Source organism: Coregonus clupeaformis, chromosome 9 (genome assembly GCF_020615455.1).
Source record: "Coregonus clupeaformis isolate EN_2021a chromosome 9, ASM2061545v1, whole genome shotgun sequence".
NCBI classification, from domain to species: Eukaryota; Metazoa; Chordata; class Actinopteri; order Salmoniformes; family Salmonidae; genus Coregonus; species Coregonus clupeaformis.
The window spans coordinates 26,071,062-26,215,240 of NC_059200.1; the positions used below are offsets into that span (position 1 = coordinate 26,071,062).

General features: G+C 45.1%; 2 protein-coding genes and 1 non-coding gene across 3 annotated transcripts; 2 read left to right on the top strand and 1 right to left on the bottom strand.

Moving 5' to 3' along the window:
* The first annotated feature begins 13,068 nt into the window (after positions 1-13,068).
* Positions 13,069-77,294, top strand: LOC121574143 (zinc finger SWIM domain-containing protein 6-like). Its single transcript, XM_041886767.2, has 14 exons — positions 13,069-13,583; positions 45,857-46,213; positions 48,228-48,376; positions 48,528-48,678; positions 54,713-54,883; positions 55,421-55,612; positions 55,734-55,880; positions 56,194-56,340; positions 62,935-63,195; positions 63,283-63,418; positions 66,171-66,328; positions 66,481-66,644; positions 74,421-74,502; positions 74,689-77,294. Exons 1-14 carry the CDS (start codon positions 13,157-13,159, stop codon positions 75,549-75,551), a joined length of 3,405 nt encoding a protein of 1,134 aa, XP_041742701.1. The 5' UTR covers positions 13,069-13,156; the 3' UTR covers positions 75,552-77,294.
* On the bottom strand, positions 30,396-30,471 carry trnas-uga. Its single transcript has one exon. It is a non-coding gene; the product is annotated as a tRNA-Ser (tRNA).
* A 38,063-nt stretch (positions 77,295-115,357) lies between the features above and the next one.
* LOC121574142 (kinesin-like protein KIF2A) lies at positions 115,358-136,504 on the top strand. Its single transcript, XM_041886766.1, has 20 exons — positions 115,358-115,532; positions 116,968-117,062; positions 121,651-121,779; positions 122,102-122,150; positions 126,510-126,641; positions 129,281-129,381; positions 129,475-129,570; positions 129,709-129,766; positions 129,947-130,109; positions 130,343-130,433; positions 131,239-131,302; positions 131,403-131,494; positions 131,676-131,818; positions 131,970-132,285; positions 132,400-132,467; positions 132,705-132,836; positions 133,665-133,818; positions 134,271-134,372; positions 134,455-134,590; positions 134,833-136,504. The coding sequence occupies exons 1-20, from the start codon at positions 115,469-115,471 to the stop codon at positions 134,916-134,918; spliced, it is 2,271 nt and encodes a 756-aa protein (XP_041742700.1). The 5' UTR covers positions 115,358-115,468; the 3' UTR covers positions 134,919-136,504.
* Positions 136,505-144,179: the final 7,675 nt, after the last annotated feature.

A 144,179-nucleotide genomic window follows, 5' to 3' on the forward strand; every position in this document is an offset into this window, starting at 1 on the left:
AACCGGCAACCACTGGGGGACATTGGACGTGACAAACGTGTTCAGTCAGCACAAAATAATCATGCTACACCCGAGGAAAACTCAACTAATCCAACTGGCATTTGAGGGGGATCTTACAATACGTTTTGGGGGAGAATGGAATGATCGATTAAGCATATCCAACTGACAATCTCTTAGAAAAAATATAAACTATTGGAACCAAGACTTAAAAAGAACTGATGTTGGCACAAGATGGAGGGAAGTTGGAACATATCTAACGAAATTACAGTTAACAAAAATGTACGCTTAATCCAGTACAAACTAATGTATAGAATGTATTATACAAGAGACAAAATTCATAAATTCTACAGCACAAAGGCAGAGTCATGTCTTGAGTGTAAAACTATTAATCGCTCAATAATACATGCTGTGAAGTCCAAAAGTTATGGGCGGAACTAGAAAGTTGCCTGTCAGAAGTACAATGTAAACTTACTTTTAATCAGTCTGTCTGCATATTTCAAGACATAGCATATGGGGGTGTAGTGAGATACCCAATGGGCTGGACGATTCTCTTCTCATCAATCATCTTGAAAAAACATATACTAAAAACAATAGCATCGGCGACCGAGAAAAACAAATGTGTACAATTTAAGGCCAAGTGGCAAACAATAATGCAGGCACTAGGGATGGGGTGTGAGCATGCAGGTCTGAGAAGATGACATGTAGTCGTTGTTTGTCTATGTCTGTACATTGTTGTTCGTATGTATACGTTTGTATTTGGAGTAAAAAAAAGAAGGAATGATCGATTAATCAGGAAGTTCCACAGAGCATCAAGGAGGCTCCAGCTCTATCTAGACGGTTGAGCTTTTATCAAAATCATACTTTAATGTGTAGGGCGCTGTCCATTGTGCTGATAGCGCGCAGCGGAGATTTCGCGCCAACTTCTTGATCAAAAGCATTTCAACTTTTATGTTTATTGTGGTATACAGTGGCTTCAGAAAGTTTATACCCCTTGACTTATTCCACATTTTGTTGTGTTACAGCCTGAATTCAAAAAATAAATAATCACCCATCTACACACAATACCCCATAATGAAAAAGTGAAAGCATATTTTTAGAAATGTTTGCTAATTTATTGAAAATTACATTGAGAAATATCTCATTTACATAAGTAATCACACCCCTGAGTCAATACTTTGTAGAAGCACCTTTGGCAGCGATTACAGCTGTGAGTATTTCTGGGTAATTCTCTAAGAGCTTTCCACACCTGGATTGTGCAACATTTGCCCATTATTCTTCTCAAAATTCTTCAAGCTCTGTCAAATTGATTGTTGATCATTGCTAGACAACCATTTTCAGGTCTTGCCATAGATTTTCAAGTACTGTAGATTTAATTCAAACTGTAACTGGCCAACGAATCAGTTAGAGGGGCCTTTGATATCCATAGGCAGCTCTTGAGTTGGACAAAAATTGGTGTTATAGTAAAGATCATAGGCAGCTCCTGAGCTTCAAGTTTGGGAAAGCTTACAACTTATCTTACAATTTCTACCAATCTGCATGACAGTTATAATTATTTTTTATATTTTTATATAATTGTCACGTGGTTAACCATACAAATCTGAAGTAAAATGCTAAAACTCTAAAAGCAAAAATTCAACTAAGGTGAGAGCACCAGCCTCTGCCATATGGACACATTGATACACTGTGGTCCATTGGCGGCCAAATTAAATGAGCGCATAGAACTCTGAGATAGCCTATAGGCCAATGCAGCAATAGGCCTATAACTTCCATCATCAACTAAGTAAAATACAGTAGAAAATATCCTGATGAAAATTCTGGTTCTTTCAATCACATTCATCTCTCTACTCCGCCTGTCTGCCTCCCTTTCTATCTGTCTTGACTTGAGCTATTGCTAGTGAAGTGCAACATTGTATCAACTCATCAACTGGGTCCGGCCAGAAGTTGTACTAGCGAACTTGCAACATTGTATCAACTAGCCTACTCTGGGCCCTCAGAGTTTCCCCTGCCAGTGAGCTCGGGACAGACATCGTTTTTTTATGACATTTCCACTGGATATATGGGATCATCAGATCATGATATTTTGCTCTTTCACACCGATGTGTGAGGTGAAGAAAAAATGACTGAGAAGCTCAGCTTATTAGTGGTGGACGTGGTGAGTTAAAACAATCAGAAATCAGACATTGCCAAATGGGCACTTTCCTACATTTGCACGCAGCAGGCCAGTTAGGCCTACTTCTATGCACGCTCAGGCTCGCGCACTCCCTCAACTTTATCAGGACAGAGAAGCCAGACTCATGCTCATTGCTCATGGAGCACTACAAACAAAAGACAATGAAAAGTTTGACAAAACTTGTAATGGTTATGAAATAAACCTAAACTTGTTTCTCACAAGTGTAGCAGGTTGTGAACTCTGCAAACAACGTTTCCAATCCGAGAATGAGAATGGTAAAGGACTGTAATTAATACATGCATTAAGATAAATTAATGTAACCAAATGACGGGGGATTAACGGTACATTTACTAGGCCTACTGGTGACATATGTAATGGGGAATTGATAAAAGATAAACAATCAAAGGGCAAACAAATCACAGAATGAAACAATGAATGCGCAAGAATTGGCGGGAGAGAGCTGAGTGCATGCATTCACCATATTTTCGCTACACAACCATCCCCTTCTTCTCGCTGCAACATCTTAAATTATACTCAAAATGGCCAGAAACAAATAACTTTCTTCTGAAACTCGTCAGTCTATTCTTGTTCTGAGAAATGAAGGCTATTCCATGTGAGAAATTGCCAAGAAACTGAAGATATCGTACAATGCTGTGTACTACTCCCTTCACAGAACAGCGCAAACTGGCTCTAACCAGAATAGAAAGAGGAGTGGGAGGCCCCGGTGCACAACTGAGTAAGAGGACAAATACATTAGAGTGTCTAGTTTGAGAAACAGACGCCTCACAGGTCCTCAACTGGCAGTTTCATTAAATAGTACCCGCAAAACACCAGTCTCAACGTCAACAGTGAAGAGGCAAACTCGAAGTTTGAGGTGTTCGGATCACAAAGAAGAACATTTGTGAGACGCAGACCAAATGAAAAGAGGCTGGAGGAGTGCTTGATGCCATCTGTCAAGCATGGTGGAGGCAATGTGATAGTCTGGGGGTGCTTTGGTGGTGGTAAAGTGGGAGATTTGTACAGGGTAAAAGGGATCTTGAAGAAGGAAAGCTATCACTCCATTTTGCAACGCCATGCCATACCCTGTGGACGGCACTTGATTGGAGCCAATTTCCTCCTACAACAGGACAATGACCCAAAGCACAGCTCCATACTATGCAATAACTATTTAGGGAAGAAGCAGTCAGCTGGTATTCTGCCTATAATGGAGTGGCCAGCACAGTCACCGGATCTCAACCCTATTGAGCTGTTGTGGGAGCAGCTTGACCGTATGGTACGTAAGAAGTGCCCATCAAGCCAATCCAACTTGTGGGAGGTGCTTCGGGAAGCATGGGGTGAAATCTCTTCAGATTACCTCAACAAATTGACGACTAGAATGCCAAAGGTCTGCATGGCTGTAATTGCTGCAAATTGAGGATTCTTTGACGAAAGCAAAGTTTGAAGGACACAATTATTATTTCAATTAAAAATCATTATTTCTAACCTTGTCAATGACTACATTTCCTATTCATTTTGCTATATTTCCTATTCAAACTAATTTCATGTATGTTTTCATGGAAAACAAGGACATTTCTAAATGACCCCAAACTTTTGAACGGTAGTGTATATAAAATAATAATGTACACATTTACAACTGTAGCAATGAGAAGTGAATTAGACAATAATAAAAAAGAATAATAAATACATAATTACAGCTGTAACCTGATAGTCTGGGGGTAAAAGCTATTGGCCAGCCTGACAGTTTTTGCCATGATACTCTGATACTTCCCACGTCTCAGTGATGGAAGTGGGGAGAACAGACCATGGCTTGGGTGGCTGAAGTCCTTGATGATCTTCTTGGCCTTCCTGCGACACCTGGTGTTGTAGGTGTCCTGGAGGGCAGGCAGATGGTGTGACCCAATGGTGTGTTCGGCTGAGTGTACCACCCTCTGTAAAGCCTTGCGGTCAGCGGCGATGAAGTTGCTGTACCAGGCCGTGATGCAGCCCATCAGTATGCTCTCGATGGTGCTCCTGTAGAACACTGTGATGCCCCCACGGTGACAGGCTGAATTTCTTCAGCCTTATGAGGTTGAAGAGTCGCTGACGTGCCCTTCTTCACCACGGTGTCCATGTGGTTTGACCATTTCAGCTCATCTGAGATTTATACGCAGAGGAACTTGACGTTTTTGACCGTCTCCACAGCTGCCCCGTTGATGAGGATGGGGGCGTGCCCAACCTGGTTCCTCCTGAAGTCCACAATCAGCTCATTTGTTTTGCTGACGTTGAGGGAGAGGTTGTTTACCTGGCACCACGCCGTCAGCATCTACTTCCTCTGTCTAGGACGTCTCGTCGTTGTTGGTAATCAGGCCTACTGTCGTGTCTTCAGCGAACTTGATGATGGAGTTGGAACTGTGTGAGGCCACGCAGTTGTGGGTATACAGGGAGTACAGGAGGGGACTGAGGAAGCACCCTTGTGGGACCCACGTGTTGAGGATCATTGTGGAGAAGGTAATGTTGCCTACCTTCACCACCTGGAGGCGGCCCGTCAGGAAGTCCAGGACCCAGTTGCATAGGGAGGAGTTCAGTCCCAGGGTCGTGAGCTTTGTGATGAGCTTAGAGGGCACTATGGTATTGAAGGCTGAGCTGTAGTCGATGAACTGCATCCTCACATATGTATTCCTTTTGTCCAGGTGGGTGAAGGTCATGTGCAGTGCAATGGAGAGAGATTGAAAATGTCAGAAAACACAACAGCTAGCTGGTCCGAACATGCTCTGAGGCCGCGACTAGGGATACCGTTTGGGCCGGCAGCCTCGCGAGGGTTAACACAAAGAAAATCATGTAATACATGAAAAATGCCTGTCACGTTCTTATTCTATCAATCTCTCTTACCTAACTTCTTCTTCTTCATCTTTATTTCTTTCTCCACCCCTCTTCTTCTCTTTGCCCATTCTCTCCAGTGTGTTCCATGATCCCCCTATCCTCAGCACCCTCCCTTGTCCTCCATCTCTTTACCTCTCTTCTATCCCCCTTACTCCTGTCCTCCCTTCTCTCTCTCCCTCACTATCTGCCGTTTTCCTTGAGAGTAGCGTTTAGTGATTAATGTGAGTTTTAATTGTCATGCTCACTTTTATGCTCATTAGAGTGTATTATGCAGCAGTTAGGGTATTACAGTTCAGCCTGAGAATTCATGCATACTGATGAGGATGCAAATGAGCCTGGCATGACAGGATCTCTGGATGTGTGTGTGTGTGTGTGTGTGAGAGAGAGAGAGAAAGGAAAGTGTGTGTGTGTGTGTGTGTCTTTGCGTGCATGTGTGTGATCCCCTGGTGCTAGCAGCAGTGTCGTCCGTTATCTCCCTCAGTAGCTGTCTTAGCCGCTGCGTTAGAGAGGTCTGGCTATAAAAATCATGTTAATGTACACTACCGTTCAAACGTTTTTGAACATCTACTCATTCAAGGGTTTTTATTTTATTTTACTGTTTTCTACATTGTAGAATAATAGTGAAGACATCAAAACTATGAAATAACACATATGGAATCATGTAGTAACCAAAAAAGTGTTAAACAAATCTAAATATATTTTAGATTTTAGATTCTTCAAAATAGCCACCCTTTGCCTTGATGAAAGCTTTGCACACTCTTGGCATTCTCTCAACCAACTTCAGTCTGCAGCACCCGGCCTTACCCTTCTAGAATCTGAAGTCAAATGTCTACTGTTTAATACTGATCTGGTGCTTCTGTCCCCTAGATCTTCTGCACAGATTCTGTCAGACCTGGGCCCTGACAGTATATCTCAGTAAGACAAAAATAATGGTGTTCCAAAAAAGGTCCAGTTGCCAGGACCACAAATACAAATTCCATTTAGACACCGTTGCCCTAGAGCACACAAACAACTATACATACCTTGGCCTAAACATCAGCGCCACAGGTAACTTCCACAAAGCTGTGAACGACCTGAGAGACAAAGCAAGAATGGCCTTCTATGCCATCAAAAGGAACATACAATTCGACATACCAGTTAGGATCTGTCTAAAAATACTTAAATCAGTTATAGAACCCATTGCCCTTTATGTTTGTGAGGTCTGGGGTCCACTCACCAACCAAGAATTCACAAAATGAGACAAACACCAAATTGAGACTCTCCGTGCAGAATTCTGCAAAAATATCCTCAGTGTACAACGTAAAACACCAAATAATGCATGCAGAGCAGAATTAGGCCGATACCCGATAATTATCAAAATCCAGAAAAGAGCCATTAAATTCTACAACCACCTAAATGGAAGCGATTCCCAAATTTTCCATAACAAAGCCATCACCTACAGAAGAGTCCCCTAAGTAAGCTGGTCCTGGGGCTCTGTTCACAAACACAAACAGAGCCCCAGGACAGCAACACAATTAGACCCAACCAAATCATGAGAAAACAAAAAGAGAATTACTGTGACACTCTGGCTCTAGGACTTGTGTATGTGAGCTAGAGTGTATGTTGTTTTGTTGGGACTTGGGTGTATTTCTATGTTGGTTAGTCTAGGTTGTTTGTTTCTATGTTTGGTCATTGACTCCCAATCGGAGGTAACGAGTGTCAGCTGTCGGCTCGTTATCTCTGATTGGGAGCCATATTTATACTGTTGTGTTTCACTGTTTGTTTGTGGGTTTTTGTTCCAGGTTCAGTATTTTGTCTGTTGGACTTCACTATCGTCTTTTTGTTGTTTTTCCGTGGTTGCTTTAATTTATAAAGTCATCATGTTCACTCGCAACGCTGCGCATTGGTCTGCTCATTTTCAAGACGATCGTGACAGAAAAAACCCACCATCAAAGGACCAAGCAGCGTGTCCAGGAGCAAAGAGACTGGACATGGGTGGAGGCGCCGGGTAAGGAGATCGAGAGGCTGGCGATGGCCCAGGTGGGCAAATCGTGGTCCTGGGAGGACATGCTCGGGGGCAAGGGACCTTGGGGGAAGATCAAGGCCCTGGCGAGAGAGGAGCATCGGCGGCAGCAGGTTTTTCGTCGGAAGGACGAGAGGCAACCCCAAGAAATTTTTGGGGGGGCACATGGCTTGCGGCTGGGCAGCAGGAGGCTGCCACAGGGAGAAAAGGAGAAAAGGCTAACGGATGCACGGGAGCCATTGGCGAGTAGAGGGAGGGAAGTGTTTGTGGCACGGCGTGAAGGACTGATGTGTGTTGCCAGTCCGGTCCGGCCCGTTCCTGATCCTCGGTTGAGGCCAGTGGTGTGTGTTCCCGGTACGGACCGGCCTGTTCCTACTCCAAGCACCAGGTCCACGGTGTGCTACGCCAGACCGGAGCCGCTAGAGCCTTCCGCCAGACAGGAGCCGCTAGAGCCTTCCGCCAGACAGAATCATACACCAGCGATGGAATCAGCAGGAGCCGACGCAGCCCGTACAAGACTGGAAGCCCAGGTTCGGGTCCAGCAAGAGCAGCTCCTGCAGATGGGAACCGTCCTGCGGGAGGTGATGACCACTCTCCGAGGCTGGGGTCCGCCTCCACCGCCAGCTGCTCAGCCTGCACCGTCAGCCAGCCATGAGCAGCCAGATCCGTCAGCCAGCCATGAGCAGCCAGATCCGTCAGCCAGCCGCGAGCAGCCAGATCCGTCAGCCAGCCACGAGCAGCCAGATCCGTCAGCCAGCCACGAGCAGCCAGATCCGTCAGCCAGCCATGAGCAGCCGGATCCGCCAGAGCCGTCCAGCCAGGATCCGCCAGAGCCGTTCAGCCAGGATCCGCCAGAGCCGTTCAGCCAGGATCTGCCAGAGCCGTCCAGCCAGGATCCGCCAGAGCCGTCCAGCCAGGATCCGCCAGAGCCGTCCAGCCAGGATCCGCCAGAGCCGTTCAGCCAGGATCCGCCAGAGCCGTCCAGCCAGGATCCGTCAGAGCCGTCCAGCCAGGATCCGCCAGAGCCGTCCAGCCAGGATCCGCCAGAGCCGTTCAGCCAGGATCCGCCAGAGCCGTCCAGGCCGGATCCGCCAGAGCCGTCCAGCCCGGATCCGCCAGCCAGCCAGGATCCGCCAGAGCCAGCCAGCCCGGATCCGCCAGAGCCGTCCAGCCCGGATCCGCCAGCCAGCCAGGATCCGCCAGAGCCAGCCAGCCAGGATCCGCCATTCAGTCCGGAGCTGCCCCTTAGTCCGGTACTGCCCCTTAGCCCGGTGCTGCTCCTTAGCCCGGTGCTGCCCCTTAGCCGGTGCTGCCCCTTAGTCCGGTGCTGCCCCTTAGTCCGGTGCTGCCCCTTAGTCCGGTGCTGCCCCTTAGCCCGGTGCTGCCCCTTAGTCCGGTGCTGCCCCTTAGCCCGGTGCTGCCCCTTAGCCCGGTGCTGCCCCTTAGTCCGGTGCTGCCCCTGAGTCCGGTGATGCCTATTAGTCCAGGGCTGCCCCTTAATCCTGTGGGGTTTAGTTGGGGGGTGGTCATGTGGAGGAGGTTACACAAGCGGGTAGTGACTATGGTGGGGTGGGGACCACGACCAGTGCCTGAGCCGCCACCATAGACAGACGCCCACCCAGACCCTCCCCTAGACTGTGGGCTGGTGCGCCCGGAGTTCGCACCTTTAGGGGGGGGTACTGTGACACTCTGGCTCTAGGACTTGTGTATGTGAGCTAGAGTGTATGTTGTTTTGTTGGGACTTGGGTGTATTTCTATGTTGGTTAGTCTAGGTTGTTTGTTTCTATGTTTGGTCATTGACTCCCAATCGGAGGTAACGAGTGTCAGCTGTCGGCTCGTTATCTCTGATTGGGAGCCATATTTATACTGTTGTGTTTCACTGTTTGTTTGTGGGTTTTTGTTCCAGGTTCAGTATTTTGTCTGTTGGACTTCACTATCGTCTTTTGTTGTTTTTCCGTGGTTGCTTTAATTTATAAAGTCATCATGTTCACTCGCAACGCTGCGCATTGGTCTGCTCATTTTCAAGACGATCGTGACAATTACTTGACCCATTGGAAAGAATTAACGAAAAAACTGCTATTTGGCCCTAAACAGAGAGTACACAGTGGCAGAATACCTGACCACTATGACTGACCCAAACTTAAGGAAAGCTTTGACTATGTACAAACTCAGTGAACATAGCCTTGCTATTGAGAAAGGCCGCCGTAGGCAGACCTGGCTCTCAAGAGAAGACAGGCTATGTGCACACTGCCCACAAAATGAGGTGGAAACTGAGCTGCAATTCCTAACCTCCTGCCAAATGTATGACCATTTTAGAGACACATATTTCCCTCAGATTACACAGACCCAACAAAGAATTCAAAAACAATCTGTCACACCCTGATCTGTTTCACCTGTCTTTGTGATTGTCTCCACCCCCCTCCAGGTGTCGCCCATCTTCCCCATTATCCCCTGTGTATTTATACCTGTGTTCTCTGTTTGTCTGTTGCCAGTTAATCTTGTTTCGGCAAGCCTACCAGCATTTTTCCCCTTGCTCCTGGCTTTCTCAAGTTCCTGTTTTCTAGTTTTCCCGGTTTTGACCATTCTGCCTGCCCGGACCCTGAGCCTGCCTGCCGTTCTGTACCTTGTCACACCATCCTGGATTATTGACCTCTGCCTGCCCTGACCCTGAGACTGCCTGCCGTTCTATTGCTTTTGGACTCTGATCTGGATTACTGACCTCTGCCTGCCCTTGACCTGTCGTTTGCCTGCCCCCTGTTTTTGTAATAAACTTTTGTTACTTCGACACTGTCTGCATCTGGGTCTTCTCCTGAAACGTGATACAAACCCAATTTTGATAAACTCCCATATCTATTGGGTGAAATACCATAGTGTGCCATCACAGCAGCAATATTTGTGACCTGTTGCCACAAGAAAAGGGCAACCAGTGAAGATAAACACCATTGTAAATACAACCCAAATGTATGTTTATTTATTTTCCCTTTTGTACTTGAACTATTTGCACATAATATGACATTTGAAATGTCTTTATTCTTTTGAAATTTTTGTGTTATTTTTACTGTTAATTTCTGTTTTGTTTATTTCACTTGTGTTTATTATCTATTTCACTTGCTTTGGCAATGTAAACATGTGTTTCCCATGCCAATAAAGCCCTTGAATTGAATTGAAGAGAGAGAGAGAGAGAGGACAGGACATCGTTTATTCAATGGGATTTCAGATGAAAAGATACAGGGTGGAAAAAAGACAAGAACGACATTACCATAATTAGTTATTAAAATTTAAATTGAGAGACTGTACAATGACATGGAAATACAGAATCATATTTAAAACATGAATGGCAGTATTTCTTCTCAGCTGCAGTAGAAACGGTGTAATTTTGCCTGCATTTATGTGACTCATGAAAGGACCAATATTTCGCAATCAATGTCGGGTTCTATTATTTTATTTCACAAATCAATAGAACTAAAGAGATTTGATTTGTGTCACTATACATTTACATTTACATTAACATCATTTAGCAGTACTGTTCTGTTTGTGTATGTGATGTGTGCATTTATGAGGTCTGCGTGCACGTGCATGTATCTGTGTGTGTGTATCAGTGTATATATCTCCCCAGCCACCCGCTGCTCCTCCCATGCTGAGAGAATAGGCTCAGTCATCCCAGAGCCTGCCTGACTGTGTCTGCCTGTCACTGCATGGTGAGATGAGACAATAGAAAACATATTCAGCCACCAGGCTCATATCACTCACCCAGCGTGGAGCAACTACTGTTCATTAGAATGGGGAAGATGGGGAAGCATCGGCAGACGGCAGGTGGTAATGTAACTGTAAATGGATGTTAAGATATATGGGGGGAAATTGTAGCCTACGGTAGAAGTATGATAAGAGAAACAACTAAACTGATCAGAGGAGAAAGAGAAACATACAAAGATATACCAGAGGTATGCCAACACCAACATTGATGATAATAACTATTGTATAAGCATCACTAGACTGGACCATTTTGTGCCAGGTATACCTCAGTCAAATTAAATTATTTGAAGTAAGCACCAGTAAGACAGTAAAGTCAAACAGAAAGTCAAAATGGCAGATGACACAGAAAAAGCGAGCGGTAGGGACTGCAAACAAACATGGCTGCCTTTCTAACAATGAAGAAATCAAACACACTTAGCTGATCAGAGGTATGCCAACACATCAGTGGCCAGCTAAGAGGATGTTGCCAGCTGCTTAATTTAAATGCTGCCAGGACTTGTCAGATCAGACAGGTTTGTTTTGGCCAACGCTGCTCGGATTCTTTGATCAATTATCCTGATTAGGGCAGCAGTAACCCGTGGTGGTGTTTCAGAGGCCGAGTTGGACCCAAACACACATATGCACACACACACACTTTATTAAATACCAAAACAACACACACTTTCCCCTTTTTTAAAATGTTTTTTGCTGTATGGCTTTCATTTGGCTGACCTGTGTCACCAACACCCAAACAATTCAATACAACACAACTTTATTTATCCCCTGGGGACAAAACAGAAGGACACTTCTGGGTTCCCCTGGGCTCTCTCCCCACTCTATCGAGACATGAATCACACTGAGAAATTACCTCTTTGGCACAGTGGATTCCTGCCTGCCTTCAGGGGGGCAGAGAGGCAGGGCAGGGCTGTCCGTTAAGGCCCAGTGACAGCAGCTGGACTGGGGGACTTGGTCTGTCTTGTTCCTGTGTAATTACTCCTCTCAATCAGGGGAGAAAATGTGACATGGGGGATCTGTCCTTGTGTAATAACAATGCTTTGGATTGGAATAATACTCTTAAAATTATGAAAATAAATCATAGAGAATCAAATCTAAGATAGAGGGGGAACGAGCTGAATTATCTTATCCAGATATGCACATAGGCCAATATTAATTGGGAAACATACAGTAACTAGCCTATTGATAACTGTAAACCTGGAAATAGACTTGTCTGAATCTGTTGCAATGAATGACATTGCATTGATTGTCCAAAGATTACAACACTCCCCATTTCAGTTGCAATAATACATCACGTTTTCTAATCAATTAAGCCTGCCTCCGGGCTGCAAGGTTCTACTGAAGACCACTGAGACTCCCACATCAGATTAGACTAACCCACACTCTGCATCTCTCTCTCTACCCTTCCCTCTTCACATGCCTCTTTCTTTCTCTCTCTACCTTTACCCCATTTTCATGACTCTCTCTCTCTCCACCCTCTTTTTCATTTCTCACTCCCTCTCTCTCTCTACCTTTCCTTCTTTTCATGGACCCCTCTCTCTGCATCCCCCTTCCCCCTCTCTCTACCTCTTTTTCATTTATCTCACTCCCCCCCTCCACCTTTCACTATTCTTCATTTCCATGAACTGATAGGCCAAAAACATGTTCCAGAATCCATTTGTGAGATATTGTAGCCTAGGCTAAAGTCTAAGAATAGCCTACTTTACAGGGTCATTCTAGCTTTATCCATTAATAGATTAATCCTATTAAGGGCTAAGTTTCCATAAACCTAGTATTTTCCCCCAGAAACATGTTTTATGGTTAAAGGGGGAGACTTACTAGAATGTCCCCTTAAAGCCACCGGGCCTGCCCACCACATTCCTTTAGAACTGTACGTCAGAGAGGGCGTCTCTGTGTTCCAGCACGCCCGTCCCCCTCTCCCCGAGCCACGAGGCCCGGCCAACTGACAGTTACAATCACAGCTTTCACCACCTAACGGATACCCCCCTCCCCTCCCTACTTCTCCGTCCGTCAATCACGAGGGTAATGTCAATGGTCGCCCATCAATTTCACTTCAGTACATCCTGAAAGAAAAAACACAAAAGTTCCCCGGCCCATTCCCAGCTCCTCCAGTTCGAACGAGCGGCCTCACAAAGGATTTGCAGACATTCGGGAATTCCGCCTTTCATTCCTTTTTTAGAACAGGATAGGCCCGCCCTTTTCTTAATTTGTCAACACAAAGGGATTTGACAACATTATAAACGGACCGCCCACCATGCCCAAATAAGGTCCATTTGCCCATACACGGCATACAATCGATTCAAGCGTAACCTTTTCCCTTCCTTATCGCGTTTATATGGTACATTGACTTCCACCGTCGATGTTAAAGCAGTGCTATCATGGCGGAGCGCGTTCAGCAGCCCCCAGCCAAACGGCTCTGCTGTAGACCGGGTTATAACACGAATTGTAGACAGGGACAACAGGCCGGGGGTACGTTATGTGGCGGTTCGGGTGTGGCCCAAGGCGGGTCGAGCAAAACCCAGACCCCGGAGTCTCTGTTGGACATCTCGGCCCGGAAAGTGGCCGAGAAGTGGCCGTTTCAACGGGTAGAGGAGCGCTTCGAACGGATCCCGGAGCCTGTACAGAGACGGATCGTTTACTGGTCTTTCCCAAGGAGTGAACGGGAGATCTGCATGTATTCTTCGTTCAGTACAGGGGGAGAGGAGAGTGGAACTAGCGGGGAAAATAGTGATGAGACGCGGCTGCCTTTCAGACGAGGCATCGCTCTTTTGGAGAGCGGCTGTGTGGACAACGTATTGCAAGTCGGTGAGTGGATGGACCCAAGCGGATGAAAAATAACATTATATTTTATTTGAGTTTATGGTCAAAACTTGAACACGAAACAACAAGAGGTTAAAATATATTCCTAAAGCAGCGAGAAACGAAAAAGGAAGTGTGTTGAATTAGGTTTGAACAAAGGGGAATGAGGCGACAAAAGGGGGGAGGGTTAAATCGCCGAGCTGCGTTGGCGCTGTGTGTTGGCTAGAAGATGGTCCTTTTTTAAAAACAAAAATCCTAATTATTTTCTAACAATATAAATGGCAATTATAATACACAGTTGGCTATGTCTATGTAACATAATACATGTGCTATGCTTGACAGGATATTGTTTGTTTGCTTGGGTGAAAAACAGCGTAACCATTACGGAAGTAGACGGGGGATTTAATAAATGTGACCATATACTTGACTCGCATTCGAACATTTGGTTTATATTTGTATTTAGCCAGCCGCAAATAGGCTAGTAGCGTATTTTCATACTTTGATCTGAAAAAGGCTATGCTTTTCTGGGCAGTGAGTGTGTCGCGTATTAAGGTTCAGGGCTGAACCTTGTCGACTGTGTTTATTTTCCGAAGTGAAAGGCATGGGGGAGGTTTTCTGGTTTAGCCAGCTAGAACATAGCTCTCAGCTGAATTGACAGTTCTTTCTACATACGTGCCAACCTATTTCTTCACTAGAAATATGTTTAGTAAAACGATAACACACCATTATGTTGTGCAATCAAATCATATTCTATTTGAGTAGCTGAGAAATAGCAGTTTTGGTAACACAGTTTTGACCAAGGATCGTATTTTAGCCTACCCAGTGCGCATATCAAACAGCCGTGAGGCATTCCCATTGAAAGCCTTGGTACTTTGTTCCCATTATCATGTTCATTTGTCTTTTCAGCTTTCTGTCACCCTCCAAAAGGAAGGCAAACAAAGGCGCCTTTTTATTTATTTTCACTGCTTGTTAAAAATAAGAGATTTGGGAAAAGAGTGGGAGTAATCGCGATTTAAAGCCACAGAGACTATCTTTTTTAATGGACCTTGATATGCACCAATTTGCTGCTAATTGGGTTAAGTGTGCTTCTTTCCTTGTTATTTTATCAAATGTTCTGACGCCAGGATGGAAATAACTGAGACACGTCATTGTAATAATCATTAGCAGGCCTACCAAAATGTAGCCTTTTATACTCTAATGAACGCATTGCCACGTATTTTACCCCCCTGCCGACGCTGAGATACCTGCGGGGCTCCCTCCATATTCTAACTCCTATGCCACCTTTGTTGTGAGTTCATTAGAGCTCTCCGTCCCCCGCCCTTGGAAAGCGTTCAGCGTTCTAATCCCATTACTCTGCGTGGTTAATCTGAATTGTAATACAATGTGCAAAAGTAATTTTCTGCATGGCCATCCATCCCTCCCTGTCCCCTCCTCCCTCTGAACGCAGTGGATCGGCTGGGCTTTGTGCCCTAGCCACAGTGCCAACAGAGCTCCAGGCTGCTGACTATATAACACATTATAATATAGACCCATGCCTGTGTCTTTATCTGGCCAATAGGCAGAGCACCCGCTACAGCATGGTCTGAAATTATTGACACCCTTGATAAAGATGAGCAAATGACTGCATAAAATAAATAATTCAAATACTGAGCTCTATTGTATGCTCAAAATAATTGGGAAATTATATTATTTTATACTAATACAATTGCTCAGAGAAAGAGATTTTGTTTAACAAGTAATATTTTTTTAAATATTTAGTCAAAAGTAATGTTTTTATTGACACCCCTGTTTTCAATACCTTTCATTAACTCACCTTGTGAGGATAATGGCACTGACCCTTTTTCTAAAGGAGTTGGAAAACACATTGGGAAGGTTCTTAGACCATTCCTCCATACAGAATCCTTCCAGATCCTTGATATCCTTAGTCTGCGTTTATGGACTGCCCTCTTTAATCCAAAGATCCACCACCATATTTCACAGTAGGTATGGGGCTCTTTTCTGCTTATGCATTCTAATTTTGATGCCAAACCCACCACTGGTGTGTGTGGCCAAAGAGCTCTATTTTCATTTCATCTGACCAAAGCACCGGTTCCAATCCGTGTCAAATGCAGTTTTAGCAATATCCAGGCGTTTACATTTGTTGGATGACATGAAAATAGAGCTCTTTGGCCACACACACCAGTGTTGGGTTTGGTGTCGAAATGAGAATGCAGAAAACAACCCCATACCTACTGTAAAATACGGTGGTGGATCTTTGATGTTATGGGGCTATTTTGCTTCCACTGGTCCTGGGGCTCTTGTTAAGGGCAACGGCATCATTAACTTTACCCAGTACCAGGACATTTTATCCACAAAGAAATTGTTAATTGGCCTCAACATTTTGCAATGGCCATGTCAGTCTCCGGACTGGAAACCCATTGAAAACCTGTGGTTTGAATTAAAGAGGGCAGTCCATAAGGACTGACGAAGGATATCAAGGATCTGGAAGGGTTCTGTATGGAAGAATGGTCCCTCCCAATGTGTTTAGAAAAAGGCTCAGTGCCGTTCTCCTCACAAGGTGAGGTATTGAAAGGTATCAATCATTTTGGCCCCTACCTTTTTGGCACAGTTTTTTAAAACTTGTTAAACAAAATCTCTTTCTCTGAGCAATTGTATTAAACATCAAAAATGATGTTACTGAATATATGGTGTCACAACATTTACATTTATATTTTAGTCATTTAGCAGACGCTCTTATCCAGAGCGACTTACAGTTAGTTTAGTATACAATAATATAATTTCCCCATTTGTGCATACAATATAGCTCACTATTTAAATTATTTGTTTTACACAGTCATTTTTGCTCATCTTTATCAAGGGTGTCAATTATTTCAGACCCCGCTGTATATCCTCTAGTTTCTCTGCTCATATTGGGAAAGAAAGAAGAAGATAAATGATTCCCCCTCTTATATCAAGGGGCTCTCCTTTCTCCTTGTTTTCCACAGGGTTTGCTGTTGAATTTCCAATTTTTTTCCTGGCAGAGATGAGCATGCCCCTCTCTCCTTTGTGTGTGTGTGTGTGTGTGTGTAAGCATTCGCAAGAGTGTGCGTAGGGCTCAATCTGCATGCTAGCAATGGGGAATGACAGCAGCAAAAACCCAGGGAGGGTTTCTTGGCTGCTTGCACCACAGCCTGGAATTTACTGGAAAAATGGAGCCAAGAATTGATAAATAAAACATGCAATCTTCCCACATGTGCTTCAGCTAGAGGAGGGGGAAGAAAAGGAGAGGGGGGGTCGCTGTGAACAGACCTGGGGGAGAAGATCAGTTACAGATCTGTTTGGCACACATACATATGTACAGTATGGTATACAGTACACATCCTCTCTACACAGGAAGTACACACACAGTATATGTGACTTGTAGGTTAACTGCCTGCTTAACAACCATATTGTTATTATTATTATTACCTTATTGATGGTCGATCATATGGTAACACTTTACTTGACACACAAAATACGTTATGACAAGGTCATAACCATGTCATAACAGCTGACATAACATGTTTTTAATATGGTCATAACACTGTCATGACATATAGTTAGACCTGTTGTGACATATATTGTGTTATTTTATGTCTGGTTATGACACCTATATAAGTGTCAACCTACCACACAAGACAAAACACTTCATTACACCATAGCCTACGTGTCAACAGTATGTTTATGTTATATATATTTTTATTTATTGACCATGTTAAATTATAATTGAAATTGCGCACACATTGATGTCAGGCATGCACCGACCCCAAAGCTCTTTTGCTGATGATTGGGATGAATGCAGGAGCAGATTTCAGGAGCAGGACAAGACACCCTCTTTTTGACTGATGACTGATATATGGGCATGTAATGATAGGCCTATCTGGCTTATATGATTATGATGGTCATAATGCTTCATGACAGTATCATAAAGTGTATTTTCTACAAGTTATTTAAAATATGATGAAAAAAATGACTGTAAAGAATTCATTACAACAACAAAGGAATGAAGAAACAAACTTTCAAATGAAAGGACATTTCTTGGCAGGGAAAAAACTAATTTGAATAAATGTTGGTTTTGAACTCTTACGTAGGTGTCATAACCAGCCATAAAATACCACAATATATGTCACAACAGATGTAAATATATGGGTCATTACAGTGCTATGACCATATTATGACAGGTTATGTCAGCTATTATGACATGGTTATGACTGTGTCATAACGTGTTATGACATAGGGTATCAAGTAAAGTGTACCAATCAAATTCCTCAATGTTGTTTTGGATGAAAAACATACTGTTGTCTATGTCTCTGCTGAACTCTGTCTGTCACTGGCAGGTGTCCCAGTCAGTCAGTTTTATCCCAAGGCCAAATTAGAGGCCCTACCTATCTAGCCTGCTCAGGTCCTGCTGATTGGAAAGCTGCTTATCTGATAGCCAGCCCATAGTAAACATGTCATGGACATGACTGCCTAGATGGGCGAGAAACCCACACAGGACAGGATATGGCTAGTGCTCCTCTCTCTCACAGGGATCTATCACTGCTGTTAGCAGTCTATAAACACTGACACGTTGCAGTGTGTGTCTTTGTGTGTTAGTAAATACACGTTTCACTGTGTTCACTATGCAAGCAGGTTCAGGCAAGCCAGAGTCCTTTTCCATATGGGCATGTGGAATGCAGAACAGTGATAAGGCAGATCTAGAATAGAAAAGCGGATGAAAAAAAGGAAAGTGAAGGGAAATGAATAATATTACCAGAAATAACTATTAGCCTTTTTTATAACCAATGTCTTCATACAGGCCTACAAGGTTGTTATTATTATACGTTGTGTTGTCATCCTCCAATAACTGGTTATAAATGGTGTAGGCATATTACACGTTTATAACCATGTCCTTCTATTCACAAAGACGTTATTAATGTAGTCTGTGGTGTCTTATGTATCATGCATTCCTAACCTCATTATTAGACGTTAATATTCATTATCCCCTTTATAAATACATGATCCTGTCCTCTAGCAGCGTGTCTCGTCAACATTGATCCAGCTTGTAAAGCAGCTCCTAAGCCCATCCCACGGCACCCAACAGGGCCAAGTTCAACCCCTCACCCTCTCCTTTACCTCGATGACCCCATCTCTCACTCTTTCCTCCCCCTCTGTCTGTTTCCATCTGTTCCTGTTCTATGAGGTCAGAGTTCGTCAACACTGATCCTATTAGCTGTGAGTGTCTTATTGCTGAGACAGGACTTTGGAGGATCTGAGTGAGACGTTATGGTGTGTGTGTGCGCGCGTGCATCCGTGCGTGTCTGCCTGTGTGTGTTGTTTGGGGGTTGGGAGAGATGCTGTCTGCTGGTTATGATTATCAAAGATTATCAAAGGTTTTACTCTCTCTACTGAGGGAAGTCGGAGTGTATTTGTGTCGACCAGAATGTAGGCTAGTGGGAACTGTCTTGCTCTCAGTCATTCACTGACCGGTATCTAGAGTGTTGACAGGACAGTTTGGCCATTTAACACGACATAACATTACAGATTGATATGCTTCTAGATAAAGATACAAGTATCCCAGTATGACCTGCAACAATGTTGCCTCTGACCATATGACACTGGGCCAGATAGGAGAATGTTGTGGTTGTAACTTAATCCAGAAATGATTGGCATTAAGACTGTCTGCCATAAGATATGTGAGTGATGTAGACCCGGTCTATCATCAGACAGGGAGCTGGGCATGTTTATTTTCTTTGTATAAGCCCCAGCAGTGTTTAGTGGGCTGAGCTCATTATAACTATGCAGGCCATACACACCACTAGTCATGCATGGCAGAATAGCACACTGCCATTTTAGGCCCAGAAATGCCAGAATATGCATATCAGGGCTTAGGTCTACAGAACCTAGGCTTAGCTGCCTAACTCCCTAACTCCTAACTCCTACTCTGGTCCTCTGAAGTGAGTTCATTCCTCTGTCTCCTCTCCTTCTTCTGTACTGATGTGAGAGAGTTGAGCAGGTGAAAGACAGCCATGACGGGCTTTCGCCATGTTACTTTCACTATTTTTTTACAACTCTTTTCAGATCGGTACAGATGAAGTAGAGAACAAGACGCGAAGGTTGTGTGTGTGTGTGTGTGTCAAGTTATTCTAACTGCTTCACCAAGCTAAGAGTAATTTGACTCATAATAAAACCCCTCTATCTTCTGTGTTTCTGGAGGCTCCTTCTGTATTTAGAGCTTCTGTCACTATTATTCTGTACATCTGTTATTTATTCAGGCCTAGAGCTATTTACCTCCATTTATAGCCATTTACCTCCATTTACAGCCATATACCTCCATTTACATCTATTTACAGGAATATACAGGTATTTACAGCCATTTACAGCTATTTAACTGTATTTACAGCTATTTAACTCTATTTACAGCTATTTCTGTTAAATCTAGGCTAACTTAATTGTCACCATCTGACATTTCGTACACAGAAGTGCAGAATGTAATACTTGGCATGGGCCTGTTGCTGTAGAGGCACTGGGCTGAGGGAAGGGAAGGAAGAGGGTATACTTAAGGGTAAGTCAGTATCAAAGCCTAAGCTCTTATAGCTGGTTTTCTTCTCATGTTTCAGAGACATGAGGGAGGAGGAGCGCAGGAGAGAGATGGAGCAAGTCTTCCTCCTCATTACATGTGCATCCTGCTGGTCAGTGGTTGGAGCGGAGGGGCTGAGGGCTGTGGTCTGGTCCTGGCGTGGGGATGGCAGAGTGTCACCACACAGTGAAATCTCACCCTGCCTCTTCAGATCAGACTCTCACACAGGGCTTTGATGTCCCTCCCTCTGCTACAATCAGTAACAATCAGTAACAATCAGTTACAACCAGTTACAACCAGACTACAGCATGGTACACTACTTCTGGACCTACTTCAATAAAATATGTAGCCTGCCCTAAAGGATGCCTTTTTGGAATGTGTGGCGGTCTGATTGGAACACAGCTCCACCTTCATCCCATACATGTAGAATGGCATTTGGCTACATTTGGCTATAAACACTACCGTTCAAAAGTTTGGGGTCACTTAGAAATGTCATTGTTTTCGGAAAAAAAAGCACATTTCTTTGTCCATTAAAATAACATCAAATTGATCAGAAATACAGTGTAGACATTGTGAATGTTGTAAATGGCTATTGTAGCTGGAAACGGCTGATTTTTAATGGAATATCTACATAGGCGTACAGAGGCCCATTATCAGCAACCATCAGTCCTGTGTTCCAATGGCACGTTGTGTTTGCTAATCCAAGTTTATAATTTTAAAAGGCTAATTGATAATTAGAAAACCCTTTTGCAATTATGTTAGCACAGCTGAAAACTGTTGTGCTGATTAAAGAAGCGATAAAAATGGCCTTCTTGAGACTAGTTGAGTATCTGGAGCATCAGCAATTGTGGGTTCCATTACAGAATCAAAATGGCCAGAAACAAATAACTTTCTTCTGAAACTCGTCAGTCTATTATTGTTCTGAGAAATTAAGGCTATTCCATGCGAGAAATTGCCAAGAAACTGAAGATCTCGTACAACGCTGTGTACTACTCCCTTCACAGAACAGCGCAAACTGGCTCTAACCAGAATAGAAAGAGGAGTGGGAGGCCCCGGTGCACAACTGAGCAAGAGGACAAATACATTAGTGTCTAGTTTGAGAAACAGACGCCTCACAGGTTCTCAACTGGCAGCTTCATTAAATAGTACCCGCAAAACACCAGTTTCAACGTCAACAGTGAAGAGGCAACTCCGGGATGCTGACCTAGGCAGAGTTTCAAAGAAAAAGCCATATCTCAGACTAGCCAATAAAAAGGAAATATTAAGATGGGCAAAAGAACACAGACACAGGACAGAGGAAGATTGGAAAAAAGTGTTATGGACAGACTAATCGAAGTTTGAGGTGTTCGGATCACAAAGAAGAACATTTGTGAGACGCAGACCAAATGAAAAGATGCTGGAGGAGTGCTTGATGCCATCTGTCAAGCATGGTGGAGGCAATGTGATGGTCTGGGGGTGCTTTGGTGGTGGGAGATTTGTACAGGGTAAAAGGGATCTTGAAGAAGGAAGGCTATCACTCCATTTTGCAACGCCATGCCATACCCTGTGGACGGCGCTTGATTGGAGCCAATTTCCTCCTACAACAGGACAATGACACAAAGCACAGCTCCAAACTATGCAAGAACTATTTAGGGAAGAAGCAGTCAGCTGGTATTCTGTCTATAATGGAGTGGCCAGCACAGTCACCGGATCTCAACCCTATTGAGCTGTTGTGGGAGCAGCTTGACCGTATGGTACGTAAGAAGTGCCCATCAAGCCAATCCAACTTGTGGGAGGTGCTTCAGGAAGCATGGGGTGAAATCTCTTCAGATTACCTGAACAAATTGACAACTAGAATGCCAAAGGTCTGCAAGGCTGTAATTGCTGCAAATGGAGGATTCTTTGACGAAAGCAAAGTTTGAAGGACACAATTATTATTTCAATTAAAAATCATTATTTCTAACCTTGTCAATGACTACATTTCCTATTCATTTTGCTATATTTCCTATTCAAACTCATTTCATGTATGTTTTCATGGAAAACAAGGACATTTCTAAGTGACCCCAAACTTTTGAACGTGTACACACACACACACACACACACACACACACACACACACACAGTACCAGTCAAAAGTTTGGACACACCTACTCATTCAAGGGTTTTTCTTTTCTTGTAGAATAATAGTGAAGACATCAAAACTATGAAATAACACACAGGGAATCATGTAGTAACCAAAAAAGTGTTAAACAAATCAAAATATATGTTATATTTGAGATTCTTCAAAGTAGCCACCCTTTGCCTTGATGACAGCTTTGCACACTCTTGGCATTCTCTCAACCGGCTTCACCTGGAATGCTTTTCCAACAGTCTTGAAGGAGTTCCCACATATGCTGAGCACATGTTGGCTGCTTTTCCTTCACTCTGTGGTCCAACTCATCCCAAACAATCTCAATTGGGTTGAGGTCGGGGGATTGTGGAGGCCAGGTCATCTGATGCAGCACTCCAGCACTCTCCTTCTTGGTCAAATAGCCCTTACACAGCCTGGAGGTGTGTTGGGTCATTGTCCTGCTGAAAAACAAATGATAGTCCCACTAAGCTCAAACCAGATGGGATAGCGTATCGCTGCAGAATGCTGTGGTAGCCATGCTGGTTAAGTGTGCCTTGAATTCTTAATAAATTACAGACAGTGTCACTAGCAAAGCACCCCAACACCATCACACCTCCTCCTCAATGCTTCACAGTGGGAACTACACATGCAGAGATTATCCGTTCACCTACTACTCTGCGTCTCACAAAGACACGGCGGTTGGAACCAAAAATCTCAACTTTGGACTCATCAGACCAAAGGACAGATTTCCACCAGTCTACTGTCCATTGCTCGTGTTTCTTGGTCCAAGCAAGTCTTTTCTTATTATTGGTGTCCTTTAGTAGTGGTTTCTTTGCAGCAATTCGACCATGAAGGCCTGATTCACGCAGTCTCCTCTGAACAGCTGATGTTGAGATGTGTCTGTTACTTGAACTCTGTGAAGCATTTATTTGGGCTACAATTTCTGAGGCTGGTAACTCTAATGAACTTATCCTCTGCAGCAGAGGTAACTCTGGGTCATCCTTTCCTGTGGCGGTCCTCATGAGAGCCAGTTTCATCATAGCGCTTTATGGTTTTTGCGACTGCACTTGAAGAAACTTTAAAAGTTCTTGAAATGTTCCGCATTGACTGACCTTCATGTCTTAAAGTAATGATGGACTGTCGTTTCTCTTTGCTTATTTGAGGTGTTCTTACCATAATATGGACTTGGTCTTTTACCAAATAGGGCTTTCTTCTGTATACCACCCCTACCTTGTCACAACACAACTGATTGGCTCAAACGCATTAAGAAGGAAAGAAATTCCACAAATTTATCTTTTAACAAGGCACACCTGTTAATTGAAATGCATTCCAGGTGACTACCTCATGAACCTGGTTGAGAGCATGCCAAGAGTGTGCAAAGCTGTCATCAAGGCAAAGGGTGGCTACTTTGAAGAATCTAAAATATATTTTGATTTGTTGAACACTATTTTGGTTACTACATGATTCCGTATGTGTTATTTCATAGTTTTGATGTCTTCATTATTATTCTACAATGTAGAAAATGGTAAAAAAAAAAAAAAAAAAAACTTGAATGAGTAGGTCTGTCCAAACTTTTGACTGGTACTGTATACATACATACACCCTGACCCGTGTGCTTTGAAGTGTCAGATGGTGAAGGTTGATATGTAATGTCTATAACACATACGGTCTGTACATATGGCAGAGTTCTGAACAGCCGGTTATGGCTTACACACCAGACAATGCCTTATGGGGAGATGTAGTGTGGTGTGGGGGAGGCTGGCTAGGCTTTATAGACTAATGTCTGATTGTTATTTGAGTGATGTGGCCCAGCCTGTTGGTGTTGAACACGCGCAGTAGAATGTACAGAATAGAGAATAGAATGCAAATAGAATAGGTTTGTTTACTGACGCTATTGTAACACTCACTGCAGTGCACTTGAAACCCACAGGCTCAACCAGATATAGGCACTGATTAATGCTGGCTATCTCATCTGCAATCCTCTGCCCAATCAATGTTCCGGAGTTCTCATGAACGATCGCATGCACTCGCTCGCTCACTCACACTCTCTCTCTCTACTGGGCTTGATGTTGTTTATCAGTATAAAAGTGAGAGCAAATGCCTCACATGATCAATTTTGATTGGAGCTGCAGTAGGGCTAGGCAGTAAACCAAGACAAAATGGCACTACACAAAGGGCATCACACACATTCTAGCAGATAAGTCTAGATCTGTACAACCTACATGAATATGAAGCATTTTAGAGATATCAGAGTTAGCCTGACATACTTAATCAATAGGTGGAGATGTAGGCCTATTTAGGCTTTTCTTAGAGAGGATATGTATTATGTGCAGATTGGTAAATATTTCATAAAATTGTAAAATATGTTATAGTATTGTAGTGGTTCTGTAGTAGTGCTAGTTGGAGAGGGAGGTTGACAGAGATGGTGGAGAGAGAGAGAGAGAGGTTGATTTTAAAGGGAGGGCTTACAGTAAAAGCGAGGGTGAAAACTAGAGGTATAGTGAGGGGTTGGAAGAGAGGTAGCCGTGGTAAAGGTGAAATGTTTCCTCTGGTATCGTTTCTATAGTCCCGTGTGTAAATCCGGTCTAGTTTTCCTGTTGTTCTAAGTCCTGGAGTTCTGCCTAGGTATTTTCCAGCTCCGTGTCAGACTCTGCATGGAATGCGACTGAAATTCTCAAACTACATAATTTACCCCTGGATTCAGGAGGAAAAATACAGACATGAGCAAAAGCAAACACTATCTCTCACACACACACACACACACACACACACACACACACACACACATTATTGTTGCATTGTCGAGAAGGAACCTGCTAGAAGCATTTAGTTGGACGATGTATACAATGCGTATCCCGTACATACGACTAATACAACTTGAAACACAAACGGTCATATTCTGTTCAATGGTAGATTCACGTTTGTCTCTGCAGTAAGCAGGTGTGTGTGTTTTACCTGTGTGGTTTTACCTTGGTTAGTCTAATATTTGGTTAATCTCATAGACCTGCAGGTTTGTTTCTCCTCTCTTTATCTCTCTCTCTGTCTCTGTCTCTCTCGATCATTAACCTTCATCAGAGGTGAAAGGGAGAGCATGAGGGGAGGGGAAATCAGATGTACCCCAACTTGACTTTTATCTTTCTTCTTATCAGCTGTACAGACCTCGTCTATCTCACAAACACACACACACACACACACCCCGTCACCCAGTGGCCTCCCTTAAAGGAGATGTGTCTGTAGAGGATTATTTGTCCCCACAGAGCTCTGATCAAGTCAAAGCCTGCCGCTCTCAATGCATCATGGGATTACTGGGCCTCATGAAATGGTCTGCAATGAATGCTCAACGCAACACCCAACAAAACTCTGGCAGCATGGAACTATTAGGCTATGGAACCAGTCCCCTGAGCCAACAACTACCTGCCTGCCTACAACATTCCAAACACACCATGCTTGACATGTCTAGAACATTCTAACACCCAAAACACACTGCTTTGCTATTTTCCTAAATTCTCTTCTCTTCAGTGGGTCAGATAAAAGCAGAGGAGAGGACTAGCTAGCCCAAGGATCTTTAGAAGAAGGAAAATACCTTGTATACAGATGAGAGCGTCTATGAGCAGTACGTACCTTTTTTAATGAGATGTCAGACAGGTACACACACACACACACACACACACATTTCCCCTCTTCTCCTCTCCTATCCCATCTCTGAATAGAAACAGTGTTGGCATGTTTAGGTGCCAGAGCTCTACCTCACTGTGTGTATCTGTGGGACACTGGTTGTGCCTCACACACGTCAGGGTGTCAGCCGTATGCCCGGTGTGTTTAGCCAGCATCCTGGGGAGGGGACAAGGGATGGCCAAACAGGATGGGAGGTACTAGGTAGGCGCCCAGGGTAATACCCTGTGTTTGGACCTTGGCTGTGGTGTTGGCTGTGTATGACTCTGTTCCTGCTCTCTATTTATAGAACACTTCTACTGAACCTGTAGAGGGACATTATGGAGTGTGTGTGTGTGTGTGTGCTCACTGACCTCCTGAACCCCCAGTCACCTATTATCAATCATTTCCTGCTTTAATGCATCACTTCCTTCAGGGATGGGTTACATTCCCCCTCTCCCCTATCCCGTTCTCGCCCTCTCTCCTGTTTTCTCTCTCTCTCTCTGCGTCTGACTAATGACGGACAAATTAGAGATTAGGGGCTTTAGTGGGCCCCTCTGGTTACCATAGCAGCCAGACTACTAACACACACACCCTCTGGGTCCTACACAGGCTCACACATGCCCTACCTGGCTTTCCTGTGTGTTTTGTGTGAAAGCGTACAGTATGTTTGTGTGTGTGTGTGTCACGGCCAAATCCAACTGAACGAATGAAGCAGAGAAAACCAGACCAGCCTGAAGGGAAACTGGTTCAGGGTAGGCGGGAAGGAGGGAGGGAGGTGGGGAGGGAGGGAGGTGGGGGAGGGAGGGAGGTGGGTGGGGAGGGAGGGAGGTGGGGAGGGAGGGAGGTGGGGAGGGAGGGAGGTGGGTGGGGAGGGAGGGAGGTGGGGAGGGAGGGAGGGAGAGGGACGTATCAGTAGGTGTGTGCTGAGTAAAGCAGAGAGGAGAGGAAGTGCTGAGCTGGTCTGCTGATGTCACAGAACAGACAAGCAGGGCTGTAGCCCTGACATACACACACAGTTGAAGCGGTTATTCTTAGTCACACTCAAACGCCGTAAAGAGTTTCCATGCCTGCTGTCTGTTATGTCATCTGACTGACTGGCAGTTATTGTTCCACTGAACATTACTGTACATAAACTCTCTCAGTTATCAGTAACGTCCACATACCCCCCCACACTAAGACTCTTACGACATCACACACACCAGCAGTCAGAATGTCTGAGTCACAGAAGGACAAGACAAAGCGACAGAGGAAGTGTTAGGTGATTTGTCATCACGTTTAGCTTATCACTTCTCTCTGTTTTCTCTCTGTCGTGTACCATAGCGTAAGGTCCCTCTGTGTGTGTGTGTGTGTGTGTGTGTGTGTGTGTGTGTGTGTGTGTGTGTGTGTATTCCTCTCTTTTTAAACATTAGGACAGAACCAGAGGTTATGGACGGTAACACACACACACACGCCCCTCTGCAGCTGGCCTTTATAACAGCTGACCAAACTTGGCTCACTGGAAGTCTGCTGTGCTCTGCTGTGGGAGCTCCATCATGTTCCACAGCTCAACACTGGAGGGGTTTAGCAAACACATCTCTGTAATAGAACCCAGAGCTGCATCCTTTTCCCATCTTTCACTCTCTGTAGGTCTCTCTCTGTCGGTCTCTCTCTGTCGGTCTCTCTGTAGGTCTCTCTGTAGGTCTCTCTCTGTAGGTCTCTCTGTAGGTCTCTCTCTGTAGGTCTCTCTCTGTAGGTCTCTCTGTCGGTCTCTCTGTCGGTCTCTCTCTGTAGGTCTCTCTGTCGGTCTCTCTCTGTAGGTCTCTCTGTCGGTCTCTCTCTGTAGGTCTCTCTGTCGGTCTCTCTCTGTAGGTCTCTGTCGGTCTCTCTCTGTCGGTCTCTCTCTGTAGGTCTCTCTGTCGGTCTCTCTCTGTAGGTCTCTGTCGGTCTCTCTCTGTCGGTCTCTCTGTAGGTCTCTCTCTGTAGGTCTCTCTGTAGGTCTCTCTGTAGGTCTCTCTCTGTAGGTCTCTCTGTAGGTCTCTCTGTCGGTCTCTCTCTGTAGGTCTCTCTGTCGGTCTCTCTCTGTAGGTCTCTCTGTCGGTCTCTCTGTCGGTCTCTCTGTCGGTCTCTCTCTGTCGGTCTCTCTGTCGGTCTCTCTCTGTAGGTCTCTCTGTCGGTCTCTCTCTGTAGGTCTCTCTGTCGGTCTCTCTCTGTAGGTCTCTCTGTCGGTCTCTCTCTGTCGGTCTCTCTCTGTAGGTCTCTCTGTCGGTCTCTCTCTGTAGGTCTCTCTGTCGGTCTCTCTCTGTAGGTCTCTCTGTCGGTCTCTCTCTGTAGGTCTCTCTGTCGGTCTCTCTCTGTAGGTCTCTCTGTCGGTCTCTCTCTGTAGGTCTCTCTGTAGGTCTCTCTGTCGGTCTCTCTCTGTAGGTCTCTCTGTCGGTCTCTCTCTGTAGGTCTCTCTGTCGGTCTCTCTCTGTAGGTCTCTCTGTCGGTCTCTCTCTGTAGGTCTCTCTCTGTAGGTCTCTCTGTCGGTCTCTCTCTGTAGGTCTCTCTCTGTAGGTCTCTCTGTCGGCCTCTCTCTGTAGGTCTCTCTGTCGGCCTCTCTCTGTAGGTCTCTCTGTCGGTCTCTCTCTGTAGGTCTCTCTGTCGGTCTCTCTCTGTAGGTCTCGCTGTCGGTCTCTCGTCACTCTTTTATAATATTTCTCTTTCTCCCCCCTATTTATTTTCTCCTCCCATCTCTCTTTCTATTTCCCTCTATCTGCCTTTCTCTCACACCTTTATGTAATTCCTTACTTTTCAGTAATGAATGGTGTCTATCCTTGTTGAGTAAATGTTTCCCAGCCTCATTGAAACCTCCTGCCTGTGTAGTACTGTTTGGTCACTCTGTTGTTCTGAGGTGCCATTCATCTGTTATAGTTTGAAACTGTGTAGCTAGTTTAGTTTCTTTAACATGGTCCCTTTGCCAACACCAGCAGAATGGATCTTTTGTGGGGAGTTGTTTATCCAAGTGGTGGGAACGAGAGACATTTGGGAAAGAGAACCATTTGTTGTGTGTGTGGTGGCTTGCCTGTTGATAGTCCTCAGAGGCTAAACAAATGATTTGGGACAGTGTAGGTCGGGGAACGGTACTGAATTAAAAAGAGAACAAATGTAATGCCAGACATTTGTATTTCCCCTCCTCCACCTGATACACTGACAGTTTCATTTTTCAGCAGGTCTTTGTTTCCAGGAGTTTAACTGGTAATCAGTGCAGTCAGTGTGTGTATATGTGTGACAGATCTGGGTTACACAGTGTTGTGCTGTTCTTAGGAGAGGGAATGTGTTAGTTAGCTGAAGCTGTGGATCGTAATCATCTCTTCATCTCTCCCCCTTCCCCTCTCTGTCCTTTTCAGTTTTCCTTGATTTTTGTTATAGAAGTACAACTCATTTCTTCTTAATTGCTACTTAACTGCTATTAATTATCAATAGAAAAATAAAATAAACTATTACCCCTCTGAGGTAACTATAGGGTACTATGCTTGTCTGTGTGTTGTCTGTGCGTCCCCTCTCTCACTTAAAAGCAGCCAGATTCTCTCTTTCTGTACTGTCTGTAAAATCCATCTGCCTCTCCCTCCCTCTCCGCCTGTCCCTCTCTCCCTCCCTCCCTCTCTCTATTTCTCTCTCTCTCCCTCCCTAAAGAGTCTTTAAACGCCATCCCTCTCTCTCTGTATTCAAGTCTTAATTCAGTGAGCATAGGAAAGGGATGATTGCTGTTTGCAATGCAGTGACTGCTCTGAATACTTAAACAGAAAGAAAAGATGGAGAAAATAGAGGAGAAGAATATCAAAAACAGCCAAAACAAGAAACAAAATAGGTAGAAGTGCTCCAATGCATAGTACGTTTTTGTGGATGGGTGGGTCAGTGTGCATGTTGAGTATGTCTCACTGTAGGAGGCCATAAACAGAGAAAAAGATAGCGGGCTATACCAGCCAACTTAACGTGTGACAGCGCACAAACACTGTCCCTATTGTGGCCAGTGAAATGGACACCATAAAAACACAGCAACGATAGTGTCCAGTCTGAGCTGCCAGACTCTTTACACCTCCTCCACTGTTGTTAAGGACCTTTCTCTCTTTCTCTCCTTTTTCCAAGGTCTCTATCTCCTTTTCGGAGGTAGTTTTAAACCATTGCTGTGTGGGTTTGAGTCTCGCTTGTTGTATAGGGTGTCTCTCCTCCTTTTTCCTCAGGTCTTTTCATGTTTTTTCTGAGGTTGTTTTCAGACAGAGCTGCAGGGTGTCCGGTTGGTTGGAAAGAATCTCTTCTTCTCTGAGGTATACAGTCTGCTACTGGCTTTAGTAGTGTAAAGGAAAACCTATACAATGACTACCTCACACTCCCCAAGGACATTGAAATTCAAGAAAAGATTATCCTTATAGTTATTGAATAGGCCTATGAATTGTAGTCAGTAACCCCTTTACATTTACATAATTTAGCAGACGCTCTTATCCAGAGCGATTTACAGTAGTTAGTGCCTACATTTCTGTACTGGTCCCCGTGGGAATTGAACCCACAACCTTGGTGTTTCAAGTGCCATGCTCTACCAACTGAGCCACATGGGAACCCCTAACACTGTGGAAATTGGCCTATATGGATAAGGCCATATCGAAATGTTTCTAACAGACAAACTATACAAAGCATATGCATGACCATGGTAGCAATTGAAAGAGAACACTTTGGAGATTATGGGGAAACTGTCAGACCAAAGGTGAGGACACAACAGTTCACCTGACACAAGACTGAATCCAAACATTACACTGTTGATTTGATGTGCAATTTACATTTACTGTACTTTTCACAGCATTTATTGATAATGACATCTGAAAATACTCTGGATACGTTCATTTACATGATATTGACATTTTGGAGTAGGTGCAAGATAAGGGAAAAAACTATTAGAAGGGATTGAGTGCGATATCTAACTGGTGTCTCCAAGTGGCCACACACTTCTTCAAAAAGTGCACAGTTCCTATGTAATGTCAATGGTCCTCTGTAGCTCAATTGGTAGAGCATGGCGCTTGTAACGCCAGGGTAGTGGGATAGATCCCCGGGACCACCCATACGTAAAAATGTATGCACACATGACTGTAAGTCGCTTTGGATAAAAGCGGCTGCTAAATGGCATATTATTATTATTATTATTATTATTATTATTATTAATGCACTTTTATGACTCAAGGAAAGAGCCTTCAACTATAAGGTGATTAGCTTTGCCGTTGAGGAACTGAAACAAATACACTTGTAGTTTTTTGTTTGGAGCACAGCCCTGCATCCCCACCATCACACAATTACTGTTGTTGTTTACGCAATCCCAAAAAGTTCCATAATAAATCGCAATCTGGGTGAGATGGGCAAAAATTTGAAAGCTTATTCTGTTGCCAACGTGGCTAGCTAAGTTATAAAATACAATCTTACAGTGTAAGGCTTTCAAAAGGCATCCGAGTGGCGCAGCGGTCTGAGGCACTGCATCTCAGTGCTTGAGGCGTCACTACAGACCCCCTGGTTCGATTCCAGGCTGTATCACAACCGGCCGTGATTGGGAGTTCCATAGGGCGGCGCCCAATTAGCTCAGCGTCGTCCGGGTTTGGCCGGTGTAGGCCGTCATTGTAAATAAAAATGTGTTCTTAACTGACTTGCCTAGTTAAATAAAGGTAAAATAAAAAAAAAAGGCACTTCAGACAAAGGGATTGTAATTTTGGTGTGCATAGAATGGAGTCATGAGTGCATTCAAGTGCGTGTTCCGCTGCGAATTTTCTTCACAATACGACAAACAGGCTCATTCTGTTCAGGACAACCCAGGGTATAACACAAGTCATCCTTGTAACTTTGGATCAAACATGGTGTTTGTGAACATTGATACTGTAAGTGACAGGAGTTTTCAAATATGGAAATGTTAAGTGCACATTTAGACTCATGGGTGTGTGGTTTGCTTGTATGACATCAAAGCGGTATTTATTATAATCCTCAACATCTCATCTTTTAGAACACATCGACTTCTCTTGATTTACAGCATTGTCCTCACTCCGACAACAACAAATTGCAAAAGTAGCCCAATATGCGGGAGAGTTGGGGGTTGGGGGTATCTTCTTGTTGCGCACGGTGCTCAAGTTCAGAGAGACTGTCAGTCAAAACCAATACAGCGCTGTAAAGCGGAGAACCTGAGCTCTGACGTAACGTATAGCATGTTACTGTACAGCCACAGCATTAGGCACTTATCAATGACAAAATATGCTATTTTCAATGTGTATATGGGATGACGGAGACTGATTGGAAAGGTTTAACTCGTCAGTTTTACTGCACCACTCGTAGCGACAGCAGAAGTGCTGTCAGGTATAACCTTCTGCTAATTAGTGTGTGTGTGTGTATTGGTACAGTGAGGAGACATTCTACACGAGGAAACGTCTTCAGAGGGACACAAATTGGCCTACTTTACCCAATTCAGAGCTTTGTGGAGCATCCCCCACCTCCACACACACACACACACACACAGACAGAGGCACACGCCCCTCCGCCTTGCACACTGTTCCCCCCTCGTGCGCTCTCGCACACAACCTCCCCTGTCCTCCCCACACCTCTTGTTGTTGTCTACAGAGCATGCTTTATTCCTATTGGCTGTGTGGCAGAGGTAAGGAATGGGAGGGTAGCTAGCCATTGTCTAATAAATACACAGTTAAAAGTGGGTCTTTGTCACAGTGCTGTGAGAACCAGAATGACCCCTCTAGCCAGCCGTCTCGACGGGCAACCAACTGGACAGCCTCTGGCATGACAGGGTCCTTACAGACCGCCCCATAGGGTGCCACTGCTCTCTCACAGGCCATGATGGGCTGACCCATATTATGCCCCACTAAAATCCCTTCTCAGTTTTCCATTTACTGGACCTATAGTTAACCATCCGTTGACTCCATTGTATGTGGAGTTATAACATTGATGATTCCTCTAATTTAAATGATTCAGCAGATATTTGAGATCAGCGAGATGCAAGACTTCGCTCTGACACTGTCACACACAGCATCTGCGCATGTGCATGGGTTCACTTCATACTCTTCCAGCGTGGTAGTCACGGGACCAAAACAGAGAAGTTGAGCATCACGCTTCATTGCTCTTAGTTGTTGCGGAAATTGACCTACTACATTTTAGTCATTTAGCAGACGCTCTTATCCAGAGCAACTTATAGTTAGTGAATGCATACATGTGTTTTCTTTTGTTTATTTTTATTTTTTTCATACTGGCCCCCCGTGGGAAACGAACCCACATCCCTGCCGGCCAAACCCTCCCCTACCTTGGACGATGCTGGACCAATTGTGCTCCGCCCATGGGTCTCCCGGTCGCGGCCGGCTGCGACAGAGCCTGGACTCGAACCAGGATCTCTAGTGGCACAGCTAGCACTGCGATGCAGTGCCTTAGACCACTGCGCCACTCGGGAGTCGATGATGTTTACTTTCTGCATCTACAGTTGAAGTCGGAAGTTTACATACACTTAGGTTGGAGTCATTAAAACTCGTTTTTCAACCACTCCACAAATTTCTTGTTGACAAACTATAGTTTTGGCAAGTCGGTTAGGACATCTACTTTGTGCATGACACAAGTCATTTTTCCAACAATTGTTTACAGACAGATTATTTCACTTATAATTCACTGTATCACAATTCCAGTGGGTCAGAAGTTTACATACACTAAGTTGACTGTGCCTTTAAACAGCTTGGAAAATTCCAGAAAATGATGTCATGGCTTTAGAAGCTTCTGATAGGCTAATTGACATCATTTGAGTCAATTGGAGGTGTACCTGTGGATGTATTTCAAGGCCTACCTTCAAACTCAGTGCCTCTTTGCTTGACATCATGGGAAAATCAAAAGAAATCAGCCAAGACCTCAGAAAAAAATGTGTAGACCTCCACAAGTCTGGTTCATCTTTGGGAGCAATTTCCAAACACCTGAAGGTACCTCGTTCATCTGTACAAACAATAGTATGCAAGTATAAACACCATGGGACCATGCAGCCGTCATACCGCTCAGGAAGGAGACGCGTTCTGTCTCCTAGAGATGAACGTACTTTGATGCAAAAAGTGCAAATCAATCACAGTACAACAGCAAAGGACCTTGTGAAGATGCTGGAGGAGAGGTACAAAAGTATCTATATCCACAGTAAAACGAGTCCTATGTCGACATAACCTGAAAGGCCGCTCAGCAAGGAAGAAGCCACTGCTCCAAAGCTGCCATAAAAAAACCAGACTACGGTTTGCAACTGCACATGGGGACAAATATCGTACTTTTTGGAGAAATGTCCTCTGGTCTGATGAAACAAAAATAGAACTGTTTGGCCATAATGACCATTGTTATGTTTGGAGGAAAAAGGGACAGCTTGCAAGCCGAAGAACACCATCCCAACCGTGAAGAACGGGGGTGGCAGCATCATGCTGTGGGGGTGCTTTGCTGCAGGAGGGGCTGGTGCGCTTCACAAAAAAGATGGCATCATGAGGAAGGAAAATTATGTGGATATATTGAAGCAACATCTCAAGACATCAGTCAGGAAGTTAAAGCTTGGTCGCAAATGGGTCTTCCAAATGGACAACGACCCCAAAAATACTTCCAAAGTTGTGGCAAAATGGCTTAAGGACAACAAAGTCAAGGTATTGGGGTGGCCATCACAAAGCCCTGACCTCAATCCTATAGAAAATGTGTGGGCAGAACTGAAAAAGCGTGTGCGAGCAAGGAGGCCTACAAACCTGACTCAGTTACACCAGCTCTGTCAGGAGGAATGGGCCAAACTTCGCCCAACTTATTGTGGGAAGCTTGTGGAAGGCTACCCAAAATGTTTGACCCAAGTTAAACAATTTAAAGGCAATGCTTCCAAATACTAATTGAGTGTATGTAAACTTCTGACCCACTGGGAATGTGATGAAATAAATAAAAGCTGAAATAAATAATTCTCTCTACTATTATTCTGACATTTCACATTCTTAAAATAAAGTGGTGATCCTAACTGACCTAAGACAGGGAATTTTTACTTGGATTAAATGTCAGGAATTGTGAAAAACTGAGTTTAAATGTATTTGGCTAAGGTGTATGTAAACTTCCAACTTCAACTGTACATACATACTAGCGCTGCATTAACCCTTAACTGCCTACCACGGCAACAAAAATGAATCCTTAACAACCATGTTAAAAGTTAGACTCGGCGATATGACGTAGATGCAGAACGTAAACAGCATAGTGGGTCATATATAGTCTGTAGTGGTAGTTGAGGGTTAAGTCTGGTTGCCGTGCATCGCTAGGCAGTATTATGGTCTGTATTGGTAGTTAAGGGCTATCTGGTTGCTTTGGGAAGTAATTAAGGGTTAAGTCTGGTTGCCGTGCATCGCTAGGCAGTATTATGGTCTGTATTGGTAGTTAAGGGTTGTCTGGTTGCTTTGGTAAGTAATTAAGGGTTAAGTCTGGTTGCCGTGCAGCGCTAGGCAGTATTATGCAAGCTACAGAGCAGAAGAGGGGAAGTGAGTTACAGAATGCTGAGCTCAGGGCTCTGGCACGCCGCCAAGCCTCTCTCCACACACACACTCAGCTGAGGGCTTTCCAAGCTTCCCACCAGCCCAGCGGTCTCCTCCCCTGTTTAGGAATTCTCTCTGCCTCTCCCTTCTTCTCTTTCTCCCTCCCTCTGTCTTTCCCTTCCTCTCCCCCTTCTCTGACGTCAGTAGTTCAGCTGTGGGCCATGCATGACTCGGGTTGGGCCATATATTATAGGGGAGTGCTCTCAGTGTTAGTGTGTGTGCGAACTAGTACATTGGCAAGCAACTGCCAACCGGGGATGTACTTATGCAAGCGTGTGTGTGTGTGTGAAGTGATCCCCTGTATCGTTGTGTCGGCTGACTATACCTCCCTCTCTCTCTCTCTCTCTCTCTCTCTCTCTCTCTCTCTCTCTCTCTCTCTCTCGTCTATACCTCTCTCTCTCGCTCTATACCTCCCTCTCTCTCTCTCTCTCTCTCTCTCTCTCTCTCGTCTATACCTCTCTCCTCTCGTCTATACCTCTCCCTCGTCTATACCTCCCTCGCTCTATACCTCTCTCCTCTCTCTCTCTCCTCTCGCTCTATACCTCTCTCTTCTCTCTCTCCTCTCTCTCTTCTCTCTCCTCTCGCTCTATACCTCTCTCCCTCTCTCTCTCCTCTCGTCTATACAGTGCAAATGTATTCATCCCCCTTGGCGTTTTTTCCTATTTTGTTGCATTACAACGTGTAATTTAAATAGATTTTTATTTGGATTTAATGTAATGGACATACACAAAATAGTCAAAATTGGTGAATTGAAATGAAAAAAATAACTTGTTTCAAAAAATGCGAAAACATAAATAACAGAAAAGTGGTGCGTGCATATGTATTCACCCCCTTTGCTATGAAGCCCCTAAATATGATCTGGTGCAACCAATTACCTTCAGAAGTCACACAATTAGTTAAATAAAGTCCACCTGTGTGCAATCTAAGTGTCACATGATCTGTCACATGATCTCAGTGTATATATATACACACCTGTTCTGAAAGGCCCCAGAGTCTGCAACACCACTAAGCAATGGGCACCACCAAGCAAGCGGCACCGTGAAGACCAAGGAGCTCTCCAAACAGGTCAGGGACAAAGTTGTGGAGAAGTACAGATCAGGGTTGGGTTATAAAAAAATATCTGAAACTTTGAACATCCCACGGAACACGATTTAAATCCATTATTAAAAAATTGAAAGAATATGGCACCACAACAAACCTGCCAAGAGAGGGTTGCCCACCAAAACTCACGTACCAGGCAAGGAGGGCATTAATCAGAGAGGCAACAAAGAGACCAAAGATAACCCTGAAGGAGCTGCAAAGCTCCACAGCGGAGATTGTCCATGGGATCACTTTTAAGCTGTTCACTCCACAGAGCTGGGCTTTATGGAAGAGTGGCCAGAAAAAAGCCATTGCTTAAACACGTTTAGTGTTCGCCAAAAGCCATGTGGTAGACTCCCCAAACATATGGATGAAGGTACTCTGGTCAGATGAGACTAAAATTGAGCTTTTTGGCCATCAAGGAAAACGCTATGTCTGGCGCAAGCCCAACACTTCATCACCCCGAGATCACCATCCCCACAGGGACTGGGAAACTGGTCAGAATTGAAGGAATGATGGATGGCGCTAAATACAGGGAAATTCTTGAAGGAAACCTGTTTCAGTCTTCCAGGGATTTGAGACTGGGAAGGAGGTTCACCTTCCAGCAGGACAATGAACCTAAGCATACTGCTAAAGCAACACTTGAGTGGTTTAAGGGGAAACATTTAAATGTCTTGGAATGGCCTAGTCAAAGCCCAGACCTCAATCCAATTGAGAATCTGTGGTATGACTTAAAGATTGATGTACACCAGCGGAACCCATCCAACTTGAAGGAGCTGGAGCAGTTTTGCCTTGAAGAATGGGCAAAAATCCCAGTGGCTAGATGTGCCAAGCTTATAGAGACATACCCCAAGAGACTTGCAGCTGTAATTGCTGCAAAAGGTGGCTCTACAAAGTATTAACTTTGGGGGAGTGAATAGTTATGCACGCTCAAGTTGTCTTTTTATTTTGTCTCATTTCTTGTTTGTGTCACAATAAAACATATTTTGCATCTTCAACGTGGTAGGCATGTTGTGTAAATCAAATGATACAAACCCCCCAAAAATCCATTTTAATTCCAGGTTGTAAGGCAACAAAATAGGAAAAATGCCAAGTGGAGTGAATACTTTCGCAAGCCACTGCTCTCTCACTCTGTCTTTGTCACTCACCCTCTCTCTCTGCTCTTGCTCTCGCTCTCTTTCTCTCTCTCTCTGCTCTCGCTCTCTCTGCTCTCTCTCTCTCTCCCCCCCATCTTCTGTTAGTCAGGTCTGAGTGTGAGTTTCCTATATTCTGATTGAGCAAAAACCTGCCGAGAGAAGCGAAACCTGTGTATTCATTTTCGGTGTGTTTTCTTTGAACACACGTGTGTGTTTGTGTGCTGTCTCCCAAACCTCCCTTGTGACAGTTATTTAATTCTTATAAAATCTCACTAAATCTATCTCAGACCAATAGGCCTGTTTGTTTCCCTCAGGCTGTAGTTGAAGTATCTGGCTAACCATATTGACATTGCTCCAGGCTCAAGTCCCCTACTTAAGCACTGATTTTAGGATCAGCTTAGCCAGATCCAGGCCTTACTTCAACCCTTAAGAGATTTAGGGCAAAGTTGACCTTAGACCCACACTCTAGGACCATCTGAGGCTTTCAGACTAAGCTATGGACGTCCGGTCTTATACACTGTATGTCAAATTAGTGGATTCGGCTTTCAGCCACACCCTATACTGACAGGTGTATAAAATCGAGCACACAGCAATGCAATCTCCATAGACAAACATTGGCAGTAGAATGGCCTTACTGAAGAGCTCAGTGACTTTCAACGTGGCATCGTCATAGGATGCCACCTTTCCAACAAGTCAGTTCATCATATTTCTGCCCTGCTAGAGCTGCCCCGGTCAACTGTAAGTGCTGTTATTGTGAAGTGAAATCGTCTAGGAGCAACAACGGCTCAGCCGCGAAGTGGTAGGCCACACAAGCTCACAGAACGACACCGCTGAAGTGTGTAGCTCGTCTGTCCTCGGTTGCAACACTCACTACCGAGTTCCAAACTGTCTCTGGAAGCAACGTCAGCACAATAACTGTTTAGTCGGGAGCTTCATGAAATTAGTTTCCATGGGCGAGCAGCTGCACACAAGCCTAAGATCACCATGTGCAATGCCAAGTGTCGGCTGGAGTGATGTAAAGCTCGCCGCCATTGGACTCTGGAGCAGTGGAAACGCGTTCTCTGGAATGATGAATCATGCTTCACCATCTGGCAGTCTGATGGACAAATCTGTGTTCGGCGGATGCCAGGAGAACGTTACCTACCCGAATGCATAGTGCCAACTGTAAAGTTTAGTGGAGGAGCAATACTGCTCTGGGGCTGTTTGGAATACTGGTCTGGGGTTGTTTTTCATGGTTTGGGCTAGGCCCCTTAGTTCCAGTGAAGGGAAATCTTAATGCTACAGCATACAATTACATTCTTGACGATTCTGTGCTTCGAACTTTGTGGCCCAACTTTGGGGAAGGCCCTTTCCTGTTTCAGCATGACAATACCCCCGTGCACAAAGCGAGGTCCATACAGAAATGGTTTGTCGAGGTCGGTGTGGAAGAACTTGACTGGCCTGCACAGAGCCTTGACCTCAACCCCATCGAACACCTTTGGGATGAATTGGACCGCCGATTGCGAGCCAGGCCTAATCCCTGCAGCAATGTTCCAACATCTAGTGGAAAGCCTTCCCAGAAGAGTGGAGGCTATTATAGCAGCTAAGGGGGGACCAACTCCATATGAATGCCCATGATTTTGGAATGAGATGTTCGATTATTATTATTTCACTTATAATTCACTGTATCACAATTCCAGTGGGTCAGAAGTTTACATACACTAAGTTGACTGTGCCTTTAAACAGCTTAGAAAATTCCAGAAAATGATGTCATGGCTTTAGAAGCTTCTGATAGGCTAATTGACATCATTTGAGTCAATTGGAGGTGTACCTGTGGATGTATTTCAAGGCCTACCTTCAAACTCAGTGCCTCTTTGCTTGACATCATGGGAAAATCAAAAGAAATCAGCCAAGACCTCAGAAAAAAATGTGTAGACCTCCACAAGTCTGGTTCATCCTTGGGAGCAATTTCCAAACACCTGAAGGTACCTTGTTCATCTGTACAAACAATAGTACGCAAGTATAAACACCATGGGACCACGCAGCCGTCATACCGCTCAGGAAGGAGACGCGTTCTGTCTCCTAGAGATGAACGTACTTTGATGCAAAAAGTGCAAATCAATCACAGTACAACAGCAAAGGACCTTGTGAAGATGCTGGAGGAGAGGTACAAAAGTATCTATATCCACAGTAAAACGAGTCCTATGTCGACATAACCTGAAAGGCCGCTCAGCAAGGAAGAAGCCACTGCTCCAAAACTGCCATAAAAAAACCAGACTACGGTTTGCAACTGCACATGGGGACAAAGATCGTACTTTTTGGACCCTTAGTTCCAGTGAAGGGAAATCTTAATGCTACAGCATACAATTACATTCTTGACGATTCTGTGCTTCGAACTTTGTGGCCCAACTTTGGGGAAGGCCCTTTCCTGTTTCAGCATGACAATACCCCCGTGCACAAAGCGAGGTCCATACAGAAATGGTTTATCGAGGTCGGTGTGGAAGAACTTGACTGGCCTGCACAGAGCCTTGACCTCAACCCCATCGAACACCTTTGGGATGAATTGGACCGCCGATTGCGAGCCAGGCCTAATCCCTGCAGCAATGTTCCAACATCTAGTGGAAAGCCTTCCCAGAGAGTGGAGGCTGTTATAGCAGCTAAGGGGGGACCAACTCCATATGAATGCCCATGATTTTGGAATGAGATGTTCGACGAGCAGGTGTCCACATACTTTTGGTAATGTAGTGTAGATACATCATTTCACCCCAGCAATATCAGGCTCACCGAGGATTCTCAGTAGACAGTCAGGAAAAGTAGCAATGTGATATATTAGCATTTCATAGCGGGGAGAACATGATCCGGACCCTCTAGTACTGGGTAGCAGACCCTCTCCTCCTGGTGTGTATGTGTGTGTGTGTGTGTGTGTGTGTGTGTGTACACTTTGAGAAAGCCCAAAATAAAATGGATGACTTCCCCTTTCTCCTGTTCACCTCAAGTGAAAAGACTGTTAAATAGTTAGTCGGGTAGCTATTTGGGGGACCGAGTGGCGCAGCAGTCTAACGCACTGCATTGCAGTGCTAGAGGCATCACTACAGACCCAGGTTCGATCCCGGGCTGTATCACAGAGTCCCATAGGGCGGCGCACAATTGGTCCAGCGTCGTCCGGGTTAGGGGAGGGTTTGGCCGGGCTAGGCCGTCATTGTAAATAAGAATTTGTTCTTAACTGACTTGCCTACTTAATTTTAAGGTAGTTAAATATTTATAATTTTTTATTATCTGCATTGACCCCCCTTTGCACAAACTCTTTGGACTCACCACATACGCTGCTACTACTGTTTTATTATCTATCCTGTTGCCTAGTCACTTTACCCCTACCTATATGTACTGTGGCAGATCAGGGTGTTGGGTCAAGACGTTTACACAGATCAGACACGGACAGAGTATGATTAGCTCGGTTTCAAGGGTGTTTATTAACAAAATAATCAAAAGAAAAGGATATGTCTCCCCCATGAGACCCTCTCCAGGATACTGTCTCCAACTACACAGAAGTTACCTTACTTCCCACAGTCCTCTCCCATGTGCTGCCCTTCTGGCAACTTTATGGGCCTTGCACAGCTGGTGAGCAATCTGCCCTTAATTACTCACCAGCTCCCAATCAGCCCCAATTAGTCCTGTCTGGAGAGACCCCCTTCCTTCAGATGGCTGAATGCTGCTTCTGTCTCGTCCGTCCATTTCACTGTTTTCGGGAGGCGGGCCCTGGTTAGATCGGTGAGGGGGAAGCTATAGCCGCAAAGTTGGGGATAAACCGGCTATAGTATCCTGCCAGTCCCAGGAAGGACTTGACCTGTGTCTTGGTGCGTGGAACGGGCCAGTCACGTACCGCGTGAACCTTCCTCTCCTGGGGCTTGACGTTCCCCCGTCCGATCAAATACCCCAGGTACTCCACCTCCTCGAACCCTAGCTTGCATTTCTTGGGGTTTGCGGTCAACCCTGCTTGTCTGAGCGCGTCCAGCAAGCCCCGGAAATCATTACAGAAGCGGAGGCTACCGTCCGGTTTGGGCACCAACACGATGGGGCTGCACCATGCACTGTGGGACTCTTCAATGACCTCCATCCTCGGCATAGCCTCCACTTCTTGTTTCACGTCCTTCCGTCGGGCCTCCAGAATACGATACGGCCTCTTTCTTACCGTTTCCCCAGGCCGGGTACGGATGTGGTGTTCAATGAGAGTTGTGCGGCCCAGCTTCTTGGAGAACACTGCCGTGTTCCGATTGACAAGTTTCCAGAGCTCTTGCTTCTGGGCCGGGTCGAGGACCTCACTGCTCGGTACCACCATTGGTACCATAACACGGCCAAGGCTGTCCTCTCGTGCCACTTCTTCAACAGGTTCACGTGGTAAATCTGTTGAGGTTTCCGTCTCCCTGGTTGCCATAGGCGGTAGTTAACAGGTCCCAGTTTCTCGACCACCTCATATGGTCCGTGCCATGTGGCCAGGAACTTACTTTCAGCCGTGGGGATCATCACCAACACCCTGTCTCCCACCTGGAACTCTCGGAGCTGGGCTCCCCGATTGTAGAGCTGGGCTTGGGCGCGTTGGGCCTTCTCCATATGTTTCCTCACGACTGGCCATATGGTTGTCATTCAGTCCCGCATCGTCTCCACATGCTCTACCACACTGCGTAAGGGGGTCGGTTGGGCTTCCCACACCTCCTCGGCGAGGTCCAGTAGGCCACGTGGCCTCCTCCCGAAGAGGAGTTCAAACGGGGAAAACCCAGTGGAGGATTGGGGTACTTCTCGGATTGAGAACATTAGGTGGGGTAGCAGCTGGTCCCAGTTCTTCCCGTCCTGCTCGATGACCTTCGGCAGCATCTGTTTGAGCGTTTTGTTAAAGCGCTCGACGAGCTCATCTGTCTGCGGGTGAAAAACTGAGGTCCGGATCTGCATGATCAGGTGCGCCCCCAACAGGTGTGTGTGGGCCAGCTGAAGAATGGTTCCTACGTACCGTCGGGGCAGCAACAATACCTCTCGAAGTTCCCCCTGTTGGCGCGACACCTGATACAAAAGGTTATTCTTAATTTGGAAATGGGGGTATCGCCAGTCACTCACCCCCGGAAGTAGCTGTCCATCCACCGCTATCACTTGGGCTGCGGCAGCTTTCAAAGTTGGATCCTCCCACTGGGCTGTCCCAAATTGTCCCCTCAGTTGGCCCCCAATGGGGTCTCGACTGGCCCCTCGAAATCAAGAAGGGGGAGGCTGGGCTCCTACTCCAGTGGTTCCCCAGGGGGTTCGGGTTCCGGCTCTCTTCTTTGGCCGGTTCGTATCTTTTTTTTCCACTCGTGCCCCCATAGGGCCGCGAACAGCGGACAATCCCGTCCCACTAGGATGGGTACCGGCAGCTCTGGTACTGCACCCACCATCATCTGGCTGCTCCCTTGTGGTGTCACGATGTTGGTCCATGCGGCGGGATACCGCTTTGTGTCACCGTGAACACAGGAAATGGACATCTCCCTACCCTGTTCGGTCTCCTGGTTCAGCAGGCTCGTGGTTACGAGAGTAACCATGCTTCCGGAGTCTAATAGGGCTTCCGTGTCGTGTCCGTCAACCTTCACCGGGACCATGGGTGCCGTTGATTCACGGTGCGCCCAACAGGAGGTGACATAGTTCACGGCGTGACCCACCTGGCCTCCGGTGCTAGCTGATGGCATCGACTCCTCTCGAGCAGGGCACTTCCAGGCAATGTGCCCCCGGGCGCCACACTAAAAACACCTCTGTTGGTCTCCATCTACCTGGGGTCGTCGGTGGCGGTTCGGCCCTTCCCCAGCCGTCTCTCCACGGGTTTGCGGTCCCTTGGCCCTGCCGACTGTTGGTTCGGGGTACACCGCGTGGGGTTGTCCTTCCGTCCCCTCGCACAGGTCGCCGACTCATCCCGGCTCCCCCTCAGTAGGGCCTGAGTGTTCTGATGCATCTCCACTGCTTCCAGGAGGCCCTCCAAGGTCTGGGGCGCACATAGACTCACTGCCCTCTTCATGTCGTGGGGTAGCGCCCGTACGAAGCGATCCAAGACCACTTTGTTGAGGAGGGAGAGGGTGGATACGTCGGTTAGGCGCCATGCCCTGGTGACGCGCAGAAGGTTGCTCATCTGGGCTCGGGGGGATGTGTCGGGCATGAACCTCCAGTCGTGGAACCGTTGAGCCTGATGGGCCAGGCTGTACCCGTAGCGGCTGAGTATCTCCCGTTTGAGTCCGTCATAGTTAGCCGCCTGTTCGTTGTTCAGGTCCCAATATGCCTTTTGGGCATTCCCAGAGAGGAACGGGGCCAGCAGACTTGCCCACTTCGGCCTTGGCCATCCTTCCCGTAGCACTGTCCGTTCAAAGGTATGTTTCAATGTCATCGTCTTCCGTTAGCTTGATTAAAAACTGGTTGGGATGGGATTTAGGAGACGCTCCTCCTTGCGGCTTCCTGACTTCCTCCACGAGGCGGACATTTTGTAGTCGCTGTTCCTCCAGCGTTCGTTCCTGAACCGCCTGTTGTGCTTGTTGGGCCCGGACGAACTGAGCTATCAACTCGTCCATGCTGATGCTGTGTAAACGTCAACCCTGATCTGACCACGTTATCAAGATGCCCGTATTCTCCATCACTTGTGGCAGATCAGGGTGTTGGGTCAAGACGTTTACACAGATCAGACATGGACAGAGTATGATTAGCTCGGTTTCAAGGGTGTTTATTAAGGGTGTTTATTAACAAAATAATCAAAAGAAAAGGATGGGTCTCCCCCATGAGACCCTCTCCAGGATACCGTCTCCAACTACACAGAAGTTACCTTACTTCCCCCAGTCCTCTCCCATGTGCTGCCCTTCTGGCAGCTTTATGGGCCTTGCACAGCTGGTGAGCAATCCGCCCTTAATTACTCACCAGCTCCCAATCAGCCCCAATTAGTCCTGTCTGGAGAGCCCGTTGAGACCTGGCACGTCCAGCAGATGGAGCCACAGCCTCGTGATGTATACTCCATCTGTTACCAGGCCTCGACAAGTCTCCCCCTGGTGGCTGACCTGCTGTACGCCACATAGAGTATCTACCTCAGTAACCTCGTACCCCTACACATCGACTCGGCACTGGTACCCCGTGTATATAGCCAAGTTATCGTTATTCATTGTGTATTCATTCCTCGTGTTATTATCTTTCTATTATTTTTCTTTTTTTTCTCTGTTGGTTACGAAGCATATGACAAATATAATGAGATTTGAATACAGTGGAGGGAACACCGCTGTAGTAGTAACGAGCCTGTACACTATGTGAATTGGTTATTTTACTGTTTTCTTATGTTGGGGCTATGATTTTCTTCTCTTGTGCAGAGCTGTGATGTCAACAGAAGGAAACCTGAATTGAGACTTTGAGCAGGATGTTTTTGAGATAAGATGTATTCAGTAAATGTAGCCTACTTATCAGTTTGCACAATATCGTCCCTTTTAAATCCTCTCTAGCATGGCCATTTGGAGCTAACTGGTCTGATCCCAGGCCCAACCAGACAGGATTTATGGTGGTCATTTTGAGGGCCTCAGTGATGTCCGTATCCCATAAGTCCTGGCTGTCGGTGTGGTTTTCAGAGGCCTGCTACGTTATCGGCAGGAAAGGGCTTCCTCCCAGATATTTTCCAAATGTTGTGGAAAGGAAATTAAAATGAAATGAGCATGTTTCAGTCTTTCGTCTCTCTGGCTCTCTCCTCCCTGACTGGAAGTGCATGTGTGTGTGTGTGTGTGTGTGCAGGGCTGTGTGGGGGCTGAGGGTTGTGTGTGTGCAGGGCTGTGTGGGGGCCGTGCGTGCGTGACGGCTGAGCTCTATTGCATTAGGAGGTCATCACTCGTGACACTGCGGGACTCTAGAGATCAGCTGTTTGATCTTTTCCCCAGAGAGAGAGAGAAAGAAGAGAGAGATCTTCCCCTCTCATCGCTTCAGGGACTCCTCTTCCTCCCCCTCTTAACATTACAGTCTGACTCGTAGCTAGGTGGTACTATGGGTCTTCTGCACGTATAGGCTGCTGAGCCACACACTCACAGGTTAATGACAACAACATGAATGCCATTGTAGTGTTCAAACATTCCGAACACAACTTTCTGTTAAGCACTTCTGTGTAAAACTATTAGGCTACATGAATACAATTTGATTGATTACTTGATTGATTGATCGTCTAATGGTTCTCCTCTTTTCTTTTGCAGGATTCCACCTCAGCGGAACGGTAACAGAACCGGCCACGCCGTCGGAACCCGAGCTCGTCTGCAGCGTGAGTGTCAGCTTCGACCGCTGCAAGATCACAGCGGTCACGTGCGGCTGTGGTAACAAGGACATCTTCTACTGCGCCCACGTGGTAGCGCTGGCCCTGTACCGCGTACGGAAGCCCGACCAGGTCAAACTGCACCTGCCCATCTCAGAGACACTGTTCCAGATGAATAGAGACCAGTTGCAGAAGTTTGTCCAGTACCTGATAACAGTACACCACACGGAGGTGCTGCCCACTGCTCAGAAACTAGCTGACGAGATTCTGTCTACAAACTCTGAGATCAACCAGGTCCATGGTGAGTGGGGGTGTGTAAAAGAGAGTAAGAAATGGAGAGATGAAGAAAAAGTATGTGTGTGTTTGTGAGTTTGTGTGTGTGCCTGGAATAGATTTATTTCTGGCTGGCTCCAGTGAAGCCCTACCGGATATGATTGCAAACGTGACTTTCATTGAAATTTAGCTGCAGCAATGTGGCGCTTTCAGAGCAGGGCAGAGAAGAGAAAAAGAAAGATGTAATTGGAACAGAAAAATCACCCACATTAACGCATTTCTTTAGTAAAAAGACAGGTGCTGCTGATAACACTGCAATCGTCGTCGAGGCCATGTACACTATGTGGACACCTGCTCGTCGAACATCTCATTCCAAGATCATGGGCATTAATATGGAGTTGGTCCCCCCTTTTTGCTGCTATAACAGCCTCCACTCTTCTGGGAAGGCTTTCCACTTGATGTTGGAACATTGCTGCAGGGACTTGCTTCCGTTCAGCCACGAGCATTAGTGAGGTCGGGCACTGATGTTGGGTGATTAGGCCTGGCTCGCAGTCGGCGTTCCAATTCATCCCAAAGGTGTTCGATGAGGTTGAGGTCAGGGCTCTGTGCAGGCCAGTCAAGTTCTTCCACACCGATCTCGACAAACCATTTCTGTATGGACCTCGCTTTGTGCACGGGGGCATTGTCATGCTGAAACAGGAAAGGGCCTTCCCCAAACTGTTGCCACAAAGTTGGAAGCACAGAATCATCTAGAATGTCATTGTATGCTGTAGCGTTAAGATTTCCCTTCACTGGAACTAAGGGGCCTAGCCCGAACCATGAAAAACAGCCCCAGACCATTAATCCTCCTCCACCAAATTTTACAGTTGGCACTATGCATTGGGGCAGGTAGCGTTCTCCTGGCATCCGCCAAACCCAGATTCGTCCATCGGACTGCCAGACGGTGAAGCGTGATTCATCACTCCAGAGAACGCATTTCCACTGCTCCAGAGTCCAATGGCGGCGAGCTTTATACCACTCCAGCCTATGCTTGCCATTGCGCATGGTGATCGTAGGCTTGTGTGCGGCTGCTCAGCCATGTAAACCCATTTCATGAAGCTCCCGACTAACAGTTCTTGTGCTGACGTTGCTTCCAAAAGCAGTTTGGAATTTGGTAGTGAGTGTTGCCACCAAGGACAGACGATTTTTACACGCTCCGCGATTCAGCACTCGGTGCTCCCGTTCTGTGAGCTTGTGTGGCCTACCACTTCGCAGCTGAGCCCATGATGCTTCTAGACCACTAATTTGAAGGGGTCCACATACTTTTGTATATATAGTCCCATGTAGCTCAGTTGGTAGAGCATGGCGCTTGCAACGGCAGGGTTGTGGGTTTGATTTCCACTGGGGACCAGTATGAAAAAAGTAGAAAATGTATGCACTCACTACTGTAAGTCGCTCTGGATAAGAGCGTATGCTAAATGACTAAAATTTAAAAAATTTAAATATATAGTGTATGTTTAGGCCATGTATCTAACGCTGTCTGGCCAAAAAGAGTATGGCATGTCATACCCTTTTTGGCCAGACAGCATCAGATACATGGCCTACATATAGTAAGACACGGCCGCTGTTTCGTTAGCTCGGATGCTTTCTCTGGTGAGATGGTGTCAGCCACTTGCAAATTTATGGAAAGTTGGCGGCTGCACAGTGCACTGTTCAGATGCTGGAATTAATTTGGATGCACGTGCGAAGGTAACCTACTTTTTGAAGTGAATTGTTTGACACATTAAAAGAGGAGGGGTGGGGGTGGGGGGCTCAGACTGGCCTCTGCCAGGGGCCTCCAAATCACCACCCTGTCCGTATGAGCAACAGTGATGTGGGGAAGTGTGTGTGTGATGATATTTTACTTAAGCTGGTGACAAATGAGGGCTATTTTCATCTTGTTTGGTTTTTGTTTGTGTCTGAGAGAGCCCAATGCTTTCGCTGAAAGATTTTCCATTTCTCAACCTAAATAATGAGCTGTGTGTGTGTGTGTAACTAACCTCTCTCTGTCTCTGTGTGTGTAGGAGCCCCGGACCCCACGGCAGGGGCCAGTGTAGATGATGAGAACTGCTGGCACCTGGATGAGGAGCAGGTCCAGGAGCAGGTGAAACTCTTCCTCTCACAGGGAGGATACCACGGCTCTGGGAAACAACTCAACCTGCTGTTGAGCAAGGTAACACACACAAAAACCTAAACACACACACGCATACGCACAGCCCTTGTCTCTTTGCTGAACCCTCTCTCTCCCCCTCTCCCCCTCTCCCTCCTGCTCTCTCCCCCTCTCCCTCCTGCTCTCTCCCCCTCTCCTTCCCTCTCTCCTCTAGGTGAGAGAGATGTTGAAGATGCGTGACACCAACGGTGCCAGGATGTTAACGCTGATCACAGAACAGTTTATGGGCGACCCTCGCCTGGCACTGTGGAGACAACAGGGAACAACCATGACCGACAAATACAGACAGCTGTGGGATGAGCTAGGTAAGAGGCAACAGAATACACACACAAGGACAGACATCACTTGGACGAACTAGGCGTTAAAGAGAGAATACACATGACCACATATGAGTGTTGTTGTGAACCTGGTACTGTTTGATTTTGTGTGTTAGTCAGCGGTGTTAGACCTATAGTGCCTTCAGAAAGTATTCATACTGTACACCTTGACTTACTCCACATTTTGTTGTGTTACAGCCTGAATTCAATATGGATTAAATACAAAACATGCTCACCCATCTACACACAATACCCCATAGTGACAAAGTGAAAACATGGTTTTAGAAATGTGTGCAAATTTATTGAAAATGAAATGCAGAAATATCTCATTTACGTAAGTATTCACACCCGAGTCAATACTTTGTAGAAGCAGCTTTGGCGGCGATTACAGCTTTGAGTCGTCTTGGTTATGTCTGTATCAGCTTTGCTGGGTTCTACTAAGTTAATATCACGATCGTTCATGAACGGGACGGACCAAGGCGCAGCGTGATATGCATACATGTTTATTTATACTGAATAAACACCACGACAAAACAACAAATGAAACGAAACGTGAAGTCCAAGGTAGACAAACAACATACCTCACACGGAACAAGATCCCACAACCCACTAGTGCCAATAGGCTGCCTAAGTATGGTCCCCAATCAGAGACAACGAGCGACAGCTGCCTCTGATTGGGAACCACACCGGCCAACATAGAAATACACATACTAGAATATCAACATAGATATACACCAACATAGAACATACACACCCTGACTCAACATATACGAGTCCCCTGAGTCAGGGCGTGACAGTACCCCCCCCCCCCAAAGGTGCGGACTCCGACCGCGCAACATAAACATAACAGGGTAGGGACGGGTGGGCATTCCGCCTCGGAGGCGGATCCGGCTCAGTGCGTGACGACCACTTACTCTCCGCCTCCCTGTTGCGCCCCTGGTCTGGTCTGGACCTCGGCGCACTGCTTCCCCTCTCCTTCCTCCCACAAAGTACCAAGCCCTGTCTGGACCCTGGTGTGGGAGACCCCGAACCTGGAGAGGGGTTGACGTCTGGGTCTGGACTTGGAACCGCTGACTGGAGCTGGACCCGACGACGGTGGATCGAACTGCTCTGGCTCCGGAGTGGAGCCGCTGACCGGAGCTGGATCAGGCACCGGTGGAGCGGACTGCTCTGGCTCCGGATTGGAGCCGCTGACCGGAGCCGGAGCTGGACTGGACCCCGGTGGAGCGGATTGCTCTGGCTCCGGAGTGGAGCAGCTGACCGGAGCTGAACTGGGCACCGGTGGAGCGGACTGCTCTGGCTCCAGAGTGGATCCGCTGACCGGAGCTGGACTGGACCCCGGTGGAGCGGATTGCTCTGGCTCCGGGGTGGAGCAGCTGGAACAGGCACGGGCCGTGCCGGACTGGACACACGCACCGGTGGAGAGGTGCGAGGAGCAGGAACATGCCGGGCCGGGCTGGCGACGCGCACCACTGGCTTGGTGCGAGGGGCAGGAACGGGCCGGGCCGGACTGGCGACGCGCACCACTGGCTTGGTGCGAGGGGCAGGAACGGGCCGGGCCGGACTGGCGACGCGCACCACTGGCTTGGTGCGAGGGGCAGGAACGGGCCGGGCCGGACTGAGCGGCGCGCACCACTGGCTTGGTGCGAGGGGCAGGAACGGGCCGGGCAGGACTGGCGACGCGCACCACTGGCTTGGTGCAAGGGGCAGGAACGGGCCGGGCCGGACTGGCGACGCGCACCACTGGCTTGGTGCGAGGGGCAGGAACGGGCCGAGCCGGACTGGCGACGCGCACCACTGGCTTGGTACGAGGGGCAGGAACGGGCCGGGCCGGACTGGCGACGCGCACCACTGGCTTGGTGCGAGGGGCAGGAACAGGCCAGGCCGGGCCGGACTGGCGACGCGCACCACTGGTTTGGACCGGACTGCGAAGGCGGACTGGAGGTCTGGAGCGGAGAGCTGGCACAACCCGTCCTGGCTGGCTGCCCACTTTCGCACTACACGTGCGGGGCGCTGGCACAGGACGCACTGGGCTGTGCACGCGTACTGGCGATACAGCTCGTAGAACTGGCGCAGGATATGCGGGACCGAGGAGGCGTACTGGAGACCAGGAGCGTTGAGCCGGCACACCCCGTCCTGGCTGGATGCCCATCTTCGCACGGCACGTGCGTGGTGCAAGCACAGGACGTACAGGACTGTGCCGGCGCACTGGCGACACAGTACGTAGCTCCGCATAACATGGAGCTTGCCCAGTCATACGCCTTCTCGCGTGAGTACGGGGAGTTGGCTCTGCTCTAACCCTAGGCTGCGCCAACCACCCTCTTAGCCCCCCAAAAAAAAATTATTGGGGCTGTCTCTCGGGCTTCTTCCTCGACCGGCTTCCTCTGTGCTGCCGTTGCTCCTCTCCTGCCTGGGCATCTACCTTTGCCCATGGCCCTTTCCCCGCAAATATCTCCTCCCATGACCACCATTTGCCCACCTGTGACATGGCAATTCGCTCTTCCTGGGCACGCTGCTTGGTCCTCGTTTGGTGGGATCTTCTGTCACGATCGTTCATGAACGGGACGGACCAAGGCGCAGCGTAATATGCATACATGTTTATTTATACTGAATAAACACCACGACAAAACAACAAATGAAACGAAACGTGAAGTCCAAGGTAGACAAACAACATACCTCACACGGAACAAGATCCCACAACCCACTAGTGCCAATAGGCTGCCAAAGTATGGTCCCCAATCAGAGACAACGAGCGACAGCTGCCTCTGATTGGGAACCACACCGGCCAACATAGAAATACACATACTAGAATATCAACATAGATATACATCAACATAGAACATACACACCCTGACTCAACATATACGAGTCCCCTGAGTCAGGGCGTGACAGTTAACATATGGAATTGTTTTAAGATGGTCATACCAAGGATCATTTAGCTATTTGATTTTGAATTTTAGGACCCATTTAGGTATACAAATATATATTATATTTTAGTCATTTAATAATAATAATAATAATAATAGTAATAATAATAATAATATGCCATTTAGCAGACGCTCTTATCCAGAGCGACATATAGTTAGTGAGTGCATACATTATTTTCCATACTATATATAACAAAATGATTCGATGAAACATTGAATTTGGCCTTACTGCTATTAGCCCATAGAAACGCATTGAATAACAAATTCATACATGGAAAAACATGTATTTGAGAGATATAAGAAAGATCAGCGAAAAAAAAGATTGGCACTAAACTACATTTTTCAAATTGTTACTGGGCTACCTTCAGACGAGTCTTGTGAGGTTTGTGGGTGTCCTAGAGCAAAACAATATTAGTGTGTCGCCCAAACTGTTTGGACGCTACAGACGCAGATCGGTGGTACCGACTTCAGACGAGTCCCGTGACACCATTGGCGGATGCGGGAGATTGAGACGCAGCCCATGCAAAAAAAATGATATCTCTAGCTTAAACAGATGGATTTTGATGGGGATGCTTTTATAATGCTAATTGGATTTCCACGGAGGCGCGGACATCGACTCTAGGGGGTTAAGTTGGATGGGGAGCGGCGGTGAACAGCAATCTTCAAGTCTTTCCACAGATTTTCAATGGGATTCAAGTCTGGGCTTTGGCTGGGCCACTCAAGGACTTTCACATTCTTGTTCTGAAGACATTCCAGCGTTGCTTTGGATGTATGCTTGGGGTTATTGTCCGGTTTGAACGTAAATCCTCGCACCAGTCTAAGGTCGTTTGCGCTCTGAAGCAGGTTCTCATCAAGGATTTGCCTTTATTTGGCTCCATTTATTGTTCCCTCTATCCTTACCAGTCTCCCAGTCCCTGCTGCTGAAAAGCATCCCCATAGCATGATGCTGCCACCACCATGCTTCATGGTAGGGGTGGTCTGATGAGCTGTGCCTGGTTTTCTCCAGACATAACGCTTTGCATTGAGGCCAAAGAGTTACATTTTCATCTCAACAGACCACAGAATCTTTTGCCTTTTCTTTCACTTGCCTTTTTACAAACTCCAGGCGTGCTGTCATGTGCCTTTTTCTCAGAAGTGTCATCCGTCTGGCCACTCTCCCATAAAGCCCAAATTGGTGAAGTGCTGTAGAGACCGTTGTCCTTCTGGCATGTTCTCCCATCTCAGCCAATAAACTTTGTAGTTCTGTCAGTGGTCATTGGGTGCAAAAAAATTTAAAAACATGTTTTCACTTTGTCATAATGGGGTATTGTGTGTAGATGGGTGAGAAAAACTACAAGAAGTGGAATAAGTCAAGGGGTATGAATACTTTCTGAAGGCACTGTATCTCTCTGCACATTCTGATATGACGACGATTGTATGATGGGTAGTGTTTGGCATGTATCAGGAGTGTATTGTATTGTAAGTCTGTTGTGTATTGGGCATTATTTATAGGGTGTGAGCTAGGTGTTTTGTGAAATATGCTTTTACAGCCTTTTTCGCGCTCTCTCTCTCTCTCTCTCTCCTCTTTGACAGAACAGATGAGATGTGGGCTGAAGGCTCAAATTAGACCCTTCCAAGGAAATAAAGGGGGTGAAGCGTGATGGCGTGTATTTGTGTGTCTGCATGCATGTGTGTGTGTAGGTCTCTGTGTGTCAGGAGAGAAATCCATCTTGCTGAGCCCAATATTGTTTTAATTAATGTGTGTGTTGGATCATTTGTAGTCTGAGACACTGGTTCTCATCTGGCTTACGTTGGAGAGGGGGGAGAAATATAAGCCATGATTTCTCACTGCTGATATCCGTATGTGTGCCTTCCAGCCAGCCTGCCAGCCAGTTAAAGGAGACCACTGGATGTACAGTGGAACATGTATTTGTGATGAATGTGTTTATGTAGTCTCCCTCTCCTCGATTCCTCCTTTCCTCTTTCATAATGAACCACAGCTGACGTAGCTGTGTGTGTGTGAACATGGAACACTACACTGTCCATATTCAGGATAAGCAGGAAAGCCAAACTGCAGCTTTATTGATTATTCCACGTTAGTGTGTGTAATCAGGGGAGAGTCTAGATAGACCCTAGTCTAGTAACCAGATCCCATAGAACTCAACCCTAGCCTAGCAACAACATCCAATAGTAACCTACCCTAGCAACAACATCCCATAACCACAACCCTGTTGTCATGGTAGTTGATTGTTGGAACTGTATTATATATCCCCCCATTCTCTTTGTCTGTTTTGGTGGTTGTTTCTTTCTCTCTTTCTGTTTTAAAGGGGAGTTCATCTCTTATTTCTGGATGATTTAATGTTCCTCCTGCTTGAAGGATGCACATTCTCCTCTTCCCTTTGTCTTTTCCTCTTCTTCACTCCCTCCTTTTCCTTCTCCTCTCCTCTCCTCTCCTCTCCTCTCCTCTCCTCTCCTCTCCTCTCCTCTCCTCTCCTCTCCTCTCCTCTCCTCTCCTCTCCTCTCCTCTCCTCTCCTCTCCTCTCCTCTCCTCTCCTCTCCTCTCCTCTCCTCTCCTCTCCTCTCCTCTCCTCTCTCTTCCTTCTGTTGTCCTTGATGCCATGCAAACAAAGACAGAGGATAAAGTGACTCCTGTCCCCTCCCCCCTCTTCCTTCCTTCCCTCCTTCCTATCTCATCCCCCTCTCCTCCTGTTCTCTAGCTTCACCTCTCTCTCCTTCTCCTGTCTCATTCTTTCCTCTCTTTCTGTTCCTTGTTAATTTTTCATAATTGTCTCAATTTTTCTCTATTTTTTCTGCATATTTATTTTTAATGCCTTCGGTCTACTCTCTAAATCTCTCTCCTTTCCTCTGCTTCTCTCCTTCCCTCTCTCCCTTCATACATACCCCATCTCCCTTTCAGCTCATGCTTCAGGTAATCAAAGTGTCACTAGAGTGTGTGTGTGTGGCAGACAGGCATGTGTTTATTGAAAAGATAACGGTGACAGAGACTGCTGATGGTCCAAAACGTTTTAATGGCATCTATTTTTCCCTTTTCACAGAATCAAATGACATGATTCAAGGATGAATAATAATGACAGAAACATCCTTTGTGTGTGTAGGTACCCTGTGGATGTGTATTGTGCTGAACCCCCACTGTAAGTCGGAGCAGAAGTGTGTGTGGCTGAGACAGCTGAGACGGTGGAACAGCGTCGATGTGTGTCCATGGGAGGACGGAAACCACGGCAACGAACTACCCAACCTCACACACGCACTACCGCACGGCAACCCAGGTGAGAAAACACACACACAGACAGACAAACATATACACACACACACCTGACCAACACACTGCCTCAGGGCGCCCCAGCCACCCAGGTGGGACCGCCACACTGAGCGTGTGTGAGAAAATACCCCCTTCTTTTAATCATTTTCTCTTTTCTCTCTGTTGATCCCTCGCTCTATCTGTCTCCATGCCTGTCTTTTAATCAACTCTCTCTCTCTCCATGTCTCTGCCCTGCGAGCTGTTCTTATTCGTTTCTCTGTGTCTGATGGAATAAGCCCAATAACCCAAGCGGGGTCCTCTAGCTACGGCTGCCCTCTGCTGCCCCTGTCTCTGCCTGAGCTAAATTAGAGAAAATACAATCCCTTTAAACATTTATATCAGGCTTCTGAATAGGAACAGTGCAGTGAATAAGCATTTCACCCAGGAAGCTTTAGCTTTAGGTGGCTAATCAAAGCAACCTTTTCTAATAACTTCTCACATTGTCCTCTTCTTTCTCTCCCTTTTTCTACCCACCCTCATCCCTCTCTCTCTCCCTCTCTCCCAGACTTGTCGTCTCGTCCTCACAGGACAGTGTTTACGAGGGCCATCGAGGCCTGTGACCTGCACTGGCAGGACACACATCTGCAGCGCATCATCACACATGACCTCTACACACACACACACTCACACTGTCCCCACGACAACCACGGAAGTGGAGGGGCACTGTTTGACACCAGCGGCTGGCCCCTCTGGCACGGTGAGTGTGTGTGTTTGTTTGACAATGACGAAAGCAAAGGAGGGGAGGGAAGGCCATTTTTAGTTGAAGTCGCTTTGGTTTTGCTAGTCTATTGAAATCCCCCCTCCCCTCCATCTTGCAGAGCACGTCCCTACAGCGTGTGCGAGGGTTGACGCGCTGCGGTCACATGGTTATCCCAGAGAAGCCTTGCGATTGGCCATTGCTATTGTCAACACACTCAAACGGCAGCAACAGAAACAACTACAGCTCCTCCGCAGCCTCAAAAAAGGTCTGTTAGTTCTTTCATCTATTCATTTATACTGTTTTCATTAAAGGACGGCCTCACTTGCTTTCCTGTCTCTGTCTGTACCTGTATGTTAACAATATAATACCAGTGTACTAACTGTAATAGCAGTATATAAACTGTAATATCAATGTACTAACAGTGTATTGGCTGTGTACTAACATGTAAATACAGAGTAAAAGTATATTAACTGTGTAAATAGAGTTAACAGTGTATTAGCAGTGTATTAACAGCGTATTAACTGTGTAAATGGAGTAATAACAGTGTAATAACAGTGTGTGGTCTGTGTCCTCTCCAGAGCTGCTCCATAAAGGCATGACATCAGTCACTAACATGGAGGGCTGGGTGGGCCACCCCCTGGACCCTATAGGCACTCTGTTCAGCACCCTGCTGGACACGGGTCGGGGAGACGAGGAGGGGGGCAACGCCTTCCTAGACTTCTCAGGTACACACTTTCTCTCTCTCCTGCATATTTAATGCATTGGAATTTTACATTCTTTTTTTTTTCTACTCCATCTCTTATTCAATGAGCTGTGATTGGAGGATTGCTGAGGAAGAAATCAGTGATGTCATCAGTGATGATTGGGTGTGATCGGTTCTGTCAGAGTGTGCAAAGCTGTCATCAAGGCAAAGGGTGGCTACTTTGAAGAATCTAAAATCTAAAATATATTTTGATTTGTTTAACACTTTTTTGGTTACTACATGATTCCATATGTGTTATTTCATAGTTTTGATGTCTTCACTATTATTCTACAGTGTAAAAATAAAGAAAAACCCTTGAATGAGTAGGTGTGTCCAAACTTTTGTGTGTGTGTGTGTGTGTGTATATATATATATATATATATATATATATACACTGCTCAAAAAAATTAAGGGAACACTTAAACAACACAATGTAACTCCAAGTCAATCACACTTCTGTGAAATCAAACTGCCACTTAGGAAGCAACACTGATTGACAATAAATTTCAAATGCTGTTGTGCAAATGGAATAGACAACAGGTGGAAATAATAGGCAATTAGCAAGACACCCCCAATAAAGAAGTGGTTCTGCAGGTGGTGACCACAGACCACTTCTCAGTTCCTATGCTTCCTGGCTGATGTTTTGGTCACTTTTGAATGCTGGCGGTGCTTTCACTCTAGTGGTAGCATGAGACGGAGTCTACAACCCACACAAGTGGCTCAGGTAGTGCAGCTCATCCAGGATGGCACATCAATGCGAGCTGTGGCAAGAAGGTTTTCTGTGTCTGTCAGCGTAGTGTCCAGAGCATGGAGGTGCTACCAGGAGACAGGCCAGTACATCAGGAGACGTGGAGGAGGCCGTAGGAGGGCAACAATCCAGCAGCAGGACCGCTACCTCCGCCTTTGTGCAAGGAGGAGCAGGAGGAGCACTGCCAGAGCCCTGCAAAATGACCTCCAGCAGGCCACAAATGTGCATGTGTCTGCTCAGACGGTCAGAAACAGACTCCATGAGGGTGGTATGAGGGCCCGACGTCCACAGGTGGGGGTTGTGCTTACAGCCCAACACCGTGCAGGACGTTTGGCATTTGCCAGAGAACACCAAGATTGGCAAATTCGCCACTGGCGCCCTGTGCTCTTCACAGATGAAAGCAGGTTCACACTGAGCACGTGACAGACGTGACAGAGTCTGGAGACACCGTGGAGAATGTTCTGCTGCCTGCAACATCCTCCAGCATGACCGGTTTGGCGGTGGGTCAGTCATGGTGTGGGGGTGGCATTTCTTTGGGGGGGCCGCACAGCCCTCCATGTGCTCGCCAGAGGTAGCCTGACTGCCATTAGGTACCGAGATGAGATCCTCAGACCCCTTGTGAGACCATATGCTGGTGCGGTTGGCCCTGGGTTCCTCCTAATGCAAGACAATGCTAGACCTCATGTGGCTGGAGTGTGTCAGCAGTTCCTGCAAGAGGAAGGCATTGATGCTATGGACTATGATGCGTTCCCCAGACCTGAATCCAATTGAGCACATCTGGGACATCATGTCTCGCTCCATCCACCAACGCCACGTTGCACCACAGACTGTCCAGGAGTTGGCGAATGCTTTAGTCCAGGTCTGGGAGGAGATCCCTCAGGAGACCATCCGCCACCTCATCAGGAGCATGCCCAGGCGTTGTAGGGAGGTCATACAGGCACGTGGAGGCCACACACACTACTGAGCCTCATTTTGACTTGTTTTAAGGACATTACATCAAAGTTGGATCAGCCTGTAGTGTGGTTTTCCACTTTAATTTTGAGTGTGACTCCAAATCCAGACCTCCATGGGTTGATACATTTGATTTCCATTGATAATTTTTGTGTGATTTTGTTGTCAGCACATTCAACTATGTAAAGAAAAAAGTATTTAATAAGATTATTTCATTCATTCAGATCTAGGATGTGTTATTTTAGTGTTCCCTTTATTTTTTTGAGCAGGCTACATATATATATATAGTACCAGTCAAAGATTTGGACACACCTACTAATGGTTTTTCTTTATTTTTACTCTTTTTTACATCGTAGAATAATAGTGAAGACATGAAAACTATGAAATAACACATATGGAATCATGTAGTAACCAAAAAATTGTTAAACAAATCAAAATACATTTTATATTTGGATTCTTCAAAGTAGCCACCCTTTGCCTTGATGACAGCTCTGCACACTCTTGGCATTCTCCCAACCAGCTTCACCTGGAATGCTTTTCCAACAGTCTTGAAGGAGTTCCCACATATGCTGAGCACTTGTTGGCTGCTTTTCCTTCACTCTGCTGTCCGACTCATCCCAAACCATCTCAATTGGGTTGAGGTCGGGGGATTGTGGAGGCCAGGTCATCTGATGCAGCACTCAATCACTCTCCTTCTTGGTAAAATAGCCCTTACACAGCCTGGAGGTGTGTTGGGTCATTGTCCTGTTGAAAGCAAATTATAGTCTCACTAAGCCCAAACCAGATGGGATGGCGTATCACTGTAGAATGCTGTGGTAGCCATGCTGGTTAAGTGTGCCTTGAATTCTAAATAAATCATAGACAGTGTCACCAGCAAAGCACCCCCACTCCATAATACCTCCTCCTCCATGCTTCACGGTGGGAACTACACAAGCAGAAATCATCCTTTCACCCACACCGTGTCTCACAAAGACACGGCGGTTTGAACCAAAATTCTCCAATTTGGACTCCAGACCAAAGTACACATTTCCACCGGTCTAATGTCCATTGACCGTGTTTCTTGGCCCAAGCAAGTCTCTTCTTATTATTGGTGTCCTTTAGTAGTGGTTTCTTTGCATCAATTCGACCATGAAGGCCTGATTCACACAGTGATGTTGAGATGTGTCTGTTACTTGAACTCTGTGAAGCATTTATTTGGGCTGCATTATCTGAGGCTGGTAACTAATGAACTTATCCTCTGCAGCAGAGGTAACTCTGGGTCTTCCATTCCTTTGGCGGTCCTCATGAGAGCCAGTTTCATCATAGCGCTTGATGGTTTTTGCAACTGCACTTGAAGAAACTTTAAAAGTTCTTAAAATGTTCTGTATTGACTGACCTTCATGTCTTAAAGTAATGATGGACTGTTGTTTCTATTTGCTTATTTAAGCTGTTCTTGCCATAATATGGACTTGGTTTTTTACCAGATAGGACTATCTTCTGTATACCCCACCTACCCTGTCACAACACAACTGATTGGCTCAAATGCATTAAGAAGGAAAGAAATTCCACAAATTAACTTTTTAAGAAGGCACACCTGTTAATTGAAATGCATTCCAGGTGACTATCTCATGAAGCTGGTTGAGAGAATGCCAAGAGTGGTCAAAGCTGTCATCTTGGCAATTAGTGGCTACTTTGAAGAATCTCAAATATAAAATATATTTTGATTTGTTTAACACTTTTCTGGGTACTACATGATTTCATATGTGTTATTTCATAGTTTTGATGTCTTCACTGTTATTCTACAATGTAAAAAATAGTAAAAATAAAGAAAAACCCTTGAATGAGTAGGTGTGTCCAAACTTTTGACTGGTTGTGATATATATATATATAAATAAACGCAACATGCAACAATTTCAAAGATTTTACTGAGTTACAGTTCATGTAAGGAAATCAGTCAATTGAAATAAATTCATTAGGCCCTAATCTATGGATTTTACATGACTGGGAATACAGATATGCATCTGTTGGTCACAGATACCTTAAAACAAAATGTAGGGGCGTGGATCAGAAAAACAGTCAGTATCTGGTGTGACCACCATGAACCTCATGCAGTGCAACACATCTCCTTCGCATAGAGTTGATCAGGCTATTGATTGTGGCCTGTGGAATGTTGTCCCACTCCTCTTCAATGGCTTTGCGAAGTCGTTGGATATTGGAGGGAACTGGAACACGCTGTCATACACGTCGATCCGGAGCATCCCAAATATTCTCAATGGGTGACATGCCTGGTGTTAGGGTTAGTATGCAGGCCATGGAAGAACCAGGTCATTTTCAGCTTCCAGGAAATGTGTACAGATCCTTGCGACATGGGGCCTTGCATTATCTTGCTGAAACATGAGGTGATGGCGGCGGATGAATGGCATGACAATGGGCCTCAGGATCCCGTCACAGTATCTCAAATTGCAATCGATAAAATGCAATTGTGTTCGTTGTCCGTAGCTTATGCCTGCCTGCCCATACCATAACCCCACCGCCACCATGGGGCACTCTGTTCACAACATTGATATCAGCAAACCGCTCGCCCACACAACGCCATACACGTGGTCTGTGGTTGTGAAGCCGGTTGGACGTACTGCCAAATTCTCTAAAACGACGTTGGAGGTGGCTTATGGTAGAGAAATTAACATTAAATTATCTGGTAACAACTCTGGTGGACATTCCTGCAGTCAGCATGCCAATTGCAAGCTCCCTTAAATCTTGAGACATCTGTGGGATTGTGTTGTGACAAAACTTCATATTTTAGAGTGGCCTTTTATTGTCCCCAACACAAGGTGCACCTGTGTAATGATCATGCCGTTTAATCAGCTTCTTGATATGCACACCTGTCAAGTGGATGGATTATCTTGGCAATGGTGAAATGCTCACTAAAAGGGATGTAAACTAATTTGTGCACAGAATTTGAGCGAAATAAGCTTATTTTTCTGGGATCTTTTATATCAGCTCATAAAACATGGGACAAACACTTTTCATGTTGCGTTTATATTTTTGTTCAGTGTATATATCTCAATTAAGGAACCAGCACATCAAACATTGATCATTGTGAAGCCCTAAGAGACTTTGGCCTTGGTTGAAATAACAGTCATTTTGGTGCGGACTGTAGACCATATCCGTTGACTATTTGAATCTGGTGTGTTGGTGCAGGGGTGAAAACTAGCGCCTGGACACCCAGTAGCTCTGCATGACTGAAATTGCATGTTTTAGTGTTCTGGGACAGCACAGAGCTATTTTCATGATAATGGAGGTGACTGTATTGCCAGGTTATTATAGTTTTGTATTTTTATATTAGTTTTTATTTCTATTAGTTTTAAGATTTTAGTTGAAATTCAGTTTAGTTTTCGTTTGTTTTCAGATCCACTTTCTTTGTTTTTATTTAGTTAAAGTTTTATAAAATCAATTTAGTTTTGTTTTTATATAATTTTAGTTTTAGTTTTTATGTTAGTGGCAGAAAGAAGCCTAAGTCTATGCAATACACTGTTTGTTGGGGTATGTCACTTGTTGCCACTGTGGGGCAGTAAAGCATAAGGTGATGGGTCAGGTCATAGGTTAGGTTTAAAGGTAGACTCAGTGAGATGACGTATATGCATGAAGTAAACAGTAGTAGTGGGTCAACAACCAGGAGCGTTGAAGTGCAAAGCTAAACTTCTTCACTGTTTTCGTACCGTAGCTACCACGTTGTAGCAGCGTGAAGCGCACCGGTGCACATGCGCAGATACTCGGTGTGACCGTGTGAGAGCAGTCTGCATCGTGCTCATCTCAATAGACACATTAGAGCAGATCATTTTGTCAAGTCGGGGCCTTTCAAAGTGTGTTGCATTCTGGGGGAAAAATTGTCTGATATGTGGATTGCATGAACTTTATAAAAATGATGTGATCAAAGGGGATGTTTTGACTGCAGTCGACTGTATGTTTCTGCAGTTGCTCCTCACTGACTTCATCCTGCAGCCATCGCCTGAATTGTGGGAGGCTCTATTGTCAACCAATCATTAGGGTGTTTTTGTTTGACCCACGCGAACGTGACCAAACACATGACTGAAACAATAACTAATTTTCCGTAATTTATGTGTACAGTGAATATATACAAATAAATGTGATTTGAGGCTTTCTAATTGATTCTGCAATGTGTACACGCATAATCTTATATTATAATTTCAGTTTATGAGTGTGATATGGTGGTTAGATACATGTTTATTTTGACATTATAAAGAAAACCTTTTATAAACAATGGCAACACTGCCATGTTGATCTGAACCTTGCTGTTAGAAAACCACATTAGTGTCCGACTGTTGCAGAAGCACCTCCCCCGACTTCGCTCCTTGACTTTTGTCTACAGTTGGTTTCTTTAGCCTTACCACTCAAACGTGCTCAATCTCTGCGATGCTGCTTGTCATCTCGCTGAGTCTACCTTTAAATTATAAAGTCAATCTCAATGTGCCCCACCAGATTCAGAAGCTTGAAAACCCCATTAGAAAGAAAAGCTTGAAAACCCCCCAAAACTAAAACTGAACATAATTCAAGATGGTTTTTATTTGATTTTAGTTCATTTTTTAGTCAAAGATAATAGTTTCAGTATAGTTTTAGTTTTTTTCAAACGGATTTGTTAATTATTTTTTATTTTAGTTGCCAAAAATGTTTTTTTCATGGTTAGTTTCGGATTTATTTTACTATAATAACCTTGCTGTATTGAATCGGACACCGATTGATCCACAACCTTACTGTATTGAATGTGACACAGATTGATCCACAACCTTACTGTTTCACTCTGTTAGATTTGGTGACAACATTTCAAAGACATGCTGTTTTTTTATGTGATCTCTCTTCTTTCTTTCTTTCGCTCTCCAGGCTCTGTGAGTTCAGCCAAAAGGTCGGAGCCTCACCTCTTCCCAGTGCATCACTTCCTGGACGATGGCCAATCGTTCATAGCACTGGCTGTAGAGACGGCGCTGATTGGCTTAGGGCAGCAGAGGGTGATGCCCGACGGCCTATATGCCCAGGAGAAGGTGTGTCGCAACGAAGAGCAGCTATTGGCTAAGCTCCAGGAAGTGGAACTGAACGACACGCTGGTCAAGATCTTCCGCAAGCAAGCAGTCTTCCTGCTAGAGGGTGAGGGGGAGATGCGCACGCGTGCACACACACACACACACTCTGTCTCTCTCCCTACTCCCTAACCCTGTATTCTGTCTCCTGTAGCTGGACCATACAGTGGTCTAGGAGAGTTGCTCTACAGAGAGAGTGTTCCCATGCATACCTTCGCCAAGTATCTCTTCACCTCCCTACTACCTCACGACGCTGAACTGGCGTACAAAATTGCACTGAGAGCCATGAGGTGAGTACAAAACACACACACACACACACACACACACACACAAACCTATATCAGAAAAGAACATTGAACTTCAGTTAACAAAGTTGCTCAGCCTCCTTTGAGTCTCAAATTCTGTGTGTCTGCATGTTTATGTGTGATGTGAAGAGACAGGAAGCTATCCTGGGTGCTGTTTAATCACAAAACTCCCTTTCGCTGGAATCCTTGTTAAATAATTAAACAGCACTAAAAATGAGTTCAGGAGAATGTTTGAATAATACAGTAATGTATGCGTGTGTGCGCATGCGCGCAGTGCCTTCGGAAAGTATTCAGACCCCTTGACTTTTTCCACATTTTGTTATGTTACAGCCTTATTCTAAAATGGATAAAAAAATACAAAAATCCTCAGCAATCTACACACAATACCCCATAATGACAAAGCAAAAACAGATTTTTTGAAATTTTAGCAAATGTATAAAAACAAACAAATACCTTATTTAAATAAGTATTAAGACCCTTTGCTATGAGACTCGAAATTGAGCTCCGGTGCATCCTATTTCCATTGATCAATCATTGAGATGTTTCTACAACTTGATTGGAGTCCACATGTGGTAAATTCAATTGATTGGACATGATTTGAAAAGGCACACACCTGTCTATATAAGGTCCCACAGTTGACAGTGCATGTCAGAGCAAAAACCAAGCCATGAGGTCGAAGGAATTGTCCGTAGAGCTCCGAGACAGGATTGTGTCGAGGCACAGATCTGGGGAAGGGTACCAAAACATTTCTGCAGTATTGAAGGTCCCCAAAAACACAGTGGCCTCCATCATTCTTAAATTGAAGAAGTTTAGACCACCAAGACTCTTCCTAGAGCTGGTCGCCCGGCCAAACTGAGCAATCTGGGGAGAAGGGCCTTGGTCAGGGAGGTGACCAAGAACCCGATGGTCACTCTGACAGAGCTCTAGAGTTCTTCTGTGGAGATGGGAGAACCTTCCAGAAGGACAACCATCTCTGCAGCACTCCATCAATCAGGCCTTTATGGTAGAGTGGCCAGACGGAAGCCACTCCTCAGTAAAAGGTATATGACAGCCCGCTTGGAGTTTGCCAAAAGGCACCTAAAGGACTCTGACCATGAGAAACAAGATTCTCTGGTCTGATGAAACCGAGATTGAACTCTTTGGCCTGAATGCCAAGTGTCACGTCTGGAGGAAACCTGGCACCATCCCTACAGTGAAGGTGAAGGTTCGAGTTGCCAAATGTCGGCCTCGAAACCTTAATGACTTGGAGAAGATCTGCAAAGAGGAGTGGGACAAAATCCCTCCTGAGATGTGTGCAAACCTGGTGGCCAACTACAAGAAACGTCTGACCTCTGTGATTGCCAACAAGGGTTTTGCCACCAAGTACTAAGTCATGTTTAGCAGAGGGGTCAAATACTTATTTCCCTCATTAAAATGCAAATCAATTTATAACATTTTTGACATGCGTTATTCTGGATTTTTTTGTTGTTCAAATAAACCTACCATTAACATTATAGACTGATCATTTCTTTGTCAGTGGGCAAACGTACAAAATCAGCAGGGGATCAAATACTTTTTTCCCTCACTGTATGTAAATTATTATTATTATTTTAAAATATAAATTAGCAAACATTTGTGAAAAACCTGTTTTTGCTTTGTCATTATGGGGTATTTTGTGTAGATTGATGAGGGGGGGAAAAAACAATTTAATCAATTTTAGAATAAGGCTGTAACCTAACAAAATGTGGAAAAAGTAAAGTGGTCTGAATGCTTTCCGATGGCACTGTATGTGTGTACACTACCAGTCAAAAGTTTGGACACACCTACTCATTCAAGAGTTGTTTTTCTTTATTTTTAATATTTTTTACATCAGAGAATAATAGTGAAGACATCAAAACTATGAAATAACACATATGGAATCATGTAGTAACCAAAAAAGTGTTAAACAAATCAAAATATATTTTATATTTGAGATTCTTCAAATAACCACCCTTTGCCTTGATGACAGCTTTGCACACTCTTGGCATTCTCTCAACCAGCTTCATGAGGTAGTCACCTGGAATGCATTTAAATTAACAGGTGTTCCTTCTTAAAAGTTAATTTGTGGGATTTCTTTCCTTCTTAATGCATTTGAGCCAATCAGTTGTGTTGTGACAAGGTAAGGGGGTATACAGAAGATAGCCCTATTTGGTAAAAGACCAAGTCCATATTATGGCAAGAACAGCTGAAATAAGCAAAGAGAAACGACAGTCCATCATTACTTTAAGACATGAAGGTCAGTCAATACGGAACATTTCATGAAGTGCTATGATGAAACTGGCTCTCATGAGGACCGCCACAGGAAAGGAAGACCCAGAGTTACCTCTGCTGCAGGGGATACCAGCCTATCATAAAAATAAACAAAAATAGAAAACACATTTTTTTGTTTTGTATTATCTTTACCAGATCTAATATGTTATATTCTCCTACATTAATTTCACATTTCCACAAACTTCAAAGTGTTTCCTTTCAAATGGTATCAAGAATATGCATATCCTTGCTTCAGGTCCTGAGCTACAGGCAGTTAGATTTGGGTATGTCATTTTAGGCGAAAATGGGAAAAAAGGGTCCAATCTTTAAGGGGTTAACAGAAGTACTGAATCTTGGCGAAAAACAGAGGGATTATCCATAAGCCTTAGAAGACATCTTAAAGGCCCATGCATCCTTATTAGAAGTAAAACAGTCATATTAAACATCAATGTATTAAATGTGTCTTTAGGTTACCGGTCCTGGAAACCATGGCTCCATCAGGTGATCTGTCCAGACCTCACCATATAGTGTCTATGGTCCCTAACCGCTACCCTCGCTGGTTCACTCTGTCTCATATAGAGTCACAACAATGTGAACTGGCCTCCACCATGCTCACCGCAGCCAAAGGTACACACACACACACACACACACTGTATGTACAAACACACACACACACACTGTACAAACACACACACATCGTACTGTATTTACAAACACACATGCTCAGGCAATAATGTTAATGCAAATAGGTGGTTTTAAATGGTGTTTTTGTATCTCAGGTGATGGGCGGAAGTTAGAAACAGTGTTAGAGTCCATCCAGAAGAACATCCACTCCTCATCTCACATCTTCAAACTGGCTCAGGACGCCTTCAAGATCGCTACTCTGATGGACAGCCTGCCAGACCTCACACTGCTCAAGGTCTCTCTGGAGCTGGGCCTTCAGGTAACAAACATACAGTGGGGAAAAAAAGTATTTAGTCAGCCACCAATTGTGCAAGTTCTCCCACTTAAAAAGATGAGAGAGGCCTGTAATTTTCATCATAGGTACACGTCAACTATGACAGACAAAATGAGAAAAAAATCCGGAAAATCACATTGTAGGATTTTTTATGAATTTATTGGCATATGATGGTGGAAAATAAGTATTTGGTCAATAACAAAAGTTTCTCAATACTTTGTTATATACCGTTTGTTGGCAATGACACAGGTCAAACGTTTTCTGTAAGTCTTCACAAGGTTTTCACACACCGTTGCTGGTATTTTGGCCCATTCCTCCATGCAGATCTCCTCTAGAGCAGTGATGTTTTGGGGCTGTCGCTGGGCAACACAGACTTTCAACTCCCTCCAAAGATTTTCTATGGGGTTGAGATCTGGAGACTGGCTAGGCCACTCCAGGACCTTGAAATGCTTCTTACGAAGCCACTCCTTCGTTGCCCGGGCGGTGTGTTTGGGATCATTGTCATGCTGAAAGACCCAGCCACGTTTCATCTTCAATGCCCTTGCTGATGGAAGGAGGGTTTCACTCAAAATCTCACGATACATGGCCCCATTCATTCTTTCCTTTACACGGATCAGTCGTCCTGGTCCCTTTGCAGAAAAAACTGCCCCAAAGCATGATGTTTCCAACCCCATGCTTCACAGTAGGTATGGTGTTCTTTGGATGCAACTCAGCATTCTTTGTCCTCCAAACATGACGAAGTTTAGTTTTTACCAAAAAGTTATATTTTGGTTTCATCTGACCATATGACATTCTCCCAATCCTCTTCTGGATAATCCAAATGCACTTCAGACGGGCCTGGACATGTACTGGCTTAAGCAGGGGGACACGTCTCGCATTGCAGGATTTGAGTCCCTGGCGGCGTAGTGTGTTACTGATGGTTGGCTTTGTTACTTTGGTCCCAGCTCTCTGCAGGTCATTCACTAGGTCCCCCCGTGTGGTTCTGGGATTTTTGCTCACCGTTCTTGTGATCATTTTGACCCCACGGGGTGAGATCTTGCGTGGAGCCCCAGATCGAGGGAGATTATCAGTGGTCTTGTATGTCTTCCATTTCCTAATAATTGCTCCCACAGTTGATTTCTTCAAACCAAGCTGCTTACCTATTGCAGATTCAGTCTTCCCAGCCTGGTGCAGGTCTACAATTTAGTTTCTGGTGTCCTTTGACAGCTCTTTGGTCTTGGCCATTGTGAAATTTGGAGTGTGACTGTTTGAGGTTGTGGACAGGTGTCTTTTATACTGATAACAAGTTCAAACAGGTGCCATTAATACAGGTAACGAGTGGAGGACAGAGGAGCCTCTTAAAGAAGAAGTTACATGTCTGTGAGAGCCAGAAATCTTGCTTGTTTGTAGGTGACCAAATACTTATTTTCCACCATAATTTGCAAATAAATTCATTAAAAATCCTACAATGTGATTTTCTGGATTATTTTTTCTCAATTTGTCTGTCATAGTTGACGTGTACCTATGATGAAAATTACAGGCCTCTCTCATCTTTTTAAGTGGGAGAACTTGCACAATTGGTGGCTGACTAAATACTTTTTTTCCCCACTGTATACACACATACACACACACACACACACACACACACACACACACACATACATATATATATATATATATATATATATATATATATATATACACACACACACACACATTTACATACACACACACACACACACACACACACACACACATATACAGCTCTGGAAAAAATTAAGAGACCACTGCAAAAATATAGGTTTCTCTGGTTTTAATATTTATAGGTATGTGTTTGGGTGAAATTAACATTTTTGTTTTATTCTATAAACTACTAACAACATTTATCCCAAATTCCAAATAGAAATATTGTCATTTAGAGCATTTATTTGCAGAAAATGAAAACTGGTCAAAATTCCAAAAAAGATGCAGTGTTGTTAGACCTCGAATAATGCAAAGAAAATAAGTTCATGTTCATTTTTAAACAACACAATACTAATGTTTTAACTTAGGAAGAGTTCAGAAATCAATATTTGGTGGAATAACCCTGATTTTCAATCACAGCTTTCATGCGTCTTGGCATGCTCTCCACCAGTCTTTCACATTGATGTTGGGTGACTTTATGCCACTCCTGGCGCAAAAATTCAAGCAGCTCGGCTTTGTTTAATGGCTTGTGACCATCCATCTTCCTCTTGATCACATTCCAGAAGTTTTCAATGGGGTTCAGGTCTGGAGATTGGGCTGGCCATGACAGGGTCTTGATCTGGTGGTCCTCCATCCACACCTTGATTGACCTGGCTGTGTGGCATGTCGCATTGTCCTGCTGGAAAAACCAATCCTCAGAGTTGGGGAACAATGTCAGAGCAAAAGGAAGCAAGTTTTCTTCCCGGACAACCTTGTATGTGGCTTGATTCATGCGTCCTTCACAAAGACAAATCTGCCCGATTCCAGCCTTGCTGAAGCACCCCCAGATCATCACCGATCTTCCACCAAATTTCACAGTGGGTGCGAGACACTGTGGCTTGTAGGCTTCTCCAGGTCTCTGTCTAACCATTAGATGACCAGGTGTTGGGCAAAGCTGAAAATTGGACTCATCAGAGAAGATGACCTTACTCCAGTCCTCTACGGTCCAATCCTTATGGTATTTTGCAAACCTCAGTCTGGCTCTTCTTTGCTTCTCATTGATGAAGGGCTTTTTTCTAGCTTTGCACGACTTCAGCCCTGCCCCTAGGAGCCTGTTTCGAGCCGTCCTCGCCGTGCACTTCACCCCAGCTGCCGTTTGCCATTCTTTTTGTAGGTCACTTGATGTCATCCTACGGTTGTTGAGTGACATTCGAATGTGTTGGCAGTCATCCCGGTCAGTAGAGAGTCGTTTTCGCCTTCTGCCGGTCTGTAGCTTTGTTGTCCCCAATGTCTGCTGCTTGACCTTGTTCTTATGAACCGCCGTCTTTGAAATTTTAAGGATGGAAGCGACCTGACGCTCACTGTATCCCTCTGCCAGTAAATCCAGAATTGAACCCTTCTTTTCCTCACTCAGAACTTTCCTTTTCAACTCTTTTGGCATGGTCAATAGTTATTTTTTGATTAATATTACTTTTGAGGTACTATTAGCACTGTTTTTGGTCCTATTGCAAGAGGATTGTGACGACCACAGTAGTGGTTTTTATACTTTTTCTTGTTAAAAATAAGATTTGGTTCAGGTGATCACCTAATCAGTACCTAATTCAGTAGAATGAGGTGTGCCTGTGTTGGAATTCAACGGACACTGGAATGGAATGGCTGTTATACATGTAGAGATGCTGATTTAAGAAACATTTGCAGTGGTCTCTTAATTTTTTTCCAGAACTGTACATATACAAATACACACACACACATATACATACATACACACACATATACATATACACACCCACACATATACATATACACACCCACACACATATATACATATACACACACACATACATACATATACACTAATGTTCAAAAGTTTGTGGTCACTTAGAAATGTCCTAGTTTTTGAAAGAAAAGCATTTTTTTTGTCCATTAAAATAACATCAAATTGATCAGAAATACAGTGTAGACATTGTTAATGTTGTAAATGGCTATTGTAGCTGGAAACGGCTGATTTTTAATGGAATATCTACATAGGCGTACAGAGGCCCATTATCAGCAACCATCAGTCCTGTGTTCCAATGGCACGTTGTGTTTGCTAATCCAAGTTTATCATTTTAAAAGGCTAATTGATCATTAGAAAACCCTTTTGCAATTATGTTAGCACAGCTGAAAACTGTTGTGCTGATTAAAGAAGCGATAAAACTGGCATTCTTGAGACTAGTTGAGTATCTGGAGCATCAGCAATTGTGGGTTTGATTACAGGCTCAAAATGGCCAGAAACAAAGAACTTTCATCTGAAACTCGTCAGTCTATTCTTGTTCTGAGAAATGAAGGCTATTCCATGCGAGAAATTGCCAAGAAACTGAAGATCTCGTACAACGCTGTGTACTACTCCCTTCACAGAACAGCGCAAACTGTCTCTAACCAGAATAGAAAGAGGAGTGGGAGGCCCCGGTGCACAACTGAGCAAGAGGACAAATACATTAGTGTCTAGTTTGAGAAACAGACGCCTCACAGGTCCTCAACTGGCAGCTTCATTAAATAGTACCCACAAAACACCAGTCTCAACAGTGAAGAGGCGACTCCGGAATGCTGACCTTCTAGGCAGAGTTGCAAAGAAAAAGCCATATCTCAGACTGGCCAATAAAAAGAAAAGATTAAGAGAGGCAGTCTGAGATATGGCTTTTTCTTTGCAACTCTGCATAGAAGGTCAGCATCCGGAGTCGCCTCTTCACTGTTGACGTTGAGACTGGTGTTTTGCGGGTACTATTTAATGAATCAAAATACAATGAAGGAAAATATTGTACATTTGCCCACTGACAAAGACATGATCAGTCTATAATGTTAATGGTAGGTTTATTTGAACAGTGAGAGACAGAATAACAACAACAAAATCCAGAAAAACGCATGTCAAAAATGTTATAAATTGATTTGCATTTTAATGAGGGAAATAAGTATTTGACCCCTCTGCTAAACATGACTTAGTACTTGGTGGCAAAACCCTTGTTGGCAATCACAGAGGTCAGATGTTTGTTGTAGTTGGCCACCAGGTTTGCACACATCTCAGGAGGGATTTTGTTCCACTCCTCTTTGCAGATCTTCTCCAAGTCATTAAGATTTTGAGGCTGACGTTTGGCAACTCGAACCTTCAGCTCCCTCCACAGATTTTCTATGGGATTAAAGTCTGGAGACTGGCTAGGCCGCTCCAGGACCTTAATGTGCTTCTTCTTGAGCCACTCCTTTGTTGCCTTGTCCGTGTGTTTTGGGTATTTGTCATGCAGGAATACCATCCACGACCCATTTTCAATGCACTGGCTGAGGGAAGGAGGTTCTCACCCAAGATTTGACGGTACATGGCCCCGTCCATCGTCCCTTTGATGCGGTGAAGTTGTCCTGTCCCCTTAGCAGAAAAACACCCCCAAAGCATAATGTTTCCACCTCCATGTTTGACGGTGGGGATGGTGTTCTTGAGGTCATAGGCAGCATTCCTCCTCCTCCAAACATGGCGAGTTGAGTTGATGCCAAAGAGCTCCATTTTGGTCTCATCTGACCACAACACCTTCACCCAGTTCTCCTCTGAATCATTCAGATGTTCATTGGCAAACTCCAGACGGCCCTGTATATGTGCTTTCTTGAGCAGGGGGACCTTGCGGGCGCTGCAGGATTTCAGTCCTTCACGGCGTAGTGTGTTACCAATTGTTTTCTTGGTGACTATGGTCCCAGCTGCCTTGAGATCATTGACAAGATCCTCCCGTGTAGTTCTGGGCTGATTCCTCACCGTTCTCATGATCATTGCAACTCCACGAGGTGAGATCTTGCATGGAGCCCCAGGACGAGGGAGATTGACAGTTCTTTTGTGTTTCTTCCATTTGCGAATAATCGCACCAACTGTTGTCACCTTCTCACCAAGCTGCTTGGCGATGGTCTTGTAGCCCATTCCAGCCTTGTGTAGGTCTACAATCTTGTCCCTGACATCCTTGGAGAGCTCTTTGGTCTTGGCCATGGTGGAGAGTTTGGAATCTGGTTGATTGATTGCTTCTGTGGACAGGTGTCTTTTATACAGGTAACAAACTGAGATTAGGAGCACTCCCTTTAAGAGTGTGCTCCTAATCTCAGCTCGTTACCTGTATAAAAGACACCTGGGAGCCAGAAATCTTTCTGATTGAGAGGGGGTCAAATACTTATTTCCCTCATTAATATGCAAATCAATTTATAACATTTTTGACATGCGTTTTTCTGGATTTTTTTGTTGTTATTCTGTCTCTCACTGTTCAAATAAACCTACCATTAAAATTATAGACTGATCATTTCTTTGTCAGTGGGCAAACGTACAAAATCAGCAGGGGATCAAATACTTTTTTCCCTCACTGTATATTTTAGATTTTAGAGTCTTTAAATAGCCACCGTTTGCCTTGATGACAGCTTTGCACACTCTTGGCATTCTCTCAACCAGCTTCACCTGGAATGGTTTTCCAACTGTCTTGAAGGGGTTCCCACATATGCTTAGCACTTGTTGACTGCTTTTCCTTCACTCTGCCACCCGACTCATCCCAAACATTCTCAATTGGGTTGAGGTCAGGGGATTGTGGAGGCCAGGTCATGTGATGCAGCACTCCATCGCTCTCCTTCTCTTTAAAATAGCCCTTACACAACCTGGAGGTGTGTTGGGTCATTGTCCTGTTGAAAAACAAATGATAGTCCCACTAAGCTCAAACCAGATGGGATGGCGTATTGCTGCAGAATGCTGTGGTAGCCGTGCTGGTTAAGAGTGCCTTGAATTCTAAATAAATAAAAGACAGTGTCACCAGCAAAGCACCCCCACACCATAACACCTCCTCCTCCATGCTTTACGGTGGGAACTACACATGTGGAGATCATCCGTTCACCCACACCGCGTCTCACAAAGACACGCGGTTGGAACCAAAAATCTCCAATTTGGACTCCAGACCAAAGGACACATTTCCACCGGTCTAATGTCCATTGCTCGTGTTCCTTGGCCCAAGCAGGTCTCTTCTTCTTATTGGTGTCCTTTAGTAGTGGTTTCTTTGCAGCATTTCGACCATGAAGGCCTGATTCACACAGTTCCCTCTGAACAGTTGATGTTGATGTGTCTGTGACTTGAACTCTGTGAAGCATTTATTTGGGCTGCAATTTCTGAGGCTGGTAACTCTAATGAACTTATCCTCTGCAGCAGAGATAACTCTGGGTCTTCCTTTCCTGTGGCGGTCCTCATGAGAGCCAGTTTCATCATAGCGCTTGATGGTTTTTGCGTTTGCACTTGAAGGTACTTTCAAAGTTCATGAAATGTTCCGTATTGACTGACCTTCATGTCTTAAAGTAATGATGGACTGTCGTTTCTCTTTGCTTATTTGAGCTGGTCTTGCTATAATATGGACTTGGTCTTTTACCAAATAGGGCTATCTTCTGTATACCCCCCTACCTTGTCACAACACAGCTGATTAGCTCAAATGCGTTAAGAAGGACATAATTTCCACAAATTAACTTTTAAGAAGGCACACCTGTTAATTGAAATGTATTCCAGGTGACTACCTCATGAAGCTGGTTGAGAGCATGCCAAGAGTGTGCAAAGCTGTCATCAAGGCAAAGGGTGGCTATTTGAAGAATCTCAAATATAAAAAGTATTCAACACTTGTTTGGATACTACATGATTCCGTATGTGTTATTTCATAGTTTTGATGTCTTCACTATTATTCTACAATGTAAGAAATAGTAAAAAATAAAGAAAAACCCTTGAATGAGTAGGTGTGTCCAAACTTTTGACTGGTAGTGTATATATACACACACACACACACACACACACTTATACACACACACACATATATATATAGATACACACACACACACATATATACATATATATATATATATATCACACACACACACACACATATACACACACACACATACACACACACACACATATATACATATATATATATATATATCACACACACACACACACACATATACACACACACACATACACACACACACATATATATATATATATATATATATATACACACACTCACATATATATATCACACACACACACACACACACACACACCTCCCTAACCTGTACCTGCTCCTCTCTCCCCTTAAGGTGATGAGAATGACTCTGTCCACGTTGAATTGGAGGAGGAGGGAGATGGTCCGGTGGCTGGTCACCTGTGCCACAGAAGTTGGTGAGTTACTATTCTAATGCGTTTTCCAGTTGGTGGGTTGTGGCTGCAGGAAAAAAAGTAGGTTGTTGAATGGGTTCCTATTTCCAATGTGCATAATGTCAATTCTGTTTGTGGTGTATGAGTGATGTACTGTATGTGTGTGTAGAATATATTTCCATGAACTAACCACCCTCTCCCCTGCTGTAGGTGTGTATGCATTGGACAGCATCATGCAGAGTTGGTTCACCCTGTTCACCCCGACCGAGGCCACCAGCATCGTGGCCACCACCGTCATGTCCAACACCACCATCGTCCGGCTGCACCTGGACTGTCACCAGCAGGAGAACCTGGCCTCCTCCGCCCGGACCCTGGCCCTGCAGTGTGCTATGAAGGACCCCCAGAACTGTGCCCTCTCCGCCCTCACCCTCTGCGAGAAGGACCACATCGCCTTCGAGACGGCCTACCAGATCGTGTTGGACGCGGCCGTCACGGGGATGAGCTACACACAGCTGTTTACGATAGCCAGGTACATGGAGCACAGAGGATATCCCATGAGGGCGTACAAACTGGCCACGTTAGCCATGGCCCACCTTAACCTCAGCTACAACCAGGATACCCACCCGGCTATCAACGACGTGCTGTGGGCCTGTGCTCTGAGCCACTCCCTGGGGAAGAATGAGCTGGCTGCAGTCATCCCCCTGGTGGTGAAGAGTGTGAAGTGCGCCACGGTGCTGTCAGACATTTTGAGACGGTGCACGTTGACCACACCGGGCATGGTGGCGCTGCACAGCCGCAGGAACTCTGGGAAGCTGATGTCGCTGGACAAGGCTCCGCTTAGGCAGCTGCTGGATGCCACCATCGGGGCCTACATCAACACTACGCACTCTCGCCTCACACACATCAGCCCACGCCACTACAGCGAGTTCATAGAGTTCCTCAGTAAGGCCAGAGAGACATTCCTCATGGCCCAGGACGGACACATCCAGTTCACACAGTTCATAGACAACCTTAAACAGATCTACAAGGGCAAGAAGAAACTCATGATGCTCGTACGGGAGAGGTTCGGTTGACGAAAGACTCAACAATAAACTTAAAAACTATTGTGATTGGTCGATGGATCTATTGAGATGGAGATGGAGACCGATCACGCCCCCTTTTACTTGATTCTGCCTTTGTATCCTTTTTAACTTAAAAAGTGACAGAAAAACGGAAAACGGAAAGAAAAAACTGAAAACAACAAAAAGGAATCGACTAAAAACAAACAACAAAAGGCCACATCGGTATTAATGTGTATAGACCCTATTTAGTTCACATACAAGCAAACAAAAAAGACAATTGTCATGTTGTGGAAGTGTGTGTGTCCCTTTATGTATAAAGACGGTGTGTAAGAGAGAGAGAACTAAAGAGAAAAATAAAATATTTTGGTTTACACTGAGTATATGTTGTCCAGTGGCGAGATGTCCACATAGCACTCCTGTCCCCCTCTGTTAAATGCTCACAGCTCAAAGAGACAATGAGACAAACACGGCTTAAAACCAAACAGAGCAACTCCATTAGACGTGACAGTACCTCGTACGGACCCAGCTTTACTCCCCCCTTGTCCTTGTCCTTACCCCTTCCTCAACCCTCCCTCCCCCACTCAGTGTAGTCAGTGTGTGTGTTAACAGTTAAAAAACAACACAAACAAACAGTTCACTATTACTTCACAATTTCTTCTTCTGTTTTTCTTTATTTCTTGTTTCATTTCTCTTTAGTAACAGGGATCACCAACTCCAGGCTGACTCTGCTATGGCTTTAGTAACAGGAATCACCAACTCCAGGCTGACTGTCTGCTATGGCTTTAGTAACAGGAATCACCAACTCCAGGCTGACTGTCTGCTATGGCTTTAGTAACAGGAATCACCAACTCCAGGCTGACTGTCTGCTATGGCTTTAGTAACAGGAATCACCAACTCCAGGCTGACTGTCTGCTATGGCTTTAGTAACAGGGATCACCAACTCCAGGCTGACTGTCTGCTATGGCTTTAGTAACAGGAATCACCAACTCCAGGCTGACTGTCTGCTATGGCTTTAGTAACAGGAATCACCAACTCCTGGCTTACTCTGCTATGGCTTTAGTAACAGGAATCACCAACTCCAGGCTGACTGTCTGCTATGGCTTTAGTAACAGGAATCACCAACTCCAGGCTGACTGTCTGCTATAGCTTTAGTAACAGGGATCACCAACTCCAGGCTGACTGTCTGCTATGGCTTTAGTAACAGGAATCACCAACTCCAGGCTGACTGTCTGCTATGGCTTTAGTAACAGGAATCACCAACTCCAGGCTGACTGTCTGCTATGGCTTTAGTAACAGGAATCACCAACTCCAGGCTGACTGTCTGCTATGGCTTTAGTAACAGGGATCACCAACTCCAGGCTGACTGTCTGCTATGGCTTTAGTAACAGGAATCACCAACTCCAGGCTGACTGTCTGCTATGGCTTTAGTAACAGGAATCACCAACTCCAGGCTGACTGTCTGCTATGGCTTTAGTAACAGGAATCACCAACTCCAGGCTGACTCTGCTATGGCTTTAGTAACAGGAATCACCAACTCCAGGCTGACTCTGCTATGGCTTTAGTAACAGGAATCACCAACTCCAGGCTGACTGTCTGCTATGGCTTTAGTAACAGGAATCACCAACTCCAGGCTGACTCTGCTATGGCTTTGCAGTGTTGTTTACCCTGATGCTTTAGACACATGCAGAAACACACACACACACACACACACACACTAAACAAGCACACATACAGTGAGGGAAAAAAGTATTTGATCCCCTGCTGATTTTGTACGTTTGCCCGCTGACAAAGAAATGATCAGTCTATAATGTTAATGGTAGGTTTATTTGAACAGTGAGAGACAGAATAACAACAACAAAATCCAGAAAAACCCATGTCAAAAATGTTATAAATTGATTTGCATTTTAATGAGGGAAATAAGTATTTGACCCCTCTGCTAAACATGACTTAGTACTTGGTGGCAAAACCCTTGTTGGCAATCACAGAGGTCAGCCGTTTCTTGTAGTAGCCACCAGATTTGCACACATCTCAGGAGGGATTTTGTCCCACTCCTCTTTGCAGATCTTCTCCAAGTCATTAAGGTTTTGAGGCTGATGTTTGGCAACTCAAACCTTCAGCTCCCTCCACAGATGTTCTATGGGATTAAGGTCTGGAGACTGGCTAGGCCGCTCCAGGACCTTAATGTGCTTCTTCTTGAGCCACTCCTTTGTTGCCTTGGCTGTGTGTTTTGGGTCATTGTCATGCTTGAATACCCATCCACGACCCATTTTCAATGCCCTGGCTGAGGGAAGGAGGTTCTCACCCAAGATTTGACGGTACATGGCCCCGTCCATCGTCCCTTTGATGCGGTGAAGTTGTCCTGTCCCCTTAGCAGAAAAACACCCCCAAAGCATAATGTTTCCACCTCCATGTTTGACAGTGGGGATGGTGTTCTTGGGGTCCTCCTCCTCCAAACACGGTCGAGTTGAGTTGATGCCAAAGAGCTCCATTTTGGTCTCATCTGACCACAACACTTTCACCCAGTTCTCCTCTGAATCATTCAGATGGTCATTGGCAAACTTCAGATGGGCATGTATATGTGCTTTCTTGAGCAGGGGGACCTTGCGGGCGCTGCAGGATTTCAGTCCTTCACGGCGTAGTGTGTTACCAATGGTTTTATTGGTGACTATGGTCCCAGCTGCCTTGAGATCATTGACAAGATCCTCCCGTGTAGTTCTGGGCTGATTCCTCACCGTTCTCATGATCATTGCAACTCCACGAGGTGAGATCTTGCATGGAGCCCCAGACCGAGGGAGATTGACAGTTATTTTGTGTTTCTTCCATTTGCGAATAATCGCACCAACTGTTGTCACCTTCTCACCAAGCTGCTTGGCGATGGTCTTGTAGCCCATTCCAGCCATGTGTAGATCTACAATCTTGTCCCTGACATCCTTGGAGAGCTCTTTGGTCTTGGCCATGGTGGAGAGTTTGGAATCTGATTGATTGATTGCTTCTGTGGACAGGTGTCTTTTATACAGGTAACAAACTGAGATTAGGAGCACTCCCTTTAAGAGTGTGCTCCTAATCTCAGCTCGTTACCTGTATAAAAGACACCTGGAGCCAGAAATCTTTCTGATTGAGAGGGGGTCAAATACTTATTTCCCTCATTAAAATGCAAATCAATTTATAACTATTTTGACATGCGTTTTTCTGGATTTTTTTGTTGTTATTCTGTCTCTCACTGTTCAAATAAACCTACCATTAAAATTATAGACTGATCATTTCTTTGTCAGTGGGCAAACGTACAAAATCAGAAACACAGAAAAACACACACAGTAACGGACACACTCTTAAACTCCGGCAGTTGCAGAGACACACTGTAAACACACTTGCAAAAAAACACACTTATACTGTCATAGTGCTTGCGCTTCTGGAAACTTAGCAACTGTCAACATACATTCTCAGGGATTTCTCTAAAAAAAAAGCTAGGGAAAATTTAAAAAAGACAATGGGAGTATTTTATTGTACTGTATATATGATAGTATATGACTGAATATTGAAAACAAATGTATACGTTAACTAATTTATAAAATAATATTCTATGTAATGCAAAATACTTGAAGCTGCAGTACCTTGGTTTTTAAATCCAAAACATATCAGAAGGACTTAAAACGTGTCGCCTTGTGTTGCATCATCAGGGGCCATGGCAAAGGTCAAAGGTTAGGGGTCATCGCAGTAGGACTGTTAGCTGGGTGACCCCGGAGAGACAGACAGACTGACATCCACTGGACTGCTTGACAGGAACCGGCTGTTTGCAAAAAAGGACATGGATGTTGTATTTTGTATGGACCAGCAAAATAGATGTATCCTCCAGTTGAACACACAGTTGTATTGGGCACCGTAGAATAAGAGGAAAGAAAGGGAGACTTCCCAGGAACCAGATCAGTGAGCCTTAGCATTACAAATGGAGAATTCAGGCCCAGTGCCTACGAAGCCCTGAAATGTAGATCCGACAAAATCCCTGACTCTTTACTAATAATTAGAATAGTAATACGGTGTAGTGAAATTTGGTCTGTTCACGCATCATGTCTCCTTCCGCAGTGTTCAAGTCACAAAAAATAAGCTCCATTATATGCACAACAACGAAACAACAACATGTACATGCCTCTACAATGAACCAACAACTTGTACAACATGCCTCTTCTGCCAACTCCTTGACTTTGTGCAGGACAGTAAGTTGCTATGTTGGTCTTGACTGTTCCAATTTTTTTTAAACGCCTTTTTATATGTTTCTCTTCTTTTTTAACTTTTTAGTTTTGTCTGTAGAATTCCTCAACGAGAACAGCCTTCTTTCTTGCCTTGTCTTAACGCTTTAAAACAACCAAACGGGAGTTCTAACTACCAAACTTTGTTCATTAAAATGAAAAAGCCAACCAACTTTGGTTACAACTTTGTGTCTTTAATTTTTAGCTGAATGGTTCTGTGTTCTGTGCTTTAAAAAGCCCTTCTCCTCTGTTTGTTTTTGGGTGCAGAAACATTGTCTAGTGTCTCTTGTACCCTAGAGGTTTGTCCATAGGTCCTTTGTCCAGAGACAAATATCATTCATGTTCCAGTTTATTTATTATGATAGGTAAACGATTGTACTTCTTCGACCGAGTCATCATTGCTCATGAAGTTGAAATTCAGATTTGATACACCGATATCAATTTATTTATGTAACTAAATCACTGTTTTATAAACTTGTTAATGATTCAACTTTTTTGTCTTAATTAAAAATTGTTTTTTGAGAGGAGATCTTGTTTGGTTCCTAGTTCTGCTATTTTACACACTGCGTCATCAGTGGAAAAAGGAGAAACACAGTATGTTTGGGTTTTCCTTTCTTTTATCCCAGAATGTGAGTGAGTGAAACCCTGGACCTCTTCTGGGAAAGGATGAATCCACTGAGGGTAGTAGTAGAAAGGAAGTCAAGGTTTTTTCCTTCTCGTTTGTTTCCTAGAAACAGTGTTAAAGTAGATTTGGTGTATTTGGGGAGTATTCCAAGTGTTCTGTTCTTTATCACTCCTGATATTCTGTGATGTTTCTAATAGAGAGATGTAAACGTTCCACTCCAGATGATTCTGTGGAATTCCAAAGTAGTATTTCCACTAGATATTTTTTGTGTTACGGGTAGGCCGCTGGATGCTTTAGTTTACTTGGTTAGATGACGATATGAAGATTCCTTCCTCTTCCTGTCTCTTATCGTCAACAGCATCCAGGGGGGCTGTAGAGTGGACAGGAAGTTCAAGTTGGAACCACAAAGGGAGGGGGATAGAGGAACAGGAACAGCCCCAATTACTCCAAACAATAAATGTTTTGACCCCCTCAAACCCGATAATCGTTCCATTCAAATCAATCACCACTGTCTGGATTTACTACCTATGAAGTGTTTTGTGTTTATCAGTACTGACCACAGTAAATCCCCAAGTTAACAATGAACCCTACTAAACAGGAACCAGATAAAAGAAAAAGGTTGGGGTTGAGATTAGGCCTATATATCTCTGCCTACCTATGTATTTGGGAGAGCAAGATAAGACTGACCTCTTGTACAAGTCCCTGAAACAGGGAGAAAGGTCTGCACCTAGTCAGGATGTGAGTCAGGCCTGAGCTGTCCCCTGTCAGGATAGTGTTCGTTAAGTTTATTTGGGGGTTGTAACTTGTACACTGCATGAATGCCCCTCCCCCCTTTACACTCACCTTCTAGGGGGGTGTTCATGACAAATGAGCATTACACACACATACACATACACACACACTTTCTGTATAAGCACTTTGTGACATGCTGATGTAAAAAGGGCTTTCTAAATACATTTGATTTGATTTACAGTATCTACGTCAGTGAGTGTATCTCCTGTATAAATAGCCAGGTAGTGGGGAGTTTCTGTAACCCCATCAGTGTATCTGGCGCCAAAGATAAACTGGATCACACAGCTGGGACACACAGACACACATCCTGGCTGAACCAGACCATGATCCCATTACTGTTCTCGTTCCCAGTCCATCTGGGGTGGGAATGTTCTCTTTCTCTGCCTCTGTCTTTCTGTCTCTCTCTCTCCATATTTATGTTCTCTCATTACCTCTGGAAGAACAAACTGTTACAGCCTCGACCAGAGAGAAGTTTGTGTTTATAGTTGAAGTAATATCACCTCTCAGTACTGGGAACTAATCTGCTGTTTATCAATCAATTCCTGGGGGATCCTGAGGGTGCACACATTTCTGTTCCAGCCCAGCACTAACTCCTCTCATTCAATTGGTTCAAATCCTGTCTCTGCCGTCATACCCATCAGTCACTTCCCATCCTGTCTTTCATGATGATGCGTCTCCTTCCTGCTACAGAAACAGCTGGTCAGAGAGGTAAGGAGAAAGGAGCTTCGATCTGTCTGTCAAGGGGCAACTTTATCCTACTCCTTTACATCACCACAGAGACTGTCCAGACTCCAGAGGAAGGAGACTCAGTATCCATTTCAGTCTAACGACCACTGCACTAGTGGATGTCTGCATTCCACTTCCTCTCTGGACAGGAAATGATCCGTTGTAAAAGTCTGGTGTTGAAAGACACGTCTTGTTCTATGATTTGTTTCATGGCAGTGCTTTGATACTTTATCAGGAGACAACTGGCCCCTAAACACACAACATTCTAGAACGAGGCGGCGAGCCGTTTAGCAATGGTGGAATGGAGCCCTTACTGCGAGACTGCTACTGCCATTACTGGAGCTGTGCTGCTTGTTTAGACTTTTGACTATGATTCTATCGATTGTGAAATGTGGCTGTGAAATATTTCCTTCTTTTAACATTCCCTCCCAACTAACGCATTGTCTGATCTTGACAGTTCTAAGGATACTGCAGGTAGGAAAGAGAAGCCGTTCTAATTTTACGTATACCACCAGGAGCTGAGAGCAATTTTACCTGCCAGCAAAAAATACACGTACAAAGCAGCATAACCATCGATTGTTTAAAAGTGTGAATGTGTGATCTTTCTTTTGTAATTTAATATGGAAAATTGTTTTTTCTCAGCTGGCTTGACCTCGATGTTTTGATTCTACATCTGTTATTTCCATACTCCTCGCCTCCATATTCTAAAGCGATATTGTCCGATCGATGCACTCGCTTTAGAGACTGGCTACTGTTTGATTCCTCTGTGCGTGTATAAAGGATCTGCATTTTGATTTCAGCTAACACAAACAAACCTTGTGAACTCTTCACATGCTTGTGTGGACTGTGGAGCTCCTTCTCTGCTCCTGGCGTAGTTTAACCTTCACAGTTCTCCTGGTACAACAACAACATGCCCTCCTCTCTAATCAATGTCTCCATGTCTTCTAAGGACAGATTTGAGCTTGCTTTATTCATTCATTTCTAAGAGTTCTTGTCATGGTACAGAAGAATGGTCACTAAGTAAAAATCAGTTGCTGGTTAGGTGTGGAATTCTTGAGACGTGTGTCCTGGAAGTCAAATGTTCGCAGACATTTCCCACTGACTTTGATGTCTTAATTACACAAGTTTTAATTCGTTTTAGTTTGAGTACATAATTGCAGTTAAAGTTTTACCCTGAGAAACCCACAGACCCCTGAAGACTGGAGTTGAGTTGTACATCCCTCTCTCCCATCCCTCCATCCGTCTCTCGTTGGAGGGAGGGAAGAAATAGCACCTTGGTGGAGATTAGACTGCACCAACCATCCATCACGCTCAGGGCCCGTCCTTGGAATAAATAATGTCCTGATAATCTGATTGTGGCTGTAAATGAACGATGCTGCAGAACACCCCTCCTGTCCTCAGTACCACCATTATCTGCGGCTTGAGATTGACATTGGCCTTAACCACAGATCTAGGATCAGATACTCTCACCCACATCTAACCTTAACCATTAGGTAGATGGATGAACATCTGACACTGTATCAGTGGTGAGGCAGTCTACATACTGCTGTTTGGTGTGTATGCATTGAATAGAGAGAGATGTAATGCTTCAGCAGCCTTCCTTATAATCCATGTCAGAGCTGGAAGCGACGCGGTCCTATTCTCAATCCTACTGGCCTAATGCACGTGTCTGTCACACTAACTTAGGTCATTAGATGTGGTGGTGCTAGGCTGTGTTAATTCTTTATAGAAACAGACACACACACACACCTCACCGTCGGACACAGTATGTAAACAAAGAAGCAGAGAGAGACCAAGAACATGAGTGGATATGAGCCAGTATCAGAGACTTCTCTTGACAGTTGGATAATGGTGATGAATCACAGTCATATGGCATCTTTCATCATGTCAACACACTGTTTCATGTATTTGTAGTAAACCATCTCATCCACCCTCCATTTGGATACTGCACGGCAGCCATTTTGTGCCAGAAAGGCTCATTGTTGTGGTTGAGAGATATCACGTAGGGGTGGTTTCGCAGACAGAGTTTAATTTATGTCAGGACTAGGCTAATTCTACTTAAATTAATCCAGATTAATTAGTTCTAGACTAGGGAGTCCTAGCCTAATGTAAGAAAGGACTAACCAGTTCATCTTTGTGACGCCTGACACATACATAAGCATTGTGTGGCATTGGATCAAGTCACCTAAACCAAACAATGGACGGAGGTAAAATAAAACATTTAAAGAATTTCAGTGACTTTGAAAAAATCCTCTTAAAGCGAATTGTTTCAAACCACCAAATTATTGAGAACAAACAGCATGATTCATCAACAGAAAAAACAATACAAATAATGCCTGGACTACCATTTGAACTCAAATGAAAAAGTAAACAAAAGGACGCTACAACAACTTCTATATTTATTGTTGGCCCACTTTTACAAATCAGTCACTTTGAAATGTTAGTTTTTCTTGTGTAACACAACACAGTGGTGCCTGAATGTATTTGTGTGACAGAAATGTAACACAAATGATATCATACATAAATTACTAATATCATTTCTATATTGTCTTGACTAAGGTCCTGTGGAAAAACATACAAATCTACTTAAAGAAGACAAATGCAGTTGCTCATAGGGAGCGTTTCAAGACTGGTAAGATCAGAGACCGGTGAGACAGATGAGCTGGTGGACTTGTTGACCGGGATCATTGATAGCCAGCAAACCCTGGAAGGTATCTCCGATGATGACCATTTTGACAGTTCAGATGGGGGACCATTCCAATCCTCATTTGGTAGGACACATTCATTCAATGTGCCATCCCCGAACAACAGGGAATATGTAACGTTGTCAGTCATCTCTTGCACTCCCATAATAAAAATTATAAACATACCTGAATTTGTCCGGTAGAAACTCTCGTTTGCAACTGTTGGACTAATGATTACAACCTAGATCAGCTAGATGCAGGCACCGACCGCCTTAAACGGCACTGACCGCCAATGACACCAAACATGTGCTCCACTACACCTCTGGTGCGTAAATGAACTTGGTTGTACTATTGTTGCCCAGGTCCTATTGCATGAAGACAGGGGGTGAACAAGAAGTAGGTCTGTGCATACCCACTGTCACCAAGTATGATTCCACTATGTTGTCCTCCTTCAAGCTGAGCACACGAAGAAGAGTTTTGGAAAATCCTTGAGTGATGAGTCGTACCTTTCCAACGTGCAAAAATGTTGGAGAACTGCACATTGGGAGTGCACACACTTTGTATATTTATTGAGAACCCGTTTTGACGAGTCCTGTACTCCTCAGTATCTGCTGTAGAGGGACACTTGATGGGAATATGACATTCATCTATACAGCCAATGACGGCAGGGAAGTTCTCATATTCATAGAACTCTACCTTGTAGTTGGCTTGGGCAGCAGCATCAGCGAACATCCGTTCACATATTTCATTGCAGACTTTGGTGACTATTCTGCATACAGTAGGTTCAGCACACAAATCTCCAGTTTCACGATGGAAGGCTCCAGATGGCAAAAACTTCAAGGTGATCAGTACTTGTAGGGAAGGAGGGAGGGGCCTTCCCCGAAGTGAGTCCGATGAAAGCCTTGGCTCAAGCAAACAAATGTCAGCTGCATTTTCTTTGTACATACGGAAATGGTCACGGAAATGTATTTAATTAAAATCATTCAGTGGGTTGCTCCTGTCTATAACCACCCTTCTGTCTGGCCTTGGTGGTGCTCTTTGATCATCATTGAAATAGTCCAGGTAATCAATTTTCCTCCATTGCCAAGGTCAACCTGGGGGCCAACATCCATTAATCTGAAGTTAAACCTGACTCTGGCCAGGTTTAATTTAAACTATCACTTAGATCTAGATTAACTCTAATCGTCCTTCTGGAAGTCAGACTTTTTCAATCTACACTAGGGCAAGTCTGAGACTATTTTCAACCATGTCTGAGAAATGCAATTTCAGTTAGTCCAGTTTAAAAGTGCAATTTAGTCTAGGATTAGGCTTAATCTGTGTTTGCGAAACTGCCCCATAGTGTCCAGCTTCTGTGGCATTTAACAGACCAACCCTTCTTGTTCTTTTGTCTCTGTGATACTTCTATAATATTACATTATAGCAGTTAGAGCATTGGGCCAGTAACTGAAAGGTTGCTGGTTCGAATACCCGCGCCGACATGGTGAGAAATCTGTCTGTGCCTTTGAGCAAGACACTTAACCCTAATTTGCTCCAGGGGCGCCGTACTAATATGGCTGACCCTGTAAACCAACACATTTCACTGCACCTATCTGGTGTATGTGACAATACAGTGCCTTGCAAAAGTATTCATCCCCCTTGGCGTTTTTCCTATTTTGTTGCATTACAACCTGTAATTTAAATGGATTTTTATTTGGATTTTATGTAATGGACATACACAAAATGGTCCAAATTGGTGAAGTGAAATGAAAAAAATTACTTGTTTCAAAAAATTATTTTTAAAAAATCGTAAAAGTGGTGCGTGCATATGTATTCACCCCCTTTGCTATGAAGCCCTTAAATAAGATCTGGTGCAACCAATTAACTTCAGAAGTCACATAATTCGTTAAATAAAGTCCACCTGTGTGCAATCTAAGTGTCACATGATCTGTCACATGATCTCAGTATATATATACCTGTTCTGAAAGGCCCCAGAGTCTGCAACACCACTAAGCAAGGGGCACCACCAAGCAAGCGGCACCATGAAGACCAAGGAGCACTCCAAACAGGTCAGGGACAACGTTGTGGAGAAGTACAGATCAGGGTTGGGTTATAAAAAAATATCTAAAACTTTGAACATCCCACGGAGCACCATTAAATCCATTATTAAAAAATGGAAAGAATATAGCACCACAACAAACCTGCCAAGAGAGGGCCGCCCACCAAAACTCACGGACCAGGCAAGGAGGGCATTAATCAGAGAGGCAACAAAGAGACCAAAGATAACCCTGAAGGAGCTGCAAAGCTCCACAGCGGAGATTGGAGTATCTGTCCATAGGACCACTTTGAGCAAACACGTTTGGTGTTCGCCAAAAGCCATGTTGGAGACTCCCCAAACATATGGAAGAAGGTATTCTGGTCAGATGAGACTAAAATTTTGCTTTTGGTCATCAAGGAAAACGCTATGTCTGGTGCAAACCCAACACCTCTCATCACCCCGAGAACACCATCCCCACAGTGAAGCATGGTGGTGGCAGCATCATGCTGTAGGGATGCTTTTCATCGGCAGGGACTGGGAAACTGGTCAGAATTGAAGGAATGATGGATGCCGCTAAATACAGGGAAATTCTTGAGGGAAACCTGTTTCAGTCTTCCAGATATTTGAGACTGGGACAGAGGTTCACCTTCCAGCAGGACAGTGACCCTAAGCATACTGCTAAAGCAACACTCGAGTGGTTTAAGGGGAAACATTTCAATGTCTTGGAATGGCCTAGTCAAAGCCCAGACCTCAATCCAATTGAGAATCTGTGGTATGACTTAAAGATTGCTGTACACCAGTCGAACCCATCCAACTTAAAGGAGCTGGAGCAGTTTTGCCTTGAAGAATGGGCAAATCTCCCAGTTGCTAGATGTGCCAAGCTTATAGAGACATACTCTAAGAGATTTGCTGCAAAAAGGGGCTCTACAAAGTATTGACTTTGGGGGGGTGAATATTTATGCACGCTCAAGTTTTCTTTTTTTTGGTCTTATTTCTTGTTTGTTTCACAATACTAAATATTTTGCATCTTCAAAGTGGTAGGCATGTTGAGTAAATCAAATGATACAAACCCCCCAAAAATCCATTTTAATTCTAGGTTGTAAGGCAACAAAATAGGAAAAATGCCAAGGGGGTGAATACTTTCGCAAGCCACTGTATATATATTTTTTTGTATACAGGTAACTACCAAAATACACCAACATGTTGGGACAGCACAAGCCAGAACAGCTTTAATGCACCTTGGCATATATTCTACAAGTGTCTGGAACTCTATTAGAGGGATGCGACACCATTCTTCCATGAGAAATTACATCATTTGGTGTTTTGTTGACGGTGGTGGAAAACGCTGTCTCAGACGCCGCTCCAGAATCTCCCATAAGTGTTCAATTGGGTTGAGATATGGTGACTGAGATGGCCATGGCATATATAGTGGGGAGAACAAGTATTTGATACACTGCCGATTTTGCAGGTTTTCCTACTTACAAAGCATGTAGAGGTCTGTAATTTTTATCATAGGTACACTTCAACTGTGAGAGACGGAATCTAAAACAAAAATCCAGAAAATCACATTGTATGATTTTTAAGTAATTAATTTGCATTTTATTGCATGACATAAGTATTTGATACATCAGAAAAGCAGAACTTAATATTTGGTACAGAAACCTTTGTTTGCAATTACAGAGATCATAAGTTTCCTGTAGGTCTTGACCAGGTTTGCACACACTGCAGCAGGGATTTTGGCCCACTCCTCCATACAGACCTTCTCCAGATCCTTCAGGTTTCGGGGCTGTCGCTGGGCAATACGGACTTTCAGCTCCCTCCAAAGATTTCTATTGGGTTCAGGTCTGGAGACTGGCTAAGCCACTCCAGGACCTTGAGATGCTTCTTACGGAGCCACTCCTTAGTTGCCCTGGCTGTGTGTTTCGGGTCGTTGTCATGCTGGAAGACCCAGCTACGACCCATCTTCAATGCTCTTACTGAGGGAAGGAGGTTGTTGGCCAAGATCTCGCGATACATGGCCCCATCCGTCCTCCCCTCAATACGGTGCAGTCGTCCTGTCCCCTTTGCAGAAAAGCATCCCCAAAGAATGATATTTCCACCTCCATGCTTCACGGTTGGGATGGTGTTCTTGGGGTTGTACTCATCCTTCTTCTTCCTCCAAACACGGCGAGTGTTTAGACCAAAAAGCTATATTTTTGTCTCATCAGACCACCTTCTCCCATTCCTCCTCTGGATCATCCAGATGGTCATTGGCAAACTTAAGACAGGCCTGGACATGCGCTGGCTTGAGCAGGGGGACCTTGCATGCCCTGCAGGATTTTAATCCATGACGGCGTGGTGTGTTACTAATGGTTTTCTTTGAGACTGTGGTCCCAGCTCTCTTCAGGTCATTGACCAGGTCCTGCCGTGTAGTTCTGGGCTGATCCCTCACCTTCCTCATGATCATTGATGCCCCATGAGGTGAGATCTTGCATGGAGCCCCAGACCGAGGGTGATTGACCGTCATCTTGAACTTCTTCCATTTTCTAATAATTGCACCAACAGTTGTTGCCTTCTCACCAAGCTGCTTGCCTATTGTCCTGTAGCCCATCCCAGCCTTGTGCAGGTCTACAATTTTATCCCTGATGTCCTTACACAGCTCTCTGGTCTTGGCCATTGTGGAGAGGTTGGAATTCTGTTTGATTGAGTGTGTGGACAGGTGTCTTTTTTATACAGGTAACGAGTTCAAACAGGTGCAGTTAATACAGGTAATGAGTGGAGAACAGGAGGGCTTCTTAAAGAAAAACTAACAGGTCTGTGAGAGCCGGAATTCTTACTGGTTGGTAGGCGATCAAATACTTATGTCATGCAATAAAATGCAAATGAATTACTTAAATCTCATACAATATGATTTTCTGGATTTTTGTTTTAGATTCCGTCTCTCACAGTTGAAGTGTACCTATGATAAAAATTACAGACCTCTACATGCTTTGTAAGTAGGAAAACCTGCAAAATCGGCAGTGTATCAAATACTTGTTCTCCCCACTGTAGTTTGCACGTTTTCATGCTCATCAAACCATTCAGTGACCACTTGTGCTCTGTGGATGGGAGCATTGTCATCCTATGGGGGCATAGCCATGGTAGCCAAAATAATGGCCTGCCCAGCATTTTTATACATGGACCTAAGCATGATGGGATGTTAATTGCTTAAATAACTCAGGAACCACACCTGTATGAAAGCACCTGCTTTCAATATACTTTGTATCCCTCATTTACTCAAGTATTTCCATTATATTGTGTGTTACCTGTATATGCCGCAGGATGGATCTATAGTAATATTATACAAGTACAACAGAGACTATACTATATACATTGAGTATACAAAACATTAAGACCACCTGCTCTTTCCATGACATAGACTGCCCAGGTGAATCCAGATGAATGCTATGATCCTTATTGATGTCACTTGTTAAATCCACTTAAATCAGTGTAGATGAAGGGGGAGAGAGGTTAAAGAAGGATTTTTAAGCCTTGAGACAATTGAGACATGGATTGTGTATGTGTGCCATTCAGAGGGTGAATGGGCAAGACAAAATATTTAAGTGTCTTTGAACGGGGTATGGTAGTAGGTGCCAGGCGCACCGGTTTGTGTCAAGAACTGCAACGCTGCTGGGATTTTCATGCTCAACAGTTTCCTGTGTGTATCAAGAATGGTCCACCACCCAAAGGACATCCAGCCAACTTGACACTACTGTGGGAAGCATTGCAGTCAACATGGGTCCGCATCCCTGTGGAACGCTTTCAACACCTTGTAGAGTCCATGCCCCAATGAATTGGCTGTTCTGATGGCAAAAGGGGGTGCAACTAAATATTAGGAAGGTGTTCCTAATGTTTGGTATACTCAGTGTATATATTGTCTCTGTGGTACTTGTATAATATTACAGTAGATCCATCCTGCGGCAGATGCTCACCAACAGATAGAGAACGGAGTCTTCAATCAGCATAGTTTAGGAAGCTTTAAGATATATGACACAACTCAGGGCTGGGGGAAATGAAGGACATCTAATGGTCATTTCAAAGGGTTGTACAAAGGAGAAGCTGAATTGTGTCTTTTGAGGAGATTTAGGGGTGATGAGACTATCGCTCCTCACAGGATTAAAGGACGCAAAGGGGAATAGAGAGAGTCACACACACACGCACCTGAAAGGGTGTCCTTGAGAGATAGGCCTACCTAATCCCTGCTGCTCCTCTGGGTTGGGGGGATAGCCATGAATTAACATACCATCTCAGGCACACACACACACACAGTGTCCTATATAGGGAATAGGGTGCCATTTTGGATGCAGCTCAAGTAATGTATCTCAAGTTCCCATGTAACTCACCCGTTGACCTGCAATCTGAAATGTCATCTCCCCCCAAGCTCCTCAAAAGGCTTCAAAGCAGACCTCAAATCTCTTATCCCTCAGATAGCATCCTCTTCCCAAAAATGGAGAAAGACAGACGTCTAAGCGAAGAAACATCTTTAGCAGTACGGTTGATTTGAATATGACTTGAAAGGGGGAAAACAGGCTTCAAGCTTAAAAGTTTAAAGGATTTAAAAACGTGTCAATCTTTCCTATCCATCTTGAACCTTTCCACAGATCTGCTGTTAACACAGCAGGCGAGTATCTCTCTGCCACATCCTTAACATCCACCAGTATCTCGTACAGTGTAGCCTATCATCTTGAAGTGGCGCCGGAGAAGATGGCTGCCGTTTTACAGCCCTCTAACCAATTGTACTATTATGTGTGTTTTTTTCGCGTTATTTGTAATTTATTCTGTACATAATGTTTCTGCCACCGTCTCTTATGACCAAAAAGAGCTTCTGGATATCAGGACAGCGATTACTCACCTCACCAACGAGCCGGACGTGAAGGATATCCTACAGACACCTGACAAGGCCCAAATCCCTGTCATTCGCATGAGAAAGAGACAGAGATATCGTGGACATAGGTTGGGGTGCCTTATAAGGATCCGACGGCGATCGAGTAAACTGCCTCTTCCATCAATCCTATTAGCCAATGTTCAATCATTTGAGAACAAATTGGACAACCTAAGATTACGGTTATCCTACCAACGGGACATTAAAAACTGTAATATCTAATGTTTCACCAAGTCGTGACTGAACGACGACATACAGCTGACGGGATATACGCTACATCGGCAGGATAGAACGGCTGACTCCGGTAAGACAAGGGGTGGCGGTCTGTGTATATTTGTAAACAACAGCTGGTGCACAAAATCTAATACTAAGGAAGTCTCAAGGTTTTGCTCACCTGAGGTAGAGTATCTCATGATAAGCTGTAGACCACACTATTTACCAAGAGACTTTTCATCTATACTTTTCGTAGCTGTCTATCTACCACCACAAGCATTAAGATTGCACTCAATTAGCTGTATAAGGCCATAAGTAAACAGGAAAACGCTCATCCAAAGGCAGCGTTCCTAGTGGCCGGGGACTTTAATGCAGGGAAACTTAAATCCGTTCTACCTAATTTCTACCAGCATGTTAAATGTGCAACCAGAGGAAAACAAACTCTAGACCACCTTTACTCCACACACAGAGACACATACAAAGCTCTCCCTCTCCCTCCATTTGGCAAATCTGACCATAACTCTATCCTTCTGATTCCTGCTTATAAGCAAAAACTAAAGCAGGAAGCACCAGTGACTTGGTTAATAAAAAAGTGGTCAGAAGATGCAGATGCTAAGCTACAGGACTGTTTTGCTAGCACAGACTGGAATATGTTCCTGGGATTCTTCAGATAGCATTGAGGAGTACACCACATCAGTCACTGACTTCATCAATAAGTGCATCGATGACGTCGTCCCCACAGTGACCGTCCGTACATACCCCAACCAGAAGCCATGGATTACAGGCAACATCCGCACTGAGCTAAAGGGTAGAGCTGCCGCTTTCAAGGAGCGGGACTCTAACCCGGACGCTTATAAGAAATCCCACTATGCCCTCTGACGAACCATCAAACAGGCAAAGAGTCAATACCGGACTAAGATTGAATCATACTACACCGACTCTGACACTTGTCGGATGTGGCAGGGCTCGAAAACTATTACAGACTACAAAAGGAAGCACAGCCGCGAGCTGCCCAGTGACACAAGCCTACCAGACGAGCTAAATCGCTTCTATGCTCGCTTCGAGGCAAGCAACACTGAATAATGCCTGAGAGCACCAGCTGTTCCGGATGACTATGTGATCACGCTCTCCGTAGCCGATGTGAGTAAGACTTTTAAGCAGGTCAACATTCACAAGGCCGCAGGGCCAGACAGATTACCAGGATGTGTACTCCGAGCATGTGCTGACCAACTGGCAAGTGTCTTCACTGACATTTTCAACATGTCCCTGACTGAGAGAGCACGACAAAGCCTATTCCCCCTCAGGAGACTGAAAAGATTTGGCATGGATCCTCAGATCCTCAAAAAGTTATCCAGCTGCACCATCGAGACCATCCTGACTGGTTGCATCACCACCTGGTATGGCAACTGCTCGGCCTCCGACCGCAAGGCACTACAGAGGGTAGTGCGTACGGCCCAGTACATCACTGGGGCCAAGCTTCCTGACATCCAGGACCTCTATACCAGGCGGTGTCAGAGGAAGGCCCTCAAAATTGTCAAAGACTCCAGCCACCCTAGTCAGACTGTTCTCTCTGCTACCGCACGGCAAGCGGTACCGGAGTGCCAAGTCTAGGTCCAAAATGCTTCTCAACAGCTTCTACCCCCAAGCCATAAGACTCCTGAACAGCTAATCATTGCTACCTGGACTATTTGCACTGCCCCCCCACCCCCCTCTTTTACACTGCTGCTACTCTGTTTATTATTTATGCATAGTCACTTTAACTCTACCCACATGTACATATTTCCTCAATTACCTCGACTAGCCCGTGCCCCCGCACATTGACTCTGCACCAGTACCCCCCTGTATATAGCCTCCCTACTGTTATTTTATTTTACTGCTGCTCTTTAGTTATTTGCTTTATTTTTTTTACTTAACACTTTTTAAAAAAATGCATTGTTGGTTAAGGGCTTGTAAGTAAGCATTTCACTGTAATGTCTACACCCGTTGTATTCGGCGCATGTGGCAAATAACATTTGATTTGATTTGATCATGCTGTTCATGACCTTCTTCTTAAAGATGAAAGCCCCATCACGCTCTTTTTGTTTTTGTTTTTTGTTTTTCATCACTCTTTCATCTGAACCAACAGGGCTCGGAGGGATGGTGTCACTTTCATGTTCATTTGGGGGCCCTTGGCCTCTAGAGTCAGAAACCTTTTATTTCACATTTATAAATGGAATCTAAAATATCACAAGTTGGAACAGCGCTGTCAATAAAGTTTTCGTAAATGTCACTATGAAAGAAATAGGCGACAGCAAATATTTTATTTTTTGAAAAGTCTTTAAAAGCTAAATTATTTTGAGTTTTTAGAGGCATAGATTGAGGCCAATTATAAAAGTCCTTCATAAAAATGCTATTTTGTCTTAGTAGCACTGCTAAGTAATGACAGTCAACTTTTTCTCTTTAAATATTTCCCCCTTTTTCTTTCAATTACACTTGCGATAATGAATATGAATTATCGTTGATGGTAGAAAGGTTAGTGATTTCCGGGATCCTTGGGACGTCCCTACCCTAAACCCTAACCCTAACCTTAACTCCTACCCTTACCTTAACCTTAACCTTAACCATAACCCTTACCTAACCTAACCCTAACCTTAAACCTTACCTTAACCATTTTAAATTTAAACTTCAATGGGGTAACGTTGGGATGTCCCAAGGATTCCGGATAGCATGAATGGACCATGGTAGAAAAGTGTCTTCAACCAAAATAGCTTCCAATCAGTGTACCACAGCAGAACACTAATGACAGTCCAATCAGAGTCAGGAAACTCTCCTCTGCTGTTACCTAGCAACAGAGACGGCCTCCCAGAGTGTTGATGGATGTTGACAAGGTGTGGGGGTGATTGTGGTGTACCTTCCGCTGCTGCATCCTCAAGAGTGCTACATTTCCTCTCGTTGCTTACTCCTCCTTCATAGGCACTGATCTTAGAGAACGTGATGGGTGAAAGCAATAATAGTAATAATAATTTGGTGGTGCTTATATTAGTCCTATTTCACAAGTGTGTATTATACGCATGTGTGAATTGGAAAAGGTATTTTTTGCATATCCCAACCCCCTTTGAGACACCCTTGGCGAGTGGGGTCACGTCCAGGGTCAGCCCTTATCAAGTGCAACCCTGGAGTAAATGGGTGAAAGCAATATGGTGGAGACCGGAGGCCTATATAGGTTAGTAGCCTAGGTGAGATGTTTATATTTTATTAGTGACGTATTGCCTCAAAGACACAAAGGACTTTCAAATTGACTGTACTGTCTGAGCTTTATCTGAAAACTTTCCGTCCGTGGGATTTCAATTCACGGAACCTAATTCTACTACAAAGAAATGAGGCAATCCACTTATCAAACTGTGATTTATTTTCCCATTCCACTCTCCTTCCTCTCTCCCCCATCTCTCTCTCATCCCTAGTGTATTCCAGTGAAAGCCTGCTGAATCCCCCACTTTTATTGTTATTTATGGTGAAGGGTTTATAATTAAATACTAATGAATACCTTTAGTGCCGGGTTGCGGCACGCCCTATTAGAAGTCTCTCCAGTCCCATGATTAATGATCCCTATTTATGAAGTAACCTAAGGAGCCTATAGGCAGCTCGCCACCACGATTAACAGATCAGGCCTCTACAACTTATTATCTCACAGAAAGAAAGGAGGGGTGGATTTAAATTCAAAATGGCCCCCCACCACTCCCCACCAGATAACGTTAGACCATTAGACCCCCCCTCTCCGCTAACACATACCCTGTAAGATTTATGACAGATGTAGGGGGATAGAAAGACATTCATACATTGATAAGTTAATTTAAAGGCCTTAGTTAAAGCAGAGGCGTTTCTACCAGAGGGGATCCAGGACCATTTTATTGTATCTAAGGATGGATAATATACTGTATGTCTCTGGGTCAGATTATACCACCATTAAATCTCATTGAAGAGACTTGGAGTGGAGATATCGGGACGAAATGTCAATTTACATAATATGTACATAAGCTTTTCTATTCACATTAGCAATGGGAATGTCATGGGCCGAGAGAGGGCTCGGGCATGGTTCGGGGGCATGAAGCGTATGCGCGAGCAGCGCCTTGAACAGCCCCCTAAAGTATTTTGTTTACCTCAGATCAATCATGGCACTCTCCAGGGAAGAAGTGCTGCTGCTGATGGTACAAATGTTGACATGCCTGTTTGGTAGGGTTTTAAATAAATTGCGACAACGACACAGAGATAAATACGTGGGATTTTGGCTAGACGGACTGAAGCTCCCATCCGCTCTGAGCGAGCAGCTCATAGTAACATTAGCTGTCATAGGAGGGCAAGAAGACAGACAATAAGCTTTGAGAAGGCAACGTTAGCATCAGCACCTGCCAAGGCCAATCGTCTGATTTGGACCCGGGAACGCAGTAATCACTGGTGGGAAAACATTGTTGGAAACTTCACCGAAGTGGACTGGGTGAGAAACTTCAGGATGAAAACAGACTTTTAACACTCTTTGTAGTGAGTGGCAGCACCGACACTCTGCTTTGACTCATCTCCTGACATGAGCTTTGAATTGAAAATAACCTGTAACATCACACACACACACACACATACTCATTCACTCATAGCTTCAGAGAGCAAATGTGGCCATATCTACTATTCAGTTGCTATGGAGACCAATAGTCACAATTCCTGATCAAGTGTGAGACGTCTGATTTCCTCCTCCCTCTTCTCTCTCCTCCTCTCCTCCATCTTCTTTCTCCTCCTCCCCCTATCTTATTCTAACATATTAAACAGCCTGTATTTATTACAGTAATATGTATGAGGATGAGACAGAGGGTAGCATACACTGATACACACATACACAGCACCGTGACAAACACACAGTGACACACACACACAGATACACACACATAGATACACACACAGATATACACACAGAGATACACACAGCCATCGTCATACTGACTTGTGTAAATTCACTTTAATCCATGCGACTTTTACTGTGTGCTTTAGAATAGATCAATCCCTGTCTCTCTTTCTCTCTCTCTCTCTCTCACACACACACACACACACACATACACACACACACCCCTAAGGCTTAACATCTGAGCTTTAACTTTTCATTCTGCAGAACAAGCACTCGGCTCTCTCCGTTCTCCTCTCCGTTCTCCTCTCCTCTTCGTTCTCCTCTCCTCTTCGTTCTCCTCTCCGTTCTCCTCTCCTCCCCGTTCTTCTCTCCGTTCTCCTCTCCTCTCCGTTCTCCTCTCCTCTTCGTTCTCTTCTCCGTTCTCCTCTCCTCTTCATTCTCCTCTCCGTTCTCCTCTCCTCTCCGTTCTCCTCTTCGTTCTCCTCTCCTCTCTGTTCTCCTCTCCGTTCTCCTCTCCTTTCTCCTCTCCTTTCTCCTCTCCTTTCTCCTTTCTCCTCTCCGTTCTCCTCTCCTTTCTCCTCTCCGTTCTCTTCTCAGTTCTCTTCTCCGTTCTCCTCTCCGTTCTCCTCTCCGTTCTCCTCTCCTCTCCATTCTCCTCTCCATTCTCCTCTCCTCTCCGTTCTCCTCTCCTCTCCGTTCTCCTCTCCGTTCTCCTCTCCTCTCCATTCTCCTCTCCGTTCTCCTCTCCTCTCCGTTCTCCTCTCCGTTCTGCTCTCCGTTCTCCTCTCCGTTCTACTCCCTTTATTTTCTTCTGTCCTCTTCTCTTCACTGAGCCACCTCCATTCATTATAATATATTATACCACATTTAACACAGATTGCTTTCATCTCAGGTAACATGGCTATATACCACGAGACAGAGGAATGAGAGTGTGTGTGTGTGTGTGTGTTTGTGTGTGTCTATAGTGGCCACAGCTCGACAACACCATCCCACAGAATCCAATTTGTGAAGTCAATGAGGGGTGTGACACATAATGTCTACTAATACAGCACCAGGCAAGGCCCTGCAGGGTTCAGCCATCCCTCATGTACATATCATGCATATGTTAATGTCTCCTGCATACCAGACAACAGGAATGAACCACACACGTAGCTGGCTATGTGGCTCACACTAGCTATCGCTCTTTTCTTGTGCATGTATGTTCTCATGGCTTGAATAGGAATATCGTATGTTCTGTTCCTCGCCCTTTTGGACACATAAACATCTACTCAAGCTTCATGCACACACAAACACAAGAAGGAAAGTAGTGACAGATGGAGAAAGAGAGGTACTGTAGTAAAAATTAAGTGAGGTTATATTTTATATAAAGAGCGAGAGAGTGATCTTTTATTACTGTTTTGTACTGTGCAGACAGAAGTAATTATACTCATTTAACAGACCCAGTCACCAGCCATCACACACACACACACACACACACACACTTTGCATGCCAATGAACTCACGAGACTAACCCACCAGCAAACCACAGAAAAGAGTGTGAGTGTTGTGTGTGTGCGTGTGCGTATGCATGTGTTTATCTGCATTGTGTACATGTATGCATGTGTGAAAAATAGTATATATTATTCCTATGGGAGAGAGAGCAAGAGAGGGATAGAAAGAGCTTCACTGTAGGGCTGTGTGTGTGTGGGTGTGTGTGTGTGTGTGTGTGGGTGTGTGTGTGTGTGGGTGTGTGTGTGTGTGTGTGGGTGGGTGTGGGTGTGTATGTGGGTGTGTGTGTGTGTGTGGGTGTGTGTTTGTGTGGGTGTGTGTGTGGGTGTGTGTGTGGGTGTGTGTGTGTGTGGGTGTGTGCCAGGATTTGAGAGGCTCTGTGCATTAGCTGTAAAGTGTCTGTGTTTATGTTTATGCAATGTGTGGGTGGGAGACGGAGAGAGCATGTCTGTATGTTTCTCTTTGTGTTTGTGTGTGGTATGTCTGTATGTATGTATGTATGTACACTACATGACCAAAAGAATGTGGACACCTGCTCGTCGAACATCTCATTCCAAAATCATGGGCATTAATATGGAGTTGGTCCCCCCTTTTCTGCTATATCAGCCTCCACTCTTCTGGGAAGGCTTTCCACTAGATGTTGGAACATTGCTGCGGTGACTTGCTTCCATTCAGCCACAAGAGCATTAGTGAGGTCGGGCACTGATGTTGGGCGATTAGGCCTGGCTCGCAGTCGGCGTTCCAATTCATCCCAAAGGTGTTCGATGAGGTTGAGGTCAAGGCTCAGTGTAGGCCAGTCAAGTTCTTCCACACCAATCTCGATAAACCATTTCTGTATGGACCTTGCTTTGTGCACGTGGGCATTGTCATGCTGAAACAGGAAAGGGCCTTCCCCAAACTGTTGCCACAAAGTAGGAAGCACAGAATTGTCTAGAATGTCATTGTATGCTGTAGCGTTAAGATTTCCCTTCACTGGAACTAACGGGCCTAGCCCGAAACCATGAAAACAGCCCCACACCATTATTCCTCCTCTACCAAACTTTACAGTTGGCACTATGCATTGGGGCAAGTAGTGTTTTCCTGGCATCTGCCAAACCCAGATTCATCAATCGGACTGCCAGATGGTGAAGCGAGATTCATCACTCCAGAGAACACGTTTCCACTGCTCCAAAGTCCAATGTGGCGAGCTTTACACAACTCCAGCCGATGCTTGGCATTGCGCATGGTGATCTTAGGCTTGTGTGCGGCTGCTTGGTCATGGAAACCCATTTCATGAAGCTCCCGACGAACAGTTCTTCTGCTGACGTTGCTTCCAGAGGCAGTTTGGAACTCGGTAGTGAGTGTTGCAACCGAGGAAAGACGATTTTTACGCGCTGCGCGCTTCAGCACTCGCCGGTCCCGTTCTGTGAGCTTGTGTGGCCTACCACTTCTCGGCTGAGCCATTGTTGCTCCTAGACGTTTCCACTTCACAATAACAGCACTTACAGTTGACCGGGACAGCTCTAGCAAGGCAGAAATCTGACAAACTGACTTGTTGGAAAGGTGGCATCCTATGACGGTGCCACGTTGAAAGTCACTGAGCTCTTCAGTAAGGCCAATGTTTGTCTATGGAGATTGCATGGCGGTGTGCTCGATTTTATACACTGAATAGCCGAATCCACTAATTTGAAGGGGTGTCCACATACTTTTGTATATATAGTGTATGTATGTATATATGTACGTATGTATGAGAAATAGAAATCTGAATATGTCTGTTTGTAATCTATATTTTGGGTGCACGTTTGCGTGTGCGACTGTGGGTATGTTCTTAAGAGTGTGTGGGTGTGCACTTCTACGCGCATGCGTGCATGTGTGTGTGTGAGAGAGACTCATATTGTGAGTATGTGTGTGTCTGCAGCAGCAGCAGTGGTAATTGATGAATGGGTTGTTTAAAGAGTACAATATGAATGAAGAAAAGGAGTAGTGAGGTCTGGGGGGAAGAATACTCCACAGTACTGTTGTAATCAAACCACCTCTCACTGTGCCCCAGTCGCTGACTAATGGCCCTAAAACGACCGTCTTACTGCCTGCTTATAACATGTGCCTGCCTGGGCACCTCTTACCCAGGACCACATAGGGAGGGAGGGAGGACAAAAGATGGCCAGATCAAAGATTTTTAGGTGCTGTAGCATTGTTGCATTTTCAAAATATCTCTCTCTCTCTCTCTCTCTCTCTCTCTCTCTCTCTCTCTCTCTCTCTCTCTCTCTCCTAACATCTCTCTCTCTCTCTCTCTACTAACATCTCTGGATGTATTCTGCATGAGACCATTCTTCATGGCTGTAACTGATTTCTACCTGCTGGGCCAGCCAATCAGGAACCTCCATTGAGTACCAGGGCGAGACAGAAACCAGCAGGAGTGCAGAACTAGAGGGTTTGGGTGTGGTGCCCGCCTGATCTATAACTCTTTATCATATGAATACCCGCAGGTTTATAGGAACACAGTGTAATTGATGAAATCCATCATGAGAATAGAACAATCTCAGATGAACAGATCTAGTATTGACTAAATGATACGTCTACATTTTAGTCCTGTCACTGCTCCTGTACGTCTAGTGGATATTAGTTTCCTAAAGCACTGCATGGTGATGTAACCTGGTTCTGTATGTGCTGTAGCCTACTCCTCTTATGATGTAGGTTGTGATTCACTCACTAACCTTTAGAAGCACAAGTAAATATCACTATAGGACGTCGTAACATTAATATGGACCTGAGTGTGAACTGCGTTGTCAAAACCATATACAAGGACACAACAACATAAATAGGATTGTATAGGTATTGGTCTGCCAGTCTGCCATTTCCTCTGAAATGTCACTGTGTGGGTGGGGAATGAGAGAAGGTGAACACACACACAGTGTTAAAAAGGTACGGGGTTACTCCTGGGCTCGGTGTGTGTGTGTGTGTGTGTGTGTGTGTGTGTGTGTGTGGAATTTCCCAGTCTTCCTCAGAGACTTGCGGTGAAACACACACACACACACAAATACCGAACACACAGACAGACAGACACACACACACACGCACAGCGTACTCAGAGAGGTGGCATTGACAAACCTCCAGACGGTAATTGGGTCATTATGACTCTGTGGGATGGTATTGATCCTGTGTTTTAAGACCTGGCTGCTAATAGATGTCTAGACACACCACGGTTCACACTGCAGCCACGGCCAGTATTGTGTGTGTGTGTGCATGTGTCACGGTGTAAAGTAACTTAAGTGCTCTATTCAATCAGATCCGTTTTAGCCGACATCCACATAGCGGTTGTTTTGATAGAGGTGGAACTGCATTAGGGCTGTCAAATCCTCAAGTGCCTCCCAGCGTTTTACCTAAAGCAGACAGAGTTGCAGGAACAGGAATCCCATGCAGCCTTGTTTACAAGTTAGAATACTTGAGATGTAATCTACACCTCGATTAGGCTGATAGAAATCCTCATTATTTTGTTTAATGATTTTTCAATTGTGCGTAATTATTTCTATATAGCCTACGCTTTCTTATTCTGAACTTCTAATGCAAGTGGGATGGTGTGGCTTTGTGATAATGGTCGCAAGAGCAGCTGCTCAGTGATTTGATGGCACCAACACAGTTCCGCCAAAACATCCGCTACGAGGGTGTCTGTTATCGCCGGTTAATGCTTTATCTGATTGAATCTAGGCCTAAGTAAAAAATACTTAAGTCGTTTTTTGGAGGACCTGACCAAATTCATTTACATTAACATTTACATTTTAGTCATTTAGCAGACGCTCTTATCCAGAGTGACTTAGTGAGTGCATATACAGTGGGGAGAACAAGTATTTGATACACTGCCGATTTTGCAGGTTTTCCTACTTACAAAGCATGTAGAGGTCTGTAATTTGTATCCTATCCTAGGTACACTTCAACTGTGAGAGACGGAATCTAAAACAAAAATACAGAAAATCACATTGTATGATTTTTAAGTAATTAATTTGCATTTTATTGCATGACATAAGTATTTGATCACCTACCAACCAGTAAGAATTCCGGCTCTCACAGACCTGTTAGTTTTTCTTTGAGAAGCCCTCCTGTTCTCCACTCATTACCTGTAATAACTGCACCTGTTTGAACTCATTACCTGTAAAAAAGACACCTGTCCACACACTCAATCAAACAGACTCCAATCTCTCCACAATGGCCAAGACCAGAGAGCTGTGTAAGGACAACAGGGATACAATTGTAGACCTGCACAAGGCTGGGATGAGCTACAGGACAATAGGCAAGCAGCTTGGTGAGAAGGCAACAACTGTTGGCGCAATTATTAGAAAATTGAAGAAGTTCAAGATGACGGTCAGTCACCCTCGGTCTGGGGCTCCATGCAAGATCTCACCTCATGGGGCATCAATGATCATGAGGAAGGTGAGGGATCAGCCCAGAACTACACGGCAGGACCTGGTCAATGACCTGAAGAGAGCTGGGACCACAGTCTCAAAGAAAACCATTAGTAACACACTACGCCGTCATGGATTAAAATCCTGCAGTGCACGCAAGGTCCCCCTGCTCAAGCCAACGCATGTCCAGGCCCGTCTGAAGTTTGCCAATGACCATCTGGATGATCCAGAGGAGGAATGGGAGAAGGTCATGTGATCTGATGAGACAAAAATAGAGCTTTTTGGTCTAAACTCCATTCGCCGTGTTTGGAGGAAGAAGAAGGATGAGTACAACCCCAAGAACACCATCCCAACCGTGAAGCATGGAGGTGGAAACATCATTCTTTGGGGATGCTTTTCTGCAAAGGGGACAGGACGACTTCACCGTATTGAGGGGAGGATGGATGGGGCCATGTATCGCGAGATCTTGGCCAACAACCTCCTTCCCTCAGTAAGAGCATTGAAGATGGGTCGTGGCTGGGTCTTCCAGCATGACAACGACCCGAAAACACACAGCCAGGGCAACTAAGGAGTGGCTCCGTAAGAAGCATCTCAAGGTCCTGGAGTGGCCTAGCCAGTCTCCAGACCTGAACCCAATAGAAAATCTTTGGAGGGAGCTGAAAGTCCGTATTGCCCAGCGACAGCCCCGAAACCTGAAAGATCTGGAGAAGGTCTGTATGGAGGAGTGGGCCAAAATCCCTGCTGCGGTGTGTGCAAACCTGGTCAAGACCTACAGGAAACGTATGATCTCTGTAATTGCAAACAAAGGTTTCTGTACCAAATATTAAGTTCTGCTTTTCTGATGTATCAAATACTTATGTCATGCAATAAAATGCAAATTAATTACTTAAAAATCATACAATGTGATTTTCTGGATTTTTGTTTTAGATTCCGTCTCTCACAGTTGAAGTGTACCTATGATAAAAATTACAGACCTCTACATGCTTTGTAAGTAGGAAAACCTGCAAAATCGGCAGTGTATCAAATACTTGTTCTCCCCACTGTATATATTTTCTCCATACTTTAAAATTCACATAGAAATGTTGTTATAGATCTGTCATTCACATTGAAAGCAAGTCTAAGAAGTAGTAGATCTGTTTTATGTGTGATATTTCTATGCTTCCCATTCTTAAGTTTGTTTTTGCATCTTTTACTTTCAGTTTTGTACACCAGCTTCAAACAGCTGAAAATACAATATTTTTGGTTATTGAAAATATATTTCACATCAGTGTAGATCGTACAATGATTCTCTTCTACACTGCTTGTTTTGTCACATAAATTGAAATTAGACTAACTATTAGAATTTTAGCAACCAGGAAATGGCGGAGCGATTTCGCATATTGCACTTTTTAAAATATTTACACTACCGTTCAAAAGTTTGGGGTCACTTAGAAATGTCCTTGTTTTTGAAAGAAAAGCAATTTTTTTGTCCATTAAAATAACAACGCTGTGTACTACTCCCTTCACAGAACAGCGCAAACTGGCTCTAACCAGAATAGAAAGAGGAGTGGGAGGCCCCGGTGCACAACTGAGCAAGAGGACAAATACATTAGAGTGTCTAGTTTGAGAAACAGACGCCTCACAGGTCCTCAACTGGCAGCTTAATTAAATAGTACCCGCAAAACACCAGTCTCAACGTCAATAGTGAAGAGGCGACTCCGGGATGCTGACCTAGGCAGAGTTGCAAAGAAAAAGTCATATCTCAGACTGGCCAATAAAAATAAAAGATTAAGATGGGCAAAAGAACACAGACACTGGCCTTTTTCTTTGCAACTCTGCCTAGGTCAGCATCCCGGAGTCACCTCTTCACTGTTGACGTTGAGGCTGATGTTGGCGGACTCACTAAACACAAATGCTTAGTTTATAAATGATGTCTGAGTGTGCCCCTGGCTTTCCGTAAATTAAAAAGAAACAAGAAAATCGTGCAATCAGGTTTGCTTAATATAAGGAATTTGAAATGATTTATAGCATTTACTTTTGATACTTAAGTATATTTTAGCAATTACATTTACTTTTGATGCTTAAGTATATTTAAAACCAAATATTTTTAGACTTTTCCTCAAGTATGACAATTGGGTACACTGTGTGTGTGTGTACACTCTCTATACAGTTTTTTGTGATTTAATTGTGTTGTTTGGTGCATCTCATCCTATTTCAAGACCGGAAGACTCTTTGACCTCATTTAGCACCACTTCAGCACGTAGTAGAGCAGAGAGGAGAGGAGAGGAGAGGAGCAGAGAGGAGAGGAGCAGAGAGAAGAGAGGAGAAGAGAGGAGAGGAGAGGAGAGGAGCGGCACTGGTAAGAACATTGGGGAAAGAAAGGAGAGGAAGCTAATCACATTCACAACCTTGGCTTCAATCCAAATCAAAGATGGTGGATGGGTGCTGTGTTTCCATGACAACCGCGCTGCCTGCCCCGACCTGTGATTACATTTTGGAGGGTTAGCTGAGCTGAGCTGAGCCTAGGCCCAAACATGAGCAGCATAGATGAACACAGAGTGAACAGATCAGCACGTCAGACACCTTTTCACCTACAGACTGGATCAACAGGAGCTGTCCCCTGGAAGACTGAAGACTGAGGTTTCACTGAGATATACTGAGGTCATTGGTTTCTGCATGAAGTGGCGTATTGTGGCAATTTCTCCAACATGATGTACAGATGTAGGATCCTAATTTGATCACACAGTATTTCACTTTTCATGTAGCCAGCTAATAGCCTAACCACCAGTCAAGCAACATAATGGACTAAATGTTCAAATCCTGCTGTTGTAGAATTATTTTGCTGTGACACATAGGTCAAATTAAGATCCTACATCTGTATAAGAATGTCTACTACAATATACCCGGTAACATACTGTCGCTTTTTTTCTTACCTACTGAGTAACCAGAAAACTCTCAAAGGTAGATAGCTCTGGCCGCCTTTCTGCATTTAACAATACTGACAGTTTGCAATATCTCAAACCTGTCCTCCCAAACCCTTCCCTTGTCAAGCTATCGTCTAGAATAAAGCCCAGAACATTCTCCCTGTGTCATGTAAACTTTACTTCAACAGGTCTCTTCCTTCCACTTAAAACTATAAATCATTTAAAAGCAGAAACTGTCATGCCAATTGTGGAGTGTGTCTGGTTTAGCCAGAGAGGAGTTGGAAAATGGCTGCTGCACCACACAAAGGGGACGTTATACTTTCTCAATAGAGATCCTCAGTAGAATAAAATCCATCTCTCCTCCCACTATCTGTAATATCCATCTTGGGTAGTGCTGTCAGGATGAACCACACATGCTAATGCCTACAAGCACACTGCCGTGGGCTCTGTTCACAGTCTCATCAAATCAACCATGGATCTACAGTACAGGAGGGAGATTCCCTGACTATTCCAGACATTCTATCATATATTTAGAATATATTTAGAATTCTATTTCTCTGGATTCTATATGGTCCTCCTTGGGGACTGCCTGGGGAGGGATAGGTGAATTCATAGAATTACAGTAGTCAGGGTATATTTATATTCTATTCTCTTTAATGTGCTGTGGAAATGAATGGGGTGGACGGCTGTATGGCAGGAGATAGATGGATCTCATTTAAGATGAGCTGTGCATATTCACAGCGGACTTGACGAGATTTAGATAGATGGGGTAGGCAGACAGAGCAGGAGGGAGAGGGAGGAAGGAAGGAAGGAACTTGATGAGTTGAAATAGCTTGTGTGCATAGCCTACCTGAGGAGTACCATGTACTGAATGGAGTGTTGTCTGTTGTGTGACTATTCATAGTCTAGCTTTGTCTGAAACAGAACATTTCAGTTCCAACTGCCAAGCCATTGGCAACATATTGAAAACCCTGATCACTTTACCATGGCTCACAATTAAATTATACTGTTTTCTCACCATATGGCTGGTGCTGCGTTTACATCTGTGGTCAGCACTTTTTCAGTTGGTATAAAGGCCCCTCTGTAGTGTAGAAAACCTTTGAGGAGCTGTGTGTGTGTGTGTGTGTGTGTGTGTGTGTGTGTGTGTGTGTCTCTTTCTCTCTCTCTCTCTCTCTCTCTCTCTCTCTCTCTGTGTGTCTGTGTGTGCGCATTCGTGTGGGGAAATCAGTCAGTGTGGTTAGGAGCATCCTCTATAGGTCATGCACTGCAACTGCAGGAAGCCAGTAGCACCCAATGGTTCAGTGCTCTTCTTCACTTCCTGTTCCTGGTCCTGCTGAGAGGAGAGGTAAGGAGCTGGTTGGTTATTAATTACAGTAGGCGGACATATTTAATCTGGGTATAGGTAATTCATGGGTGACTATCTGACTCCGAGGACAAGGCCCTGAGAAGCCCGTCAGCCATAAATACAGAGAGAGACAGACAGGCCATGGGTTGACGGCCCTCTGTCTGGTCGTCAGTCATTCTTTGAAGATCATCTTTTAACTTGGATTACAGACCTCTGCTTTCTCTGTTTCTCAGGTCTCTATAACTCTGTTGTGTAACCGCTAACCTCCCATAGACCTCATGTTGGATGTGCCGTTGTCTCCCATTTCCCTATATCATTGTTTTATTCATGTGTTTTCATACCCGGTGCATTAGTTTGAGGTTATGTGTGTTATTTATCATGACTTATCTTAGCAGTGTAACTTTGTTTGAGTCCTGACTCTTATAATGCACATGGAGCTGTGGGATGTGTAACGGTGGTTATGCCAGCACAGACTCTTCCACACTCCAGTAACGAGGCTTCTCTCAGGGTTGTGTGAGTTTGTGGCGACCGAATGCACTTGAAAGGATAATGAATTATTCCTCCGTGACGATCTGCACTTTGATTTCTTCTTAATCGGTCTGAAGTTTGCCGTGCTGAAGTTTCCTAACACAACACACATACGTTTTTCATAAAGGCAGATCATCAGAACGCTGTTCGGAGTAAGACTGTGGTGACATATTTTGCGCCTAATACACACCATGCTTATTTCATCAAGAAAACAGTTTTCTCCCCAGCAGCTTTGTGGATGCATGTTCTCCGAGGATCCAGGAGAGATCAAGAAGTGTTCTACCGCTGTAAGATGTGAGAATGTGATCTTGTTCATCTGAGAGGACCATTTGCTACAGTACAGTACAGTTTTCATTGGCCCATCTGTTATACAGGCCTACTGTATTGTATCGTCTACTAACCAGGCAGTGTCAAAGGAAGGCCCAAAGAATTGACAAAGACTCCAGTCACCCAAGTCATAGACTGTTCTCTCTGTTACCATACAGCAAGCGGTTCCGGAGTGCCAAGTCTAGGCTCCTTAAAAGGCTCCTTAACAGCTTTTACCCCCAAGCCATAAGACTGCTGAACAATTAATCAAATGGCCACCCGGACTATTTTCATTGACATCCACCCCCTTTGTTTTTACACTGCTGCTACTCGCTGTCTGTTATCTATGTATAGTCACTTTACCCCTACTGACATGTACAAATTACCTCGACTAACCTGTACCCCCGCACATTGACTCGGTACCGGTACCCCCTGTATATAGCCTCGTTATTGTTATTTTATTGTGTTACTTTTTAAAACTTTAGTTTATTTAGTAAATATTTTCTTAACTCTATTTTCTTAAAACTGCATTGTTGGTTAAGGGCTTGTAAGTAAACATTTCACGGTAAGGTCTACACCTGTTGTATTCCGCGCATGTGACAAATACAATTTGATTTGATTTGATTTGACTGTACTGAGTTTTGCATGAGAGAAGTACTCTTTAGTCTAAGACAACTTGACCAGAGATGTCAAATATTATTGTTTTTAATTACCTTTCTGGAACCTGGTTGGAAACCCTTCATAGGCTGACAACGCAAAATCATTTATTCAATGTACCTGTATCTATTCAATGTAATAAACTGGGTGGTTTGAACCCTGAATGCTTATTGACTGAAAGCTGTGGTATATCAGACTGTATACCACGGGTATGACACATTTTTTTCTGTTCTAATTATGTTGGTAACCAGTTTATAATAGCTATAAGGCACCTCGTTTTTTTTGGTATATGGCCAATATACCATGGCTAAGGGCTGGTGGTATATTGGCCATATACCACACCTCCTCGTGCCTTATTGCTTAATTGATTCATGTGGCAATATAATAGCACCTGGTGATGGTAACGTTCATGGCAGATTCCCCACTACAAACACACTACTCGCACACATCTCTTCCTCCCAGTCCCTCCTCTTTTTACTGTCATCCCCAGCAGTTTGTCACAATCACACCACTGACAGAGATTCACATAGGTTCTGAGCGCGGCCCCGAGTGACAATCTGAATGGCACGCCCATTTGGTGCAATATATATTATCTAATAAAAATTGACAAAGAAATGTAATCTGGGTTCAGGGGACGGCTCCTGCATCGTCACGGGAGAAAATTAATTGCTACCTGTATGGCGATGGTGTGTGACAGATATTGAATAGCTCAGATAATGGCTTTATCATCTAACCATGAAGCGGCCATATTGAAATAAATAACAAGAAGCAGTATGGCAGGCCAGGCATGAAGAACACAAGAACACACTGGCTGAAAGATAAAGGACGTTTGTTGACTCTCGGAAGACGGCTCCTGTCTTGCATCTCATAGGGCTAGTTTAGATACTGTTTGAGGTCATGTATTGGGTCATTATAGAGCTAAAGAAGAGCATCAGGACCATAGAAAGTTCCTCTTACTGACACAACTAGATCTCATACGGTCGTTAGGAAGCCAAGGATCATCTGGGGTGGTATCATTACAGAGAGTTTCAGATCTCTTTGACATTGCCATTGACATGACGAGCGTGAAAATAATTCAAGAAACGGGGAGGTGTTTGTCTGTCAAACTCAATGTAGAGACGGACATCTGTTCGTTTCCCCCCCTCTCTCCTCCTCCCTCTCCTCCTCCCTCTCCTCCTCCCTCTCCTCCCCCCTTTCCTCCTCCCTCTCCTCCCCTCTCCTCTCCTCTCCTCCTCCCTCTCCTCCCACCTCTCCTCCTCCCTCTCCTCCCCCCTCTCCTCCCTCTCCTCCCCCCTTTCCTCCTCCCTCTCCTCCTCCCTCTCCTCCCCCCTCTCCTCCTCCCTCTCCTCCTCCCTCTCCTCCCACCTCTCCTCCTCCCTCTCCTCCCCCTCTCCTCCCACCTCTCCTCCCCCTCTCCTCCCACCTCTCCTCCCCCTCTCCTCCCACCTCACCTCCTCCCTCTCCTCCCACCTCTCCTTCTCCCTCTCCTCTTTGTGCCTTGGTGAACATACTAATAGACTCCTAACACATAACCCTAACCCTAGCTTCATGTCCACACCCCAGCTCAACCCTAACCCTAGCCAAAACCCTCACCCTAACCATAACCCTAACCCTAGCTTCATGTCCACACCCCAGATCAACCCTCACCCTAACCATAACCCTAACTTCATGTCCACACCCCATCTCAACCCTCACCCTAACCATAACCTTAGCTTCATGTCCACACCCCATCTCAACAGTCACCCTAACCCCTACCCCAACCTTAGCTTCATGTCCACACCCCATCTCAACCCTCACCCTAACCCCTACCCCAACCTTAGCTTCATGTCCACACCCCATCTCAACCCTCACCCTAACCCCCTACCCCAACCTTAGCTTCATGTCCACACCCCATCTCAACCCTCACCCTAACCCCTACCCCAACCTTAGCTTCATGTCCACACCCCATCTCAACCCTCACCCTAACCCCTACCCCAACCTTAGCTTCATGTCCACACCCCAGCTCAACCCTCACCCTAACCCCTACCCCAACCTTAGCTTCATGTCCACACCCCATCTCAACCCTCACCCTAACCCCTACCCCAACCTTAGCTTCATGTCCACACCCCATCTCAACCCTCACCCTAACCCCTACCCCAACCTTAGCTTCATGTCCACACCCCATCTCAACCCTCACCCTAACCCCTACCCCAACCTTAGCTTCATGTCCACACCCCAGCTCAACCCTCACCCTAACCCCTACCCCAACCTTAGCTTCATGTCCACACCCCATCTCAACCCTCACCCTAACCCCTACCCCAACCTTAGCTTCATGTCCACACCCCATCTCAACCCTCACCCTAACCCCCTACCCCAACCTTAGCTTCATGTCCACACCCCTGCTCAACCCTCACCCCTAACCCCTACCCCAACCTTAGCTTCATGTCCACACCCCAGCTCAACCCTCACCCTAACCCCTACCCCAACCTTAGCTTCATGTCCACACCCCTGCTCAACCCTCACCCTAACCCCTACCCCAACCTTAGCTTCATGTCCACACCCCAGCTCAACCCTCACCCTAACCCCTACCCCAACCTTAGCTTCATGTCCACACCCCAGCTCAACCCTCACCCTAGCAAAACCCTAACCTTTGCCGAAGACAAGAAACGGTTAAACTAATATGCGATTCCCAAGATGACATAAATACTAAAACATATAAATACCAATTTAGAACCTCTACCCTGAAATTTGGACTCCATACAGTTTGGTTGAAAATACATTTCCTATTAAAAAGATGGATGGGTATAGGATATGAGGGGGTATAGAGGATATGTAGCCTAGCTATAAGAGTACATGAGATACATGCATAACTTTCTTCTTTTTAATGATGTGTGGAACAAAGGGAGGAGAGGAGGGAGGAGAGGAGGGATAGAGTGATAGAATATAGAGCAGGGGTAGCTCTAACAGCCGGTGTATCCCTGGGGGGATGTTGCGGCTCCAGTGAACAGGACTAAGGGCCCATTGCTGCCAGAAACCATTAGACACCAAATCTGTTCCCCTGCCTCTGCTCCCAACATAGAACTACATTAGAATGGACATTCCCATTGTAATCAAGGTTCTGTGGCGGGTATGTGCATAGTAGTCATTCTATTTCTATGGCTCCCACTGTCCACTAAGAACACGGAACATTGAACGCTGGTCGTAATGCTCCTCCCTCCTGACTGTTCTGTCCAGCTCAGATCTACAGCCATGACAATGGTAATTAGCACTGGGATGTCTGCCATGTCACAGCACGCACACACACACATGCGCGCACGTACACACACACGGAATGTGGAATGAGGAAGCCGTGCCCGGGTTATCTTGGAGCCAGCTATCTGCATGCCAGACCATGGACAGACAGTGGAACAGCATGACAGGCCTTTCTACAGTAGCAGCCATGTTGAAAAGTCTCTAAGGACAATAATAATGAGGATTCACCATTAGAGCTACATAGGCCTGAGCAGGGCTGACATGTTTTCATTTAGATGGGCATTCTGTGTGTGTGAGTGAGTGAGTGAGTGAGTGAGTGAGTGAGTGAGTGAGTGAGTGAGTGAGAGTGAGTGAGAGACCGCAAAATAGACTCCCAGCGATTGCTGCCTGCAGTAAGAGATATTGGTATGTAAAATAATGCGAATGATGTCCAAATTGCCTATGCATGGCAGGCTGCTCCGGGCTTACAGTTCAGTCACTGTGTCCAACTGACCAATCAGTTTGGGGAAGAGGCATTTCTATGGTGATGATAATGTAATGAATATAACTTGGTGCCAATGGGCTATTTGTTAAGTACTTCCTTTGATCATATGGAAAATCATGTCTATTTAGGATACTGTGCACCCCACACACACATTCCCCCAACACACACACACACCGGCACACGCTTCGGCACACACACCCACACACTCTCCCCACACGCACGCACCCATGCACCCACACACACACACTCTCTCTCTCCCCATACACATCCAGCCCTATACACACAAACAAAGAACAATCATCAAACACCATCAAGCTGTACTATGTCCTCATTAATCCAGTAGGAGACAAAGCAGACAGACAGAGAGTAGTCTGGTTGCTGGGGAAACTGATAGGCCAGACAACGATGGCCGACACCTTGGGGAATGGATGGGCCCTCTGAATTGACAGGAAGAGAGAGAAATGCAGGGTGTGTGTGTGTGTGTGTGTGTGTCTGTGTCTGTGTCTGTGTGCGTGTGTGAGAAAGAGAGAGAGAGAGAGGCAGGCAGCTTCATTCATCTTTTGGAATGGATTGTGGTTCTGTCTGTGTAGGAGTGACAGCTGCAGCTCAGGGCTGGGTAGAGGAGGGACTGTGTTACTGCTGCTAGTTTCCCTGACAGATGTCTCTGCATAAGCGAGACACTGTGAATGCATCATCATCATCATCCACAGAGTGACTAAAAGTGTGTCGTGTTCTGACTGACTGTATAGATGGATGGGATTAACTTGTGTTTGACCTATATTAAGGAGTTGTATTAGATTTAGAACAGCACACAACTATCCAGCAACTCATCAAACTATACCTTTCTTCAGCAACAAAAAGTTAAATGTAAAATACCACATGAGAAACACAAGTGATGGACCTGTTTTAAAATGTTCAATATGCGTCCCTCCTTTCTCACTTCCTTGCCGGAATCTTCCAATCAGATAGGTGAGATTAGGATGCATTTGTAAAATATTCAAATAGGGCCCATGCGAGAGATGGCTCCTAGATGGCCCTCTGCTGCCGTGGTGTGGTCCAAGGTGGGAATGACAAGATGGGACCGTACCTCTTGCAGGTTAGTGTTTTTCGTCATGAATCTTGTTTTGGAGGCAGCTCTGCAGAATGGTCAATGGCTTGCACAGCCACAAAGTAATACAATCTGATTTTAAACCTAACCTTAACCTTAACCACACTGCAAACCTTAATGCCTAACCTTAAACTTAAATTAAAACCAAAAAGCACATTATTGTTTTCATGAATTAGCCAATGTTGACTTTGCAGCTGGCCTATCTAAGGCTAAATTGCGCAGTTCTGCCTCCAGGACAAGACTCATGTCAATAAACATCAACATGCACATACTGTATAGTGTATGGTGGCCCCAATCAACTTTATCTTCTGTTGAGCTTAACCTGATGAAAATAAGTAGACTTACTTATCAATTCCAATAGTCAATGTTCTGTGGAAATCTCAATGTATCAGTAAGGGTTGGGAACAACTTGAGCTAGAAAAAAATGGCTGTTTTCACAAACTTGATGACACAGTTGTGGTATTGGTGTTTTGCTTCTTCTACAATGTGATTCTTTGTAGACCCCCACAGGGAGGAACAATGGTGCATTCTAAGACCACGTCTGTAATGACAACTGCATCACTGATTGAGATGCAGACACATTGTTCTTACAATGCAGCTATGGAGAGGCACACAGTAAATATCATCCAGATTTGTTTTTCAGAACAATAAAGTGCAGGTGAAATCAAGAGGAGGAGATTAACATTTAGCCTAGTACAATAATGATATCACAATCTAAACAGAACATTTAACAATCATGTTGACCAATTTTGCATATATATTGTATGCATATAATAATATATGTGCATATCATAATTATTAGAATTTTAAACCTTTAAAATAACAATATTACATACTTATAGACTATTAAACTCTCAATCATTGGTTATAAATGGTGAATTATACGTGCAACTGGATCCTGGACTTCCTGACGGGGCGCCCTCAGGTGGTAAGGGTAGGTAACAACACATCTGCCACACTGATCCTCAACACGGGGGCCCCTCAGGGGTGCGTGCTCAGTCCCCTCCTGTACTCCCTGTTCACCCATGACTGCATGGCCAGGCATGACTCCAACACCATCATTAAGTTTGCCGACGACACAACAGTGGTAGGCCTGATCACCGACAACGATGAGACAGTATAGGGAGGAGGTCAGAGACCTGGCCGTGTGGTGCCAGGATAACAACCTCTCTCTCAACGTGATCAAGACAAAGGATATGATTGTGGAAAAAAAGAGGACTGAGCACACCCCCATTCTCATCGACGGGGCTGTAGTGGAACAGGTTGAGAGCTTCAAGTTCCTTGGTGTCCACATCACCAACAAACTATCATGGTCCAAACACACCAAGACAGTCGCGAAGAGGGCACGACAAAGCCTATTCCCCCTCAGGAGACTGAAAATATTTGGCATGGGTCCTCAGATCCTCAAAAAGTTCTACAGCTGCACCATCGAGAGTATCCTGACTGGTTGCATCACCGCCTGGTATGGCAACTGCTCGGCCTCCGACCGCAAGGCACTACAGAGGGTAGTGCGTACGGCCCAGTACATCACTGGGGCCAAGCTTCCTGCCATCCAGGACCTCTATACCAGGTGGTGTCAGAGGAAGGCCCTCAAAATTGTCAAAGACTCCAGCCACCCTAGTCATAGACTGTTCTCTCTGCTACTGCACGGCAAGCGGTACCGGAGCGCCAAGTCTAGGTCCAAAAGGCTTCTCAACAGCTTTTACCCCCCAAGCCATAAGACTCCTGAACAGCTAATCATGGCTACCCTGACTATTTGCACTGCCCCCCCACCCCCACCCCATCTTTTTACGCTGCTGCTACTCTGTTAATTATTTATGCATAGTCACTTTAACTCTACCCACATGTACATATTACCTCAACTAGCCGGTGCCCCCGCACATTGACTCTGCACCGGTACCCCCCTGTATATAGCCTCCCTACTGTTATTTTATTTTACTTATGCTCTTTTTTTCTCAACACTTTTTTGTTGTTGTTTTATTTTACTTTTTTATTAAGAAATACATGCATTGTTGGTTAAGGGCTGTAAGTAAGCATTTCACTGTAATGTCTACACCTGTTGTATTCGGCGCATGTGGCAAATACAATTGTATTTAATTTTATTTGATTTATAGAATTAGCCAAGTCCAGATAAGCCTCTTATCCTACAATGAAGTAAGCTTGCTGCTTTTTCACCCAAATGCACATCAACAGAACATTGCATAAATATTGTAATTGTAGCTAGAAGGCAAAAGCACATAACAGCCAACTGTCTTCTTGGATGCTTCGGTTCTTTAGCGTTTACTCGGTTCTGACGGAAGGTAGTCTTGGCGCATGCGCACTTCTGTCTCTCCCTCTATCCTGACCTCCTCCCGGTTTCTCTTCTCTGCGGTACAACTTGGTGCCCCTCCAATTGAGCAACTACACACCCATATAACAGCCATACACACACATGAGGGATGGCCGTCGCTGTCTTCGGAAAGATCCTCATCGGCATTTACGTGGAAATCAAACGGAGTGATGGTAAGACAGAGATCTCCCCTTGTCCGCTAGCTAGCTAGCTGGATGAAGATGCATTTTTCATTGAGGCGCTGTCGCGTTAGCTACATCATCTTTGTTGCTTCCAGGCAGCGCCTAGGCAGGCGGGATGCTGAGTTGGATAACTAGGGTAGCAATGGCATGGAGATCTGTGCTCGGCGTTAGACCCTCTCATCTTACTGTCATGTCCCTGTCTGACATAGTGGCTGTCAATCAAATTGGTTATTACCTGAATGACGTAGCCTTTGGTGGATGAGGCTAGCCGGCTAGCTAGCAGGGAGGATGCATCCACCTGTGCGGTTATAGGCCGTTCTGGATGGCTGGCAGTGGTACTCGATTCATCCGCTATAGCATTTAGCTAACTGGCAAAATGGGTATAGTCATAGTAGACCGTTCAGCTCGAGCATGCATGCATGCATTTGTCATTACAGTAGTTTACACTCTCATTGAACAAATATCGGGTGATCATCTTGATTTCATTGCTTTGTGATTAGATTACAATGGCCTATCATATCCACTTCATTGCCTGGGCGTGAGATTATGGGTTGATATGGTAGGTATGGTGTATGCATCTAAGAGCATCCCCGGAATGATGATGATGAGGATTCGTGACTGTTGTCTTTGCTCGGATCTGTGCTAGTAGTAGACAAATGTAATCAAACATCATTAGAGGACCACGCCCATTGCGCATAGTAGCCTAGTATTGTAGCTGGCAGTAGCCACTGACTATAGCCTACTAGCTACTACTTTATATAGTAGGGCTTGCTAGTCTAAGGTGAATAGTATTTGGTTGCTATTTATTTAATTCTCGCCTGTTCTTGCTCCAGGGAAGGACTAGCTAAATACATGCTCTGTTAGTGTTTCAGCAGCAATGTCTTGATTGTTTTATTATCTGCTGAAGCAACTGTATGTGACTGTATTTTTTATCAAGCAACTGTATGTGACTGTATTTTTTAAATGTTTGTAGTAATTTGGCCTCATCCCAAAGAGAAGAGCTGTAGCTGTTTAGAATGAGACATTAAGCATTATGGAAACAAACCATTTTGCATGTACAGTAACATAACAAAAAGCAACTGAAGCAATCTAATGTTGACATGCATGTAAAGCTTTTGACAACCAATCAGATCCAGGGCTATTGACACATCTGTCACTGAAGGCCTCTTGCCCATCCTGGCAGATCCTGGCTGGTCTCATCATCCTCTTTGGTCAGTGTGGTCTAATGTATTTTGGTCATGGCTGCATTTCAATAGTCAAGAGTGTATGACTGTATGAGTCTACAACTGTTTTCTCTCGTCTATGGCAGCTAGGACGATTCCATCATGACGTGGTCACATGGCTGAATGAAGATTTTATGGTTCTGTAGCCTGTAGGAGTCTACAATACAGTTGTTATCTATATGTTTCTAACATGTATCTTTCAGGTCGAATCCACCAGGCCATGGTGACGTCGCTGAATGAAGACAACGAGAGTGTCACGGTGGAGTGGATAGAGAATGGAGACACGAAAGGGAAAGAGGTACTGTGTGTGTGTGTGTGTGTGTGTGTGTGTTAAGCATTCATGTCTGACCCCCTATCAGCTTGTATCAGACAGAGGATTTACTGCAAATCAGCTTTACTATGGATGCCCTTAAAGTGGAACTGACAGCGTTTTAACTACTTTGTAGATATGAAACAAACAGACAATCGTAATACACTATATATACAAAAATATGTGGACAACCCTTCAAATTAGTAGATTTGGCTATTTCTTTCACACCCGTTGCTGACAGGTGTATAAAATCAAGCACACAGTCATACAATCTCTATAGACAAACATTGGCAGTAGAATGGCCTTACTGAAGAGCTCAGTGACTTTCAACATGGCACCGTCATAGGGTGCCACCTTTCCAACAAGTCAGTTCGTCAAATTTCTGCCCTGCTAGAGCTGCCCGGGTCAATATCGGGTCAACTGTAAGTGCTGTTATTGTGAAGTGGAAATGTCTAGGAGTAACAATGGCTCAGCCGCAATGTGGTAGGCCACACAAGCTCACAGAACGGGACCGCCGAGTGCTGAAGTGCTTAAAAATCGTCTGTCCTCGGTTGCAACACTCACTACCGAGTTCCAAACTGCCTCTGGAAGCAACGTCAGCACAATAACTGTTCGTCAGGGAGCTTCATGAAGTGGGTTTCCATGGCCAAGCAGCCGCACACAAGCCTAAGCTCAGCATGCGCAATGCCAAGCGTCAGCTGAAGGGGTGTAAAGCTTGCCACCATTGGACTCTGGAGCAGTGGAAATGCGTTCTCTGTGATGAATCACGCTTCACCATCTGGCAGTCAGACGGACTAATCTGGTTTTGGCGGATGCCAGGAGAACGCTACCTGCCCAAATGCATAGTGCCAACTGTAAAGTTTGGTGGATGAGGAATAATGGTCTGGTGCTATTTTTCATGGTTTGGGTGCCTTAGTTCCAGTGAAGGGAAATCTTAACGCTACAGCATACAATTACATTCTTGACGATTCTGTGCGTACAACTTTGTGGCAACAGTTTGGAGAAGGCCCTCCTGTTTCAGCATGACAATGCCCACGTGCACAAAGCAAGGTCCATAAAAAAATTGTTTGTCGAGATCGGTGTGGAAGAACTTGACTGGCCTGCACAAAGCCCTGACCTCAACCCCATCGAACACCTTTGTAATGAATTGGAACACCGACTGCGAGCCAGGCCTAATTGCCCAACATCAGTGCCCGACCTTACTAATGCTCGTGGCTGAATTGAAGCAAGTCCCCGCAGCAATGTTCCAACATCTAGTTGAAGCCTTCCCAGAAGAGTGGAGGCTGTTATAGCAGCAAAGGGGGGACCAACTCCATATTAATGCCCATGATTTTGGAATGAGATGTTCGATGAGCAGGTGTCCACATACTTATGGTCATGTAGTGTATCAGTAAAAAATATCAAATTCCCAGTTTATGCTACAAAACCAACATTATAAGAGGTTTTAAAAATAGGTTCTATTTGACTCAACATTCCATGATGTACACTAAGGAGTTGTTGGCAGAATAGATGGATGCAGTTCAATGCATGATTAACATAATTCACCAATTAATTTATTGGTAGTCCAAAAAATATTGCTATCAGGTTGTAAATCACAGCTGGCTTGGTACATTGTTTGCTGCCTCCATTTGGGATGCACTGTTTCAGTTTCAATGACTCAATATTTTGGACAAAAACGGACGAATGTGAACGCAAGAGATATGCTAACTGAATAAGTAGTTCAAGTTATGTGACTGACTTGTGATCATTGCCCTTGCTAGTTTGATTGTATTGCTGGGAATGTCAATACAATCAAACTAGCAAGGGCAATGATCACAAGTCTGTCATAACGTGGCTAATAGGCTAGCGTATCTTATTTATGTATCGTTTTTCGGTGGCTACACAGCTAGAGATGCAGGTATCATTTGGTTAGCTAGCAAGAACTTAAACGACTTGTTCAGTTAGCATATCTCTTGTGTTCACAAATTTACTCTGGCTATCTACTCCGATTTCAGAGCACTCTCGTCTGAGTGTGGCAGAACGTTGAGTAACTGATGAATTTACGAACGCGCAACACCCGCTGAATATGACCGGTGTCAGTAAATATAGTAATAGTTAGTCACGAACGCTCTAGAAAACATGTAAACAGCCTAACCAGCACTGCTATGGCAAGTAAAATGGTCAGTGAGGTGTTCTCTCATTTGTGTCTGGAAGTAGCTAGCTTGCAAGCTAACCAATTATAGCCAGTTTGCTTGGTTGCATGCAAGCGAGTAGGCTACTATTCCCAATCTTTATCGGTGCAATTTTGACAGCTAACTAGCTGAAAAAGTTTGAAAGGGTTTATCTAATGTTTCTTTGTTAGATTTGAGCGCATCTTGCTCTGGCTAGCATTAGTTGTTGATCTTGTTGAAATGCATAACTAAGGGAGAGAGAGCCTACATTGGTTTGATCAATAGGACTGTAACGTTCCCAAATGTAAGAGGACTCCCATGCTATTGACATAATTTGCAGAAATCCATTCAGGTGTATTTTGTGGCTTTTGGTGAATGCGTTCTAATGATCTAAAGTCGCGCTGTTGCAACTGACTGTAAACACACAGTCCAGTTCAAAGTGAATGATGGCATGCCTGTGTGGCAAATGGCTTGTTTGCGTAAAGGCCTACTGTACCTCTGGTTGGCTATGGTGCACCGGTCTGCGTAGACTCCGGTGTCCAAACGCACGGCCGCTTTCCCGCTGCTATAGAATTTTCACAAATGCCTTAGTATAGGGAATTCTCAAACATTCTAAGAATGACCATATTTAAGTGCTCGCTTGTCAGAAAATGTTTAGAAAAGTGTCATGTTCTTCCTGGGGGTGTATATGAACAGATTTTAATAAGATTTAATGTTTCTAAAATGCTGTCAGTTCCACTTTAAGTAGTGTGCTTTAGTGTGTTTGTGTGTATCTTGCGATATACATATAGATCATAACACTTTAGTTAGGTGTACTGTTGGAATCATATAAATAAAATGATTTATATTAAGAAGCAAAGTGGAAAACAGCGTTGTCTTGTTTGGAACAATCTTTTGACTGCATTTGACCTGCATTTAACAGAACAGCATGCAAACTTACACTGAGTATACAAAACTGTCCAGATGAATCCAGGTGAAAGCTATGATCCGTTATTGATGTCCCTTGTTAAATCCACTTCAATCAGTGTAGATGTAGATGAAGGGGAGGAGACAGGTTAAAGAAGGTTTTTTTAAGCCTTGGGACAATTGAGACATGGATTGTGTATGTGTGCCATTCAGAGGGTGAATGGGCAAGACAAAATATTTAAGTGCCTTTGAACGGGATGTGGTAGTAGGTGCCAGGTTTACCGGTTTGTGTCAGGAACTGCAACGCTGCTGGGTTTTTCACGTTCAACAGTTTCCCGTGTGTATCAAGAATGGTCCACCACCCAAAGGCCATCCATCCAACTTGACACAACTGTGGGAAGCATTGGAGTCAACATGGGCCAGTATCTCTGGGAAATGCTTTCGACACCTTGTAGAATCTATGCCCCGACGAATTGAGGCTGTTCTGAGGGCAACTCGATAGTAGGAAGGTGTTCCTAATGTTTGGTATACTTAGTGTGATTCTACAGCAAGGAGGAACTGCGCTGCTTGATTGACAGGGGGCGGGGCTTTGTGTGTGGGACGCAGCCGCAAGCAGAGAGAGAGATGACAAACAGAGTAAACTATAAAAACGGACATTACACGCAGCAGAGTGGATCTCTTGTGATATGGACATTGCACATGTTAATATTTCGATTTCCATGTGAATTCGATTAATTGTGCAGCCCTAGTGTTTGTGCGTGCGCGCGCCCCTTTAGGATTAGACATGTTTGTTTTTTTAAACATGGTAGCCTATTTCACTTCTTAAATGTCACTGGTAAATTGTTAATCAACCTCACTGCACATGAAGCGAAAAAGTGTGACTTTCTTGTCTTCCTGAGTTACGAGATTACGTTATTAGTCCATACAAGACATACATTTGTCTTCAGCAAATACTGAGCTTTTTACAACGGGTGGTTTGGAATTCCCATTGTTAGAGCCTATCCTGCAACGATGGCTTTATCAGATCTTTTTTTAATTACTTGTTAAACAAAATCTCTTTCTCTTGGCTCCGGTTCCTGGTCCACTTGCTCTTCTTCTTGTTTCATTTATTTCATAACCACCTCCTCTTCAAATGTAAAAATAAATAAATATAAAAAGTTACTTTAAAATCATCCATGAGGAGTTACAGGTGGTAGTAGTAGTAGTGCGTTGATAGGTAACGACGTAAACGATGGTACTTTTTATGAATGTGCTGGCCATGTGTGTTGCCTGGTATATCATGGGCAGGCTCTAACAATGGGAATTCCAAACCACCAGTTGTATAAAGCTCAGTATTTGTATTATTTATTTGATAGTCTTTTTTTGCTCATCAAGGGATCCAATAATTCCGGACCTCACTGTATATACACACACACACACACACACACACACACACACACACACACACACACACACACACACACATTAGGTTGGAGAGGCTGGAACAGAGTTTTAACATGTTGTACCCTCTCCCCATGCAGATTGACCTGGAGAGCATCTTTGCTCTGAACCCAGATGTGGCTCCAGAAGAGGAGGTAGTACAGAGTCCTGAGACCCCCCCTCCTGCTTCCTCCATCTCCTCCGCTGCTAAACAAATCAAGCCACCCAAGGTCATTCTATTATAATGTCTTATACTGTGGCCAATAGCCATATGTCTGTACCAGTGGCGGCTGCTGAGGGGAGTATGGCTCATAATAATGGCTGGTACGGAGCAAATGGAATGGCATCAAACACATGGAAACCATGTGTTTGTATTTGATACCATTCCACTGATTCCACTCCAGCCATTACCACGAGCCCATCCTCCCCAATTAAGGTGCCACCAACCTCCTGTGGCTGTACAGTATAGTTTTATCATGGTAAAGTATCAGCTATTTGCATGTGTCACATCTGCTTCTTTACATTCATATGGTATTCTTTTGTCTCTTGTAGAACCGACGAACAATAGCGCCCCCCAAGACTGAAACCCCAGCAAACAGAGGTAAGACAGCTTCAACAGAACTTTGATCTCCAAGCTTCCTCGTGTTCCACAGTCTGTACACAATGTAACACTAGATTCAACCAGGCAGCTACATAACATCCTACTGACCCACTGTACCATGAAAGTAGTAATAGTAGATCTCTATTTGAGGAGTTTATTTTCAAAATGCTATAACCACCAATTTTTCATATTTGTGTTTTTTTCAACAGTAATGATTGGTTATGAGTACCTTCATGTGTGTGTAAAATATTGCTGTTCTCAGATTTTTCATTCATAGATTTTAAATGTGTATGTTTTATAATTTTTTTGCAAAATGCTATATATCCATTGTTTATCTGTAATGGAATGTTGGTATCCTGTATATTTGACTGTGATATGTGGTTGTCTCACCTAGTCATCTTAAGATGAATGCACTGGAATTGGATATATAGCGTTTTGAAATTAAACTCTTTGTTTCTGGAGAGAGAGAGAGAGAGCGAGAGAGAGCGAGAGAGAGCGAGAGAGAGCGAGAGAGAGAGAGAGAGAGAGAGAGAGATCATTACTCATATTCTGAATTTAAAAGGTGTCACGGTTCAGACAGACGACAAGAGGACCACAATTGCGTCACACCAGAAAGTTTATTTAAACTTAAAGGGAAAGGGATGTAGGGAGTGAGTGAAGGCTCCAGGGGTTATCCCGTCCGATGTGCTGGGTCTGTGCCTCCCCCCAGTGGCAGCGATGCGTCCGATGACGCCGGTGGTTGGTGGTCCAGAAGTCCTGGGGGGAGGAAACACAGACACAACGGGGCGGAATGAAACCAGGCAGCAGTACAGTTCAAGGGAAATCCAAAATACGTAGTAGCAAGGCAGAAGGCTGGTCAGAGTTACCGGGATTGAAGAGTAGTCAGGAGTCGTAATGGCAGAAGCAGGTCTGGATCTCCTGAGGCAGAAGAGTATCCAAAAAACAGGCAGGTCCGGGGTCACAAAACCAGGGTGAGCCAGAAGCGCGAGCAAACAGGTTCCGGGTGTGAGCTTTGCAGACGATCTGACAAAGGGAGAGCTGAAAGACAGGGCTATAAATACTGGGAGAGGTTAGTGGGTAATGCAGCGCAGCTGGCAGAGTAATTAGAGCCGAGCAGAGCAGGGACAGGTGGAGCTAGTTAGGCTGAGTAGAGAGAGAGTGGTGAGCAGAGTGGAAACAACTTAAGGTGGTAACCCAGTGGAGTGAGAGGGCTCATGACAGAACCCCCCCCAAGGGGACGGCCCCAGAAGTCCCAAGAGCAACACCACGCCGGGCGGGAGGAGGGGAGCCGGAGGAGGGCTAGAACTCCTCCGAACGGTCCCAGCGAACGTCCTCATCCTCGGAGGAAGCCGGAGGGCCGTGGTCGGGGAGATGGGACAGGTCCCGAGACAGGATCAGGCACAGGACAGGAAGCCGAGCGGGCAGGACGGTTAGGGATCCCTCTGGGGCGGCCCCTACGGATTGCAGGTTGATCAGGATGCCGTTGGTGGAAAGCGGTGATGAGAGTCCTATCCACAATCCGACTAGCTGGCACCCAGGTCCTTTCCTCAGGTCCATAGCCCTCCCAGTCAATGAGGTACTGGAGACCCCTACCCCTCCGTCTGGACCGAAGCAGGCGGCGGACGGTGTAAACCAGACCACCATCGACGAGCCGTGGAGGAGGAGGACAAGGCGCAGCAGGGACCAGCGGACTCCTGGGCACAGGCAGGGGCTGCAGTAATCCGGCTGGGGGCTGGCAGAACGACTTGTGTTGGTTGCAGATGGGGCAGGCTTGGACGAATTCCCGTACATCCTTCCTCAGAGAGGACCACCAGAACCTCTGGGCGAGCAGGTTGTAAGTGCGGGTGGAGCCAGGGTGACAAGCTAGGCGGGAGTCATGTCCCCCACTGAACGACCTGGGACCTCAGGTCTTCGGGGACAAAAAGGCGGTCAGCTGGGCAAGTGCTGGGACCTGGCTGGTTACGGAGAGCCTCCAGCACCTGTTCCTCAACAGCCCAGGTCAGAGCTGCAACGATGCAGGGACTTGGCAGAATCGACACAGGGTCCTTGGAGGGGTCAGGAGCGGAGTTAGTAGGTACTGGCCGAGGGGGGGTGCGGCGGCAAGCAGGCAGGTTCGGTGGCAGTCCTCTCCCCCACTCCCTGATCACCCCGGTCACCCAGTCGAGCTGAGGGTTGTGCCGGGCGGAGCCATGGGTAACCCAGGATGAGGGGTTGGCCTGGAGAGGGGAGCAGGTGAAACTGGATAGTTTCTTGATGGTTTCCGGACAGACCCATCGAGACCGGGGCCGTGACATGAGTGACCGATCCGAGTAAGTGTCCGTCCAGTGCCCGGGCAGGAATAGGAGGTGTCAAACGGAGGTTCTCCAGTCCCAGTTGGCGTGCCAGCTTGATGTCCATTATGTTGGCTTCGGCGCCAGAATCCACCAGAGCAGCCAGGGTGTGAGTTGAGTCAGGGAGGCGGAGGTGAACTTGCAGCAGGGGTTTGCGGTCGGAGGACTGGATGGTCATTGAACTCAACCGGACTCCCCCTATGCCCGGTGAGCTTCGGCCCTTTAAAGGGCAGGTTACCACACGATGTCCATCACCTCCACAATAGAGGCAGAGGTTTGAGGTGAAGCGTCGCTGGCGCTCTGCAGGAGTGAGAGAGGCTCGCCCAATCTCCATAGGCTCAGACTGATCAAGCTGACCTGGGTGAGTGGCAGTAGATGACAGGAGCCCAGTCGGATCTCTCCGAATGCCGGTAGTAGGTGGACCTTGGCGCCCCCTCCCACGACGACGGGTCTGTATCCTACTGTCGATCCTGACAGTCAGTGCGATGGCTTCATCAAGAGTGGAAGGCAGTTCATGGGAGACCAACTCGTCCTTGATATAGTCAGCCAAACTATGGAAGAACGCGTCCACCAACGATGGTGTGTTCCAAGAACTTCGTCTAGCCAGGGTTCGGAAGTCGATGGAATGGTCTGCGACTGTACGTCTGCCTTGTCGAATACTGAACAGTTCACGAGACGCCTCTGCGGTTGGGAATCCAGGTCAAACACCTTCAGCATCTCCTCAGCAAACAGGTCGAAGGTTGCACATGCGGGGGTTTGACGTTCGAACTCTGCTGTTCCCCAGAGTCGAGCTCGGCCCGTCAGGTGAGTGATGGCATACCCAACTTTAGCCCCCTCCGTGGCGAAGGTCCTTGGCTGCAAGGAGAACTGAAGTCGGCAGCTAGTCAGGAATGGCCGGACCTGGGTTGAATCGCCGTTGAACCGCTCGGGGTTTCCAATCTTGGGTTCGGAGCAGCGGCTGCAATGACCGGGGCAGGTAACTCGGGGGCAGGGCTGGTGGGCAGACTGGCTGGGGTCAGGTTGGTGAGGAGTTGAATGATCATGGCGAGTTGTTGTTGCTGCTGCTGGGACTGCTGCTGGTGCTGCTGGAACTGCTGATGCTGTTGGTGGCCGACCTGAAGCAGAGAGGAGATGACGCCGCTCATGCGGCCTAGCTCTCTCTCAGTGTGTTCCAGGCGTAGCATGGCGGTGGGTTGCTCAGGCTCTTCGGTTTCCATGTCGGGGGAAGTGTGCGCTGAGTCCATGATGGTCAGATCGTACTGTCACGGTTCAGACAGACGACAAGAGGACCACAATTGCGTCACACCAGAAAGTTTATTTAAACTTAAAGGGAAAGGGATGTAGGGAGTGAGTGAAGGCTCCAGGGGTTATCCCGTCCGATGTGCTGGGTCTGTGCCTCCCCCAGTGGCAGCGATGCGTCCGATGACGCCGGTGGTTGGTGGTCCAGAAGTCCTGGGGGGAGGAAACACAGACACAACGGGGCGGAATGAAACCAGGCAGCAGTACAGTTCAAGGGAAATCCAAAATACGTAGTAGCAAGGCAGAAGGCTGGTCAGAGTTACCGGGATTGAAGAGTAGTCAGGAGTCGTAATGGCAGAAGCAGGTCTGGATCTCCTGAGGCAGAAGAGTATCCAAAAAACAGGCAGGTCCGGGGTCACAAAACCAGGGTGAGCCAGAAGCGCGAGCAAACAGGTTCGGTGTGAGCTTTGCAGACGATCTGACAAAGGAGAGCTGAAAGACAGGGCTATAAATACTGGGAGAGGTTAGTGGGTAATGCAGCGCAGCTGGCAGAGTAATTAGAGCCGAGCAGAGCAGGGACAGGTGGAGCTAGTTAGGCTGAGTAGAGAGAGAGTGGTGAGCAGAGTGGAAACAACTTAAGGTGGTAACCCAGTGGAGTGAGAGGGCTCATGACAAAAGGCATACAATTAAATGAGACGAAAGCGTTGTGTCCAAGGATAATATGTCATGTACTAAATGTACATGTACTAACAATTACTAAAATGTATTGTGAATGATGTTGTGTGTCCAGCTGCAGCAGTGGGGACTACGCGAGCCAGACCCAGTCAAATACAGCACCAGCAAAGCCAACCAGAACCACCCCCACCTGCAGCACTCACAGCCCTACAGACACAGCAGATGACACTACAACAGCAGCAGAACGGTAATACACACACACACACACACACACTCCAGCTGGGTATTGCTAAATAGTCCTGGTTATTGCTAAATACATTGCCATGCTAACGACCAGTCGTTTTCATTTCCTATTAGTGTAAACCCTGGTTTCAGAGCTCTCTGCTGTGTGTTGAGATGTGTTGTTCCCCCTGGTGGGTTATGATGGGACACATGACCAGTGATATAATGCTCCCAGGCAGAAAGACACAGATAGGCTTATTAGCCCAGCTGTACTGCTGAGAGAACAGAGAGGCATTGTAATTTCTCTCTAAATATCCACTATCCTGGAGGGGTGGGCTTGGGTTTTATTGCAATGTTATTGAATGTGTTGTTTAGCGCTCATCAAATCGAATCAAATTTTACATACACATGTTTAGCAGATGTTATTGCGGGTGTAGCGAAATGCTTGTGTTTCTAGCTCCGACAGTGCAGTAATATCTAACAATTTCACAACATACAGTGGGGAAAAAAAGTATTTAGTCAGTCACCAATTGTGCAAGTTCTCCCACTTAAAAATGACAGACAAAATGAGAGAAAAAAAATCCAGAAAATCACATTGTAGGATTTTTAATGAATTTATTTGCAAATTATGGTGGAAAATAAATATTTGGTCAATAACAAAAGTTTCTCAATACTTTGTTATATATCCTTTGTTGGCAATGACACAGGTCAAACGTTTTCTGTAAGTCTTCACAAGGTTTTCACACACTGTTGCTGGTATTTTGGCCCATTCCTCCATGCAGATTTCCTCTAGAGCAGTGATGTTTTGGGGCTGTCGCTGGGCAACACAGACTTTCAACTCCCTCCAAAGATTTTCTATGGGGTTGAGATCTGGAGACTGGCTAGGCCACTCCAGGACCTTGAAATGCTTCTTACAAAGCCACTCCTTCGTTGCCCGGGCGGTGTGTTTGGGATCATTGTCATGCTGAAAGTTTTCACTCAAAATCTCACGATACATGGCCCCATTCGTTCTTTCCTTTACACGGATCAGTCGTCCTGGTCCCTTTGCAGAAAAACAGCCCCAAAGCATGATGTTTCCACCCCCATGCTTCACAGTAGGTATGGTGTTCTTTGGATGCAATTCAGTGTTCTTTGGATGCAACTCAGCATTCTTTGTCCTCCAAACACGACGAGTTGAGTTTTTACCAAAAAGTTCTATTTTGGTTTCATCTGACCATATGACATTCTCCCAATCCTCTTCTGGATCATCCAAATGCACTCTAGCAAACTTCAGACGGGCCTGGACATGTACTGGCTTAAGCAGGGGGACACGTCTGGCACTGCAGGATTTGAGTCCCTGGCGGCGTAGTGTGTTACTGATGGTAGGCTTTGTTACTTTGGTCCCAGCTCTCTGCAGGTCATTCACTAGGTCCCCCCGTGTGGTTCTGGGATTTTTGCTCACCGTTCTTGTGATCATTTTGACCCCACGGGGTAAGATCTTGCGTGGAGCCCCAGATCGAGGGAGATTATCGGTGGTCTTGTATGTCTTCCATTTCCTAATAATTGCTCCCACAGTTGATTTCTTCAAACCAAGCTGCTTACCTATTGCAGATTCAGTCTTCCCAGCCTGGTGCAGGTCTACAATTTTGTTTCTGGTGTCCTTTGACAGCTCTTTGGTCTTGGCCATAGTGGAGTTTGGAGTGTGACTGTTTGAGGTCGTGGACAGGTGTCTTTTATACTGATAACAAGTTCAAACAGGTGCCATTAATACAGGTAACGAGTGGAGGACAGAGGAGCCTCTTAAAGAAGAAGTTACAGGTCTGTGAGAGCCAGAAATCTTGCTTGTTTGTAGGTGACCAAATACTTATTTTCCACCATAATTTGCAAATAAATTCATAAAAAATCCTACAATGTGATTTTCTGGATTTTTTTTTCTCATTTTGTCTGTCATAGTTGACGTGTACCTATGATGAAAATTACAGGCCTCTCTCATCTTTTTAAGTGGGAGAACTTGCACAATTGGTGGCTGACTAAATACTTTTTTCCCCCACTGTATACCCAATACACACAAATCTAAGTAAAGGAATGGATTTAAGAATGTATACATATATGGACGAGCAATGTCAGAGATGACCTGGCCTCCACAAACACCCGACCTCAACCCAATTGAGATGGTTTGGGATGAGTTGGACCGTAGTGTGAAGGAAAAGCAGCCAACAAGTGCTCAGCATATGTGGGAACTCCTTCAAGACTGTTGGAAAAGCATTCCAGGTGAAGCCGGTTGAGAGAATGCCAAGAGTGTGCAAAGCTGTCATCAAGGCAAAGGGTGGCTAATTTGAAAAATCTCAAATATAAAATATATTTTGATTTGTTTAACACTTTTTTGCTTACTACATGATTCCATATGTTATTTCATAGTTTTGATGTCTTCACTATTATTCTACAATGTAGAAAATAGTAAAAATGTCCAAACATTTGACTGGTACTGTACATATGAGATGAGTAATGCAAGATATGTAAACATTATTATATTTTTGTTGCCTTGTGCATTTGTTGCCTTGTGCATTTGCCTCTAAAGAGCGTTGAAGTGTGTTGAAAAAGGACAGACAGTACAAATGAAATGGATCACTATTATACATATGTAATAGATCATTTTTGATAATTGTCTTCCCTGTACTGTTTCAGCACGGCGGAAATCCAACTGTGTGAAGGAGGTGGAGAAACTACAGGAGAAGAGAGAGAGGAGGAGACTACAACAACAGGAGCTGAGAGAGAAGAAAGCACAGGCAGGGTCACACACACCAACATACACACACACACACACCAACATACACACCGACATACACACACACCTTTAACCGTGTACCGTTCTCTTCCAGGAGGTAGATGTGACTGTACCGAACTATGAGATCATGTGTATGATCAGAGACTTCAGAGCCAGTCTGGACTACAGGCCTCTAACCACTGCTGATCTGGTACGTATATATCTAAATCGGATCTGTCTCCTGGTCTAGTTAGCTGTAGATCTACTTTCATAGATAGAGGGGTGACACGTCTTCATTGGCCGCTAACTGAATCACGTCTTGTATGTATGATATTGTTTCACCTTTCAGATCGATGAGGAGCACAGGATATGTGTGTGTGTACGAGCACGGCCCCTCAATAAAAAAGGTAAGTATATATAAATCGAACACAGGCACACCAACCTTTTCATGGTTACATGGTCTTTTACATGCAGAGATTTAACAGCATCGTAAGCATCACCCTCCTCACTCTTTCACTTGAAAGTGGGATATTAAAATGTTCCAGTGGGTTATTCAGAACTCCTTTTCACCGCCCCCCTCTCCTCAGAGTTGACTATGAAGGACCTGGATGTGATCACCATCCCCAGTAAGGACGTTGTGATGGTCCATGAACCCAAGCAGAAGGTTGACCTGACCAGGTACCTGGAGAACCAGACCTTCCGCTTCGACTACGCCTTTGACGACAGCACCGACAACGACATGGTCTACAGGTATCTTTCCCTTCTCAACTTCCAAGTGGTAATAGAGTCTGGTCTACAGGTATGTTTCAAGAACAAAAAGAATCATGTGAACTGGGCCAAATTCTTACTGAAGATGTGTGTATGAGTCAAATCTTCCATTGAGTTAAACGCATAATTTATTCCAAAGTATAATATTGTAATTTCGATTATCTTTACTGTGATTTGGTTGACCTATCTAAACCATTTCTTCCCCCGTTCCCAAGGTTCACCGCCCGGCCACTGGTGGAGACCATCTTTGAGAGGGGCATGGCCACCTGCTTCGCCTATGGACAGACAGGAAGTGGGAAAACACATGTGAGTGGAACACTTTCTGTGTGTGTCGGCTAACATTTTAATGCTAAGGCCATACAACGTTTATTTACTGTTTAACAGATTTCATTTTTTGAAAAGTGAGGCGAGCGAGCGAATATAAAAAAATAAAAATAAAGTAAATTAAATGTTAACCCCTTATAAAAATACTAAACAACCTTAGTACAACACTTAACAACCGTACCAAAATATTTTACCCTTTTGGAATGACAGTCACAGGGACCACAGTTTGAGTCCTGGTCAGGGAACTCCCCCTAATTAAATACATTGCTGTCAGGAGTTGGATAGCACAATTGAAAGCCTGTCCCGGCTGAGTTGTAGACACAGTTAATTTTTTCGAGGCATAGTTCTACCATTTTTAATAATTGATGTGCTAGCTGAAATATATAGCAGTCTACTAAAATCATCATACTATAATAAACTGCTTCAGCATCTATTCATCTTGAATTCTTCATTCAACCCCTCTTAATTTTTGTTTTATGTGAAGCTGGGCTTTCCTGCAGTCAAATGACCAAATCGCCCTCTATTGGCCTCATGGGTGGAATGTTATTCATATTTTTCATAATTAATTAACATTATTTATTTTTTTAAAGCCGAAAATGTGCTTAAGACTACCAAGAAATACTCTGTGTAACCCTGATTTAGCCCACTGCAGTAAAAGGTTTTAAACAGTAAATCGACTTTGTCTGGCCTAACTAGATAATGCATATACTGTGTTTGTTATCACACTCTTTTTTGGCACATTGTCTTTGTTTGGGAGTTCATCTCACTCAACCCCTTTCCCTTTCAGACGATGGGAGGAGACTTTTCGGGGAAGAACCAGGACTGTTCTAAAGGGATCTACGCGCTGGCTGGTACGAACACTACACCATATCTCTCTCTCCGGATAAAGTAGTTTTTCTGTGTATCTGTGTAAAATTGTGTCTCTTCAGTGAAATCCTTTTCTCTCTGCAGCGAGAGACGTGTTTCTCATGCTGAAGAAGCCAAACTACAAGAAGTTAGACCTCAATGTCTTCGCCACCTTCTTTGAGATCTACAGCGGGAAGGCAAGTGAAGTGACCAATACATCTTCAAACCCCCTGGAGGATGTGTTGACTGTGTGTGGTTGTGGTGCTGTAGGTGTTTGACCTTCTGAACCATAAAGTCAAACTGTGTGTGCTGGATGATGGTCGTGGTTGTGTTAACCTGGCCACGTTGTTGTGTTGTGGTTGTCTTGTGGTTGTCTAGGTGTTTGACCTGCTGAACCGGAAAGCCAAGCTGAGGGTTCTGGAGGATGGGAAGCAGCAGGTGCAGGTGGTGGGGCTGCAGGAGAGAGACGTCAAATGTACTGAAGATGTCCTCAAACTCATAGAGGTCGGAAACAGCTGCAGGTAAAACCAGAGAGGGAAGGAGGGAGGGAAGGATTATTTAATAGATTGACATTTATGTTCTAAAAGATCTAAAACTGGTCTTCTAATTTCTCCTAGTTTTGTCTCTTTTCCTGCTGTTATCTCTCTCACTCCTCCTACATCTCTCTCCCAGGACGTCAGGTCAGACCTCGGCCAACGCCCACTCGTCACGTAGCCACGCCGTGTTCCAGATCATTCTGCGGCGGCGAGGGAAGATGCACGGCAAGTTCTCGCTGATCGACCTGGCGGGGAACGAGAGGGGTGCCGACACGTCCAGCGCTGACCGCCAGACACGCCTGGAGGGGGCCGAGATCAACAAGAGTCTGCTGGCACTCAAGGAGTGTATCAGGGCTCTGGGTCGGAACAAGCCCCACACCCCGTTCAGAGCCAGCAAGCTGACCCAGGTTCTCAGAGACTCCTTCATCGGGGAGAACTCCAGGACATGCATGGTGACATAATATGCACCTCCTTTAACACATACTGCCTTGGTTTGCTGTTTATCCACTAAGCACCTACGATAATGATTTTCTAATGATGTAGCAACTGTTATTTCCCCCCCACAGATTGCCACTATATCTCCTGGAATGGCTTCCTGTGAAAACACTCTAAACACTCTGAGATACGCCAACAGGTGAGGCATTCACCTGCCTAACCTCAACCTAACAGACTGTCTACATCTCACCTACTACTAATTACTAAGACTGTTAGTCAATGGGGAGAAGTTTAATTGAAGTTCACATTGCAGAATATTCTTCCTCTTCTCACTCCCCCTTCTTGATACGAGCCAAAACATTTACCCTTCTCCTGACCGGATCCTCTGCCTTCTCTCTGTGTGTGTGTGTTTGTCCCTCTCCCTCTCTCCAAACAGAGTGAAGGAGTTTGGGATCAGCCCGTCAGACATCCCCTTCTCCCAGCAGCAGGGTGGTGGAGGGGGGGGTCGTGCTGAACTCTCCCCCACTAACACCTACGAGTACGATGACTTTCCCACCTCTCCCACCAGGTCTCTCCTCTCTACTGACCTCTACTAGCTACCATCCTGTACCCGTCCTCTGTTCTGCCTCTCATTTCACTCCAGGGAGAGGTTACCCCTAACCACAGCTCTAGGATCAAATTAACTGTAACCGTATAATAACTATAAGGCCAATCAGGCGATTAAAAAAATATATTTCTGATCCTGGACCAGCGGTAACTTTTACCTGCTCCTTTCGTTTCCTTTTTTACCCCTTTCTTGTCTATTAACCATCGTCTTATGTGTTGCTAATGTCTGGTTTCCATATTAGTAAAGGATGGCTACAAACTTGCACACCCTCACGTTTTACAGCTTCTTTTATTTCATATATTTATTTTATTTTATATCATTTATTTAACCAGCGTTGGTTCCTCAGTTTCAGTTTGTCATTGCTGAGTTGTGGCATGATTTATATATTTAACCCTTTCATTAATGTATTGCATTTCATTTATGTTTAACGCTTTCTTTCATTCATTTCAAAAGCTTTGTTTTGTTTTTCATGTTTTTCCTTCCCAGCTTGTCCTTTACTCTTGTGCCTGAGAATGTCTCCATTTGTTGCCATTGGTTCATTGACTGTTTTAACCAACCAGATCAGTCAGTTCACATGGTCAGGGAAACTGAATCCTATTCATGTGTGTGTGTGTGTTTGCATGCATGCGTACGTGTGTGTGCGCATGTGCTCGAATCCCCGAGCCGACTAGGTGAAAAATCAGTCGATGTGCCCTTAAGCTAGGCACTTCATCCTAATTGCTCCTGTAAGTCGCTCTGGATAAGAGCGTCTGCTAAATGACAAAAATGTATGTGTGTGTGCGTCGACAGGGTGAAGGAGCTAACGGTGGACCCAGGGGTGATGATGGAGGGGCGGGGGGGAGGAGGGGGACACAGCGTTACCCAGCTGGAGGTCCTGGAGGCTCAGTGGGGGGTCGGCAGCTCGCCTCAGAGGGACGACCTCAAACTGCTCTGTGAACAGAACGTAAGAACATACACACACTCTCCTACCGTACAGTCACCTCTCTGTGTACTGACTTGTACTCTTATCTACCTCTCTCAACTCAAACTGAGCAAAATGAAAGAAAATCAGTTTATTTTACTGTCAAATCAAATGTGTGTGTTTCATCAGAGTAGGAATGTGTTGATAATTCAGCAGAACATCTTTCTTTCTGTCTCTTCTCTTTCTCTCCCTCCCTCCCTCTCCTCTGCTCTCTTGCTCTCGTCTCTCCCCTACCTCAATCTCCCCTCTCCCTCTCTCCTCCTCTCTTTTTCTCTCCCCTCTCTCTCTCTCCCCTCTCTCTCTCGCTCTCTCCCTCTCTCTCTCTCTCTCTCTCTCCCCTCTCTCTCTCGCTCTCTCCCCTCTCTCTCTCTCCCTCCCCCTCTCTCTTTCCCTTCTCGCTCTCTCGCTCTCGCTCTCCCTCCCCTCTCCCCCAGGAAGAGGAGGTGTCTCCTCAGCTCTTTACCTTCCATGAGGCTGTGTCTCAGCTGGTGGAGATGGAGGAACAGGTCCTGGAGGACCACCGAGCTGTGTTCCAGGTACACACACACATACAAACACACACACACAATCGCACACATATTATGTGTGTATTTTATTATCTGTGTGTGTCCGGTGCAGGAGTCTATCCGTTGGTTGGAGGATGAGAAGGTGTTGTTGGAGATGACAGAAGAGGTGGATTATGATGTGGACTCTTATGCCACGCAGCTAGAACAGATCCTGGATCAAAAGATAGACATCCTCACTGAACTCAGAGGTAATCGGGTATTCTAATATAACTGATTCTAGATCAGAATTAAGCAACAGTTCAATCAATTGTGATTAATGTCAAATTATTTGCAAGTAATTAGCAAGATGACAGTATATTTTTCTGATTTTTATCTAAGCATCCCTTTCTCTCCTCCCTTCTTGCCTCCCCTCTCGCCTCCTTTCTCTCCTCCTTTCTCTCCTCCCCTCTCTCCTCCTTTCTCTCCTCCCCTCTCTCCTCTTCTCTCTCAGACAAAGTGAAGGGTTTCCGTTCTACACTCCAGGAAGAGGAGCAGGCGAGCAAACAGATCAACCCCAAGAGGCCTCGTGCTCTTTAGACATGTCATACACACCTACACACCCACACACACACACACTTGTACGTACACACAAACACGTACACACAAACACACACTAATCTCAACACTTAACTGGAACCCTCTGACGTAAAGGATACTTAAGACTGCCATAAGCGTGACATAACTGATGTCATAAGCCAATGGTCCCTAATCGATGGTCGTATATTTCTAAATGTGGGTGGTGGCCTAAGGCTTGTTTGATTTGGCCAGAGGGGCATAGTGAAAGGCTTTAAAAATAAATGGGGTCACAGCACAAAACATCTGGAAACCACTGTTGACAAGCAACTGATTTAGACCCTTGTTTAGACCTAAATAAAGTGCTATGATGTAAGTTATGATTTAAGGATGATGAGGTGTTGCACCATTTTCTATGTACAGGCTCCTCCCATTGCTGCTTGTTAATATCACCCATCCATCCATCCATCCGTCTGTAAAAGCGAGGGCAGATTCCCTCTTCTTTCCATCCCCCTGTAGACTGTATGTACATGAGTAATGTATCTGTGTTGTGTACCGACTATCGACCGCTTCTCATTTAAACAAAGAAAAGACGGAAGGATTTATTTTAAGCACCTTTTTATAAGATGAATATGTAAGATATGATCGTTTTTTTAATTGTAAGAATAAAACCACTTATTTAGTAACTATGAAGTACTTAATCAGATCTTGCTCCTGGAGAGTTGTAGTGTGTGCAGGCATTCTTTCCAGTCCAGCACTAACACACCTGATTCAACAAATCAACTAAACACCAAGACCGCCATCAGCTGAATAATATGTGTTAGTCTAAGCCAGCACACACTGCATTCAGCTCTCCAGGACCAAGAGCAATGAACACTGATTTAGTAAGAAATACATTTCTGACCACCTCTTCTGATCGTGTATCCTATATGGGTTGAGGAAGTGATCAGGTTTTGGTCTGGGAGCCAACCAGATGCATGCATGCACAAACCAGCTGTGATTGTACTATAAACCTCCATTGATCTGACTATACCCTCCTGTGTCTACTGTACATAAATCCATTACTCTTTAGGACCGTGTTCTCCTACAGTGTTTCCTCCTACCATTTCTTAGGCAAGGCGGCCCACCTGGTCAGCACTGTTGCCCCCCCCCACATCTAAAAAGACTGATTTGAAATGTTCAGTATCTTCAACCTTCTGATGTTGCTTTTGGGGGACGTTGCGCCTCGCCTAAGAATAAAGCTTGCAGAAACACTGTCTTACAAATGCTTCTAATGACTAGCTTGTAGAAAACTGCTATATGTACCAACCTGCCTCTTAACAAGCCCAGTCTCAGTTGTATCTGTCCATTCTGTTTACAAGGCAATCAATATGCTATTAACTGAAGAAATCCCCTGGTACTATGAATCTTGTAAAAAGTCTCTGTTTTCTCCCCCCATCCCATTTGAAAGTTGTTTATTAAAGGGAAGATAGATGTATAGTGAGGACTGAGTTGGGACCTAGCTGCTGCGGTGTAACTGGAACTGGACTACAGTACCTTATGTTAATGTCATGTGCATCAGATGTAACGCTGCCTGGCGTAAAGAATAAAGAACCACATGACTGACTGGACACACTGCACCTTCTGCTATGCTTGTTCTGACAAGAATTATTCAGACACACATCCAGAGTGGGCAGTGAGAACTGTGAAGGCCTTCCTGATGAAGGGAGACGATCCTCACAAAGCACTTATGGCGTAGCGCGCTACTCTTCTGGCTCACGGCGCTTCCCCGGCTCAGCTGCTGATGGGGAGTAACATCAGAACTCCCTCACCAGTCAGACACACAGAATTATTGTTGCATATGGGATGTAAAACTTAAAAAATAACTATACAAAATACAATTGGTGTGATCGTGGAGAGACCACGATCACGAATCACACCAATTGTATTTTGTATAGTTATTTTTCAAGTTTTACATCCCATATGCAACAATAATTCTCATGACACATTTGTTTACGGAAGTACCCCACCCCACCCACCCCCAACAGTGAGATAGATCACACTAACAAATGTTTTTCTTTCACAAATGCAATTTACAAAATAATATCAAAAATAGTGTTTGCATATTGTATTTTCATACATCATTGTAGTCGTGGTTTAAAATGCGTAAGTGTTGCATTATATATTGTAGATAAACAACAAAGACTCGGGTAACAAAACATTATCAAGGCTTTATTCATTAGAATGTCTTACTTTAAGGACTTGAGATCTGGCCACTCTGATTTGAGTTGAGATGGGCTGACTGGTAAGGGAGTTCTGATGTTACTCCCCATCAGCCGGGGAAGCGCCGTGAGCCAGAAGAGTAGCGCGGTACGCCATAAGTGCTTTGTGAGGATCGTCTCCCTTTTTCAGGAAGGCCTTCACAGTTCTCACTGCCCACTCTGCCATTGCTCTAGGGGTATTGTAGACTACTTGTCACATGCACAAAGTTGTACTCTTTTGCAAAAACAACAAATTCAGAGGCTGAGAACTGGGGACCATTGTCTGTCACTAGGGTCTCGGGGACCCCATGTTATGTCTTCCTCCGTAGGCTCCCCTGGGAGCTGAGCTCCAGATTCTTGCCTGGGACATGCATGATCCGAAAGGAGTCTGAATCTCAGTATGCGAGGAGGTAGGTCATCCAGCGCTCTTGTGCCCAGGAGTGAAATCAGAAGCTTGTGGTCTGTTCCGATCACAAAGTCCAACCCTAGCAGGTAAGTCTGTAAATGCTCACAGGCCCATGTAGCAGCAAGCGCCTCCTCAATCTGAGGGTATCTATGCTCTGTCTCTGTCATGATGTGTGATATGAAGGTCATGGGCCTCCACTCACCTGACTTTTGCAGTTGAGAAAGAACTCCACCCAGTCCATGTGAGGATGCATCTGCAGAAGTGCTTGTCAGGACAGTATTGTGTGAGAATAGCAGGAGAACTTAGTTCTGTTTTCACCTTCTCAAACGCTGTGTGCTGTCCCATATCCAGTCATTGTCAGCTTTCAGGATGTCCCTGATGGGTTTTGTCAGCTCTGCAATGTTTGGAGAGAACTTGCTGACGTAGTTCACCATGAAGTGTCGAACATCTACAATGTCTTTGGGCACTGGCATCTCAGTCATGAAGGTGGCGAGCGGGGCTCAGTCTTTGTTTAGCGAGATCTGCCAGAACCCTGCTGGCGTCTAGCTTGGAGAAAACTGTTGCTCCTGACAGTTTGGCCAGCGTCTCATCCATTGCGGGTAGGATGTGTTTTCCCTACACACATTCTCATTCAGATGTGTCATATCTACACAGATCCTGATGTCGCTGTTTGGTTTCGGTACTACAACCATACCTGCACACCACTCTGTCAGTTTGGTGGAAACACCACCAGTGGGAAAATGCAAATATTTTCTATATTCGGATTTTAGAATATTCACATAAAAATCTGTAGCCAATTGGATGGAGACCTACCTATAAATTACATTGTGTTTGCACACAAAATGCTTCTCAAAAGCATCTCTGACTTTCATGTATACATATGCACGCACCACTTTTCCGTTATGTTTTTTGTAGAATTTTTTGAAACAAGTTATTTTTTTCATTTCACTTCACCAATTTGGACTATTTTGTGTATGTCCATTACATGAAATCCAAATAAATATCCATTTAAATTACAGGTTGTAATGCAACAAAATAGGAAAAACGCCCAGGGGGATGAATACTTTTGCAAGGCACTGTAATGTGTAATATGTCTTACTTTGTTTGCTTTCTTTCATTGATTATGAACATGAAAGAAAAATGTTTTAATTGTATTTTAAGTAGCCAACGCAAGTTTCCTTGGGGGGTAGTAAGGAATATTGGCTTTGTGAACTTCAACCCCAAAGGTGTCTAAACAAAATATTTTATAACTTCAGTAGCCGTTTGTCTACAGACACTTAATGACATAACAGTTTTGCTCATCTTCCCCAAAAAAATCTGACTTCGAAGTTGTTGGGTTTTTCTGATTTTGTAAAAATGTGCCTCAATCTCCCCTTGAACATGGTGATAGGAAGTATGTTTAGGATTTTTTTAATTGCTCAGAACCTTTCAATGATGTGCCATAAAATACTTTCTTTATCACTCAGATTGCTTTACGAAGATTCACTTTCCCCATCTATAAGTTTGCTTGCATGGTATCTGGCAGGAAGCTGGAAGATATCAGGATTGTGTGGAAAGCACTTACATGCATTCAACAGTACAGTTTCCATATCTTTTGGCGTCTCCTTTGCAATGTGATTGATGAGTTGCGAGAACTGGGACTCCTTTCCTTTGGCTGACATCTGCCTTCTCAACAATAAGTTGCAAATATCATGCCTGAGTTTTTCTCTCCCCTTTATGCAGGCCCCAATCAGCATGTTCGTAGTCAGAGTTAGATTGATTATGTCAGCTTTTGACACTTTGTGTTTGATCTTAAGTACATTCAAGCAATGCACAGCTATGCTTGGGTGGATAAGTCTCAAAGCTTCAAAGTTTCTAGAACCATTATCAGCACAACGGATCAACAGTCTGGAAAGCTGCTCCAAATGTATTCTCAACTTTGCAGGAACAGAACACTGGCTTGCGTTGAAGGTCAAGAAACTTTTCACAATGAGAGACTGAAAGTGTTACGCTCTTCGAGTTCACATTTAAGAGGACCAAAACAGCAAAAATGTGAGCACTTTTCTCCTCTATGTTTAACGTCTTTAGGGTTTGCTGACAATAGCCTTAACATATTCTTCTGAACATCTGAACTTCTTCTTCTCCATTAGAATCCTGAAACCATAGAATCTCTTCCATGCATTCTTGTTGATGGTCTTGATTTTCTCTAGTTTTCTGAAAGGTTACTAGGAATGAAAACAGTTTTTACCGTTTCTATAGGATCTTTTGCCTTGGTCTGCATTTGAGATTCATTACTCGTGCAATTGAGAAGAATTACCTTTGACTGCTTGATGTTTTTGTTAAAACATTCATTCTCAATGAGTTGTTGCAGATTATAAATAACATAGATCTCCTGAAAGTCATCAATCATAAGTAACACAGGTATACGAGTAGATTGTTCCGTTGTTTCAAAAGTCAACAGCTCGACTACCTGTTGGGCAACTTCAGTGGGGACTGCAGTTGTGTCTTTCAGAACAGCACAACGGAATTTGTCTCTCAGTTCCCACAGGATATGCTTGGCTAATGTGGTTCCCCCACACCCTGGCTCATGCAATATGTTGAAGAACACACAAGGCCTTTTCAAAGAAAGCAGATCTGGGATAATGGTGTCCTTGATATTATTGAACTTGTCTCGTTTAATAAATGGCATCTTTCCAGGCTGCTCAGCAAAATGGAAGTTCCACTATTCCACCTTGCCCCCTTTGTAAAAGTACTGAGTTGATGTCTTAATTTCCTCCCTCACACTGGTTCACACACAGAATGTCCAGGGTGTCCATGAGGCCCTAAACTTTCCTTTCTAAGAGCACATTGCTGTCTCCCACACCAGGCAAGAAACGTCTGGACCTATGATTGTCAGAATACAGACTGAGGACAGTTCCGCTGATCTCAGCCAAACTGAGCTCATATATACATCTTCTTTGGATGTTGATTCTGCAGTTCTCAGTGAGACTCAGGTCCTTCCAACAAGTGAATGCATTTTTGTTTTCAAACAAACATAGGATTTGTTGTTCACAGAGTCTCTCCTGGAACATCAGGAAGGTCTCAAACACAGGGTCGAAACGGTCACTCACAGAAGACAACAAAAGGAAAATGACAAGGAATTCCTTCTCTGGCAGTACATCCACACAACACAGGAGTGAAACCACATCTTGCACAGAGGTTTTCTTCTCATTTCGCAATTGATCTACAATTGAGGGTGTTTCTCCATTGACCACCCCATTGCAGAAAACCCAACTGGTGTTGCTTGAGATTTGTAGTTTGCTAATGGTGTCCTCCACTGTGTCTGTGATTCTATATTGTTTTGGTAAGTGCACATTTGTTTTAATCTTATCATCAAAGTAATGGTGCAGTCCCTTTTTAGTTGACTCTGGGTCAAAGTCCAAAACAGCAATTGGTTTCAGCTCAGGAAGAAATCCCATTAATTCCATTAATTCCAGTTGAGATGGATTTGTTAGTCACAACTACATACTGCTTATACTGGGACTTGTCTAAAGACAACGAGTCACCTGTTATCAGATTGCTGAGTCTGGAGCCCTGGATGCATTTTTGGGCACGTTATAGACATGGTAGATGCTTTTTTTTACAGATCTCATAGTCTGACACTATGTCAACCTCAATCACATATTTCTCAAATAATATCATGTTGGTGTTGAGAACCTCAATGAACCGCAGTGTCTTGATGCATTTCTTGGCTGCTTCTTTCTGTTCATGCTCAAAATGTCCCTCAATGGCAAGAGGCAGGCTTTTCACAAAAGCCTCTTTGTCCTGGACACTAACTCCCAACATTTGGCCATGGTAGAAATCCGGCTTGTCACCCACACCAAAATGTATGGTACCATTTGTGCGGCTGTTCATTCAGGCTCCAGACTCAGCAATCTGATAACAGGTGACTCGTTCCATGTAGAACCCTTTCCCCAGAGGGTTCTACATGGAACCCAAAATAGTTATATCTGGAACCAAAAAGGGTTCTCCTATGGGGACAGCCGAAGAACCCTTTTGGAACCCTTTCTTTGTAAGAGTATAGACAATGAATCCCTCTAACGCTTCAAAATAACACTTTCTGTAAATAAAAACAACAACATTTGTCATGTGTATAATTTTATTGATTACCACATCTTTCTTACTTTAGCATTTTTTTGGCTCATAGATTGGCTCTCCTGTCTGACAGGAGAGCCAATCTATGCCTGAGATATGCCTGGCAAAAAAAACAGCTTAAGGGAGCTGTTACCACCCAGTCACAGCACAGTCTCAGAAAGAACCACAAGCAATGCCAACTGCAGACAAGGACACTGGTGTCACAGAAAATTTTTAGGGGGGGGCACACGGCATGGACGACGGGGCTGACGGAGGCAGAAAAGGGGCGGATTCAGAAGGCCGGGTAGGCATTCAGCCAGGACGGGTTGTGGCCGCTCTTCACTCCAGGTCTCCTATCCGTCTCCACAGCCCGGTTCGGCCTGTCCCTGCTCCACGCACCAAGCCTACGGTGTGCGTCGCCAGCCCAGTCCGGCCTGTCTCTGCTCCACGCACCAAGCCTACGGTGTGCGTCGCCAGCCCAATCCGGCCTGTCCCTGCTCCACGCACCAAGCCTACGGTGTGCGTCGCCAGCCCAGTCCGGCCTGTCCCTGCTCCACGCACCAAGCCTACGGTGTGTGTCGCCAGCCCAGTCCGGCCTGTCCCTGCTCCACGCACCAAGCCTACGGTGTGCGTCGCCAGCCCGGTCCGGCCTGTCCCTGCTCCACGCACCAAGCCTACGGTGTGCGTCGCCAGCCCAGTCCGGCCTGTCTCTGCTCCACGCACCAAGCCTACGGTGTGCGTCGCCAGCCCAATCCGGCCTGTCCCTGCTCCACGCACCAAGGCTACGGTGTGCGTCGCCAGCCCAGTCCGGCCTGTCCCTGCTCCACGCACCAAGCCTACGGTGTGCGTCGCCAGCCCAGTCCGGCCTGTCCCTGCTCCACGCACCAAGCCTACGGTGTGCGTCGCCAGCCCGGTCCGGCCTGTCCCTGCTCCACGCACCAAGCCTATGGTGCGCATCGTCAGCCCGGCCCGGCCTGTTCCTGCCACTCGCACCAAGTCTACGGTGCGCGTCGCCAGCCCGGCCCGGCCTGTCCCTGCTCCACGCACCAAGCCTATGGTGCGCATCGTCAGCCCGGCCCGGCCTGTTCCTGCCACTCGCACCAAGTCTACGGTGCGCGTCGCCAGCCCGGCCCGGCCTGTCCCTGCTCCACGCACCAAGCCTATGGTGCGCATCGTCAGCCCGGCCCGGCCTGTTCCTGCCACTCGCACCAAGTCTACGGTGCGCGTCGCCAGCCCGGCCCGGCCTGTTCCTGCCACTCGCACCAAGCCAGGGGTGCGAGTCGTCAGCCTGGTCCGGCCCGTTCCTACTCCACGCACCAAGCCAGGGGTGCGAGTCGTCAGCCTGGTTCGGCCCGTTCCTACTCCACGCACCAAGCCAGGGGTGCGCGTCGTCAGTCCAGCACAACCCGTGCCTGGGTCACCGGTGCCTGGTAAGGTACCGGTCAACTGCTCCACTACGGAGCTGAAGCTAACCGCTCCTGCTACGTCCAGTTCAGCTCCAGCCAGCGGGGCCAGACTGGACCAGGGGCGCTATGGGGGGTTTATTGGAGGGTGGTGGGCAAGGCCGGAGCCAGAACCGCCGCCGAGGAGGAATGCCCACCCAGCCCTCCCCTGTTTTGGTCAAGTTGAGGCGCGGTCGCAGTCCGCGCCTTTAGGGGTTACTGTCACACCCTGGCTCTGGGACTCTATATGTTGAGCCAGGGTGTGTTCATTCTGTTGTGTTTATTTCTATGTTGGCTAGAGTGACTCCCAATCAGAGGCAACGAGTGTCAGCTGTCGTTGGTTGTCTCTGATTGGGAGCCATATTTAAACTGTCTGTTTTCCCTTTGTGTTTGTGGGTTCTTGTTCCGTGTTGGTCATTGTTACCGTGGACTTCACGAGTCGTTTGTTGTTTTGTTGATTGTTGTCTATTATCACTAAAGATAATCAAGTTTAAACATGTTCGTTCATCACGCTGCGCCTTGGTCTGTTCCCTACGACGATCGTGACAACAGGCACACCGCACTATCCCAACTCAGCCATCACCTACCTTACAAGACTTTTAAATTTTTTAATTTAAGTCATTTAGCAGACGCTCTTATCCAGAGCGACTTACAAATTGGTGCATTCAACTTAGGATAGCCAGTGGGACAACCACATCTTGATCACAGTAAGTACACTTCTTCAAACAAGCAGCTGTGAGCAAAGTCAGTGCAATCAGGGACAACTACATCTCGATCACAATAAGTACATTTCTTTAAACAAGTCAGTGTTAGCAGGTGAAATAAGTCAGGTGTTAGTTTAGACAAAAGACAGTGGCAGTAAAGGGGGGGTAGTAGGATTACTATTATACTATTCCAGGTATTCTTTAAAGAGGTAAGGTTTCAAGTGTCTCCGGAAGGTGGTCAATGACACAACTGGTCGTTGACACTGACTGACCTGGACTCTCCATGACCACGACTGTCCCAGATGACCTACCGATAAATTGTATTTCATTGTAGTGCAGTTTTATTGATCGTTTCTTGTATGACTAAAATGTAAATGTATTGATGTTTGTTTTTCTAATTA

Excerpts from the sequence above, each read along its gene's own strand:
- LOC121574143 (XM_041886767.2), top strand. The coding sequence starts at position 13,157 with ATGGCGGAGCGCGTTCAGCAGCCCCCAGCCAAACGGCTCTGCTGTAGA. Across the intron at positions 48,377-48,527 it reads TCAACCTGCTGTTGAGCAAG|GTGAGAGAGATGTTGAAGAT; the intron begins GTAACACACACA and ends TCTCTCCTCTAG. Across the intron at positions 63,196-63,282 it reads AGCAGTCTTCCTGCTAGAGG|CTGGACCATACAGTGGTCTA; the intron begins GTGAGGGGGAGA and ends TGTCTCCTGTAG.
- LOC121574142 (XM_041886766.1), top strand. The coding sequence starts at position 115,469 with ATGGCCGTCGCTGTCTTCGGAAAGATCCTCATCGGCATTTACGTGGAA. Across the intron at positions 122,151-126,509 it reads TGAAACCCCAGCAAACAGAG|CTGCAGCAGTGGGGACTACG; the intron begins GTAAGACAGCTT and ends TTGTGTGTCCAG. Across the intron at positions 134,373-134,454 it reads ACCACCGAGCTGTGTTCCAG|GAGTCTATCCGTTGGTTGGA; the intron begins GTACACACACAC and ends TGTCCGGTGCAG.